The sequence below is a fragment of the Globicephala melas genome, chromosome 11, assembly GCF_963455315.2.
Source record: "Globicephala melas chromosome 11, mGloMel1.2, whole genome shotgun sequence".
NCBI classification, from domain to species: Eukaryota; Metazoa; Chordata; class Mammalia; order Artiodactyla; family Delphinidae; genus Globicephala; species Globicephala melas.
In genome coordinates, this window is record NC_083324.2 from 18,242,300 (window position 1) to 18,386,478 (window position 144,179).

The following is a 144,179-nucleotide window of genomic DNA, read 5'->3' on the forward strand; positions in this document are numbered from 1 at the left end:
TCTCTGTGCACAGAACGTGCCCACTTGGACGTCCCCTCAGGACTATAGACACCATTATTTCTAAACTGAACTATGTCCCCTACAAACTACTTGTCCTTTATGACACACCTCGCCACTCACACTAGCCCTCAGCTGGAAACCTCAGAGTCATCCTCAGCAATTCCTTCCCTCCCAACATCCAGTTAATCACCACCAAGTATAAGAATGTCTCTATTCTCAGGCGTCTGTGGCACGTTCCTCACGTTCACGGCCATGGCCTCTGTTCGTCATCTCTGTATCACAAAAGCCTCTCATACACCTCGGATCTCTTCCCTTCCCAATCATCTGCATTGCTGTTAGAGTGGATTTTCTAAAAGCAGGTTGAATCAGATTGTTGGATTTGAAATTTTCCAAGCGGATAAATGTGTGTGTGAGAGGTGGATGGGTGGGGAGACTGCATCAGCCCATCATGCCCTCCAAATAAAGTCCACACTTTAAAACATGGCACAGAAGACCCTCTAGTCACTCTGGGAACAGACTGCATTTTGTGTTTCGTCTCCTACCGTCTCCCCTCCACTTTCCCTGCATCCTCAGCTCGACCTCCCGGGGACTCCTCTTTCCCTCCGCTGTGTCCTCTGATTGGGTGCCAGACCCCCATTCCCCAGCATTCTGAACTCCTAGCATCCTCTGGTTCTCACCTCAAACTGCACTTCTTCCCCAAAGCATCCCCTGAGCCTCGGACTGAACCGGAGTCTCTCATCCTCGGCACGGTTAACGTTCAGGGTTGGATATTAGCTCTTTGCTGTGGGCCGTCCTGGGCACTGCAGGATGTTGTGCAGCGTCCCTGGCCTCTGCCTGCTCGACGCCAGGAGCTCCCACCCCCACAGCTGCGGCAAGGAAAACACGTCCAGAGACTACAAAATATTCCCTGGGGGACAAGATCGTCCCACCACCCTCCTTGAGAACCATTGAACTAGACTGAGTTCCCTTCGTATCACCCCATAGCTCCCTGTTTTTCCCCGATCATAACACACATGGCGCATTTTTAAAATGACTCGTCTGACTGTCTCATCTGTTTCAACCGACTGTCATCTCCAAGAGGGCATCTCCCAGGGCCTGGCACCCAATAGGCATGCAGTGTAGCTTCACGAAAGAGACGGCTCCATGGTGGGAGCAACCTTGCTTGTCCTCTGCCTAGCGCCCAGCATGGTGCTAGCTCACGGTAGCGCTCATAAATATCTGCTGAGTGAAGGAATGACCGAAGGATCCCATCCGAACACTCGTTTCCTTGCGAAACTTTTAAGTATCCCAGTGAACGTTACAATCTTTTCTTCTCTTTACCCTGTAATATTTTGGGCATGCCCCTGTCCTCCAGCACTCATTCCACTGAATGATAATTACAACCAACTTGTTAAGAAATGTTGGTAGAAATTAAACCATGCTCTCTCTCTTCAGGCCTTTCTCTAGAAACAGGAAAACTAGGTCCATTCTTGTTCCCAGGGATCGCATGGTCTCCCTTTTCCTTAAACTGCTACACCTGTTCTGCCCCCGGCTGCTCTCAGCCACACCCACCATACACCCTCATCCATCTTCCTCGGCTGACTTCAAAGAGGAGGACGGTCTCAGAGCTGCTGAGAACGAAGCACCGACTTCCGCTTGAAGGCCCCCTTTTGCCCTGCTTGCTCGCAGCCTCTCCCGCTGGGAGATGGGATGGGAAAGACCACCTCTGCAGCATGCCCATCCCTGATGACTTGAAACGCAAGAGGCTACAGTGGGCTCCACGCTGGAAAGGAGCCTTGTAGTATTCAGGTGAACAAAGCGGTGGTCAAAAAGGAGAGCAGCCTGCTTGGGAAAAGAGATCAGGAGTCAGAGAAGAGTTGGGTGGCTTTTTCTGCACAGTAGACGGTTAATATGCATTTTTTAGTCGCAAAGGCCTGTAGGGAGAAGATGCCGAAGTTAATATTTATATTTGGCACCCAATCCTCCGCATAAATAGCAGCACGGAGGCCCGGTGTTTGGTTTGAGGTCAGCTCCGTTTAAACAGCCAGGCCAGGTGCAGACCCACACGCTGGACCTTTGAACTCACTGTGTAGCAATCCAGATGTTCAGCGGAGGTGATGAACTTGGGTCACTGATGATGAGAGAGTGTGCAGTGTTCTTCTAGCATCTTCCACGGGGAGCCCTGGACAGTAGACTTGGCCCTGAGCCCATTTTCCTCGCTAGAGTCAAGAAACAGTAGCAGCTGCAGTTGTTGCTAGGGATGAGGGATCATCCACTGGGGAGTTGAAATAGCCAGGCGGGGGAGGTGGGTAGCAGGAAGGAGGTCATGAAATTGACCGTGCTCAGCCGCTGCCCTCGTTCGGATTACTTGGAGCCATTCTGCAATGGGAAAAATATTAGGCTTTAAATGACAGCCCTGACAAACATGATCCGTATGAGCAAATCAGTCTCAAAAGCAACTGCTATCATTTATTAATGGAGGACTTGCCAAACTGCATGGTTCTTCTAGGGTTTTCCAAGTCCCACACTTTGCCTCAAAAATGTGCAGAGTGAGAGGGGTTTGAACTTTTTGAATTTAATGCAAAGCACACATGTTGTTTGGGGTTGGTTCGTTTGTTGTTACAGTTGCAAAATATGTTATATAAAAAAGAACCATATAGCAATAAAATGACAATGTAAACACAAACCCTCCGAAAGGATGCAACATATTTCTAATGAAAGGAAACAACCACCTTCGCTTGATCCACAAAAAAATGAAAAAGGATGAAGAGGGGCCGTTTCATTCACAGATTGTGGAATCCTACTGTCTACTGCTCTCTGAATGAGTATTTTTGAGGCAAGACTTAAAAAAAACGGGAATTTTCCGAACGAAGCAGCTCCTGGCATAGCGGAAAGGGCGCTGACGTTGGCAGTCACGCAGCTTGAATTCTGGTCTTCACTGCTGACCCCCTGCTTCCTGGCTTCCACCCCCAGCACTCCATTCGAAGTGCTCTTGTCAAGGGTACCAGTGACCTTCTAATTGCTAAATCCGAAGGGCATTTTTCAGTCCACTTCTGACCCGACCTCTCTTCAGCAGATGACATAATTGCCCACTCTTTCCTCCTTGAACTCCTCTCACCCTGAGCCTTCAATGACACCATCCCATCCCGGTTATACTCTAGCTTTCCCTGTCACTCCCTCTTAGACCCTCTCTAGGCTGTTTTCTTTTCCACCAACGGCTACCAGCAGCTGCCGTGTGCCGAGGTCATGCAGGCTCAGGCTCTGTGTGCATTTTCTTGTCAACTCCTCACAGCAACCCTGGGAGGTAGGGCTTAGTGGTTCCACTTTACAGACAAGGAAAGTAAGGCTCTGAGCGATGAAGCAATCCTCACCCCAGGTCACACAGCTGATAAGTAGCTGGACTGGAATTTCCATCTAGGTTTGTTTGAATCCGCAGTCAAATTCTCAGCGACCACAGTGCCGTTTATCTTCCCCAGGTAGCCCCCTAAATAGGCGTGTTCCCCGGAGCTCTGTGTTTGGCCCCTGTTTCTTCTGTCTGCCCCATCCCTGTAGAGGTTCATCTACAGCCTTCCTCTCATAGCCCCTCTATGACAGCTTCAGAATATAGCCAAAATCTGTCCTGTGCTCCAGGTTTCCAGCTGTTCCCAAGATTTCTCCATTTGCACGTGCCACAGTCACCTTGTAGAGGTGGTGATGGTGGGCTCACTAACGACCATTCCCTTCCCGATGTTTTACCAAAGTCCGTGATTGCTTGAGGAGTGGGCGCATGACCTGATTCAGCCAGGAGAGATTGCTGGGAATGTCTAGCGATAAGGGGTTATTCGCTCTCTTAAATAGACACATGAAAAGTGGTTCCTTTTCTCCTTCTAGATGATGTTGTGCCCTGTAATACTGGAGTGGTGACAGCCATCAGCAACCATGAGGGGTAGGTTGAATCCAACAAGAGAAGGAGGGAATCTGGGTCCTTAATGACCAGCTGATTGTATCTTACTGGGACAGGGGCTTCCAGCTATGTTAAATAACACATTTTCTCATTGTTTGTGTGGGTTTTTGTTTTTGTTTTGTTGTTGTTTGCAGCCAAAAGCATCCTAAGTGACACATCAAATTCATCATATCTACGACTCAACTCATTATCTCCACCTCCAAACAGCCTCCCCTCCTATGCCTCTATCTCTGTTAATAGCACCATGGTTGACTCATTCACCCAAGTCCGAAACCTGGACATCATCCTTGACTCCTCACTCTGCCTCACCCCCAAAAGTGCGATCATGAATTACGTCCAGGAGATTCTACTATTGAAAATCTCTCGTGTTTTCTTTCCATTTACCCTCTCCTTGTTCTTTTCAGTTCTTTGCCATTTTACTGGTTTTCTACCCCGTTTTTCAGTTTGACTCAAGCCACCACCATCTGTATTGCTCCCAACGAGATTTTTAAAACTCAGTACCAATCCAGCAACTTCCTTGTCGACAGTCCCCTTGTCTTCAAGATGAAATCCATCCAATCCACACGGTTTCTAAGATGCTTCAAGATGGTGCTTACCTCTCTGAACTCTCACCTCCACCACACCACACATGCTCTAAGTTCTAGCCCACTGATTTTTATGGTCCACGAGCCAAGTGTCGCTGCATGTGTGGTTCCGTGGACCTGGGATGTCCTCCCTGACTTGTCTCCCTGGACAATCCTGGTTGGCCAGTAGATTCTTATGCACCTTGGCTTGCCACTCATACAACATAGCAGGTGTGAATTTCAGGCATGCCAGAAATAGCTTGCCTTATTTTCATCTCTCTCCCCTTGGTTTTTATTTTGAACCCCCATCCCAACTCAGTCTTGGTCCATTTGGTGCTTCCCCTTTCTCTGGCATTGTATCTAAGTTCTAGACTCTCCGGCATTGTATCCAAGTGTCAGGGTGCTGAGGAACCTGTCTGCCCGGTCTCAGGGCATCTGTTCATCACAGGTTGCCATAGAGACATCCCTGGTTTTCTGTTCATGGCCCCTTCCAGTCCAGGAGTCATCTTGGCAATGCCCACTCCATGCTGGGTCCCTGAAATCTCTATAAGGTGGCTTTTTCTGTGCCCGCGTAGGCACCCCTCTGCCTGCTCTGAGGTCTTGCCACCTTCCTGGGGGTTTGTGGACGGACACCCCTGCTCTCTGGCCCTTGCCCTCTCCGTCTCGTTACCTCCTTGCCATCTCTCCCTCCCTCAGCACCTGGGAAGTTTTCTTGTCTCAAAAAAGCACTTCCATCTGCTTTCTTCTTCCGAACATTTGCTTATTCCTTACTTCCCCTAAGCTCCCCTGTGGGAACGTGGAGGGCTTAGAATTAGGGAACGTGAGAGGCAGAGACTGACAGGGCTTATTTGCTTGTACTGTATCACGTCGCTTCCTTCAGACAGAGAATTAACTGCTTGGGAAAGAGGAAAATGCCAGGAGACAGAAGAACACAGAGGGACCATTACAATCACCTGGCGACTGCTGCCCTCCCCACCCTGCTGTCATTATTGGCTTTTGGCCCATTTCTCCCAGCCCGTGCGTTCCAGCGGCCCAGGCCCGCCGTGGCCTCCCCTTCCCAGGGGTTGTCAGCACCTGGAAGCTGGCACATGGTAGGTGCCTCGTAAACAGCTGTCAAATCTAAAGCTAAAAAAGTAAGACGAGAGTAGACGTTGGAGCCAGGGAGAGCTGAATGAATCCTGCCAGCTGCCTTCCTGGGGGTGTGACCTGGGGCCAATTTCCACAGCTCTGTCTGTGGGCAGTAGCCACGGGGAGGCGAGGACTTGAAGAGGAGGTGAGAGACAGTGCTCCTTAAAGCCCTGGCGTTTGTACGTCCCCTCCTCCTCACCTGCCCACATTCTGGCTCAATTTTATCATCTCCCCTCACCCTAGTCGTGTGGCCCAAACTTCTGTATCAGACGCCTCTCCTTTGCAGATGCATTTGGTGAGCCCAAACGATTGTGCCCTGACCCTTCCAGGTGGGTCCCTACTCTCCCTCCAGTGAATGACTTTCAGGATTCTTGAGTTCCAGGGATTCAGTGTGTGATAAAGTACAGAGAATTTGGAATTCTGGTTCTGCCATGCCCTGGCTGTGGGAAGTTGGACAGGTTTCTGAGTCTCAGTTTCCTCATCCGGAAGATGGGAGTGATGATAACTAGACTCAAGCTGCCTGGGTTCACATCCCAGCCCTGCCACTTTCCAAATACGCAGCTCAGGGCAAGTGACTTTTGTCTTCATTTCCTGTTTATAAAAGAAGCATCTGGCTTCCCTGGTGGCACAGTGGTCGAGAGTCTGCCTGCCGATGCAGGGGACACGGGTTCATGCCCCGGTCTGGGAGGATCCCACGTGCCGTGGAGTGGCTGGGCCCATGAGCCATGGCCGCTGAGCCTGTGCGTCCGGAGCCTGTGCTCCACAACGGGAGAGGCCACAACTGTGTGAGAGGCCCGCGTACCGCAAAAAGAAAAAAGAAAGAGGCATCGTCATAGAAGCCATCTCACAGGGTTATTGTTAGCGTTCACTGAGTTAACAAACCTAAATTGTTCAGCACCTCGCCTGTAAGCGCTCCACGTACGTTGGTTATCATGATCCCGCGGTGGCCTCTCTTTAGCTACCTACAAACTCATGACACTTTATTAGTCTGCTTGGGCTGCTGTAACAAAATACCACAGACAGGGTGGCTTAAAACAGCAGAAATTCATTGTCTCACAGTGCTGGAGGCTAGAAGTCCATGATCAAGGTGTCTGCCGGTTTGGTTTCTCCTGAGGCCTCTCTCCTTGGCTTGCGGACAGTCACCTTCTGCTGTGTCCTCACATGATCTTTCCTCAGTGCACATGCATCCCCGGTGTCTCGTCCTCTTCTTATAAGGACACCGGTCAGATTGGATGAGTTCCCACACTAACGGGCTCATTTTAGCTTAATCACTGCTTTAAAAGCTCTCTCTCCAAATAGTCACATTCTGAGGAATTGGGGGTTAGGGCTTAACATATGAATTTGAGCGGGGGACACAATTCAGTCCATGACAACGTGTAAAGAAACCCCACCATTAGACGTCTGTTCTTCGGAGGAGCCTCTTTCTTAACCTAATTCTTGATTAATGAATCCCAGGGTGTTTGGGTTGAGGGGATTTCTTTTGTGGTTTAGTAGAGAGACCCCGCTCTCAGAGAAGCAGGTTTTTTTTTTTTTTTTGCGGTACGCGGGCTTCTCACTGTTGTGGTCTCTCCCGTTGCGGAGCACAGGCTCCGGACGCGCAGGCTCAGCGGCCATGGCTCACGGGCCCACCCGCTCAGCGGCATGTGGGATCTTCCCGGACCGGGGCACGAACCCGTGGCCCCTGCATCAGCAGGTGGGCTCTCAACCACTGCGCCACCAGGGAAGCCCCAGAGAAGCAGGTTTTGAAGCTCCAATTTAAAACCTGCTCATGGGTCTGAGGGTGGCTGTGAGGACCAAGAGTGCCGTGTGGGTGAAACCCTCCACAATCTCCACATCCCCAGGTTTTTGCCTCTGACCTAAAAAGACAGAACTAGATGGATTGTCTTGATTCTCCTTTGCATCCTCAAAACTCTATGACTGTGATTCTAAGAGTGGAAATTCAAGCATCAAGAACAAGCTGCTGGGGAAGCGGTTTCTGGGCCCAAGGCATCAGCAGAGATTGTTGAATCAATGAAGGAAACCACGCCCATCTTAGGGAAGCTCCCACTCTGCATATTCCCAAGGCCCAAACTGCAGCAGTGCCAGTGTGCATCATTCAGTCCCTGGGTTCTGGCACATGTGGCTTGTCTGCTTTGGCAGGAACTCCCAGTAACGTGGGCCCATTAACTAGGTGTGCAAGGGGCAGAAAACCTACTTGTCTTTAAGAGGACCCCGGGATGCTCAGTCAAAAAAGACCACTTAAAAAAAAAAAAAAAAGACCACTTGAACTTCCACGTCCGTCCACCTTCCTCAGGCTCCCTCCAAAACCGACTGGTTCTTTTTCAATGCAAGGTGTGCTCTAGAAGCAGAGATGAAGGGATGGAGTCGGAGAGTCAGACGCCGAGTTTGAATTCAAACCCGTCCCTGGCTCTGGGCACATCACTGACTCCTGGCTCTGGGCACATCACTGACTCGGTTTCTTCATCTGTCAAATAGGGTCATAATAGTTCTTGTCTCACTGGATCATTTGCAATTTCAATGGGGTAACAGGTGTAAAAGTGCTTCATTCATTCCACCAATAATTTTTGAGCTCCTGCTACGTGTAGGAACATCTCCTACACTGTTCTAGGCACTAAGGATACAGAATGAAACGAAGCAAAGCCATCGTCCTGAGAGAAATTAAATGCTAGTGGAAGAGTCAGGCAAAAACAATGCACCATGCGATGCCAGGTCATGATAAGGATGTAAAGAAAAAGAAAGCAGGATGAGGGGATGGCACTGACGGGGAGTGATACCATGTAAGACGGCTCAGTCGGAGAGGTCCTCCCTGAGCAGGGAGCATTTAGCAGCCACCTGAACCATGAGGGACACGGAGCCATGGGAATATCTGGGGGAAGAACAGGTAGAAAGGCCCTAAGAGGTGGCTGCACTTGGCAGGAAACTGCAAGAGGCCCGTGTGCCTGGAGCTGCATTGGGAGTGGATGAAGTCAGTGGGCCTTGAAGACTAGGGTCAAGATTCTGGATTTTAGGGAGTTCCCTGGCGGTCCAGTGGTTAGGACGCTGCACTTTCACTACCGAGGGCGGAGGTTTGATCCCTGGTCAGGGAACTAAGACCCCACAAGCCACAAGGCGCAGCTGAAAATAAAAAAGGATTCTGGATTTTATAACCTCTAAGCATTATAGGTAATGTTTAGCTATTAATTCCATTTAGCTCGCGAATCTCTCAGGAAAATGTATGATTTATTAATTTTTTATGCACTGTGAGGTTGGAATAAAAACAGAACATTTACTCTGTCATCTCAAAATTGATTAAGAAGAAAAGATCAACATCCTTGATACATTTTATATTGACATAATAAAGAATATTAAATGTAAAGACAGAAGGAAAATGTTACAGGAAAAAAAGAAAAGATTCTGGATTTTAACCAAAGTGTCATGAGAAGTCATTGGAGGATTTTCAGCAAGGGGAGTGACTTTGTCATCTACATCTTAGAAGGATCCTCTGGTGGCTGTTTGGAGAAGAAACTTTAAGGAATCATGGTAGTCACCAAGCTGATCGCCAAATATTTCCTGCACCTCTCGGGCACATGGTGGGCTGCACTTCCTGTTGCCAACTGACCAGTGAGCTGGGGGCAGAAGTCCACGAGTGTCATTTCCAGGGCAGGCACTCAGTTGCCAGTCCGAGACCCTCCAGAGTTCCTTTTTCCTCTGTGTCGGCAACCAGTAATGTTGGAGGTGAAGCCTGGGTTGCAGGGGGAGGAGACGGAAAAGAGCTGCAGCTGGCCTGCAGCGGGCACATCACTTCAGCAAGAAGTCAACCTTTGTCAGGATAAGTCATGAAGATTTGGGAGCTGTAACCATAACCTAACCTAACCTATCCTAACAGGTACCAGGAGCAAGAGGGGAAGTAGGGAGCCAGTTAGGAGGCTGGAAGGTGATCGCAGCTTGGACTGGAGTGAAAGCAACAGAGAGGATGAGGAGTGGTCAGGTTCAGGATATACTGAAGGTTAAGTACAAAGGATTTGCTGACGGACGGGAGGTAGGGTATAAGGGAAAGTAAAGAGTCACGGATGACTCCAGGGATTATGGTCTGAGTAACTTACTGAAAAGAGCACCCAGGACAGCACAGGGTTACCCACAGCGCCAGGTGCACAGCAGAGCTACAAAATGCTAGCTCTTTGCTTAGTACTATGAAGGGAGCAGGCAATGTAGAATGTAGAGGCTTTGGGGCCTTTTCAACCCAAAACGATCAAGAGTCAGATTTATTGAGGCATAATTTACGTACAGTGAAATGTGCTCTTTGGGGTGACTAGGTATGAATTTTGACAAATTCGTTTTGTCTTGTCACCACCCGCACAGTCAAGATGTAAACTGCTTCCATCATGCCCCCAATTCCCTTTTTGCTGCTCCTCCCTTTGCACCCCTGACGCCTGGCAACCACTGATCTGTTCTCCATCCCTGTCGTTTTGCCTTTTCCAGAATGTCACATGGACTGAATCACACCCTGTGGGACCTTTGGAGGCGGCTTCTTTCACTTAGTTGAATGCATTTGAGATTCACCCGGGCTGCACAGATGTGTCCATAGTTTATTCCTTTTCCTGGCTGAGTGGTATTCCATGGTGTGGAGGTACCTACCACTCTTTGTTTCCCATTCACCAGCTGAAAGACATTTGGGTTGTTTCCAAATTTTGGTGATGATGAATAAATATCTGAGTACAGGTTTTTGTGTGAACATATGTCTTTATTTCCCTTTGTAAATTTCTAGAAGTGGGATTGCTGGCTCATATGGTAAGTGTATGTTTAACTTTGTAAGAAACTGTCAAACCGTTGTTGCAGAGGACTCATACCGTATTGCACTCCCACTGGTGTTGTTTGAAGGCGGCTCCGTGTCTTCCCCGGCACTTGGGAATGTCAGGATTTTTTGATTTAAGCCATTTGAATGTGCAGTAGTATCTCACTGTGGTTTAATTTGCATTTCCCTAATGAATAATGATGTGGAGTGTCTCTTCATGTGCTTATTAACCATTCATACCTCTTTTTTGACAAAATGTCCATTCAGATCTTTTCCTCATGTTTCACTAGGTTGCTTGTTTTTTAATTGTATCCTAAGAGTTCTTCATGTATCCTGGATACAACTCCTTTATCAACTATGTGTTTTGCAAATGTTTTCTCCCGGTCTTTGACTTGTTTTTCATTTTCTAAAGTGTCTTTGAAAGAGCAGAAGTTTTTAATTTTGATGAAGTCCAAGCTACCAACTTTTTCTCTTATGGCTCATGTGGTTTTTTTGGTATCATATCTAAGAAATCTTGCTCTATCCAAAGCCACAAAGGTTTCTTCTATATTTTCTTCTGGAAGTTTTATAGTTTTAGGTTTTACACTTAGGTCTCTGATCTGTTTTGTTTATTTATTTATTTATTTATTAACGGCTGCATTGGTTCTTCGTGGCTTCGCACGGGCTTTCTCTAGTTGCAGCGAGTGGGGGCTACTCTTGGATGCAGTGTGCGGGCTTCTCATTGCGGTGGCTTCTCCTGTTTCGGAGCACAGCCTCTAGGTGTGCGGGCTTCAGTAGTTGTGTCATGCGGGTTCAATAGTTGTGGCTCACAGGCTCTAGAGCGCAGCCTCAGTAGTTGTGGTGCACTGGCTTAGTTGCACCGAGGCATGTGGGATCTTCCCGGACCAGGGCTCGAACCTGTGTCCCCTGCATTGGCAGGTGGATTCTTAATCACTGCGCCACCAGGGAAGCCCTCTGATCTATTTTGAATTAATTTTTGTAAATGGTGTGAGGCATAACCCAGGGCAAATGTGACTTGTGATATTTCCTACTTGCGCAAGAAGCAGATCAATAAAACTTCCTATCTCTGATGAGCACGTGCACAGGTGACAGTGTGGCTCATTGCAAAATCTGGTTAAGGTTCAAACACAGACGGTCAGGGAAGCTCCACCTCTTTCTGACTCCGGGGCTGCTTCTTTAGAAGTTAATCCTGTCTTCAGTAACAGCTCCACAGATGTCGCCAGTGATCTCAGCACAGGCCTGGGTTTTTCAGTGAAATGAGCTAGGTTTTCCTCAGTTCCTAAGATACTCCAGGTAGTTAGATGCTTCAAGACACAATGTTCTCTCTTAAACCACTGAAGGAACATTCAGTGCAAAGTAGGGCATTAAAGCTTTGCAATTACGATCAAAATCTTAACCTTCCTAGCTTCCGTCCTTCGTGGGTGACTTTTTCAGTCACTAAGTGATACTGTTTTTTCCTTACTGTTCCCCTCAATAACACCATCTTGAGAAGTTTCATTACAATTATTTAGATCTTGGTACACTTAAAACATCAAGAATAAAACTGGATGAGGAGAGGGGGTTAGGAAGCCAACAGAGAATTGTCCACTTGTGATTTGGTCAACTGAGGACATTCTAAGCAAGGCAAGTACCGTCTACTATTGCCGCCGCTCCATTGAAAAAGGAGGATTTAAGTTACCCAACCCTACAAGAAAAGAAAAAACTTGGAAGGACATAATCTCAGAATAAAAAATAGTCTTTGCTGAGAACCAACTAATTGGTAATTTACTTGAGTGTAGGAAAGTATTCATACATTTCCCCTTTAGTTTTCTCATTTCACTGCAGGTTGGTGAAAACCTCACCCCAAACCACAGTTTGGACTCAGACCATAGGAAGGTGTAACATGGGGGGGCGGGGCGGAGTAAGCCCTAAGGTATCTGGAGAAAGGCTTTTTTTCCTCTCACTTGTGCGTAATACCCTTATTGGGTGTTGCTGAAGTTCAGAGCCCCAGTCTTAGTGTTTAGGTTTTCTGCCTGGAGTAGCACTTGCAAATGTAAAGGCAGGAGGAAGCTGAGTTGATAACGTTCCAGACCCTTCCTCTGACAGGCACCAGTAGGTTTTGCTTCTTTCTGGAGTATAAGAAAGGGGGGAAGCTCTTTTCGAACTGCCCTTCCCTGTCCAACTCCCAAGCTAATCTAAAGATCCTCCCCCTGCCTCCCTGCTCTAAGGGGTCTGTCTCTCCCAGTCCCTCATTCATGAAGGCAGACCAAAGACAGTCCCAGGCAGACAGAGAGTCTTGGTAAACTCATCAGTGGTTTCCATGGCACTCAGGATAAAGACCCTGCTCCCATCTCAGCCCACCCTGTCGTACAGGACGTAGCCAGGGGCTACCTCTCTGGCCCCATCTCTCCTCTCTCACAGGGCTCCTGGCACAGCTGCTCACCTCTGTCTCCTCCAAAGCCCCACATCCCTGAATGCTCTTCCTTTCTCTTCTCCTAGACAATCTTGCCTTGCTTCCCGTACTTTGTAGCATTTGTCACAATCATAATTAATTACTCTGATGAAGTCTGCCTGCTGAAGTAGAATGTAAACTCCAAAAGATCAGGAATTAAGTCTATCTTGCTTATCTGATCTTCCCATCCTGGCATGGGGCAAGGCATGGAGTTGCTGTACAATAAATTACTGTTAAATGAAAGAAATCCTCTTCGATGCATGTTTACCAGGCACTGTTCTAGGCATTTATATATCACAGTGTGTGTGTTTTGGAGGGGGGGTGGGGTGTGGTGAGGAGAAAAAGAGGAAAAAAAATCCTTGCCGTTACAGAGCTTCTATCCTACTGGGTAAAGATCTGCTAAACAAGATAAGCAAACAGCATGGTATGTCAGATGGTGATAAGTGCAAAGGAGACAAAAGAAAGGCAGTTAAGGGACACACAGGGAGCTGGTGGACGGTACTTTTAGATTTGGTGACCAGGAAAAACCTCACGGAGAATGTGACTTTTGAGCAAAGACCTGAAGGAGGCAAGGCAGCTGAAAATGTGGTTATCTGGGAAAAGAGCATTGCCAAGCACAGGGAACAGCAAGTGCAAAGGCCTTGTGGTGGGAGCACGACTTGTTCCTGGAAGAGCCCATGTGACTGAAGTGGAGTGAATGAGAGGGAAGGAGGCAAAATGTCCAAATGTGGTCTTTTAATCTGCCCTGTGTATCCATGGACTCATTTACACCAGACATTTCTTGGGGAGTGCTTCTAACCAGCGTCTGTTCTAAAACCACGGGCTTCTCATAGATTTTAAAGCAGTAGCACCCTTCCTTCCAATGAAATACGAAGTGGAAGTTCAAGATAGGAAACAGAGGAGCAGCAAGGCAGCTCTCTGTCAACTCCCACTCATCCCTTCACCCCACACTGGTTCAAGGTTACGCTGTGGAGGAAGATTTATTCCCCACGCAGCTCAGGTTGAAACCGCCGCTCTAGGATCATCGTCTGAGGCTCTGCCTAGAGTCATGCTGTTCTCCAGCATGAAGGAGTCTTGTCTGGCTCCTGTAACTACAAGGAGACTTCCAGTAGATATTTACGTCCAACATGTGAACGAACTTAGAGCTTCTACAGTTACAACCACATGGTGATGTGTGGGTCTGATATGTTCCTAGAAACTAGTTCTCTATTCTGGAACTTCTTTTTTCTTCAAACCAGTTTTTAAACTTTGTCTTTTTTTGAAGAGATAAAACAGGTCAAACACACACACACACAAATACACTAAAAGAGTCAGTCTCCTATGGATAACTAAGTGACCGTGTATTGGCAATGGAATTTCACACCCTTAAGCAAACAAAAAATGAATTACTGAGATAGCCAACAGTATGGATGAATATCACAAATATTTTGTTGAGCAAAAGGTGCCAGCCAGACACTTCAGTCCATACCGTGTGACCCATGTGTACGATGTTCAGGCAAAGCTAATCTGCAGGGAGAGGACTAAGTCGCCGGAAAGATGAAAAGATTCTGTATCTTGATCCAGATGGTGCATGCAAAGGTGCAGTGGATACACATAAAAATTCACGGAGCTGCAAAACAATTCGTGCGTTTTACTCTTGGTAAATAGTAATGAAGTCCGTCTCCTTCCCACTGCCTGTGGCTTCCAGCTACCCAAGTTTCCGTCCCACAAGGCCACTTCTTCAGCCGGGATTTCTTAATGCCCCTTTTCTCGCAGTACCTTCACGCTAGGGGCAGAATCCTGGGAGCATGCCAGGCAGACATCAGAGGCCAAGGCTGCAGGCACTGTACCATGGCTTGTGTGCATGCCCCTTGCCTTCCTCTGGCCTCTTTGGCCCTCCTCTTCCTCCTTTCCTCCCTGGAGGGTTGCGGGAGGTGGCTGACCCTGGCTGAACAGTGTTGTTCGTGCTGGCCCTCCAGGGTGTGCCTGCCTGGGAAGGACAGCGTGTGCTTATCAAGCTTATCCGTTGACACATTCCCTCCCTCTTTAATTCTCTCCCTTCTGATCCCTGGACTGATCCTAGGACTTCTTGCTCCCTGGGCACTCTGTCTCAGGGAAGTGAGCTTCCCTGGTCTACTGCCCTGGAATGCTTCCCTTTTATGGGGCAGTCTTGACAGCAACCCACTTTGTGTTTGCATATAAACTGGGGGGAGGGGGGCTGTCTCAGTAGAAGCTGAGGGCCCGTCTTATCTTCCCTCCACACCCCTATCCCCACCCCCCAACTTCTAGCATTATCCCTTGAGCCTGTCCCTTACCCCACCCAGGGCTTTAGCCCAGCCAAGCCTTTTATCTTATCATCTGTGGTTTTCCCCCTACCACGATTCCCCATTGCCTAAGGCCAGAGGGGCCTGAGTCACGTTCAAGTCAATTTGGCAAGCGTCCTTGGAGCAGGGCAGAAAGTAAAGGGTACTACTTGTTCCTCGCCTCTAAGAAGCTTCTGAAGCAGGGGAAATGGTGCACAACCCAGGCCCAGTTATAATCGTTCTCAACCCACTACTTTGTGTTGGTCCTTCCTAAGTGCCAGGCGCTGACCTGCCTGCTTTTCGTGCATTACGTCTCTGAATTTTCCAAAGAACCTATGGAGGATGATTATTAGCCTCATTTTGGAGATGAAGGCGCTGAAACATAAGGCTTAAACTGTTGGCATGTGGCTGCCGGGATCTGTACAGCAGCTTCCCTAGGGGAAACGCCCTATTTAGGCTCTCGGGGGGTTCAAGCAGGAGCTGAGTGTCGGGCCTTGGGGGACATTGAGCTGCGCCACACCCTTTCCGCACGTTCCCTCCGGCGTCAGGGGCCTGGGAAGGGGCTTCGGGCGGTGTATCGGCTGGAAACAGGGACTTCACGAGAGGCAGATACAAAGGTCCGCGTGGCAGAGGAGCAGAAGGGCGCGGGGGAACCCGGGCCAAAAGAGGCCCTGCCGGCTCCCGGGGCACCGCAAGCCTCGAGGCGTTGCGAGCGTCGCGGCTGTTGCAAGCCCCAGCGGCGCGCGCAAACTGCGCCCAACTACTTCCCCGGGGCGGCTTCGGGGCCCGGGGCCCGGCGACAGTCCCACGAGGCGGCCGCGCGAGGCCAGAAGCCCAGACCCGGCACCCGGGCGCGGCCACGTGCGCCCCGCCGGCCTCGCACGCTCCACCGCGCCGGGCCGCGGGGCCACCGGCAGGCACGCGCGCCCCCAGCGCGCACACACTCCCGGGCACGCACACCAACGGCCCGGCCCACGTCCGCCACGCCCCGCCCTCCCCCGCGCCCCGCCCCCGCCCTCGCGGCGCCGGCCGCCGCCTTCCCATTGGCCGCCCGGCGCGTGACGCGCGGCGCCCGGCCCCGCCCCTCGTCAGTCACTCGGCGGAGGCGGCGCTGGTGGGGACTAGTCTCGTCCGGAGACTGGCAGCGGCGGCGTCGGCGGTGGCCGGAGCTCGAGCCCCAGCGGCTGAGGGCGGGCGCGGGGGAGGGAGGGGGGCCGGTCCGCGACGACTCCCCGGACGGCGTTTCTCCTCCGAGCAGCGCCGGTTTCGGCTTTGGGGGGGGCGGGGGTACAGCCCATCCATGACCATGGGCGACAAGAAGAGCCCGACCAGGTACCTGCTCCGAGCCGAGGGGGCGGAAGGGGAGGGAGGGCTGGGGGCGGGCGGGGGCCGGCGACGACTAGGCCCCGGAGCCACCCGGGGCGGGGGGAGGCGCTGCTAAGATGGAGATCCGGGGGCGGGGGGAGGCGGCGGCGGCGGGCGGTGGCGGCGGCGGCGGGAGGCGGTGTCGCTCCCGCTCGGGGCCGGCGGCCGTGCGCGCCGCAGCCATGGCGGCTCCTCCTCAGCCGCCCTCCGCCGCCGCCGCCGCCGCCACTCCTCCCAGACAAAGGGAGATTTAACCAGGTGGGGAGGGAGGGAGGACGCGAGCATGGGAGGGGAGAGGGAAGGAGCCGGCCCACTCCCTGCCGCCGGCTTCGGGCTGTCCCTGCGCGCCCCCTCCAGATCCGGCCCGCGGCTCCCCTCCCGGCCCCCCCAGCCCCACTCAAGTCCACAAGTCCGCCCGCTTCCTGCGCCCGCCGCGGCCCTTCCCGGGGCGCCGCCGCCGCCTACTGTGCGAGACAGCACGGCCCGGGCCCGGAGGCTGCGTGGTGCCCGGTGGGGGCGCCCCGTTCCCTCCCCCGGTTCCTCTTCTCGGCCCCGAAAAGGGTGGGTGGGTGGTCGCCAGGGCGAAGTTTCCAGCGCCGGATTCCTGCGAAATTACGACGGCTCACCAGCGCCTGTGTTTTGCTGTCTCTCCCCCTTTTTCCTGCTCCTTGACTCTTCCCTCCCCTTTCCCCCACTCCTCACTCCTCTGAAGGCCAAAAAGACAAGCAAAACCTGCCGCAGACGAAGGCTTTTGGGATTGTAGCGTCTGCACCTTCAGAAACAGCGCGGAAGCCTTTAAATGCAGCATCTGCGATGTGAGGAAAGGCACCTCCACCAGGTACTTGAAGATCTGTGTTACCTTTTGTTATAGGACTTTTTTTTTTTTTTTAAAGGCGGGGTTATAGGGTTGTGAGCTCTACTTTCTGCTTTCTTTCCAACTTGTTGATTACGGCTTTTTCTGTACGTGCCGGGTGGGGTGGGGGGGATGATGTCGGTTTGGGTTGTGTATATTTCATGTTGGGTGCAAAGCCTCATGTTCACTGATTTATGGGAGGGAATTTTTCCAGGTTTCGTCTTGTTTCAAACAGACGCTGGCTTTATTTGACACTTGTATCCATTGGCTTATTGGTATTGGCTCCAAAAGAGAGGAAGCTTTGCTATGGATTGTAGGACATTGGACCTTTTATTTTTGCCATGTGCAGAATGTTTTTAATTTGCCTGTCGTGAATTATTCTTCTCTTCCCTGAGAAATTTGGTGGTGGTTGTACAGTAACGCGGTGGTTGTGCTTTTCCTGTCTTGAACTGCAAATGTCTTTTTTTTGTTTTCCTTGCACTTGAAGATAAATGCTGGAGTTTGATAAAGAAAGTGCATTTTTTGGAAGACTGAACTGTCAGTGTGTGTGTGTGTGTGTGTGTGTGTGTGTGTGTGTGTGTATGTTTCTGATTAGCTTATGAGAAATGGTGATGGAGGACGATTTTTGCAAAATGTAGAATGAATAGCGTGATTATACTGAAGTTTGTGTTTAGAGCTTTATTAAAATGCAAAGAATGTTGAAGGAATTCCTCATTTTAGTGAAGGTGGTAAACTGTGTGGTATCAAAACGAGTTGAACTACTCCAGATTTAACATTTAGATATTCTTGAATGAAATGTGGAAGCTGATTTTGTAGTCTTCCGGTCATCTTTTAACTTGTAACTGGAATTTGTTTCAGTGATTAGAGTTTGAAGTTAAAAACTATTCTTTATGTCATTTAATGGGCAGACGTGGGAGGGGGCTGTGTGTGTGTGTGTGTGTGTGTGTGTGTGAGAGAGAGAGAGAGAGAGAGAGAGAGAGAGAGAGGGAAAGCAAGACAGAATGAGTGAGTTCCTTGGGGATCTTTAAAGTTGATTGCCAAAAGTCTTATTTCATCAGGTACTTGTTTTTGAATTGGTGGCATTCCAACATGACCGTGTAGTAGCACTGCACAGTTCTAACTGGTTATTGTTCTTTGGCTAAATGAATGTGTCCTCTTAGGGTTTCATTGCTTTATTTATACCTGGGAATAAATAGGATATTGGGCAACTTTGTCCAATTATTGGTGGAACAGTTCTGTGAATTCCACTAACTCTAAATACTGAGACTTTTGAATAAAAGTATTCCAGAACTAAAAAGTACCTATTTCCCCATAGGTACTTTTTAAAGTAAATTCATATCAATATTCTGTATTATCATAGAGCAGATTTAGTTAAAATAAGAAACACTCATTGGGAGCTTAGTAGATTAGTAGATTTAGATTGGGAGCTTAGTAGATTTTGTTTTGCTATCTAAAACAGGGAATTCCATCAAATGCCATGAAAGTTTAGAAATGTATTTGTTATTTAAAGCAATAGTGATTGTATTTTATTTGAGTAATGTTTTTTTACATGTAGAATCCCTCAGAGGCCCAACCTCTTTATTGTGGTTTTGCTTTGAGTGTTACCGTAGATGATGTTAAAGTAAATGACTAGGAAACTCCTAAGAACTTGAGAACTTTACTGGTGAAGAGAAACTTAAAGCAGATTCAGTTTACATCCAGTGTATTGCTGGGAACAATTATCTCATAATAAAGTGCATTTCAGTTTCTACACATATAAAAAAATCTGACTCATCAGCTCTTTGGAAGCACGTGTAAGGTTTTGATTTTAAAAACAATATAGATGTTTAAAATTTTTTCAGAGTCACAGATGACAACATTGGAATTGTTTTTTTAACAAATATATTAAATTACTAATAATGAAAATGTTTCAGGAACAGGATACTCACCTACTATCTTGAAGAGTGTGACTTTTTTAGGTCTGTGGTTGTGTAGAATTTGAACACAGATTTTAGAGATCTGAGGATTTAAATTCTTACCAACTTATGATACTTTTACATAACTTAATTTCATCTTGGTTATTGTCAGTATTTTCATGTGTTAGATCTGGAAGTCTTTATAAAAGATTATGTTCTAGAAGTCATTGATCAAAAGGCAGATAACATTTGGCTTTCTTATGCTGTGGATGGGTTTCATGTGAAAGGGTGAATTTCACAGATTTTCCTCCTGTGTTATCCAGCGTATTAACTGTTGTTAATTTTTCTGTGACACTAGTTACTACTGCTTTGTTTTTTTCCTGGGCCTTTTTTGTGTGTGTGTAATTTTCTTGATACAACAAAGATTTGACATCTGTTGCCTTGTATAGTTTTAATCAGACTTGGTATTGATGACAGTAGAAAACTTGGTGGGTTTTGGATACTGGGTAATAGGCAAAAATCAGTGATTTTTAGAATAAGTTTTAAGTAATAAAAGGACTTCTAGCCTGTTGACTGGCATAGAAATTGGGTTTTATTGCTCTGAGCTGATGTTTTGTATTACAACAGCCTCGCTGGTTGGGTAGCCAGTGGTAATTCTGGAGTTTGTTCATCACTGTTGTCACTGTCGTTGCCATCATCTATCTACCAATCAAGCAAGGAAGTCAGCTTTGAATTAGTGATAGTTCAATAGGACATAGAACTGTATTCTTTGAGAATAGAACTGATACTCCTCAGTTTCATTAGGAAAATATTGCCACTCATCCAAAGAACATTTATTAAATTACTAGGGTGTGAAAGAGTCTGCTGAAGACATTGGGGATAGGAGGAGGGTGTTGAAAGGTTGGTAAGACATGTATAGGAATGGCTGTAATCCAAGTTATAAAGGCTCTGAGAGAGGTATAAATAAAGTGCTGTGGGAGGTCTGAGCAGTCTGGCTTGGGCATCAATTAGAAGAATTCCCCCTCCCCTCAATTCTTCTGGATAAGAAGAATTGATTTCTACAGAATTACCTGCCATCTTTCACTATTATTGCCATGTGTACTAGATAAATTTAATTCTGTGGGTGGAGTCATGAAAGTGTTTCAGAAGGTCTTTTCTTCTTTCTGTAGCAGCTTAGAGCAGAGGGTCAGAAGCTCGAAAGGAACGTATTAAGGGAAGAAGGAGACAACACTTAATAGGCTACTTGGAGGTTCACGGGGCAGTGGAGAGCTTTATTTTGGATGTATTACCAATTTTGTTTTGGGTCTGTTTATTTCTTAAATACAGTCCTTTTTCCGCCTATACTGTTCCACTTTATACCCTGCTGGTTGTTTTTTTTTAATAGCTTTATCGAGACATAATTTATATACCATATGATGCATCAACTGTATAAGTGTACAATTCAGTGATTTTTGGAAATTTTAAAAAGTTGTACAGCCATCACCACAAACCAGTTTTAGTACATTTCTGTCACATTGAATGGCTTCCTCATGCCTGTTCTGTGATACACTTTTACGAAGTCTTTAACACTAGAGCATGGAGGAGGCACCTGCGGCTGAGAAGTTCGCCTCCCCACCATGCTGATGTACTCTGAGCCTTTCAAGGTAGTAAATAAAGGAGTGTCTATGGAAGGTGGTGGTGAGTGGGAAAGAAACACTACCCCTTCCCTAGGTGATAGCCAAAGTACTATTTCCCAGCCCACTTTGCCTGTCTCATGAAAGAGGATATCAGCTTTTAAAAGGAAGAAAACCAACAAAACCACAAACTCAGAAATATACCTAACCGTTGTTCTGCTAAGTTGAAGTTTTTTAGTATTGGGCAGAGTAACTTCCTAGACATGGTGATAAATGAAGTATATTTTACTTCTGGTTTTGTTATTTCTCTGAATGTAATGATCTCTATTGTAAAATTAAAATTACTGAAATATTGCTTCATTTCTTCTTGATTAGTGGTTCTTCGATAATAGTGCTGCACTGAATACTATTCCCCTGAAAAATGTACCATATTTAGAGTTTATACAGACAAGTAAAAGTGAAGAATTTGCTTTAGATGTGTAATAAGATTGTGTGCCTTTAAAAAAAAAAATTCTGGTACTCAGGATATTGAATGAGAAGTTGGTAGTACTCAGTTGTTTGTGTGTAAAATATTTTCCTTGTCCAGGAACTCCCTGATTCTTCGCAGTTGTAACTTTGGACTTTTTCTCCTCTTAAATTCAGATACCCTGATAGTTGAAAGTCTCTTGACTAGTCATGAAGTACTTTAGAAGTTTTAGGGGAAAACACACATATTTAGTGAAACGTGAAAGTTTTGATCTTTGCTGGAAGCTTCAGAAGAGCATCATCCTGTGGTACTTTTCGGATAGGAAGCCTCCCAGGAAGCAGAGGGGTGCCTGACCTAGAGAGGAGCCAGGCCCTTCCCCGCAGTTCTGGGTCACTCGCCACAGTGGTTCTGTTCCTTAGGCCACACTGGCTTTATTGTAGTGTTTGTCTTTTGTGAAATTTCTCCATAAAATACATAGAAAAATTACCGGTCCTCCAAATCATCAAACCTTGTCAAACCTTTCGGCCTCGTAGCTGATACAAAAGCGGGTACAGGTTTAGAGATCACTCTTACCCAGAAACGGAGTGATAATTTATTTTGTGTTTGCTGTTACACTGGACTTAACTGATTTATTAGTACTGACTTGATCTTACGTATACTTGGTGACCTTAAAGTAAATTACGTGGGTAGTTGACAAGTTTTTATTGAGCACACAGACATCTGGGCTCTGGGTGTACAGTGGTGTACAGACAGATGAGATCTTTGTTCCCGTGGAGCTTAAAGTACTATGGCGAGGACAAGAAAATAAACAAGCGAACAGAAGAATAAGATCATTTCAGCTAGAGACCAGTGCTCTGAAGAAATTAGAGCAGAATAGGGAACTACAGAGTGGTGAGTACTGGGCAGAGCGACTGCTTTGTAGGCAGTGTCGAGATACACATTTGCCTTTTTAGGAAACACTAAAGCTGCTTTCTTTTGGAGCAAGGGAATAGTTATTTCTGGAGGTTTACCTGTGCCAGTTAGCTCATTTGGTGGGGGACAGTTTAGAGTTCGAGCCTTTCTGCATAGGCTGCTCAACTTTTAGCTACACATCGTAGACTAAAGTCTGGCCAGCTAACGTGCCAGTATATCCTGTTGCAGTTGACCCTTGAACAACTGGAAGGTGAGGGGCGCTGATACCTACCCCCCTGTGCATAGCTGAAAATCCATGTAACACTTGTCCTTTGGTATCTGAGGGGCATTCGTTCCAGGACCTGTCACGGATTTCCCTGGCTGCTCAAGTCCCATAGTTGGTCTCTATATCTCCAGTTCTGCATCTGTGGATTCAACCAACCACGGACTGTATGGTACTATAGTATGTGTTTATTGAAAAAAATTCGTGTATACGTGGACCTGTGCAGTTCAAACCCATGTTGTTCAAGGGTCAGCTGTTACTAGGATGGGAGGTTTTGAATGGATTCAGTGTGTATTTTTTCATGCGTCATGTATTTATTGTGTGCTTCCGTAGATGCTGAAGAAATTCCAAGTGGCTGTAGCTTATGAAAATACTTATTAGCACTAATTCGGTTCCTTAGTACTTTAGGAAATGGTGGGTCTCCAAAAGTCTCCTTTACAACTTAAAGTAAAACATTTTACAGTCATTGTGGTTCTCATTTGCCCTCTTGTCCCATCGCCAGGGCCTTTTCTCTTTGCAACATCTTCCTTTACACTTCCTAACACTATCCTCTCCTGTTTTTTCTTTTTTTCTTTTTGCCTGTTTATTTTATTTTTATTTTTGTGCGGTATGCGGGCCTCTCTCTGCTGTGGCCTCTCCCGCTGCGGAGCACAGGCTCCGAATGTGCAGGCTCAGCGGCCATGGCTCACGGGCCCAGCCGCTCGGCGGCATGTGGGATCCTCCCGGACCAGGGCACGAACCCGCGTCCCCTGCATCGGCAGGCGGGCTCCCAACCACTGCGCCACCAGGGAAACCTTGCCTGTTTATTTTTAAGTAAACTTTTTGAACTGTAGCATACATACAGAGAAGTGCACAAATCATAATTGTAAGGCTTGATGAACTTGCACAAAGTGAGCATACCTGTGTAACCAGTACCCAGATTAAGAAACAGAACATTACCAGGACCCCAGATGCCCCTTGTTCACGCTGCAGTCACTTCCCCTTGAACTTTATTTAAGTGGAGTCATACAGTATGTACACTTCTGGGTCTGGCTTTTTTCACTCATTGTTATGCTTGTGAATATCCATGTTCTGTGTGGTTCTTGTGTAGTCAACCACTGCTGTTTTATCCTAAGAATATCTTAGAGCTTAACTCTACATACAGACCCCTAACACATTCGAGAGATGGGATCTCTCTGCACCTTCTGTTCATTACCTACACAGTTGAACACAGTCATCTCCTCCCAGCAGCAGCATAAAATCCACACATCATTAGGTGAAAGGAATAAAACCTGGTGTGTGGAATTTTCTGGAGTATGCAAATGGAGTAAACTTTTGGCTCTCATGAGTAATATTGTTCATTGGTCATTTATATTTCAAGGCACTGGTTGAATAAACAAGGAACCTAACAAACTTGTTGAAAAGATAAGACCATAAAAAGATAGCCAGTGGTGTGAATACCATGGTAGGCATGGAGTGAACGGGTACCTGGTAGAGACCCTAAGTGCTTTTTAGAGGAGGTAGAGACAGTATATGGGGTGTGTTGGGGAAGGCCTCACTGAATCTGAGGTTTGAACTAGGCCTTTTTCGTTCTTGGATGTAGGGTTTGTTGTACAGGTTGATAGAAGTTAGTTAGTTCTTTGCCTCCTCCTACCTCCTTTTTAACTGTTCACTCTCCTTAGATGTCACCCGTACCTTTCCACTTCTGTTCACAGGCTGGTAATTCCCAGATACTATTTATTAACCACCTGTCACCATCCCCATGTACACATACACGTGACAAACAGATCCGACTGGTTCTTGGGCCTCTCCATTTGGACAGCTTAAATTATCTCCTGGTTCTCATTGCTTCTAGGTTAAAGTCCAAATCTTGAGCATCACAAGGGGCTTCATGGTCCTCTACCGTTTCTTTAGAATTTCTGGAAGCAGCCTGCCACCACCCTGTCTGCCCTCCACACACAGCATGTGTGTGTTTCATACCGAACTGCTTGGTGTTTTCCTAGCATGGACCATGATGTCTCATTTCCATACCTTCACACGTTCTTTTCCTCTGGATTTCTTCTAAAATGCTCCTCCTTCCTTGTAGCCTGGCTGACTCTTATTTGTCTCTGGAAGCCTTTTCCAACGCCCTAAGATCATGTATACCTCTTCATAACATTTGAACCGCATTTTTGTTTGATTACCTTTGTTATGTTTCCACCTTTTTTTTGAGGGCACGATCTTTCTTTTCATATCTTTTCCTATGTCTGTTACAGTGCCAGGCACTTGGTAGGGGTTCACTCAATGTATGTAGAATAGATGAAGACTGGAAGTTTGGAGTCGCCTTTAAAACTGTTGCAGCTAAGAGTTCTGATACGTATTGCACTTTAGGGCTTGCGTCTTGTCTGTAAAGTTATTGGATTACGGGAAATTTGTCTTTATAAAGCATGTCCTTAAGAAGTAGTATTCTCATTTTTCTGATTTTGTTTTCTAAACATGTTCTAGAAATTAAACACAGAGTTTACAACCTTGGAGACCTTGGGCCATGCATTTAAAGTACTTCCTGGAGTGTTTTTGGGCTTCAGAGCTTTAGCACACTTAACTAAATAACAGTGATGACTCTTTTTCCTTTTTTGTTGCCCATTTGGTGATTTAGGCTGCCAAAAGTCATGTCGAAAAGTGTGCTAATAAAGCAGAGGATCAGTCACGTTGTGGAAACCAGTTTTGAGATGTGATAAGGAGCTAGGTGGGTGCACTTGTAAGCTGGCACCTAAAGGGAGTTTAAAAATGGCTACGGAACATCTTGGGTGTTCTTGGAAATGTTTTGCTATGCTGTTCATTGTGTTAAGGTCTGTTGTGTTTTAACATACCCATAACTTGATAGTTGTACCTTATACGTGGTATACATTACTGTTATTTGGATTAATTACTGCTGTTAAGTCTTGACTCATTCTTTATGTGGCTATTTTTTCACTTCTGTGCAGTGATTGACACAGACTGTGGTGCCAAAGATGAATTCTCAGTAAAGGCATTGCAGATAAACTCCCGTGTTACTCAGAAATCATAAGTACGGATTTTTCTTGACTTTAAATGGGGTTGCATCCAGATAACCCGTCATAAGTTGACAATACCGTAAGTCAAAAATGCATTTAATACGTACACCTAACTTGCCAAACATCACAGCTTAGCCTAGCCTACCTCAAACGTGCTGAGAACACTTACAGTACCCTATAGTTGGGCAAAATCACCTAACACAAAGCTGGGTTTTTTTTTTAATTTTTTAAATTTATTTTTGGCTGCATTGGGTCTTCATTGCTGCGCTTAGGCTTTCTCTAGTTGTGGCGTGAAGCCTTCTCATTGTGATGGCCTCCACCGCTGCAGAGCGCAGGCCCCAGGCACACGGGCTTCAGTAGTTGTGGCTCGCGGAGTCTAGAGCACAGGCTCAGTAGTTGTGGTGCACGGGCTCAGCCGCTCCGCGGCATGTGGGATCTTCCCGGAGCAGGGCTCGAACCCGTGTCCCCTGCATTGGCAGGCGGACTCTTAACCACTGCGCCACCAGGGAAGCCCACAAAGCCTATTTTTAACAAAGTGCTGAATATTTCATATAATGTGTCGATACTGTACTGAAAGTGAAAAACAGATTGGTTGTCTGTGTACAGAATGGTTGTAAGTACATTGGTTGTTTGCCCTGCTGATCACGTGGCTGACTGGGAGCTGCGGCCCCTGCCTCTGCCCAGCATCACCAGAGTATTGTACCACATATCTCTAGCCCAGGGAAAGATCAAAATTCAAAATTTGAGGTGTGGTTTCTACTGAATGTATATCACTTTTGCCCCATTGTAAAGTTGAAAAAGCCATCGTAAGTCAGGGACCATCTGTAGTTGAAATCACAAGGTAAAACAGGTGAAATTTTTATTTTTAAATACAATTAGATCTTTATTCCTCCTCTCCTTTCCTCTCTCTGTCAATTTAGAAAATCTATTTAAATTATCCTTTGGCTGGGAAAAGAAACTCGGAAAGGGGGATGTAAAAGAAGCATCTTAAAACTTGCTCAAAACATTTTCTCTGTAATTTCAGATCATAAGCAATACAATTGAAGAGGAAACTTTGATAGCCTTTGGGAGGGACAAGAAATTAAGGGTGATATAGGATGCCAGTTTCATCAGCTTATTGGGTCTTAAACACAAAAGTGCATGGTGGTTACTCAGAGGGCGAAAACAAACCTGGTGACTGTTTTCTAACAACAGATCAGATTTCATATGTAGGCTATGAGTTTTTGATTAAGTAGGTCTGGGGTATCCTGAGAATTTGCATTTCTTACAAGTTCAAGTCCAAGGTGATGTTGATGGCTGCTGGTGTGGGGAGCACACTTTGAAGACTGGTTTAGATGACCTTAAATTCTCCTTTAAAGAGAAGCCAGCCACGCTTCCTCATGAAGGTGAAGATCGTTTTTGATGTCTGTTATGGAAAAATTATGTCTTAGTATTTTGAAGTGAGCTTAAGAGAAGTAAGTGATCAACGTTCTAGGAACCATGTTTTTAATCCAGAGCTGGCATTAGAGGTGATTCCTTAATTAATAAATATGTTGTGTGAAGTATAGGAATTGATAAATTGGGGGACCATATCAACTAAACTATTTTTTACATCCTAAAATCAGCAGTTATCTTGCATTACTAACACTTGGCTTGAATTTCAGACGTTTATTTTAAAAACCTATTTCTTTGCAACGTAAGTTAGAGAGACAGAACCAGGTCTTAAAATCAGTGAACCAACATTCCAGTAAAATGTTGGCAAAGAACATGAACAGGTAATTTATGAAAGAACTGCAAATTAAGTTAGGAGGTGTGGGAAATGTATACAACCTTCCCATTATTCAAATAAATACAAAACAAGGTAACATTTTTTTGCAAGTAAAAAATTAAAGATTAAAAAAAAAATTTTAGTGAGGCTAGGAAATGGGCATTTTTACAGACCCTTGGGTGGGTGGTGTGTAAGTTGATTTAAATTTTCCAAAGGCCATCACAGCAGTTGGTAGCAAATGCCTTTAAAATATTTGTATCCTCTTCCCCAACAATTTAATTTACAGGAATTTGTGTGATCTGCATGTGAAAATTCTGTGTTATGTATATTAATTGCATCGTTATTTTAACAAAAAATGAAATTACTTATATAGGAATCAACAAGGAATTGTTAGAAACTATCGAATAGCCATAAATACTTTGCACCTCTTAAAAATGGTTTGAGATCTCTATCAAGTGGTGGTGGAAATGTAGAATGGTACAACTACTCTGGAAAACAGTTTGGGCAGTTTTTTATAAAACTTACCATGTGACCTAGGAATTTCACTCCTGGGCGTTTATTCCAGGTAAATGAAAACTGACATTCACACAAAATCTGTTCACAAGTATCCATGGCAACTTTACTTGCAATAGCCTGAAACTGGAAACAAAAATGTCCTTCAGTATGTGAATGGTACATCCATACCATGGACTGCTACTCAGCAGTTAAAAAGGAAGAAACTATCAATGCATACAACTGGCATGGATCTCAAAGGGCCCTTATGCTGAGGGAAAAAAGTCAATCTCTAAAGGTCACCTACTGTAGGATGCCATTAACATTCTTGAAATGACAAAATTACAGAGAGAACAGATTAGTGGTTGTCAGGGGTCAGGGATGGCGGGAAAAGGAGGGAGATGCATGTGATTGGAAAAGGGTAGCAAGAGGGAGGTCTTTGTGGTGATGGAACAGATCTGAATCTTGATTGTAGTGATGGTTTCATCTATCTACACGTGTGATAAGGTGACACAGAACTGTTTACATATAGTATACCGATGTAAATTTCCTGGTTTTGATACTGTACTATAATCAAGAAGATGCAATTTTGGGGAAATTGGGTAAGGGTTATTTGGGACCTTGTACTATTTTTGCCACTTCCTGTGAATCTATAATTATTTCCAAATAAAAATTTAAGAACACATTTAGAAATAATATTTAATATAAGAAAATGCTCTTAATATATTGAAAGAAAGCAAGTTACAAAATGATGAACAATATAATCCCACTTGAAATAATATTTCGTACCATTTCACCTAATATACATACCTAGAAGTAATGACTGATCAAAATACTAATTCTGCTTGGTGGGATGATGGGGTTTTTTTGTATGTGTGCTTTTCTGTGATTTCTGTAGTGTGGATGAGTTGGTATCAGTTTTGCGGTTGGAAAAACCAATTTTCACAATAGGAAATTAAAAAAAATCTAATTCTAGAATATTGAAATTTAAGTAAGCAAAATCAAATTTTAGATTAAGGGATTTGAAAGTTTTGGTTATATTGGTTACACTAACTTAGTATTAAAACAGCTGTTATTATTGGAACATATCTGTATACTCTAAAATATGTTGTGTTTGTAAATTTAAAATTGTTTTGTGCTCTTGTATAATATCGCTTATATGTGGAATCCAGAAAAATAATACAGATGAACTTATTTGCAAAGCAGAAATAGAGACAGTGATGTAGAGAACAAATGTATGGATACCAAGGGGGAAATGGGGGTGGGATGAATTGGGAGATTGGGATTGACATATATACGCTACTATGTATAAAATAGGTAACTAATTAGAACCTACTGTATAGCACAGGGATCTCTACTCAGTGCTCTGTGGTGACCAAAATGGGAAAGAAATCCAAATAAGGGGTGGATATATGTGTATATATATAGCTGATTAACTGTGCTGCACAGCAGGAACTAACAAAACATTGTAAAGCAACTATACTCCAATAAATATGGATGAAAAAAATACTAAAACATTTAAGAAAAAAATGTTTTGTGCTCTTTTTTTTTTTTTTTTTGCGGTACGCGGGCCTCTCACTCTTGTGGCCTCTTCCGTTGCGGAGCACAGGCTCTGGACGCGCAGGCTCAGCGGCCATGGCTCACGGGCCCAGACACTCTGCGGCATGGGGGGATCCTGCTGGACCGGGGCACAAACCCGTGTCCCCTGCATCGGCAGGCGGACTCTCAACCACTGCGCCACCAGGGAAGCCCTAACTGTATTCTTTAGATTCAGAGTTATTCCGTCATTATTATTAGCCTAATCAGGTTACGTGTGATGTAAAAAGTTAATACAAGTCTGTGTAGATTAGGTGATGTATTTTGCTTGTTGTGAAGTTGAGTGTTTATCTTTCTGTTTCTCGGTTAAATATACCCATAAAAATGGGCTAAGAATATGCTATATACGCCGACTGCCTTAAAATCAGATTATTTGAAGTGCTATTCGTCTGAAGTGCTGTTCGTTGCTTGACTTACTCAGAAAATTAAACAGTTCTTTGAAGGAACATTGCATGCCACCATTGAAAGTCAGTGGTGAGAGGCAGTTTGTGAATGATTGACTCTCCCAGTGCGGTGGTGCAGTGCAAGGCAGTCGTCTCCTGGGCAGAGTCAGGTGCAGCATATATCATCAGGTGTTCATTCTTTGTGTTCTAATATGTAGATTCTCCTTTCAGTGTGTGCATTGCTGACCTTTTTCTGGTTTCTTCTTCAATTAAGAAAATTGAGGAAGTCACAGGACATCCAATTTGTTGCTGGGTACCCTGGGACAGAATGTGTGACAGTAAACTATCAAGTCATCTTGACACAAGTACTTTTGGTGTGCATCGTTGAAGCATATTTATAGAAGGGAAGTTATGTTTTGGTGCTCAGGACCGAGTGATGACAGGGGGAGGTAGGTGGAATGTTCTTTGCCCCTTGGTTTTCTCTCTGCCTTTTCGGATAGTTTTACTTTGGCTCAGCATGATTTGCCTCACAGTGCCTCTCTTCCTGTCTATATAGCCTTTACCCTTATATAGTTAAGGGCTGTAAATCTTACACAAAGAACCCATCAGAACTCCTACGAAAGACTCATCATTTCTGATCTTGGTGATGTCTTACAACATGAAATTCTGCTTTGGTATTTGTTTTTCTTTATTGAAGAGTTGTGAGGTTTGTGGAATGTAGCTATCCTGATTGACTTTGGGGATGAAGTTTGATGTAATCATGTTACAAAGATGTCTACTGTTTTGGCAGGGGCAATCTTAATGCCTAGGATTTCTTAAAAGTTTCACTATACACGATGTCCGCTACTACAATTATATATATTTTAAAAATAATATATTGTAAAATATATATGTACAGATTTGTGAGCTAGGTTGGAATGTAAAACTGTGGGTTGCAGTTAACACTTGAAATTCCCTGAAATTCACAGAACTAGATGATGTCTATGTTTCCTCCAGTTTTGAAACACTGTGATTTATGTCAGTTTTGTTAGCTTTTAATATAATGACTCTTGAATATCATGATGCCAAATAACTTGTCTTAAAATATATAGAAAATAATGTATTTGTAATGTCTTACCCTCCACCCCCAAGATATATCAGTAGATACACATTTCAGAATCTCGAAAAGGAAAACTTTGTTAAAACTTTTTGGCATTGTCAACTTTATGTGTAACTAAATAGTTTCCTATTTAAGTTATAGTTAATCTTTTTATTTTTAAATTCTTCATTTATGGGTTAATAAATCCTTGTCCCTGATTTTCCCAAATAAATTAAGCTCACTGCAGACTGACCAAAACACTAGATTCATTTAATCTCCTATTAAGGATCTTTAAGATAAGGGCTTCGAGACAGAACACCTGGTGTGGAGGATGAATTTTTTTTTTTTTTTTTTAAGTACAGACAGGTGTCCTGCAGCCTTAGGGGTATGCTTATTTGGTCTTTATTATATCGTTTAATTAAAAGAAAGACTGTAGAATGGATGAACAGCAAGGTCCTACTGTATAGCACAGGGAACTATATTCTTACCTCTTACTGTTGCCTAGGAAATGCCACCTTCTGCTTCTAGACATAGCTCATGTCAGATCTTTTGGGAATCCTTTCTTGATTCTTTTTTTTCTGTGATCATTGAAGCAGTTTGTATGCATCTCTAGCATAGCATAGCATAATTTTTGTACCGAAACTTCTTGTTTGCGTTTGTTGCCCCAAGTTTACATTTGAAGCCCTCATGGGCAGGTACAGTGACATACTGTTATGTCTTCAGAGGCAGGGTCTTCTGTGCTGCTGCTGTTGTATTCTTCATGAAACCCTTTAGAGTGTAATCCATTCTCCTAATCTCCCTTTTAAGAATCCTGGTTCCTTTTTAAAATGATTGTGCTGTATATTGGTTAACCCTCTCTGCAAATGGGTATGTCCATTTAAAAAAGAAAACACCTTGGTAAATGACTTGGAAATACTGCTAACCCTAATTTACTTCCTCTCTTTAGTTTCTAATTTTACATTACTCTTTGCATAGTCTGTTGTTACTGTTCTGTTGTTGCTGTTCTGTTGTTACTGTTTAGATAGGTCCCTTGATTATCTCCCTTTCAAGTTGATACCTGCTTTTCTGCTCACAGCTGAGACAACAATTGATTGCAAAATAGAATTCTTCTGAAGCAGTATCTTTTAAAAAGGTGATCCTTCTCAGGAGAACTCCTAAAGAATGACCTCCTCTTAAATTCCATTCTGCTTGAAGGTTTTAGAAACAGAGCTATCTTTAAAGGTTTGTAAAACAGTGACTAGAGGGTCTACTAGGCTCAAGAGTATGGCTTAAGGAGGATTAAAATTGACAAGATCGTGAAGTCTGTATTTTTCTTAGAAATTTTGCAGCTACATAGGACTCAGAATGATTGTAATTCTCTTAGCAAAAGGATGTTCAAGAGGTAGGCTAGAGAATTTTTTGAATTGTTTAATAATTTAGACATGTTGGAATTTTACCTATTATTTTTCAGGAGTGAAGTCCCGGATCTTTCCCTTTCAGCTGGTACTGTTTTATAAACAGAGCCTCTGAATTATTAGTATTTTCAGAAATCTTTGATCTAATAATGAATTTCTGTGAGTAATGAATTTCATGTGAGAAGATATTTTTCCTGATGAATTGGGATGTTTTGGTAAAAAAGTGAATTTGTTGCTTTTTTTTTTTTTTTTTTTTTTTTTTTTGCGGTACGCGGGCCTCTCACTGTTGTGGCCTCTCCCGTTGCGGAGCACAGGCTCCGGACACACAGGCTCAGCGGCCATGGCTCATGGGTGCAGCCACTCTGCGGCATGTGGGATCTTCCCGGACCGGGGCACGAACCCGTGTCCCCTGCATCGGCAGGCGGACTCTCAACCACTGTGCCACCAGGGAAGCCCTGTTGCATTTCAAATAAAACTATTAGCTATTAATAAGCACTTAATAACTATAGTGTGAATTTTGAGAATAAACAAATTATCATTGAAAATAGAGACTAAGGTTTCTAAATAGATGTTAATGTAGAAACTTCTGTAAAATCAATACCTAGTTTTAAAGAATATTTACAAGCAAGAAATGTCTTTACAAAATTGAATAAATTTAGTACACAGCAACCAAGCTGTTCAGTAGATTGGGAAACTTTTGCTAAACTTAGTATTAGAGTTAATCCTAATACTTAATCAATTTATGCTAACTTGACGAGTCATTGTGATCCTCCTGTGGTTTTGAGAGGTGTATTTTCAGAATTAATTTTGTTCGTAACATGCTCACAGAAAATTGGTATAAGGATATTGCTTTGTTTTTCTCAGTGACCAATAGAATCTTTAAAGTGTCCTTTTTAGCTTTGTTTTCCTGTCCCTGGAAGTTTGTTTTATTTCCAGTTCAGTGATTTTGTCAAGTAAACAGGTCCTGATTATCTTTTCCTATTCCCCTTTCCTTTATCCAGGCTCTATAGTTTTCTATGAAATACTGCTTTAGAAATTGTTTGTAACTCTTGTTCAAATGTCTATAAAGTAAAATTCAAATTTACAATAGTTTTTATTCTCCAGCTTCTTAGTAATAGGCAATGTGGTGAAGTGGAAAACCTTTCAAAGTCTGACATAATGACATATATATTTTTGTGTCATTTTAACTTTTCTAACCCTCGTGCTAATGAATGAGAGTTTCGATAGGTCAGAGCTAACTCTAACTTTGACTTCATGGTGGTGTCTGCTACTGTGAATTTCATTTTAAAACACTTTTACCTTTACGTAATTGAGTAAACCTATCCGGATTGCAGAAAGTAAGGTATAGTATGTGGTTTTCTTGTGTTCTTTATATTTTCCTTTAAAGAATAGGCTTTTGGACTTAACTGATTGTTCTTTAGGGTCAGAATATTTGTAGTGTGCAGATAAATCAGACTTTTTCTATAGTTCTGTTCTTGAGGATACAGTTTGACTTTCAGTTTAGCAAATATTTGTGGAATACATTTTATTACCTGTGAATGAACACTTTTTCAATTCTTTCCATTTGGCTGCATTTAGAATCAGAGGAACCAGTTTAGTTGGCCTCCCCTGCTTCTGCTTTATGAGATGAAGCACAGTAAGAGTGATGAATGCAGAACATTAGAGCCAGTTTTCAGTTGTCTTATATGATTTAGAATTTCCTCATCTAACCCCCAAATTCATTTTAGCTTCAACCTTTTTATCATTCCCTGCCCCCCCCCCCCCAAGAAAAATCCCCAAACAAAACACCAAACAGCAGACCCTGGAATTAGAACACACGAGGCTTCTGGCAAGTGGAAATTGATACATACTTTTCTTTGCTAACCTCTGGCTTTTCAAGACTCATGGATTCAAAAGTAGGGAAAGAAGTCCCAACTCTCCGTGTCCAGCCCCATGAGAAGTTTTAGGTGACGTGAAGCAGGGAAGAGCTAACTAGATAACTGACCGTTCAGTAAATTCAGCCTGGCTGTGTTTCGTTCCTTTCATATCTTTTCTTGTGCTGGACATGAAATTGTTTGGATCAGATACTGGTGTGGAGATAAGAAGAGTAGGATTACTCTACTGTAGGGAGTGTGAGAAATAGCATAGCGACCCCAAATACACGACACGAAGCTGTAAACAAGCTAGATTTATGACCTCTTCCAGTCATCAGGAAAACCACTTTATGCCTTGGTGAAACTCTGGCAGTGCAGATTGTTCCTGAAGAGATGCATGTTATAATTTATAGGATGTGTTTTGTGTGTGTGTGTGTGTGTGTGTAATGGTAATGATGGTATTGATACTAAATTTACAGCTAAAATGTCAGGCTCTATTGCCAGTTAAAATTACTAGGAATGAAGATGGAGTATTTTGAAAATACTTCGAAACTAGCGAGAAGATAACTGCTCTACAAGAGGATCTATTTGTAGCATTTCTAGAATGTGTTGTCAGATAGTACTAAACAGCTAGATTTTTTATCTCCTGATTTTAAAAGATGATAAACAGTAAAACCTGTGTAAATTTTGTACACTAATGTATAATTTCTGTATTAACTCTGTGTTACTTAATCCTTTGTATTATCTAAGAGAAACCAAGAAGTATTACACTGCAGTCAGGGAAAAAAAGCACAGCATCTTGTCATCTGTGTTTCCTTCTCAGTTTTATTAAGGTATAATCGGCATATAAAAAACTTCACATTTGAAGAGTAAACTGGGAAACCACCACAAAGAAGATAATGATCATATCTATCACTCCTAAAAATTTCCTCTTGCCCCTTGGTAATTGCTTTCGCTCCTTTCTGTCTCCAGGCAACCACTAATCTGCTTTCTGTCACTATAGATTAGCTTGCATTTTCTTGAATTTTACACAAATGTAATCATACAGTATGCACTTCTTTGGGTCTGTTTTCTTTCAATCAGCATGCTTATTTTGAGATTCATCCATGTTTATTACTTCTGATTGCTGAGTAATATTCCATTGCATGCATATTCTGCTATTTGTTTATTCTTTCATCTGTTGATGGACCTTTGAGTTTCCATTTTCTGGCTCTTACAAACAAAAAGCTGCTTTGTACTTTGCTGAACAAGTCTTGGTGTAGATGTATACTTTCACTTCTCTGGAGTACATACCTCAGAGTAGAATCAGTGGGTGTGTTTAATAAACTGCCAGACTTTTTTTTCAAAGTGGTTATATTATTTTAAATTTCCAAAGCAGTGTATGAGAGTTCTAGTTGCTCCACATCTTGCCAGCCTTGATGTGGTCAGTCTTTTTAATGTTAAGAGGGCTTCTGATGGTATCTCATTGCGGTTTTAATTTGTGTTTCCCTAATAACTAATGATGTTGAGCGTGTTTTCATGTGCTTAGTTGCCATCTGTGTATTTTCTTTTTATTATCTTTTTTATATCTTTCCTCCATTTTAAAATATGGTTGCTTGACTTATGAATTGTGAGAGTTCTTCTAGATTCAGATACATGTTTTGGAAGTATATTGAAGAGCAGATATACTAATTTTGATGAATTTTAATTTCCTTTTTCTTCTATAATTTTTTGTGTCATTTAAGAAATCTTTGCCAGAGATCACTAAGATTTTCTCAGATCATCTTCTAGAAGTTTTATAGTTATAATGCCTACCTTTAGGTCTTTAGTTTATTTTGGGTTAACACTTGTATACAAATTTTGTAAGGGTGAAGTAAGTTGGGTTTTTTTGTTTGTTTGTTTTACATATATGGCTATCCAGTTGTTCTAGCACCATTTATTGAAAAGATTATTCTTTCCTCGTTGAATTGCATTGGCATCTTTGATGAAAATCAATGGACTGTGTATTTGTCACTCTATTTTGTTCCATTGATATGTTTGTCTTTCTTTACTACTATCTTAATTAGTATAGTTTTGTAATGTCTTGGAATCGGGGCATACAGTAGATGCTCACTATCCATGGGGATTGGTTGTAGGACCCCCTTTTGATACCAAAATCCGTAGAAGCACCAGTCCCCTATATAATATGGCGTATTTGCATGTAACCTGTGTACATCCTCTTGTGTACTTTAAATCATTTCTACAGTAGTTTTACTATTTAACACAATGTAAATGCTATGTAAATAGTTGACGACGTATGGTAAATTCACGTTTTGCTTTGTTGGATTTTTTTTCCCCAAATATTTTTGCTTGGTTGCATCTGTGGATGTGGAGCCCTTGGATACAGAGGCAGGCTGATAAGACTTTTAATTTTGCTTTCAAAGTAATTTTCATTATTTTAGGTCCTTTGCATTATCATATAAAGTTTAGAATCAGCTTGTCGATTTCTACAAAAAAGCCTGCTGGGATTGTTGTTTGGATTTGTTGAATCTGTAGATAAACTTGGGAAGAAATGGACATCTTAACATTAGATTCCATATTCCAATCCTTGAACATGGTGTAGCTATCCATTTACTTAAATGTTCTCTCAACAGTGTTTTGTGGTTTTCAGTGTGCAAGTCTTGCATATTTTTGTCAAGTTTATCACATTTTTGATGCTGTGTGAATGTTGGTACTTCAAAATTTTCAATTTCTGGTTGTTTGTAGCTAGTTTATAAAAATACAGGGTTTTTGTTTTGTTCTTTTCAGGTTCTGTAGTTTTTTTCATCGATGATCTTGTCTATGAATTAATAGTTTTACTTTTCCAATTTGGATGCCTTGATTTTTTTTGTTTGTTTTTTCTGACTTGCCTATTGCACTGGTCATTTGTCCAGTACAATGTTGAATAGAAGTTGTAAGAGTGAAAATCCTTGTATTGTTCCTGATTTTTAAGGAAGTAAAGCATTCAGTCTTTTACCATTAGGTATGGTATTTAGTTGGGTTTTCTTTTGGTTGGTTGAGGAAGTTTCTGTTCTGGTGTGCTGAGAGTTTTTATTGGGGAATAGATGTTGGACTTTGTCAAATATAGTTACCCCCTGGATTTATTAAAACAGTTATACAGGTTTTCATGTGTAATGCTGAATTACATTGGTTGATTTTTTGAATTTTAAACCAACCTTGTATTTTTGGGATAATCTCATTTTGTCATGATGTATTCTCAGGGCAATAATCCATGTTGGATTATTTTGTTAAGGATATTTGCATCTGTGTTCACGAAGGACATTGGTTTGTAGTTTTCTTACCTTATATTTGTTTGGTTTTACATTCAGGCTAATGTGAGTCTCATAGAATGAGTTGGGAAATGTTCCTTCTCTTTAATTGTTTGAAAGAGTTTGTATGGAATTCGTGTTATTTATTCCTTAAATGTTTGGTAGAATTCACCAGTGAAGCCATCTGGGCCTAGAGTCTTCTTTATAGGTAGTTTTTAACTACAAATTATATTTCTTTAAAAGGTGTAAGAATATTGAGATTACTTCTTTCTTCCTGCACAAACTCTGACAGTTTGTGCCTTTCAAGGAATGTAGAACTTTGTCCATTTCACTGAAATAAAGTGGCTTATAATATTCCCGTATCATCCTTTTAATATCTATAACATCTGTAGAGATGTCACCTTTTTTTTTTTTTTTTTTTTTTTGCGGTACGCGGGCCTCTGCTGTGGCCTCTCCCGTTGCGGAGCACATGCTCCGGACGCACAGGCCCAGTGGCCATGGCCCACGGGCCCAACCGCTGCGCGGCATGTGGGATCTTCCCGGACCGGGGCACGAACCCGTGTCCCCTGCATCGACAGGCGGACTCTCAACCACTGCGCCACCAGGGAAGCCCGAGTTGTCACCTCTTTTATTCCTTATTGGTGATATGTGTTTTCTCCCTTTTTCCTGGTGTGTCTAGTTGGGCTTACCAGGATTTTATTGATCGCAGTGAGGTTTTGATTTCACTGATTTTTCTTTGTTTCTCTTTTGTATTTTGTTGATTTCTGTTTTAGTCTTTACTATTATTATACCTTTCTAGTTTTTTAAGGTATAAATTGAGGTCAGTGATTTGAGAGCCTTCTTTTCTAAATACAGGCGTTTGATGCTATATATTTCCCTCTCAAGTACTATTATAGTTACAACCCATAAAATTTGATAACGTGTTTGCCTTTTCAATCAATCCAAAATACTTTTTTATCCCTTTAATTTCTTTTTGACTGATGCATTATTTAGAATTATGTTACTTAGTTTCCAAGTGTGTGAGGATTTTCTAGGTATCCTTCTCATTGACTTCTGGTTTAATTATCTCAATTTTGTTGTTAGGTGTCTAAACATTTAGAATAATGTCTTTTTGACGAATTGAGCTCTTTGTCATTGTGAAATGACCCTATTTATCCCTGGTAATTTATTGCTCTGTTACCTACTTTGTCATATATTAATATAGTAATTCCAGCTTTCTTTTGACTAGGGTTAGCGTGGCATACCCTTTCCCATATTTGTATCTTTATTTGACGTGGGTTTCTTGCAGACAGTAGGTAGTTGGGTTTAGTTTTTCTGATCAGATATCACAACGTTGCCTTTTTAATTGTGGTGTTAAGACCATTTACATTAAATGTGATTATTGATATTATTGGTTTTAAATTTTAACTACTGTCTTACTATTTGTTTTTTATTTTTCCCACCTATTCTTTTTTTTTTTTTTGAGTTTATTATTTATTTTTGGCTGTGTTGTGTCTTTGTTGCTGCACGCGGGCTTTCTGTAGTTGCACCGAGTGGGGGCTACTTTTCCTTGGTGCGTAGGCTTTTCATTGCAGTGGCTTCTCTTATTGTGGAGCATGGGCTCTAGGCACAGGCTTGAGTAGTTGTGGTTCACAGGCTCTAGAGTGCAGGCTCAGTAGTTGTGGCACATGGGCTTAGTTGCATGTGGGATCCTCCCGGACCAGGGATCGACACTCCCTGCATTTATTGGCAGGCGGATTCTTAACCACTGTGTCACCAGGGAAGTCCCTTCCCACCTATTCTTGATTCTTCGTTCCCCCTCTTCTTTTGGTTTGAGGTTTTTTTGTTTGCTTGTTTGTTTTTGTTTTTTTATTTCACGTATGTCCTTTCTTACCTTCTCAGCTATTACTCTTCAGTTGTTGTTGCTTTAGTATATATACATCTTTTAACTTAGTTTACCTTTAAGTCATATTACACTTCTTATATATAGTATAAGAACCTTATTGTAGTAGCCCTTTTCCTGCACCTAGCCTTTACACTATTATTGTCATAGGTTTACTTCTGCATGTGTTGTAGTCTCTCACAATTAACTTTTGCTTTAATTTGTCAAGTTACCTTTTAAAGAGATTTTAAAATATAACGAGAAGTTTTATATATTTTCCCAATATATATTTTTGGTGCTGTTCATTCCTTTCTGTAGATCCAGATTTACATGTGGTAATATTTTCCTTCTGCCTGAAGGACTTCCTTTAACATTTCTTGTTAGTGCAGGTCTGCTGGTGATTGATTCATGTTATAGTCCATAAACAGTTATTACGATCTTCGACTTCCAATATTTATGTTGTCTTTGGAAGTCTGTGGTTTGGTGTGCTTGACAGGTAGACTTCTTATTTGAAATGAGGGGGTTCGGGGCGTGAACTTTCTCTTGACATATGTTTCCGTTCTTCAACCCATCTAATTTCCCCCAGTGGGAAGTATGTAAGAGTGATTGGTGTTTTTTTTAAGTTGCCATCTGTATCACATCCATAGCACTTCCTTTCCCTTTGTAAGATGTCCTTTGTTTTTAGAATCAATCCTTTCATATTGATAACTCGTCTTGATGACTTTCTCTATAGATAATTGTGGAGCAGCTGGAATACTTTGACAGAGGTAGAATGCTTTACATGTCTTTTTGAAGCTTATCTGATTGGTTGTACATTTCTGTGCATTAGAAACATACTGTCTAGTGATGTGGAACAGCCAGTCATCTTGTCTTGCAGAGTTGAGGTTTGATGAAGCTGGTTATATGAGGCTCTCAGAAAGCCATCTAGAAGGACATGATGAAAAGAGTTTTTGAATGGAAAACTGAAATGATAAAATATTTTAGAGAAAATACTTAAGAAAATAGATGAGAATTTTTTAAAAATCTGGTTTATTGAGGTATTTGTATGTAGTAGTATCAAACCTTTTCATGTATTAGGTCTGAACTTGGTCTTTTAATTACAAACAAGGAAAAGAATATTTCCTCATCCTGAAAGTACCACTTGGCATTCACGTCAGCAGTGTAGGAATTCCATTTCTGTGCATCTTTATCCTTCTCAGTACTTGGTATTGCCAGTTGCCGTTTTGTGTAGTAGGTTGTAGTGGTACCACATTGTAGTTTTTATTTTCATTTCCCTAATGGATAATGATAAGCCTCTTTTCATTTGCTTATGTAACTCACCCATGTATCTTTGGTGAAATGAGTTTAGAGGTTTTTTGCCCATTTTAAAATGTTTTGTTTCTTTGTTATTTAGCTTTTAGAGTTTTTCATGTATCCTGCATAACAGTTCTTTATCAGATATGTGTCTTGCAAATGTTTTTTTCTAGTATGTGGCTTTATATTTTCCTAATAGTGTCCTTCAGCGGGGAGGGAGAATTGGAATGAGTTGGTTAAAAATGTACGAACTTCCAGTTATAAGAGAAATAAGCACTAGGGGTGTAGTGTACAACATTTTGACTTTAGTTATCACTGCTGCATGATACACGGTAGTCCTCCCTTATCCATGGGACGTACTTTCCAAGACCCCCAAGGGATTCCTAAAATTGTGGATAATACTGAACCCTATATATACACCATGTTTTTTTCTATACATACATACCCATGATAAAGTTTAATTTATAGATTAGGCACAGTAAGAGATTAACAACAACAGTAATAAAATAGAACAATTATAACAATATACTATAATAAAAGTACCTGAATGTGGTGTCTCTCACACACTCAGAATACCTTATTGTATATATTTAATGCCTTTTTCATCTTGTCTTAGCATGCATGGTGGCCATAACTTGTGTAGTTTGAGGTGTGACAGCAAAACTAGCATAAATTCTCTTCCCCCGACCCCTTTTCACACATTGATGGATAGAAGATGCATTCTTGCGCTAGATCTTAGCAACCTCAGCAGACAATTTTTTTTTTCTTATTGAGTCAAGAACTTTCACTTGTTTACTTAAAGGAAGCACTTTATGGCTTCTCTCTGACACATTCAAATTGCCAGCATCACTACCAGCATCACTATTCTTGTGCTGTGTGGTAGTTACTAAGTAAAATAAGACTTAACTTGAATGTAAGTGCTGGAATACTTTGATATTCTCTCAGACAACCAGGACAGCTACTAAGTGACTCACGGGTGAGATATTCTGGACAAAGGGGAGATTAACATGCTGGGTGGGATGGAGTGGACAGCACGAGATTTCATCACGTTACTCAGAAGGGGCCACAATTTAAAACTTACAAATTGTTTATTTCTGGAATTTTCCACGTAATATTTTCAGGCCACGGGTGACTGAGACTGTGGAAAGTGAAACCGTGGATAAACGGGGACTCTATTCTATAGGAAAGATAAGAGGGTAGATCTTAAGAGTTCTCATTTTTTTTATTGTATCTATATGGTGGATGTGAACTAAACCTGTTGTGGGTACTCATTTCACAATATATGTAAATTAAACCATCATGCTGTACACCTTAAACTTACACAGTGATGTATGTGAATTATTTCTCAATAAAAGGGGGAAAAATAATGTCTTTCAAAGAGCAGACATTTTTAATTTTTATGAAACCCAGTATATCAGTGTTTTTCTTTTATGGCTTATGCTTTTTATGTTTTATCCAAAGAATCTTTGCTTAAACTGGGATCATAAAGATTTTCTTTTATGTTTTATTGGCAGCTTTATAATACGTTTGAGGTTTTACAATTAGGTGTATGATCCATTTTGAGTTAATTCTTACATATGGAGCATGGTATAGATTGAGTCTCTTATTTTTGCATATGCACATCCCAATTTTTTCTGCACCATTTGTTGAAAGACTCTTCTCTGTCGAATTGTATCGGTGTCTTTGTTAAAAATCAGACGTGTGGATATATTTCTGCACTCTGTTTTTCCATGGATTCTGTGTGTCTGTTCTTTGGCCAGTACCATACTGTCTATTGCAAGTAGTCAGCATAAATCGTGAAATTTCAACTTGGTACAGTTGGCGTGAAATCAGGTAACCTTCAGCTTGGTACAGTTGACCTTCTGTGTCCTTAGGGTCCGCATCCATAGAGAACCAAGCATGGATTGAAAAAACATTTTTTTAAAAAAACACGATTCCAGACAGTTTCAGAAAAGCAAAACTTGGAGTTTGCTCCTTGTCAGCAGCTATTTGAGTAGCATTTACTTTGTATTAGATACTATAAGTAATCTAGAAATGATTTTAAGTGGGGGTTTCTGGGACCACTCCCCCGCCGACGCCAAGGGACAGCTCTACTTTTTCAAAATTGTTTTGACTTTACTAGGTCCATTGTTTTGTCGTCTAAATTTTAGAATCAGCTTGTCGATTTCTGTGAAACTTTCTGGGATTTTAACGGGATTGCATTGAATCTAGAGATCAGCACTGCCCAACAGCAATAGAACTTTCTGTAATGATAGTCATGCTTTGTATCTACACTGTCGAATACGTGGTAGTCACTAACAACATGTGCCTATTGACTTCTTGAAATGTGGATATTGAGACTGAGGAAATGAATTTTATTTTTTTAAATTTAATTTTATTTTTGGCTGCGTTGGGTCTTCATTGCTGCGCGCGGGATTTTCCCTAGTTGCGGTGAGCAGGGGCTACTCTTCGTTGTGGTGCTCTGGCTTCTCATCGCGGTGGCTTCTCTTGTTGTGGAGCACAGGCTCTAGGTGCGCAGGCTCCGGTAGTTGTGGCGCATGGGCTTAGTTGCATCGCGGCATGTGGGATATTCCTGGACCAGGGATCTGCATTGGCAGGTGGATTCTTAACCACTGCGCCACCAGGGAAGTCCGGAAATGAATTTTAAATTTCATTTGATTTTAATTACATTGAAGTGTAAATAGTCATGTCACTAGTGGCTACTTTATTGGGATAGCTCAACTGTAGATCATTTTGAGGAGAATTGAGTTCTTAAAAATACTGAGTCTTCCAGTCCATGAATGTGGTGTATATCCCCTATTTAGTTGTCTTTGATTCTCTTGTCAGTGTTTTGCAGATTGCAGCATACAGATCTTGCACATATTTTATTAGATACATCTATTGCAGGTGTTTTAATGCTGTTGTAAATGGTACTTTTTCATCTCCAGATTTCCAGTGGTTCATTGCTAATATGTAGAAATAAAATTGGTTTTTGTATTCACTTTTTTTTAAGAATTTTTTTTGGTATGTTCCTTGGGATTTTCTGCATACACAGTCATGCAGACTGTGAGTAAAGACAGTTTTATTTTGTCCTTTTAAAAGTCTGTTTGCTTTTTATGTATTTATTTTTCCCCCTTATTCCATGGGCAAGGACCATGGGCAATGTTGAAGAGAACCCGTAGTTTGCTGCCTTTTTGAAAATTATTATGATGAATGGATGTTGAATTTTATTAATGCTTTTTTACTGCATTTATTGAGATACAGTTGTGTTGTTGTTGTTGTTTTGGCCACGCCTCTCAGCTTGTGGGATCTTAGTTCCTGGACCAGTGGATCGAACACAGGCCCTCTGCAGTGAAAGAGAGGAGTCCTAACACTGGACAGCCAGGAAATTCCCGAGATATAGGTTTTTTGTTTGTTTGTTTTTGTTTTTTTTAATCTGTTGACATGGTGAATTATTTTGATGTTTCAAATAGTGAAACAGTTTTGCATTCATGGTATAAGTCCCACGTGGTCATCATATTTTATTATTTTTATGTATTGCTGGATTCAGTTTACCAGGAATTTGTTAACGAGTTTTGGACCCATATTCATGAGAGAGATTGGTGTGTAGTTTCCTTGTGTTGTCCTTGCCTAGTTTTGGTATTCTAGTAATGCTGGCCTTTGGTATTCTAGTAACACTGAATTGAAAAGTGCTCCTCTTTTTTTTCTGGAGGAGGTTGTGTAGAATTCTTTCTTAAATTTTCGGTAGAAATTCACTAATGAAGTCTTCTTGGCCGGGGAGAGGGAGGTTCTTCTGGTTTTGTTATTTTAATTGCTGAAGGTTTCTAAGTACAAATCAGTTTATTTAGTAGATATAGGTCTATTTATGTTCTCTTTCTTCTTGAGTGAGCTTTGGTTGGAAAAGTTCCTTGACACATAGTTCATCTAAGCAGTCAGCATTAAGCGTAAAGTTGCTTGTAATTTTCCCGTATGCATTTAATGTTCATAAGAGTTGCAGTGATGTCTCTTCTTTCATTCCTGATACAGAGACTTTTTCTCTTCTTTTTTCCTTGGCTAATATGCTAACCCCTTTCAAAACTTAAGAAAAAACATAACCCTACAAGCTAACAGAAAAGTACAAAAGAATAGTAAAAAGTACCTTCGTACTCTCCACCCGTTGTTAATAAATGTTAGCATTTTTTCCTACATTTGCTTTGGGAAATTTTAATTAAAATGTTTAGTGTACATTAGTTGGGATTTAAATGGTGAGTACACCACTGTTACTGAAGCAGATGTATATATCATTCACGTGCATATTTTCCTGTTTTTAGTACGTGTTTGTATGAATTCATTATCAATATAAACCTTTTTTCTTTGTTTGGAAAATCAACCTAAATGGTGTACAGTACCTGTCTTATATCTTATTTTTTTCACTCAGCATTGTTTGAGATACATCCATGTTGATACTAGATCTGACTTGCACATGTTAACTGTTATGTAGTATTTTATTGGGTAAAATAGCTTGTCTATTCTTAGATTTCTTTTCCTTTTGTTTATTACAGGTAGCACTGTTGGAAGCATCTTTGAAATTTTTCCTTGTGATAAGTTTGTGAGTTTCTTTAGATTAGAGATTTTTAAGTGGAGTTGATGGATCATAAGATACGAGCTTCTTCAGTATTAAGAATCACTGTCATCCCTGGGTATTACCACGAGATTGTTTCTAGGACCCCCTGCGGATACTCAACTCTGAGGATACTCAGGTCTCTTAAATAAAATGGCATGGTATTTGCATATAACCTACGCACATCCTCACATCCTCCCGTGTACTTTCTAACATCCTCCTGTGTACTTCAGGTCATCTCTTAATACCTAATACAATGTAAATGCTATGTACGTAGTTGCTGTCATGCTACAAATTAAAGTTTTGGGTCTTGGAAGTTTCTAGAAATTTTTTCATTTTTTTCTAATAGTTTTGGTCAGCAGTTGGTTGAATCCATGGATGTAGAACCTACAGATAGAGGGCTGACTGTCTATTAAATTGTCCTCCAGACTCTTCTTGCCAGCAGCAGAATTCCAGTTTTCCTTTGCGCTTCACAGGTGATGCATTTTACACATGGAATGTTATAGCAATCCTGTGTCAAGCAAGTCTGTTGGCATTATTTTTCCAAAAGCATTTGCTGACTTTGTGTTTCTGTGTCATATTTTGGTAATTCTTGTAATTTCAGACTTTTTCATTATTATATGATGATGATGGTGATCTGTGATCTTTGATGTCACCATTGCAAAAAGCTTACAACGCGCTGAAGACTCTGATAGTTAGCATTTTTTAGCAATATTTTCTAATTAAGATGTGTATATATTTTTTAAAGACGTTAACACTTAATAGACTACAGTATAGTGTAAACATAATTTTTATATGCACTGGGAAACCAAAAAGTTCCCATGACTCACTTTATTGCTGTGGACTGAACCCAGAATATCTCCAGGTTATGCCTGTAATATCAACACTTGGGTTATCAGATTTAAATTTGAGAAGGGAGAATGGAATCTATAGGATGGGAAAGGATTTTTCATTGTTTTAATTTACATTTCCCTTATCAAGAAGGTTAAACATCTTTTCATATGTTTGTTAGCTATTTGAAATCCTTCTGTATTTGTTCACTGTGTTGGAACATTGAGAGGGTTTAATCTTCTGAACATACTTCTCTGAGTTTGAACTTTGGCATTCCTTTCTTTTAGTTCCTTTAGCATCTCTTCCCATGTTTTGTATCCTTTTGTCTTTAGTTATCTGTTGAGTTCAGGGTGCAAAAGGACTACAGTATGTGCCCATTTTGCTTTTCTTTTTACTGTTATAACTGTCAGGTAATGTTACGGTTTTTCAAATGGCTACTTTACAGCTGCACCTTTCTTTGAAATGGGCAGGAAGGCTTCCCCACCTCTACCTCCTTTTCCTGGCAGCTGTCCATTCCATTTGAAGACTTGATGGTGCCATCAGTACGTCACCAGATTCCAGGGGCTGAGCTTCACAGGCTTTCAGTGAGGGATAGTAGGTGAAGGAAGGTGAAATTAGGCACACAGAAGACAGGTAGAAGCAGAATGGCAGTTTATGGTGATAGTTCTTTCTGCTAACCAGAATGCTCAGATATCCTTATCAGATGCACTTTGTTACATGTCAGGGTGCTAAGGGGAATCCAGGTTAGTGATTTGAACTTGCTTGGTAAACCTGGAATTCATAACAAAAGCTGTGCCTGTTTGTGTGTCTTACAGTTTTTTAAAGACATGGCTTATACCACACTGTAGAAAATACCTTTCTGATTGATAAGATTGTTTTTGTTTTTGGTGAAAATTTTAAGTCTACTTCCAGAGGTGGTTTTATGTTGCTTGGTGTAGAAGTTTTAAGTGCTGAATTTCTTTCATACCTTTTTTTCTCTGGTGTTTAGGAGTCGAAAGTTAATGATTGATTTTGATCACAACTTTTCTTCTGATGAGGCGGTTTATGCCCCATAAAAAAGAATCATACATCGCAAGACTTAAGCATAATGCAGCTTCAGAATATGTGATTTATTGGTGTTCCACAGAAGAAGTAATGCAAATATAGTGCCTTGATTTTTTTTTTAACTTAAAAAAAAAACCTTTATCTTGAAATTCTTATAGGTTCACAGGAAGTTTTAAGAAATACTACAGAGAAATCTGATATATCCTTTTTACCCTGTTTTTCCCAGTGGTAACATCTTGCATGACTAATACCACTTCCAGAAAATTGACACTGATACAACCCACAGACTTTATTTAGATTTCTGTAGTTTTACTCAGACCCATATGGTGGTAGGTGTGAAAGCATGCATATTCGCTTCTTTGTAATGTTGTCACACGTGGTTTGTGTGACCACCATCAAAGTCAAGGTACAGAATTGCCATCACAAGAGCCCCTCAGCTACTCTTCTACAGCCACAATTACCTCCGGCACCCCCAGCCTCTCTGGCAACGACTGATCTGTTCTCCAGCTCTGTAATTTTGTCTTTTCAAAATGTTATATAAATGGAGTCATACATATGTAATTTTTTGAAATTGGATTTTTTTCACTCATCATAATTCCTTTGAGATCCATTCAGGTTGTGTGCATCAATAGTTCATTCCTTTTTATTGCTAAGTGGTATTCCATGGTATGAATATACCACAGTTTTAATGTTCACCCTTTGAAGGACATTTGGGTTATTTACAGTTTTGAATAATGAACAAATAAAACTGGTCTAAATGTTTGTGTACTGGTTTTTATGTGAACATAAGTTTTGTTTCTCTAGGATAAACGCCCAAGAGTACAATTACTGGGCAATGCTTTTTTCTTTCTTTTTTTTTTTTTGACACTACACATAAGACTAGAATATGTATGCTATGTTAGAATTTTCTAAACATAGTGTCTTAAATGGGAAACTGCTACTATCTTGAGTTTTCTTTAATTCCAATACAATTTATACTTGAAAACAGTCTGTTGTCTAATTGGTAAATAAAGAATAAGGAGTGAGAATATTTTGGAAATTAGCTTCTATATTTAAAAAATTTGGAGGATTGGGTTAAAGTTAACAGCTTTATTGCATTATTTACTATACAGTTCACCCATCAAACAATTCAGTGAGTTTTAGTGAACTTATGCAGCTCTACAGCCATCACTAAAGTCCAGTTTTAGAACACAGCACTTCAGAAACTTCCCTTGGGCCTGTTTTCAGTGAGTCCTTACTCCAGGCAATCATTGATACGTTTTTAGTCTCTGTATAAATGTTATGGCAGTGGAATCATTCACTGTATAGTCTTTCGTGTCTGGTTTCACTTAGCATAATGTTTTTGAGGTTTGTCCACCTTGTTTCATTATTGCTCTGTAGTATTTCGTTTTCTGTATTCACCAGTTAATGGATTTAGGATCGTTTCCAATTGTGGTGGTTATAAATGTTTGTGTGGTTATTATTATTATTTTTTTTTATGTTGTGTCTCTTGAGTAGATAACCTAGGAGTGGATTGCTGACTTGTAGTTGTATATTTAACTCCAAAGAAACTGTCAAAGGGCTTTCCGAAGGGGTTATACCATTTTATATATTCCCACCAACAACATACAGGGGTTCCATTTTCTCCATATCCTCACCAGCACTTGGTTGTATTGTATTTTTTATTATAGCCTTTTTAGTGAATGTGTTGTGGAACGTCATTGTGGTTTTAATTTGTGCTTCTGAAATCACTAACGAAGAGCATCTTTTCTTGTGCTTACTAGCCATTTGTGTATCTTCTTTGGTCAGATGTCTATTCACATATTTTAGCCCCTTTTCAAAAATTGGGTTGTCTGTGTTTTTAGAATTGTAAGAGTTCTTTCTATGTTCTGAATGTATGTCCTTTATCAAATATATGTGCCTTTTCATTTTCTTATTGATGTCTTTTGAAGAGCAGAAGTTTTAAATTTATCTTTTTCATCCTCTTATAGAAAAATATTTTTTAAGAAGGCAGTCTTACTAGTGAAAAATGATATATTGTGACCTTTGTTGGTCTGTTTCTAAAATGATACTGGGTTCCTGACTTGATTATTTTCTTGGTTTTTAGCTTTTTTTACCCAACAATGAAACAACAGCTTATAACATCTGTCTATATTTTTGCCCCAGAACCTTCTGAATGTATTATAAATCTTGTGTGAAAAGTTAGGTTTTCATCATTTTACTTTATAGTGAAAAAGCAGTAAATAATTCTACCCTTGGCATGTTCAAGACAGTTTCTTGAACAACAAGTAATTAAGCTTGATTGAGATACACAATATATATTAAAACTAACACCAAATGGCGTCAGATTATTAGAAATTCAGGGTAGTGGGGAACAGGTGTCTATGTTTGAGCTCTTTAAAATGGCTTTTTAGTTTCTCCTTTTGTAACTTTTTAATGTATATTTTATTGATGCAGCAAGCTTTTTTGAAATTGCCATCTGGAGATCAATTATACAACAATGTAATTCTGGCTTGAGAGTGTCAAGTTTTTATCATCCTTTTTCCTCTCTGCATATCTCACTTTTGTCTTAGTTTGACGTTGGCTCACTAGTAATAACTTACTAAAGTGCAAGGTAGATCTTGAGTAAATTTTGTTTAAAAAAAAGAGAAAACTTGACGAAGGAATGCAAGCAGTACACCTAATTATGGCATTCGAGTTGAATTTCCTTAGCCACTCATCATCTTCATATGCAGAGGGCAGCAGAATGATAACACTTAACTGAAAGTGAACTTCTCAGGTGGATTTCAAGATGGGTACAAGTTGAAGGTTATTTGAGTACTTTTTCCACTGCTTTGCATCAACCATCTTTTATGAATTTTCCCTGTGCAGAACAGTCCTAGCTTTGGGGCAGTGTGTCATCATGTATGGACAGCAAGCTATATAAGAGACTCTGATAATGAAGATCAGAAACCAGAGGGGACTGAGATCACCTTTCAGATAGGACACATTAGTATGAACTGTGTGTGCACTTCCTACCTCATATGCATATTTTTGCCAGTAAAAGTTAGAATTTTTCTGGGTAAGAAGAAAAATGACACACCGAAAGTTGGTGTAAGATGGGGGGAAAGTTAGTAGGAGTTTAGTTGTTGCTTCACTGAGTGCCTCTTAGAGAATTCGATGAGGGAGAATGTGCCTGGCATCCGGAGTGCTGGCAGAGTAACTTGTTAAGCTCTTGTGCAGGATCATTCCCATCAGAGGATTAGCTGTGCCCTTTTGGAAGTCGTCTACTTTGTTTTGCATTGTACACTGTGCTGTGGAGGTTCATCTTGTAGACATGGAGCACCTGTTCGTTCAAACAATTAACTTGGTGCAGTTTTTCCCAGCATAGTTGATAGCACAAAAGTGAAAATACAGGAAAGTGTTTTAATAAGCATGCTATAATCTTTTAAACATCTACTCTCTTGGAGGTTGCCAGAAATGTATTTCAAGTACGAAATAGTTTTCAAGCCTTCTATGGTGATGGGTCCTGCTGAGTTAACCACAAACTTTCAGTTAGGCTGCAGTTAGCCAAGCAGCAGTTAGCTAGCTATACAGGCAATCTGATCCTGTCCCCTTGTTACCTACCAGGGTTTTTGGCCTCCTTAATCAATAGAAGTTGATCAGAGGCCAGACAAGAAATTCAGGCAAGGCTTTATTGGGGCCCCGGCAGCAGCAGGGGGGAGTGGGAACAAACAGCAGGTTCCCTTGCTTGTTCGCTCCCGGGGGGAGGGGGGGCAGGGGGTGGTGAGCTTGTTCCTTCTATGGAGTGAGGGTAAGGGTGTGTCCAGGGGTTGGGCCAGAGGGATGGCTTAGGTGTTTTGCCCACCCCTTAGGTGGTGGTGTGTGCAGGGGACATGCGAGCAGCGCCCTGCTTTTGCTCCTGATGCCCTGCTTTTGTTCCAGGCTCTTCAAAAGTGGCAGTTGGGTTTTTTGGTCTCTTTGTATCTTTTGTCCAGAATTTGCCCCAACTGCCAGGCACGCAGTTATTTTTAGTCCCATACAGTTTCTTTGTATTTTTTTGCTGGAGGAGAGGTGTGTCCAGGTGCAAGCATTGCAGCTCTGCAGCAAAGGGTCCCAGGTCCCAGCCTGTCTCACCCTTACCAACTTAGTCTAGTAAGCTGAGGGCCCTCCAACCTGGCTTGGATGCCTTCCCTCAATTACAAACCAGGCTGCATGTTTTGCAGACTATTGAGGAAATGTGGAGAGTTAACAAGATGACTGGACTTAACTTCCTGTCTTTAATTCTCTTCCCCAAAGTGATGGTGTTGCTCTGACTGGCTGTGTTTTCACTGTATGACATAATAAGGTTTTCTTCGCAGCATTTAGGGCTGATGATGAGTTTCAGTTTTCTGTTTTTGAAGAATATTCTCTGATACACTTGTTTGTCAGTGTCAGACAAACGCCAGGGAGGGTTTTTGGGGAAGGAATTTTGATTTGACCAGGAAACTTATACTGGTAGATGTCTAGGCTGCTCTATTCCACTTAAGCACGAACATGCATAAAGAAAGTGAATGTGCTCACAAATAATGGAATCCCATTTGCTGCAGTATAGAAAAAATGTTAGATATTTGTCGTCCTTTATTTGCACCATTAGTATAGCTGCAAAAAGGTCGATGGGGACCCTTCTGAATCTCTCGAGTGGCAAGAGTGGCCCATCCTCACTGTCGCCTGCCTGCAGATCTTGGCCTTTAAAGCTGCCAAGGTGCATATGTCATCCTGGTCACCTGTGAAATGATTTCATGGGCTGTGGAGGACCCTCTTTTTACAGTAGGTTCTAGAGGTAAATACTGAGGTGGCTTCTCATCCCAGATTTACAAATTCGCTGAATCATCTTAAGTTTTGCTATTCTTCGTTGGTGTAGAATTTGTCATGTGGGCTAAAGTTGATTGATTGCTCATTTCTCTCATATATAAATTATACTTAAGTTTGTGTTCTGAGGTGTCTATATAGTTTAGAATATACTTTAAAGTTTCTAAGTGGATCTTGTCAAAAGTTAAGTAATAACCACTTTTAAAACCCATGGCACCTTGTAAAGCAATTACACTCCAATAAAGATGTTAAAAAAATAAATAAATAAAATAAAATACAGGTTACTGACCAAAAAAAAAAAAACCATGGCACTGTGAAAATAAATGACTTTGGCTTAAGCCAAGTAAATTCAAACTTTCCTCATTCTGAAGGTATAAATAAGACGTGAGATGTTATGAAAATTGAATTTGTAAAATATTTTCTTATAGAAGCCTTAAAGATGGAATTTGTATTTTATTTTTACCTTTAATTTTCAAGAATTACTACAAAATTAGATATCTACAGGTTAGAGGGTCTTAGTGTATTTCTCCTGATAGTCAGTTTTTCACTGATGAGAACAAGTGTCACCAATAAGTAAACAAATCTAAAAGGATTTTCAGACTTTAAAAAGTTGACATTGAAATGCAACCAGACAAGCTTAGTTATTACAATGTGTGTTTCAAGTGAATATAAACGCTGAATTTGGGAAGCATTATAAAGTAATCCTTCTTCTTCCCCGTCGTTGCAATTGCTAATTATCACTCCATTATAAATCCTTTATTTTGAAGTGGTGTATGTCAGCTGTAAAGAGGACGGGTAGTGAACGCAAATGCAGAGTGCCTGCAAAGGCCTGAGCTCCATGCAGCCTCTGCCTGAGCACAGGGTGTGACTCTAAACTTTTCCTGGCTTTTGTTTTCTAACCTATCAGATAAAAGGCTTATATTTAATAGATCTCTGTAGTGCTTTCCAGCTCCAAATCCTCAAATTTCATGGGTTGTAATTTTTTTACCCAGTTTTGTTCTAAATAAAAACATCATCTGATATGCTTAGCAATTAAATTATTTGCAAATACTTTACAGACTGTGGAAACTAGCATATCTTGCTGCCTTTCCCCCTTTCGCCTCTGAGAAAAAACTATAACACCAATGGAAATTCCTTACCGTCTACTAACTTTCAGATAAGAGCAGAAGCCTCAGGTTGAGTTTCTATACATTCTGTATTCAGTGTTAGAATGCCTGCACAGAGTTCTTAAACCCAACAGACTTCCTTAAATGGTTCTGAAGAGGATTAATCTCTACTGCTCTAAGGCTTCCATTGGAGATAGTGAATCACCTTCTCTCCCATGCGTTCAGAGCCATACGTGTGTGTGTGTGTGTGTGTGTGTGTGTGTGTGTGTGTGTGTATTCCTATCTATATCCTCGGGAGACTTGAGAAAATAATCAATGAAATGACTTTTTGGTGTTCTGTGGTTCAGGTTGAAAAAGGCTGTGGACACTGTGATGTGGTATAATCAATTCTTATGTGAATTTACAAATGCAAAACAAAACCCACAGCAGAGATGTTCTTTGTACTTGAGACTTCACCACCTGGCATATGCTTTTAGTTTTCCAGCAACCCAAACACTTGGTGAACACCTACAGTCCTTTCTGTTACCGGTGATCATGTGCTTTGGCTGCCCAAATTATTTGGCGTTCCCTGCACTTACTTGTTTGTCTCTCCCCTTGCATATATTTCCCCCTCCTCGGAATATTCCCATTGAATATCCCTCGGAATATTCCAATGGTCAGTACCATTCTTGGGCCTCTCATAGTTTTCTCATTTGTGAAATTGTTGTTTTGAGAGAATTGCTTGAGGAGGATGTATGAGCAAGTGTGTTGAAAGTGAGAAAGCAGCAAAATAGAAGTGTGAAGTGTTAGTGAAACCGAACAGATTCTAAGTTTGAATTGTTGAGAGGTTTCTAGGTCTCACCTCTTTTGTCAGTCAAAGAGGTTAATACATAAGGTCTTGCATACAGTGGATGTTCAGTAAATACTTGTTGAGTCAAGGAAACAAGTGAGGCTTGGGGATATAATGAACAAGAATGACACTGTGGCTTGGATTGGGGTGCAGAAGAGTGTTCCAGACAAAAGGATCCTCTGGAGTATGTCTAGAAGTGTCAGTGCTTCCTGGCAATTGATTGTGAAGGTAAGAACTTTAGATCCGGCTCCCAGTGCACGTGGGAACTCGTGCTGATACTTTGAGGAAGGGAGTGGTGTAAATCAGTGACAGAGAAAGAATGAACTTTGACACTCTTGTGGTAAACTAAAGAAAGGACAATACTAGAGGCCTGGAGGTTTGTAGTAGAAGTAGCTCAGGTGAGCTGTACTTTGATCCACAGTGGGAGGTGGAATAATAACCATTTATTGAGGGACCCATGATATGCCAGGTCTGGTACGAGGCATGTACTTTTATCTTTACAGCAGCCCTGGAGACACCTAGTGTTACTTCCATTTTAAAGATGAGGATAGACATAAGCCATCCAGAACGTACGTGGTGTTAGTATGATGTACTAACTCGAGTTGCAGAGAAAGGCGTTACACGGCAGAGAAAAGCGCGGGTCAGGTGGAAGCTGGGGCGGGGTGAAATACTGCCTTTAACGTGTGGGCGTCTTGAGGCGTTGCCTTTACAGATTTGGTGGAGAACTACCACCCAAGCTGGTGCTGGCAGCTTGGTGAAGCTCGTTTTGATTTCTTTGGAAACATTACGTGTTTTTGTTCAAGTTGTTTACTAATTATTATTTAAAAGTCAGACCTTTATATGTTTGTTCTGTTATCCTGAACATTAGCCTTACTGTGAGGAAGGATCTTTAACCACTTTGGAAATGCATACTCCCTGTTTTAAAGAGATCATTTGATGAATGAATGATGGTACCGTATTGTAAAAATTTTGAATTGGGGGAGAAAAATAACAATTACTACATATGTTTGAAAGTAAACCGAAGAGCTCTGTCCGGTAACTAACTTGACACTTGAGTAACTTAACTACATTAACCACCCGAAGAAGAAATGAAAGTAAAATTTTTATCATTCACATATTTGGCTGTGTCCACTGTTTCTGTTGTTTTATATGCCAAAGCCCCTTCCTTGGACAGATGACGTTTCCCCCTCTGATGTCGTCACACTTCTTTGCCTTATATAGATCTTACAGGTTTATACACAGCAGTCCACTTCATTTAAGCTTTCTGTTCCTGTCTGCAAGCCTCCTTTCTAATTGCATTTCTTTTCTGAAATGCCTTATATCAGCTTATCAGCTTCCTCCCCTCAGTAACGTTACCCCAGAGATTTGAATCAAGTAGATTCCTATAATATCAGGAGGTGCAGCTATGCTATAGGGAGTCATAATGATTTATTGCAGCTTGCTGCTAGTACTCCTTTGCCTATTTTATTCACCAGTCTACCGAATGCACTGTTTAGCTTGATAAGATATTTTCGTTTTTTTACTGTGTATGTTCTGAATGTTTTTATTTATAGGTCTAGACCATAATGTCCAAAAGGGAACTGTGAAGTCTTTCATTTGTACGGCATTGAGCTTAGTCTAGTGTGAACAGGCTCATTTCTTCAAAAAAACAAACAAACAAACAAACAAAAGGTTTTAGTAAGAAAAAAATTTAGTGTTTTTTGTGTGTTTTAAACTACACCAATTGGGTGAAATATAAAGGTACAGAATATGATTTTAGGAATATGAAATTGCTGAGTTTATAGAAACAGTTTTTAAGTACCACATGAAAAGTATTGTATTTGTAAAAGATGCCTGATGTATTATAAAATAATTTTGACTTATTTCTGCCAGTCCAAAGATTTATATTAAGTTAACGTTCTAAACACAAAGACATACTGTTGCCTTAGTGGTGGTGATGATGAAATAGGACACATTTCCAAGAATGCAGCCATCGTTAAAAGAAGGACTTGCATTGGATGGCATTTTTAAGTCATCTCTTTTCTTTGACGTGTAATTTTCGGGAAGGAAATAAAAATCTGAATGAAAAGTGTTTTTTATTATGTCATCAAAAAGGTGGAATGAAATATTCTTGTTCCTGGATTTAAAGAATAAACATTTCATGTATGTTTGAAACTTAGAAGTTTGGAGGTGAGAGGCATTTTGCTGAGCAGACCTTTTTTTTTATTTCATTAATTCCTTCAGGACTCACCTCAAGACACTTGATGTTAGGCTGACAGTTCAATGTTAGTTCAGGCACAGTGCCCAGGGTTCAGCCTGTAGCTAACAAAAGTAAAGGCATTAAGAATCCCAGTAATCCACTGTCACTCACGTCAGCTCTGTATGTTCTGGCCAGTGGAACTGGGGAGAAATTGGGGGCATTAAGTGGGCTAGACAACGAAAGGCACTTCTGCCATTGATGTGAGACTCTTTAAATGGAAAATGACTTCAAATAATGGTGCCAGGATGGTGTCGTTTACAGTTGGCCCAGGTTCATCTTAGAATGGAAAGTTCTTGGAGAGAGCTAATTTTTCTCATTGTGTCACCTGTAATTGTTCTTAAAATGGCTTCACTTTTAAAATAGAGAAGGTGAAAATTGCATCGCATCTTTTGAGATAATTTTCAGCAAATTCTGATTTTTTTTTCCTTTGTAAAACTGCTTACTTAAAATCTTTATGCTTTGTGCATCATCCTCATACTCAGGAGATACGCACGGAAAATCCAGAGTTGCCAGTGAAATCTAAAATTACTCATAAGTTGCATTTAATTTTGAATTATTATAAACATTATCTTTGTATATAACCAGAATTCGGGGATAGAATCCTATTATTACAGATAACATCGACAAGCAATTTTCTTATATAACAAACATAAGCTATAGGCAAAGTCTCTCTGCTTAAACTCTGGCAATTTTAATAGCTCAAGGGTTGACCTACATTGACTTGTGTTTGAGTTCCTAAGACTGTTTTGATGCTTGCAGCTTCAGGAGCAGGTTTGAATGCCCTCCTCCTCCTGTTCTTGGCATCCCGCTGTCTAATATTCTCTGTTGGTTTCTCAGACCTTTTTGCCTGAGACAGCAAGCAGACACGAATCCAGTGGTTTCCCTTTCCCCGTTCTTTTTCCTTTTTTTTTTCTGCTGGTGTTGTGGGTTGGGGGGAAGCTTCTCTTGGACAGAAGTCACCCTTCTTGTTTTGTCTGCCACCTTAGGGATTTTACTCCTTTCCCACAGACAAGAGTTTTGAGTAGAGTATTCAAGACTGAACTTACTTTCAGGGTGGTTTTTTTTATTCCAGCTTAGCACGTCACTCCATCCCCACCTCATTTTTTATACCAACTTGCTTGTTTGAAAGGGTGTGGAAAGAATGAGTGTGGTTCCTGCGACTTAGCTCCTCAGATATGTCTGGGGACCCCAGCAGTTGGGTTAAGTCTAGGAGGAATCGGGGGCAGTGTCTAGCAGTTAAGGAAGGGCTATGAGAAACACAAGGCTATTTCTGAGAGGCTTGTTAGGAGAGTATCCCTAAGAAAGATGGTTCTCCATGCAGACGTCACGTTAGTCTCCTGGGGAGCACAAAACCTTTGCATAGGTGGGCCCCATCTCGGACCCATTAAATCATTGTCTCTGTTGGTGGGACCAGAGCCTCATTCTTCTTTAAAGCCTCCCCTGTTGATTCTAATGTGCAGTCAGTTCTGAGAGTCACTGATCTAGTGGTAAACATAGTTGGCTATCAGTGATATGAATCTGGTAGGATTGCCTACCAAGCTGTTCATTTCTTTAGCAACTTTTGTGTCTCTTGGTATTTCAGCATATTCCTGTTGTTGAATTTAACTTTTCATTCAGCTAGTGAATTTTACCTTTCTGCAAATAGCACTATAGTAGACAGTACAGAGGGTTTACAGTAGCTGAGCACATGCTCCCTAAATAATAGTGTTGATCTGGCTCCCTGCCTGTCCTTCTGGCCTCATCTTCTGGTGCCCAGTCTCTGCAAATCTGCCACCTTGCTCTTCGCATTACCATACTATCTTCCTTCCAACTACAGGGCCATTTTCCATACTTTGCCTATCTGAGACTGTCTGTCTGCCTATCTGAGACTGCCTGTCCTTGACTCTTCCCTCCCCCCATTCTGGTTAACTCCCTCACCGCCCCCCCAAAGCCACTTTTCTTTGAATGTGCCCTTCATGTTCCTGTCTTTTGGAATGCTTTCCTCAGTTGTAATTTCCTATGTATGTGTGTGATTATTTGCTAGTTTGACTCACTATTTAGACCTAGCTCTTTAAGAGCAGGGATCAGCCTGTTTTTACTCACCATGGAGTATTTCTAGCACCTAGCACAGTGCTTGAGATAACAGCGTGTGTTGAATGAATGAATAAAATGCAAGGTAACTGGACACAAATTCCATTAGCTTGTATATGTCTATAGAACCAAATAAATAGGAGAGTTGATAGGAACTCAGAGACTTCTGAGGCTGGAGATACTGAGCAGCATACGGGCTTTATCTTAAAGCCTTCAGGAGTGTTGTTTTGAGGATTCTAGAGCCCCATTTGGGCTCTCCTATGTTTGCTCTGGGTTTGGAAGGGAGAGAAATTGTGCTGGGTATGTGTCCTCCATGGGCTTTGCAGGATGGACGCTAAAGGGTCACTGTGGAGAAATAGTGGTTTATAAAGAGTGGTTATTTTTAGAGAAATTGTTACTCAGTGGTAGCAAAATTTATGGACGTAAGTTAAGTAGTTACGACTTTTCTGGGCACCTTTTTTTTTCAAGGAAATGGGGATAATTCATACCTTTTTAAGTTTAAAATTGGCAAGCAAACCAGTTGTTCATTAAATCACCTGCTTATTAATTGCAGATGAGTCTTGGGATACATGTCTAATATTTAGGAGTGTATTTTCACATATCTATGAATATTACTTTCAGAATATTTACATGAATTTTATAAGGAAGGCAATGTTATGGGATAAAAGGATCAAGACCACTGTACCCAGGAGTCAGAAGACACTACATAACAGTAAAGCCTTTGGCAGACCGCTAGGTATCTGCATTTCATTTGTGTCATCTGTAAAACAGAAGAAATTGAGCTAAGTATTTTCTCACAGGGAAGAACCAAGAGAACATGGTTAACTACTACTCTTTTTTGTCTGGACTTAACTTCACAGCTTAAAAGAAAACGCCTTGTAATACATAAACCAAGGAAAAAAAGGTAATCATAGATGGCTCCCCACCCCCCATTAATTCCTGCTTTTAATTGTCCAGGGAATAAAATACATGGGGATTCACCACTGTTTTTTTCGCTAATGACCAGCCTTGCAGGAAGCCTAAGGCTTAAGCTCACTGGAAAGCATTAGCAAAGCCACAGTATTCATGGCAGTAAAATGAAGGCCTTTCTGTGATCTTGGTGGGCAGCTCTTCTGAAAAGTTTCCAGGCAAAAATCACCCTCCATCGCCTATCATGTAGAACTTTAGGGGGGTCAGTTTGGTACCTGTACATGTGGTGAGGTGGGCTCTCTATAAATAACAAAAAACGAGACTGCCTGCAGCTGCCTCTGCTTGTTCACTTGACAAGGGGGTCGTTGGCCTGGTTTAAGTGCCGCAATTGTCATGCCTTAGGACTTAACCTCTGTATCTGGTTGCTGGCACCCAGGTCCTCATCAGAAAATTCCTCCTCCAGCTCATTTTGTTCAGCTTCTCCCAAAAATTGCTCCCCCCCAAAAAAAAAATTACTGATAACAAAAGATTAGAGAGACTGAACAGTCCATTTGTCCCTAAATTCTCTCCCTTAAGGATCTAGTGGCCCTAAGTGGAGACTGTTGCCCATTGGTTTTTAGAAGTACCAGGGAGCCATGGGAAACTCAGCCAAAATTTGAATTTCGAGTAACTAGAGTGACAGTGTCAATGCTGTATATTCTTTTTCCTGGTCCTAATTTTCTGCTCTGGTTTTCATTAGTATTGATTTTTTTAGATATATAAATATTTAATCTGTGGTTAAGAAAATTTATAATCCACTGCCTCCTTTGTGGTATACAGTGGAGGTAGAATAATGGTTAGAGTTTTGAGAAAATGTAAGTTTTCTTAAAGCATTGGATTTCTCTAGTGTACTTAATATTTTTCAGTTTTTAAAGAATTTTACTTCAGTATGGACTCTAAATACATTCACAGCTTTATGCTAAGTATGTCTAAAATATTGAAGGCTTTAAACAATATCTCAATACGTAGTATACTTGGATTCAAACTGGATCCTTACCTGTCACTAGATGTCAAAGATAGGATAATGAGGTCTTCCTTAAATGCTCTCAGCCACCAAGCAGGAAAACTGCGTTAACCAAGTGAGTGCAAGACTTTATGTATAATTTCCCAGTGAGTACCTGGCTACCCATTTGTGGCAGATGGATCTTGATCCTGTTATTTTTCCTATGGGGGTTTTCAGGGTCATTGATGGCCCACGAGACCGATTGCAAGCACTGTCAGTGATATTTCCACTTAAGAGAGGACATTTAACAGGAGACCTTTACTGGGGGAAAAAGATTTCTACTGAGAAGATTAATGGGTCTATAATTTTAGAGACAGAGACAAAACACTGTCTTAAGGCAAATTAAACAATGAAATTGGCATTCCCTTTAGAAAACATTTCACTGGCTTCTTAGAAAATTTTCATAATACAAGAACATAAGCAAATGGTGTACCTTCCAGCCCTTAATTTTTTTCATTGTTGTTCTCCCTTTTTTTTTAAACTATAAGAACACCTGCTTACCGCCTAATAGCAGTTAAGTAGACAGAATTAAGTTATTTTAGGCTTTCTCATAATTGTTTTAAATATAAGAATCATGGTCTTTTGTCATTCAGAGGATTCAGATGTAATAAACTTGAGCTCCATCATGTAGAATCTGAATCTCAGAGAATGCAAATGACTGGGAAAGGTTTGAACAGCTAGTCACAGAGTATAAGGACTAGACTTGGGAGTCTCCTATTATATTGTTACAAGGGCTAATTTAATAGGATTAACCTCATTTTAGGCATCCAGTGGCCCAAATATGTTGAGTTTGCAGAGCTGCACGCTCTTTTTTAAAAAAATAAATTAGGAAACCTGTCACTTGAGGAATTTTAAAACGAGAGGATGTGATAATGGCAATAGTTGAAGGTGAATTGTATGATTCCTTGTTGTATTGGTTAACTAGTATGTCATTTTTACTACTCAAACCCCTTACTTGTTTAATGATAAATTTATTTTCTGGGAACATTACCACCATCGTTCTCTTGCCCTTAATATCCTGACTGAAACAAATTTACATTTTTTCCAGTTTGACAGGAATGTGTGTGTCTTTGTTCTTAGAGCTCTGGTGTTGATGTTGTTTTAACTTTGGAATGGCAAGTCTTGTTCTCTTATGAAAAAGCAGCTATTCTAGTTTCTGTTGCTTTTTTACTAAGACTTGCATAACATGCAACCTATGGGGAAGTCCTTTGACATACAGACACTGAAAGCTTTGGATTTGCTTTAGTGTGAGAAACCATATGCTCTCTGTAGTCTAGACTTATAATCGGCAAACTGGCCCACCAGCTGTATTCTGAGCCTGGGAGCTCAGAATGGTTTTACGTTTTTAAATGGTGGTGGTTTAAGTGTCTACATAATCGTCTTGATTTTGCCTCTTGGCCTGTAAAACCTAAAATAGTTACTGTTTGGCCTCTTACAGAACGTTTGACCCCTGGCCTAAAAGAATGCAATAAATATTATTGATAATATTTAACTGAGTATCTGAAGAGTTGACTAGGAGGTCAGAGCTGAGTTACTTATATTAATTAAGATTCACTTCTGGCTTCCTTGAATTAACCATTATTCCCTCTAGAGTAGATCTGATCAGAATGTATAACGGTAAAGGTTTTGTAGAAAATCAATGTGTTTAACATGGAACTTGCATCCTCTTTCATAGGCATTTTTCTTTACTTTTAAACTGTTGTCTGTTTGAGAAATGTGGGAAGCAGGTGTCTGTTTGAACTATCTATTGCTGTGTAACAAATTATCCCCAAAGTAGCAACTTAAAACAAATGTTATCTCACACCTTTTTCTCTTCAGTTTTATTGATATATAATTGACACCTGAGTATACACACACACGTATATATAGCACTGTATATGTTTAAGGTGTATAGCATCCCTTGACTTACATATATTGTGAAATGATAACCACAGTAAGTTTTGTTAGCATCCATTGCCTCAGATACCAAACAAAAGGAGACAAAAAATTTTTTCCTTATGATGGGAACTTTAAGATTTACTCTCTTAGCACCTTTCAAATTACCATAGAGCAGCAGGGTTAACTGTAGGCATCATGTTGTATATTACATACTCAGTACTTATTTAATTTTATAACTGGAATTTTGTACCTTGTCAGCACCTTTATCCAAATTCACACACCTTTTAAAAGGGTTAGGAATCTGAGGGTGGCTTAGCTGGGTGTTCTGGCTAATGAGGTTGTATCAAGGTGTTGGATGGGGCTGCAGTCATCTGAAGGCTTGACTGGGGCCAGAGGATCTGCTTTTCAAGATAACTAGTCCTTACATGACTTGGCTGAAAGCCTCAGTTCCTTGCTGGCTGTTGGCAGGCAAGGCAGGAGGTCTTAGCTGCTCACCACATGAACCTCTCCTTAAGGCTTTGTAAGCGTCCTCAACACATGACTTCTGGCTTCTCTCAGTGGTCCAAGAGAGAATGAGGAGGAAGCTGCACTCCCTCTTTATTCTCAGCTCAGATCACTTAAGTCATATTCTGTTTGTTACATGCATGTCATCAAGTGAAGTGACAGAAGGAAGGTACAGGAGTATGTATCTTTTGGGTGGAATTAGGAGCACTGGTTTATTTGGGTGGTGTATTTGTGTTTATTTCGTTGGTGTCATGGTGTGTGTGTTTGAAGACCATGTGCTTTTGGGGAGTGTGGAACTTGTGTGGGGTGGATTTCGGGGATTGCTCAAGGGGCGTGGGTGGGCATGTGTATGTGTCTGTCTGAAGAGGGGTATGGTGTGTCTGAGATGAAATTGAGACAAGGTAACACTGGGATGCTGTTTTTATCAGGAAAGAAGGCTGACTGGTGGGAAAAGGTAGGCTCTTCACTCTCCCAGGCAGGTTGAGATTTCATTTGGAGGCCTCCAAGAGAGGCTACGTTTCTGCTTTTGGAAGCTGCCTTTGCCGTCCATGAACTGGGATTATTTCATTACACACACACATATATATATGTATGTATATACATGGATTTTTATATGGATGGCTTTTCTACACAAGCCTGTGGAATTTGCCTCACCCAAGCTACCCCATTTTAGTCTGCCCCGATCAATTCAGTCAGGGATCTGTTTGAGGTATCACCAGTACATTTTCAAACTGGGCCATTGGATTCAGTTATGAAGGAGATCGAATAAATCTTTTTATAAAGTCTTATTCCCTCATGTTGAAACATATTCCAAAACATTTCTATTTTGAGAGGACTTTAAAGTGCAGATTTTGAATTCAGGACTATTGTCCAAGGTGTCACAGGAGAAAAGAAACACAACATCCTGTAATACTAGACATTGGTGATTTTTCTTAATCTTCAAGATAATATTTTACAGAGGCTTATATTTCAAGAAAGAATAAAAACTATTCTTGGGTCACAAAATGCTTACCATTTATTAGTTATGGAAATTAATACACAAGCAAAAACTCAATTGAAGAATAGATAAGCAAGTTTAAACCTATACTCTGTGTTAATTCTTCTCTAATAAATGGTAATGATGGGACCAGGGTGGAGAGGGAAAGATGGGATGATTCTTGGATGTGGGTGTTCTGTCCGCACCGTACTGCGAATAATGTCGGTGACTGTATCTATAGAAAAAAGGTAGGATGGCATTTATGTGTGGCCATGTTCAGTCATTTCCATTTAGCTAAGTTTATGGATACTATTCAAGGACTGATTCAACTTAAATTCAGCATTTGCAATTTTCATAGTTGATAAAGGAAAAGTCAGACAGCTTCAGCAGTAACATCCTGAGATTCTGAAAGTCCCAGATGGAATCTTAGCCAGTCATCCCTGTTGTTCTTGTTTGTTTTTATACAAACTGGTATTTGCTGGACCAGTTGTAACTGTGGGATCTACAAATCTGAAATTGCACGCAGACGTTTACTTGTTTGTGCTTTTTTCTGAGTAGGTTAATAGTTAGCATATTTGCAGAAGTTTCCAAGAGGTACCCATGTACTCACCCAAGTTAAGAACTACTGAAGAATATATTTGCGATACACGTAGTATTCTTTATCTCTGTTTCCTCAGCACTTAGCACAGTGACTAAATATGTCCCAGGGATACAAGCTGGTATTTTTCTGGGAAAATTTTATTACTATAGATGTCTCATGATTCCCTTTATTAACCCATGTTTTGCTTCCTTTCTCTTCTTGGGCCCCAGGACCTTTTAAGGAGAGCACTTCTCTTGGATCATTTGGAGAATTTTTATTTTAAAGGCACTAGATAGACATGTGGTCTGAAGCTTTTAGGGGATAAGTATTAATGAAATACTTAAATATTTTGGATTAAGTGGGAGTAGAGGGGAAGAAATCAAAGCAGACCTCAAAACGAGAATATTAAGAGTATTTAAAAATTGATTCAGTTTTTTTAATCCAGTTTTATTGTTAAGCACGATGTCTTTTTACTGCAGTGGTAGCAGTGACTGTGGACAGGCATAGAGTGGTCCAGAGGAGTAAATCACGTCACACCCTGTTTTGCCTGCTCTGTCACATTCCCATATTTTAACCTTTCTGACATGGTGGCACATATTAATATTGTTGACATCTCAGTTGGCGTTGGAAAGTAGAGGTGTAAAAATTTCCCTTTGACCTCTGGTAAGATTAAGAAAACGTGACATCAGTTGGGGCTTGGAGTAGATGCATAAGAGTTTTAGTTATGCACTGACCCTTCTGCTAAAAACTGGGAAAATTTTTTAGGAGTCTTGGTTAGGCACTTACCACTGTGTGGAGAGGCAAATTAAACCCAAATTCTTGAGAAGAGATTACTAGCTTTCCCTAAGCCTATTGCTCATCTATAAAATAAAGGAAATTTTTCATTATTATTAAAAAACAATTACTTTGAAACTAAGCAAAGGAGAGAGAGTAGCCAGTGTACTCCAGCAGCCTCTGCAGGTGTTCTCCAGTCTCTGCATTCTTGGATGGCAGTTATGATCATGCAACCACAATAAGATTACCCTGGGAATTGTAATGTGTGAAATGCATAAACTCATTACCCTATTGGTTGCTAACTCAAACTTTTATCACAGACACATAGCACTTTGGGGAATTAACTTTTATTACTAGAAAAAAGGAGAAAACAGTGAACCACATCTTCCTTTAGGATAACAGAAAATACTACCCCCATCCCGCTCTCCTCAAAAAAAAAAGAGCACCAATCCTCATACTTTAATTTAGTTCGATGGTAAGACAGATGGAACATGAAAAGGACACCGTATGAAAGTTAGAAATTCAATGAATGTAATAGGGAAAATAGCAAAACCAAAGAAGGTTCTGTGATCAAAGCAATGTGGGATCATTGGGTAAAAACAATGCTATGCAGATTCAGTGTAGAGCTTTTTGGTCTTCAGTGTTTACCGTCTGTTGTGAACTCTAAAGGGGATACTAGGACGTATAGTTCTCAAATTTATTTCGTCAAGAAACACCTATTTCTACCTCACCAAATACTACTTAGCAACTGCTCTAGGTCACATTATGACTACAAGTCCAAGGTCTTCAAAAGCTTGAAAATCCTGTTTATTCCCTACATTTCACTTGAAACCTCCTCCCCCTTAAGCATATTTTTCATCACACCAACTGGATGTATTTTCCCCTTTGAACAAAATTCTGATACACTTCGTACCTTTTGGGGTATTTATCCTGCTGAATCTCATTATGGCCTCCCTGTCTTTTTCACCTTTATTTTCTTGTAACATCTAGTTTGGGGCCAGTTTTGCATTTACTAGACCCTTAAGGTACGCGCTTGAACCCCATCCTCCCTGATAAGGAACAAAAGTGAGAGACAGGCTTCTGGTTTTTTCGAAGCACCATTGATTTCCTCTCTTGGCGTCTCGCTGTGCACCGGCAGTGCTGGGGCTTCAGGCAAGATCCTGTTGACCAAGAGATGGGGTTTTCAGGAACTTAGAAAGAGTGTGGCTCTCAGCCCCCTTGTCCAGTCTAGTCTCTGCAGCCTGTGGATCTTGAACTGTGGGTAACTAACTTTTCACAACTCAAAAATTGAGTGGAGGTGTCGCTGTATGCTGTGCCTCCCCCCACGATTGACCCTCTTGCTCTCTTTATCACTTCTTCTATTTTAAACATGTTCATATTTTTGTTAACTCTGTGGCAGAGTATGTATAGTTTTGCCAAAACATGATCAGCAAGCTGTTCATCATATTCTTCAGTAGTTGAGAAGGTTGAATGAAGCTAGTTCTGTTAAAAGTACAATAGAGAAGATAAATTGGTAGTATTATTTAGAGTTTTGTGCTTTTCTAAAAGTTCTGAATTGAATTTGCTAGCTCTTTAGGAGTCATTTGTTGGGTAGGAAACACCTCTACCCTGATGAAGATTTTAATGGTTAGTCCTGATGTCCTCACCCGTATCCCTGCCAATCAAGAGTATTATTTTCTAGCTCCTGTTTGAAGGGAAGGGTTTTGGTCTTGATTTACTATTTTCTTGTTCCCAGGAGTTAACATTTTCTCCTTATAACATGAGTATGACTACTGATGAGTTTTTGTCTTCCTGAAGTTTTCCTTACTAGATTTTAAGTTTGGCATGTGCATGCATATTGAGATTACATGGCTGTGGTTTATTTGTTAAGAACTGTTAGGTATGGGAGGAAGTTTTAAATGTATTTTTTATGATTGATGGATTTGATGCAGTAGTAACTTATGTAAGAGAACAAGTTCCTTCAAAAGACACTTGGAGGGCTTCCCTGGTGGCACAGTAGTTGAGAGTCCGCCTGCCGATGCAGGGGACACGGGTTCGTGCCCTGGTCCGGGAAGATCCCACATGCCGCGGAGCAGCTGGGCCCGTGAGCCATGGCCGCTGAGCCTGCACGTCTGGAGCCTGTGCTCCGCAATGGGAGAGGCCACAACGGTGAGAGGCCTACATAGCGCAAAAAAAAAAAAAAAGACACTTGGACAAGGCCCTGAATTAGTGGTCAGAAATTGAATACATTGTAATCTCCTTCTGAAAGAATTGTGTTCTCAATTCTAGCATGTTATTTTACGTGCATTCCAGTTTCCCAGAATGAGGTCTGGGTATGGGTGTGGATGGCTCTTAACAGGAGGAACAGTGGACAGCTGCTAGGTAACAGAGATGGCATGAGTATAGGACACTATCACTGATCGACACCGTGAAAACAGCTGTATGGGCTTTACAGGGCTAGAGCAGGTCTGCCCTTCTCCAGGGAATTTCAGTTTAATAGCCTAAAGTAACCAGAAGAAGGTTAAATTAAATTGTTTTCCATGTAGTCTTTAATAATACAAGGAATTGGGAATACAGTTTTTAAAAACCTTTAAAAAAAGAACTATTTGGCAAATTCACTCATGACTGGTGGTGCTCAGTAAATGTAGTGTGGCAATTAAGGCTTGTCTTTTTTTCTTATTGAATGATTTTTTTATGTAGTATCACCTCTCTGAGGCATATATTGGTATGAAACTTGGGGAAGCATTCTTCTGTTTTTACTAAAACCAAAGTTTTGAAAACTTGCATTTGCTTTGTGACTGCATACAAAAGTGTGTGTGTGTGAATGTGAAAACCAAAATAGCTCTGCTATACTTGCCCCCTCCAAGTGTATGTTTTGCTGGTTCCAACATTTTATCTCGCCTGTACTGGGAAGAAAGTAGGAGAGGTATTGGTTGGCCAAAATGTTCATTTGTTTTTTTCTGTAAGGTGGTTCTAGTAGTGCTTAGTTGTCTTTAACTTGGTTTGAAACAATTTTGTTAGATTGAATTGTGACAGCTATCATATCAGCGTGCATTAAAAAAAAAACTTATCAAAATTGGTGAATTTTTGTGTAGTCATTTTAATATTGAAGATGGAAGAAAAGCAACCTTTTCGGCATATTATGCTTTATTATTTCGAGAGCGGTAAAAACGCAACTGAAACACCCAGAAAGATTTGTGCAGTGTATGGAGAAGGTGCTGTGACTGATCGAACGTGTCAAAAGAGGTTTGGGAAGTTTCGTGCTAGAGATTTCTTGCTGGACGATGCTCCACAGTCAGGTAGACCAGCTGAAGTTGATAGCGATCAAATCGAGACATTCATTGAGAACAATCAACATTATATACCACGTGGGAGATAGCTGACATACTCAAAATATCCAAATCAAATATTGAAAATCATTTGCACCAGCTTGTCTGTGTTAATCGCTTTGATGTTTGGGTTCCATATAAATTAAGCAAAAAAAACCTTCTTGACCGTATTTCCACGTGTGATTCTCTGAAATCAACTGAAACGTAACAGAAATGTTCCACTTTTAAAACAAATTGTGATGGCGATGAAAAGTGGTTGCTGTACAATAATGTGAAACGGGAGAGGTCGTGGGGCAAGCGGAATGAACCACCACCAACCACGCCAAGGGCCGGTCGTCAGCCAAAGAAGGTGATGTTGTGTATATGGTGGGATTGGAAGGGAGTCCTCTATTACGAGCTCCTTCCAGAAAGCCAAAGATTAATTCCAACAAGTACTGCTCCCAGTTAGACCAACTGAAAGTGGCACTGGGTGAAAAGCATCCAGAATTAGTCACCAGAAAACGCATAATCTTCCATCAGGATAACGCAAGACCGCACGTTTCTTTGATGACCAGGCAAAAACTGTTACAGCTTGGCTGGGAAGTTCTGATTCCTCTGCCGTATTCACCAGACATTGCACCTTCAGATTTCCATTGATTTCGGTCTTTACCTCTCAATGGAAAAAAGTTTCAGTTCCCTGGAAGACTGTAAAAGGCACCTTGGAACACTTCTTTGCTCAAAAAGATAAAAAGTTTTGGGAAGGTGGAATTATGAAGTTGTCTGAAAATGGCAGAAGGTAGTGGAACAAAAGGGTGAATACATTCAATAAAGTTATTGGTGAAAATGAAAAATGTGTCTTATGTTTTTACTTAAAAACCAAAGGCACTTTTTGGCCAACCCAATATTTTCTCTCTTAACGGGAAAACTGAGGCTGAAGGCTGTGGTTCTTATAAATCATTCTGCAAATTGGTAAGAGAACCAGCAGTAAAATTCCATTTTCTTAACATCTATGACTCTTTTCACTAGACCAGTTACATTCAGATTAAGAAATGCAGCAAGCAGATTACCTCCGTAAATATTGCTTTCCTGTGACATCCTATTGTCTGATATCAAATCCATTATTCCAGTTCACTGAACCCTTTCAGATTTCCATTGTGTCATCCAAGGTGGCAGGTATCCATGCAGCTCACCTTTCTAGTCTTGCCACGTGTCTCCATCTAATGCATTGATTTGTACAGACCTTTATATCGTATATACACTCTTACTCGTCTGGATCAGCTGGGTAATTTTTAAGAATTAGTTGATAGTAGGTTCTTGAAAAGCTGTTTATAGCTCAGAGTCAAAATGCTTTTATTCCATTACTCTGTACCTAAATTAGACAAGTAGTTGTCTTTACTTTCATTCTCTTCTTTCTGAATCCTTGTACCTCAGTTAAGACCTCAATTGAGGTCTTACCTGAGGTATCTCAGTAAGATATTCTCAATAAGATTATTGAGAATTATTGTACCTCAGTAATTATTGTACCTCAATAAGATGTTCTCTGGGCAGGCAACCTGGTTTATTTTTAACTTTTTTTCAGTGGACACAATTTAAACACAAAAGTAGAGACATCAGCCTCTCTGCCCATCACTCAGCTTCCACACTTATCGTATTGGCAAGCTTCTCGATCTTCACAAATACTATAAAAGCTTATTGTTTCCGGGAAACCATCAACTGCATTTGTGTAAAAGTGCATCCTGGACAAAAAGTTGGCTCAGCATCTTTAGTCATTGGGGAATTGCAAGTTAAAGTCACATTGAGACGCTACTGTACATGCACTAGAGGGACTCAAAGAGACTGACAGTAGCAAGTGCTGTTGAGGATACGGAGCAGTTGGAATGTCCATACTTTGCTGGAGGAAGTGTAAGACGGTACGGTCACTTTTGAAAAAGAGTTTGGAAGTTTCTTGTAAAGTTAAATATATACTTGCCATAGGTTTTTTTAGCCAAGAGAAATGAAAACAGGTCCACACTAAGACTTGTATGTGAATGTGCATGGCAGTTTTATTCATGAGAGCTGAAAACTGCAAACAGCCCAAATGTCCATCAGTAGGAGCCTAGGTAAACAAAACACACAGCAACAGGGATGAATGTCAGAAAATACTTTGATTACTGAAAGTAGCCATACGAAACAACGAATATATACTGTATAATTCCATTTGTGTGAAACTCGAGGAAAGACTCATTCAGTCCACAGTGAGGGAAAACAAATCCGTGGTCTCTTAGAGCTGGGAGTGAGGCTTGTTTGGAAAAGGACACTAAAGAACTTCGGTTGGGGGTGGTGATTACACTGCTCTATATATTTGTCAAAACAAACTGTACCCTTAAAACCACGTGCGTTTTGTTGTGTAAATTGTATCTCCTTAAGATTTGTCCCAGGCAAAGATTGTCCAAGTCAACAGAGCTCAGCAGCGGTTGCTATTTCTAGCAACCACACCCCCAGCCCTACCCTTTTGGGGATGTTTGGATGGCAGGTGATTAGGCATCTGTAAGCAAGCAGGGAGTAATTTTTGAGATCCCACTCTTCTTTAGTGCTTTGGGAGCCGTGGAGAGGGCGCGATAAAGTCAAAAGGAACAGTGTTGTCGTTGCTCCCCTCCACCACAGGCTGTTTACTCTTTGGAACATGCACTCAGCCTTGGCTCTTGTACCCTTATTCCTTATTCCAGAGTCTGAAATCTTTTCCCTTTCCCTCCACAGAATGCCAGAAAAATACATTGTGTGTTTTTAGAGGACACTTGTCTAACTAACTGGAATCTTATTCCACCTGGAATTTTCACCTCTCGCCACAAAATGTTTGATGATGAAGTATGTCTTTAGAACACAAAAGTTTTCTGTTAGTAGAGGCAATAGATAAGGGATTACATTCTGAGAAAGTGTACTCCTTATGATATCCAGAGCTCTCACTTGCTTAGCTATCACCCAACTTTTGTTAGTGGTTATGCTGTGTGGAATATAACGCTGATTGTGATAATATGTAAATGATTCATCACTTCGAATGATTGTTTTGTTCCTTCTCTAGCTGGACTGTAAGGGTTTTCTTTGAGTATAGTGCTTAGGAATGTAAAATAGTCCAAGGAACATTGGATCCTAAAAACTTCTAGACTTTTTGGGATCAAGGAAGGGTGGGGGCTTGTCAAAAGAACTCAGCCTGAAGGAAGAGCTCCTAATGGCCAAAGCTGGAACAATTTAAGCAACAAGATAAATTATGATAGAATTGGATTTTAACCCATAAGATAAGATAAATAGCCATGAATTCATACTGATAAAAATAATTGAATAAATGAATGAATTTGAAGAGACAGCTCTTACTTAAAGAAGAATTCCAGTTAATAAATGTGGAAGACCAAATCACCATGGGGCCAAAACAAAACAATGGCAGTTTTGCGCAGTCCACATTTGAATGCTGAAGTTAGTGGGTGAAAGTTTGAGAAGAAACAGCATATTGGTATATAGAGTCTCAAGGTAACTCTTTTAAAGTCTTTTATTTAATAGATAATAACTTTAAAGTGGAGAAACCTGACAGACACTACCTTAGTCACCTGGTCATGGTTAACATCGGGGATAAGACCTGGAAACATCCGGGACCCCTTACTGTGATGCAGTCAGGAGAACGCACATCTTTGCTTTGGAATCGTCAGAATGTATAACCTCATTCTGGTCATGAAATAAACCCAAGTTGAGGGACATTTCTCCAGAACAACTGACTAGTGCTCATCAGAAGTGTCCAGGCCGTCAAAGACAAAGAAGCTGAGGAGCTGTCAGAGATAGGAGGAGACTAAACGTGAGGAAAAACAAACTGCAGTGTGGATGCCTAGATGGGAGGCTGAGGGAGACAAGGACTTTCGTGGGGGAAACGAGTGCGAATCCAAAAAAGTGTCCGGTTTAGTTAAGAGTATTGTATCAGTGTTAACTTTTCTGGTTTTGATAATTATCCTTTGTTTATATAAGATGTTAACATTAGGAGAAGCTGAGTGAGGGGTATGTGGGAAGAACTCTGTGCCATTTTGCAACTCTAGCTTAAGATGAAACATTTAAAATTTTGTTTTAGACTTTAAAAAAGAAACCTTGCAAAATCTCCATTGTACTTCTGCAAATTAGTGAATCAGATGTTCAGCAGATCTTTGATGACAGTGCACTTGCAGCAATGTAGTTTAAGAAGAAAAAAGTCCCTTTCAGACAAAGACATTTCAGAGTCATTTTTGGCACACACAGGCCTTACCTTGTTGGAAACTTACTACAAGGCATGCAAATTCGCTTACTTTGATGCCAAAGGGAGATGCTTCAGAGTGGAATACCAACTTGAAAAAAAGTGCCTGTAACAGAATGATGATGCAGATACGTGTGTGTATGCAGTATACCATCGTCCCAGTTTAAGTATCCCTTTTTATAAGCTAAGGATTTAGATACATCTGTGTAACTGGAGAGCTTGCTGGTAGTGTGAGAATCCCACTTGATTCCACAGTACTTACTCTGGTGATAATGTGGTTTCTCTAAGGTTAAGTAAGCAGACTTATTAATTATGTCATGCTCTGTGAAGTCAGTTGTTACTACCCATAGATCTTTTTTACTTTGATAGAGAAACAGAAGACCAAGAGCATTCCTGAAGGACTTAGGCTTGACTTCCTAAGAATTTTGTCCTAATTCCCTAGCCCTAGATAATTTAAAAATACAGGCACTGCAGTACAGAATGTCATAGTCTGCATTTTTCATACCTGTATGGTTGTGAGTATAGGTGGGGTATGTTGAAGTAGTTGAGATATTTGAGGTAAGAGGAAAGGTGGAAGGGTGAAGGGGCACATATGTGATCTAGTGAAGGAATGGAAGAGAAACACTTCGTTTGGAAGGGCACCTCCTTGACTGGCAGATTCAGAGACCTGTTTTCAAGTTCTCATTTGCTGCAGTTTTCAGTATTACTGACTACTTCATGAAAACTTTCTCCGGCTCTCTTTTTAGTGTTTTCCTTTGTTTTCCTCACTTTCACTGGCTCCAGTTGGATTCCCTTTCTTCTCAAGGTTCTTTGGGTTGGACCATGTGGCTTAGTGGAAGGAGCATAAACTTAGTGTAAACTGCTCTAGCCTATTGGCTCTAGGACCTTTGAGTTTTGATTCCACCAAAAACATCAAAAACTTGTGAGAATTATGAGGTGATACATGTAAACACTCAACACAGTGCCGCCTCATAGGACGCATTTCATCATCTGTTAATTTTCTTCTTCACCTCTTACAAACTGGGAGCTGTTCTATCTCTGGGATAGATAGTTATTATATTCATTGAGAACCTCTCATGTGTGAGGCTTTTTGCTTGGTCTTGGCAGTATAAAAGAAGAGTTATACAAAGTCTCCCAGTTCTGAGGCCCAGAGAAACTGTTTAGTATTAGAATACAACGTAATGTTACATGCTGATACAGCATCTGCTGTCTGCACCACATTGTTAGACCGTACTGTCAGGGAAACAAGTAACTATTTTGAAGCAAGTTTGGAGAGTATAGCATAAAATGTAAAAGGTGGGGACTGCCTCAGAGATGTATATAATCTTGTGGAAAGAGACAGATAAATAGGGTAATATTATAATGTAGAACATTAAGTGGTAGAGGTATGTCACGGTCGTTTGGGAACCCTGAAAATCTGACCACCAACTATTATTTGCCAGGAGAAGTTGGGAAAGCAGTGGCATATGAGCTGGGTCTTAAAGTAGGTATGAGTTTAGCAGATGAAGTATGAGAACTGACATTTCAGAAGCTAAGGGGTGAGCAGATAGGCAAATACAGCCATTGGTTTTGATATCCCTAGAGGTCCTGGAACCAGTCCCCCTCGGATACCGAGGGACAACTGTATTGATGGCATACCTCAAAATATTCTCATATTTATTTAAGTTTCTATTCCTATGCAAAAAATTCTAATTATTTTCTGGAATCCTGAGAAATGTTTCATCCATAAGTAGCAAATATGACCAACATTTAATTCAAAGATTTACTGTATTGTTTAAATTGGTATATGGATTCCCATCTTCAAGCTGTGCCACACTGTTCCCCTGTCCCAGCACAACAAAGTCATGTATACTGAGTTGAAGGAATTCTCCAAGCCAGTGCTCATGCCTCTAGCCAGTAGCTACTGGTGGTTTCAGAGTCATCACCTTCATTTACATCTAATTTTTCAACCATTTGAAGTAAATACAATACCCTAAAATTTTCCTTCCCTTGCTTCAAATAAAGACTATGATTAACCTGAAATGCCTGAAGTATAAGATGATATTGTCAGAGTCGTAAATTGTGTAGAGACCATTAGATAGTCTTCCCTCAAGCATCTGTTTGGTGATTGAACTGACTGGTCTTATGGTATTATACACAGAAGTTGTTTTACATTTTACCATGGGTTTTTCCCCTAGAAAAGGCTCTGCGTATTAAAATAATGTTACATAAGATCTTGAGAGAATGATATGTTCCTGACCAAATGTGTGATGCTTAGCTATGTAGAATTACCAAAGACATCCTGTTTAATCATTGTAACTGATCTATCTTATGATGGGTATATCTCCGTGCTGCTATGCAGTGTACAACTTTAATAAAACTTGCAAAATGTTTGAGAGGAGTGATCATACAACTTTATTTAAAAAAACAACAACAGGGCTTCCCTGGTGGCGTGGTGATTGCGAGTCCGCCTGCCGATGCAGGGGACACGGGTTCGTGCCCCGGTCTGGGAAGATCCCACATGCCGCGGAGTGGCTGGGCCCGTAAGCCATGGCCACTGAGCCTGTGCGTCCGGAGCCTGTGCTCCGCAACGGGAGAGGCCACGGCGGTAAGAGGCCCGCGTACCGCAAAAAATAAAATAAAATAAAATAAATAAACAACAACAACAACACAGTATCAGCATATTAAAAGCTCTCAGGATTCTTCTTTCCAAATCCTCCCCTCTTATGACCCCAACCAGTTAGAATGATGAATATATTATATATGTTTTTGGTAGATATCTTTGGATAAAATTCTGATGGGTCAAGTGCTATTTTTTGCTGCGCTGCCTTCCCATGTTTGTAAATGTTTCTACTCCTTTATATTATATTCTTCTGTAGACCAGTGTTTCTCACCTGGGACTGATTTTGCCACCCAGGGGATATTTGGCAGTGTCTGTCAGAACTTGGGGATGGGGGCGCCACTGGCATGTGGTGGGTAGAGGCCAGGGATGCTGCTAAACATCCCACACTGCATTAAGCACAGCCCCACAGCAAAGAATTACGAGTTCTAACATGCCACCAGCGCTGTGGTTGAGAGACCATGCAGTAGACATCCTTCCAAAGTGATGATAGGCTTTTAGAAAGTTTTGACTACCAGCGATTTAGGAAACCCATTATAATTTGACCCTGAACTAGCCTGTTTGTTATAACTCTTATTTTCTAGTACATGTTTTTGTTTCGTTTTAAGGATTAGGTTTGAGGGAATCCTTAAGATTACCTTAATTTAGTCCAACCCTCTAATTTTACAGGTGAGAAAACCAAGACCTGAAGAGGACAACTGGTTTGTTAGATCTTGGATTTATTTAAATTATCTAAATAGTGTTTTTTTTGGGGGGGGGTTCCCTCTGAAGAATTACAAATTCTTCTGTGTGCTTTGTAGGTGCCCAGTTTTGTGACATGAACTGTAATTTCAAAATGGTTACGTGCATTTTAAATGGGATCTCTGACAGCTATAAAGGAATTTTCAGAGCAGATTGGGTTGCTTTAGTATAGTTTCTTGGAGAAAGACTTGATACATCATCAAGTTTATTTGCATCTGAAGATATATGGTTTGCGAAGAGATTTGTAGTGTCTTGTGATCCTTCTTAAAATCATTTGCATGATTTATAAGGTAATTTTGTGTATCTTCTGGGGAGATTGGGAGAGGTCATATCAAAGTCACTAAACCAGCAGTGTAGTTTGTAGAATGTACTTAACGCAAACTTGCCTGTATGTTAAGAACAAATAACTCTATTGTTTTTATTAAATATTGAATACAAGTATCTGAGCTGAAGGAGCCATAGAGATTGCTTACTTACTCTATTCTGATCTCTTTTATCAATGAGGAAACTGCAGTCTGGAGAGAGTATGTAATTCATCCAAGGTCATGGAGTTAGATTCTAAAATAAATACAGAAAGCAGAGGAGAGAGCTGAGGCACCTCAGCCTGCTAAGTCCTATGATCCAACTTGTGTGACAGGGAGCAGCCCAGAAAACACAAGGGACCCTCAACAGAGATCTTGGCCGTTGAAATCTAAAGCGTCATATTTTATCAGCTTCTTGGAAAAGAAGCATACACCCGTACTCAGAGTGCAGAGCGCCTGCCTTGGCATAGAGTAGACACCAGGAAAAGTCTGTTTGATGAATTTGGAAACATAAGCCCAAATGCCGGAGGTGAAACCAGGACAAGAGACAGCACGAGGAATGTTACATCTCTCTCTGCTCCTTTACTCAGATGGGCTTCCGGAAGTAGGGATGCTGGCCCAGAGAGTTGGGATTTGGTAACCTACATGGACTTCTCCTCCTCAAGGAGGCAGGCGAGGGGAGGTGTGTCTCCACCACTTCTGTAGTCACAATACAGCAGCTACTGTAATTCTCACACTGCCTCAAGCGTGGCAGCGATCCTAACACTGCTCAGAAGAAATCCTCAGCCAGCAAAACACCTTTCCAGTCTTAACACCAAAGTCTTTTACTGTAGAATAAAATTTGTATTGAAAATTTGGAATGGCAGGTATCGGAAAGAAATGGCAGTTAGCCATCTTCAAAGAAGGTCCATTTTGAAAACAATTTAGGAAACATTTTTCTTCACATGATGTCAACTAGTCCATTCTTTGTCAGTGGATTTACTTTGGGAGAAATGCTGTGAGAGATCTAAAGGGCATATTTATTATGGGACATTTACTTTAAATATTTGAATGACCACAATGAAATTCTGTTATTTTAGGCACCACAGGGGAGAGGAAATGGAAGGAAGCCAGATTTATAGTCTGTGGTTGAAATACTTTTAAGCCTTGTTCTTGAAAGTTGTGCTTGTGTTTAGGAAGTTGAAAATTTTTTCTTTGAAATGTTTTCTTAAGCTGCGTTTGGAGGTGATGCTGCTTTTCATGGTGGTGGGGTTTTTTTGTTGTTTTTTGTTTGGTTTTTTTGCAGTTTTGCTGAGCAAGAATTTAAGCTTGAGTTGTTTTAGAAGTTGTCTTCTGAAGAAAACCTCTTCTTTCTTTACCTGTGATGAAGCAGCAGACTTGCACAGTAAAATATTTGTCATGGTCCTAGGGTAGCAGCTCTCCAGCTTTTTGGTCAGAGGATCTCTTGCACTGTTTAAAATTATTATGGACCCCAAGTAGCTTTTGCTCATGTTGGCTATACCTGTAGATACTTTCCACATCAGAACTTAAAACTGAGCAATGTTTAGAACACAGGAATATACAAACATACATTCCATTAGCTCTCAGAGCAGTGATGTCACGTGTCATTTAGTCTTTGGAAAATGAAAAGGCAAGTATTACTGTGGAGGTAATTATTATAGAAATAGTTTTCGCCTTGTGGACCCTCCTCAAAGGTTCTTGAATACCCCCAGGAGTCTCTGGGCCACACTTTGAGAACCAACCTGGACTAGGCTCTCTCTCCATTGCTGCCAGCTTCGTTTATAAAATAAGGGTTTTGTTTTCAAGAGCCTCAACCACTTGTAGCTCCTTTTACTTTCTGAACATATGTTCCAGAGTTGCAGAAAAGTTACAGTGCCGACAGTTACTGGTGCTCAAGTACTTTTTAAGTAAGTGTGTTTTCAGAGCATAAGAGACATTTGAATACATTGATAATTTTGAATCTGTAGTAGAACATTTCAGATTGTGTTGTTAAGGATGCTTGTGTTAGTTCTCTTGGAGCCAGTTGTTTCTAACCAAGTTGTATCTGGTGAGTTTGTGCAATACCACGTATAGTATTGTAAAATTGAAGTCCGGTAGCCTCCCCTAAAGGCATTCTCTTTTAAAAGGAATATCTGCAAAACCAAAATTCTGTCTGAAGTAATGCAGAAAAACTGACAGCTAAGTCAATGAGGATCCTTAGTGCTGCCTCTGCTCCCAGCCAGCATGATTAACTTAGGACACTAAGCTACGTGAGGGATTTCTGTCTCTAGAGCCATTTCCATAGGGCAGAGCTTAGCAGCTTCTTTTATTTGTAAATATTTCCTTTGCCCTCCCTGTGTCTGTGGAAGGGTAGTAGATGCATCTACAGCTGGAAAAGTTAGTGCTTTGAAACGTAGATATTACTTTTAAGGGGAATTATTTTGTGGAATATCTGCATGTTCTGTGTACATGTACTATGACGAGCTAAGAGAACTTTACCTCCTTTAATCTTGATTTCAGCCCTGATATATTAGGTGTGGTCCCATTTCCATTTTGAGTAATTTACCCAAGCTCAATAGCAGAGTCTGGATAAAGTCCAAAGGCTGTCCTAACTCCAAAGTCTGTACTCGCCCTATTTACCTGTGAAGGTGAGGATGGAGAGATAAGTGGAATAAAGGGGATGGCTTGACGGTTTTTTCTTTTCTTTTTTTTAATTTGATAGTTGGAGTCCGAATTAAGGGGGAAATTTTAGTTTTCTGGTACAAGGCAGAGTGGTTCTCCTGAGTCCAGGATGTATATTGGCAGCAAAGAGTAACCTAGAAGATGAACTCAGACCCCTTCAGGCCACCCAGTGGCTCGTTGTAGAAGATTTGAGAAATTTCATGAAAACAGGTGTTTACATGAGAGGCCAAAGAACTATTTAGGAGAGAAAAGAACAGCAAGAAAAGATACTATTTGGGGAGCAGAGAGAATTTAATAATGCCACGCAGTGTATGATTGTAGCAGTGAAGGTCACAGGGTCATAGAAGTTTCGTATTACCCTGGTGTAGCGTGGCCTGACTCTGTGGCAACAGCAGCTCTGGGGAAGGAAGGCCATGAGTATTCATCTTTCCAAAGCAAAGCCAGCTAGGTCTGAGTAATGTTGAAGTGAGCCTAAATCAGCAAGCTGAAAGAGCATCCTAGTCACTGGGACTGACAACTAGTACAAGGTCTTATGTTTCCTGCGTCAGGGAAGCTCCAGTCAGATTCTTTTTGTGGTTTCATCCCATAACTGAACAGATGAATATTTGTCCATTGGTCTCTTAAGATGATCAGCCCTTTAAAATAGTGGCAAAGTAAGTGCTTACCTAGAAACTCCCTGGGAACTTATTTACGAAACTAGATTATCTGCCATATTTCCTCATCTGTTATTCTTCATTGGGCTGGATTGACTCACCTGGGTGATTCTTAGTAATAACTGTACTATAACAGTGAATCAAATATGAAAAGGTACAGAAATTTTCATGAGATTAAAACCCTTTGTTACAAAACTCTCAGCCTAGCATGGTACACCTGAAAGACTACCAGACTAATAGTCTCTGGTGTAGTTGTAAATCCTCTCTCTCTTTTTAAACTGAGAATACTAGTGGTTGTGTAACATACCTTTTAGAATTGTTGAGGATAAAGTGAGGCAGTAGTTGCTAAAATATAAGTATAGGTGGAGGGGAAAGAGCCCTAAAGTAGCCTAATTACTTCAAATCTGTTCTACCTGTGCATGTCTAGAGTTTAAAAGAAGTCTTGTGTCACCCTTTGAGATCTCATGGTCATTGATGTTGGAGCCAGAATCCTGACTTCTGTGTTCACAGCATTTCTTCTCTGCTTTATCTTTGGTATGTAACTTACAATGGGTCAGCAGCGGGTGGGTAAAATGAACAGAAAGCGAGTTGCTCTTGTAGGGCCTCTTTTCTGTTGTGCTCACTGAAGCCAGGAGCCAGTAGTGTGTGGTTGGCAGTGTTGCTGGGACAGACCCTGAATCTTAACGCTTACATGGCCTTGGAGCTAAATACAGGCAATAGCTGGCGTGAAAATGGATGCGCAGCTTCTTTTAACTTGGAATACATACTGTATGCAGACAGAGATCAGATCTGTTTACCCTAATTATGGCTTTAACAGGTACTTCTGCAAAGAAAAAAAGTTGTGCAGTTTATAACGCATTTTACACATTTGGCCCACCCGCTTCCCTGAGGTTGTATTTTCTATTCCCATTTCATTTTCAAAATATTTTAGTCGGTAACGGCTGTGCAGAGTACTCTGCTGTGTTCCCAGCTGGTGTGTGTTTGTGTGTGTGCGTGCGCACGTGTATCGGGGGCTCAGTAATACAGAAGTTCAGTCATTGGTGGGGAGGTAAGATGCATCCTAGTTAGTCCAATGCGCACGTGTAGAATAACCTTTTGACTGGAGGGACGGGGAAATGGGTCATGTGGAGAAGCCTCCTTTTAATTACAGAGCCATGATGTGATCTCAAAGACTCGTGGGCTCCTGGTAGAGTGAGCTAAATGGACAGGCATTTTCAGAGTAGTGCAGTCCTGGAAATTGCTAATTTTTCAACCAACAGATTGCCAAGGCGAGGAAGGGCTTGGTGGGGGAGGTAAGGACGATGGCAGAACTCAAGGGCAGTGTCAGTTAACTTGGCAAAGATGTTTTGTAAGTTGCAGGGTACTTTTTTCTTTTTTAATGGATAAGTTGATTGTGTGATTTCAGAGCCTTTAGGGTATTTTAACTGAAAATGGAATTCCATAAGTGAACAAAACACACAAATGTTAGTTTAGGAAGAGCTGGACATAATCAAGGAAAAAAAAGATTTGTTATTGCTCTTTGTTGCCTGAACTACGAGAAGATGGCTTTGTCCTGTTTCTCTTTGTGGGAGCTGAGATACAGAAAAGCACATGAGAAATGATCACAGATTTCACGTTCCCCTGAGCACACAGTGGAGAAGGAAAGTGTTGTATGGGGGAAACATATGGTTTGCCCATGTTCCCCCAGAGCAATCCAGGAAGATAGCTTGTTTTTTGCTCTCATTTGTGTTTGTGTGAAATTTTTCGTTTTCAAAAATTAAGGATGTCCCTTGATAAAGATTTGCTTCACTTTGTGGAATCAGTTCTTCTCTGAAATATTAGCTGTTCAAATGCAAATAAATAGACAAGATTTCCTGATGATGTCTATTACTGAAATGTCACAGCAGATTTTCCTTTGTAAACTCTATTGGAAAAGCAACAATAAAGGTATGAAACAATTTTCAGAAGCCTAAAAATTTTTTATTAAAAAAATACAGTTTTGAAGAAGATAGCAAAAAACTTTTGTTGGCAAACGTACTTATAAAGGAAACCAGGCCCCATGTTACATACTGTATAGTATTTCTGGTCAAATAGGGCTTTTTGTTTGTCTGTTTTAGTTGGTGGTGATTAATGGGCTTTGAGGTGTAGTCACCAGAAGCAATAAGCCATGTTCTTTGATCTAATGTTTTCCCCTGTATTGGGAAAGCTGTTAATTGCTAGTTTAAGATTTGTTAGTTGGGAAACTTAGGTAATTTTGGAGAACCCCAGACTCTCAGCTCCGTATTGAAGAATTGACGTCCTGCAATATGCTGGAAATTCTGCCCATTAAGTGAGCTATATACAGTGTGTTGTACGACACTTAAAAGACTGCACTGAGCAGTGTAAATCTGTGGGAAGTAACTATTTCTCACCGATCAGCAGTGTTAAATATCATGATAAGGGTTCTTTCCTTACAGGAAATGTTAAAAGACATTGGAAAACATACTTTGCCATCTCCTCTCCCCGTGCCCTTTTCTCTCCCCTTAAGGACAACCAAGTAGTCCTCTTCTTACCCCAGTGAAGATGGTGGGGCTAACGAGAGTGCTGGAATTCTTGGGCAGGTATCTGTTGAAACCGTAGCCTGAGTTGACCTGGGTCTTCCATCCCTAGTACCCTGTGCCCCCTCCCCGCCCCCCGACACACACAAACGGTGGGGAGACTCATTTGAAGTTACTTTCATAAGAGGAGTCTTTGGGAACTTCCCTGGTGGCGTGGTGGTTAAGAATCCACCTGCCAGTGCAGGGGTCACGGGTTCGATCCCTGGTCCGGGAAGGTCCCACACGCCACCAAGCAGCTAAGCCCGTGCACCACAACTACTGAGCCTGCGCTCTAGAGCCCGTGAGCCACAACTACTGAGCCCGTGTGCCACAACTACTGAAGCCCGTGCGCCTAGAGCCCGTGCTCTGCAATGAGAAGCCCGCACACTGCAACAGAGTAGCCCTTGCTCGCCGCAACTAGAAAAAGCCTGTGTGCAGCAATGAAGACCCAACACAGCCATAAATAAATAAATAAATAAGAGGAGGCTTTGAAAAGTTCAGGTGGATCTGGGTTAAAAAATCCCAGTTTAGCCACTTACTGTGAACCTTAGACAAGGTTCTTGATCTTTCTGCTTTCAGTCTCCTTAATTGGTAAAACAGAGACAATCAGTTGTGCTCTGGAGGATGCTGTGCTGACTCTGGCTCCGTAGTGTGCCTGTCCTGTTTTGGCTGTGAGGTGGTCCTGGCCTGCTGCTCGACGGCAGTTCACAGCATCTAACCTGGAGAACGCGGCCAGCTGGGGTGCGGCGTGCGTGGCTCTCCGTGGAGGTGGCACGTTCCCATCCTCATGCCGTCAGAATGCTCCGGCCTGGGAATAAGTAGGGGACGGATGGCAGGAGCTGCCACAGCAGTTCATGCAGGGTGGCACCTTTGGAGGGTCTCCCACCGACGACCCTTCTCACTTCTTCACCTTCTTCAAAGTTACGCATTGTGTTCAGCAGCAGTGCACCATTTCAAAATGAATTCGGTGGTTTCCCCACCTCACCCCGTTCCCTGATCCGAGAAGGACTGTGGGGTTTGTTGGGGGAACTAGTTTGAAAAAACCACTCTAATAATTAAAATAATAGATTCCCACCTGTTGGTGAGGGTTTTTGTGGGGAAGGAGCAAGTGATGATGGAAGAATTACTAGGTTGTTATTTGAGGACGCTGAGAACACAGACGTACTTGTGAAACAAAACAGGTGCTTTTAGCAGACATCCCATATTTCTTGGTAATAATCTGATCCCAGTGAGCCTTGGGTCCTTTTCATTTGTGAAGTTTCAGTTTGGTTGCCCATTAGAGAGGAGGCACACTTCTTTCACTATTCTAGTCAGACATCATTTTCTTAGGAACAAGTGAGGACATCCGTGCGGTTGTGCACACGTGCTGCATTTGAGGTGCAGTTTATGTCACCGTGTGTGTGTATACATACTGTCCTACAGATGCTGGATTGTGGTGCGTGCACTGAAAAATTCTGAGGGTTTGCTTGCCCTGCTGAAATGTTAGAGAGTGGTCGTCCACGGGAGGAGTACGAGACAGGCACCTGGCCTGTTGCCCATGCTTTGCCCATGGCCTCGGCAAGCCGCCTGTGAAGGGATAATCCATCTTGGATCAGCACGGCGTCTGGGTGGTTGAGAGCCGCTTGCAGGTGCATCAGGTGCCTGCCATTAGGGGCTGTTTGTGAGACGAGGGTGACTTCCTTTCCTCTTTGCTCTCCCCTAGCTCTCTGTTCTGCTGGTAGTGCCAGCTGCTCACCAACCCAGGTACCACTTCTGATGTCCATTGCTTCAGGATCTCTCCTCTGATCTCTCATTCCCATATTCTGCCAATATTCTGCCAATAATCCCCCAGTACCTAGCATCCCTCCCATCTCAGAAGAAAGTCTCTGTTCCTTTCCCAGTGCTTTGCTTTTTTTTTAATTTTTATTTTAATTTTTATTTTATTTATTTTTTTATACAGCAGGTTCTTATTAGTCATCAGTTTTTTACACATCAGTGTATACATGTCAATCCCAATCGCAGCACTTGTTCTTTTTTTTTTTTTTGCGGTACGCGGGCCTCTCACCGTTGTGGCCTCTCCCGTTGCGGAGCACAGGCTCTGGACGCGCAGGCTCAGCGGCCATGGCTCACGGGCCCAGCCGCTCCGCGGCATGTGGGATCTTCCCGGACCGGGGCACGAACCCGCGTCCCCTGCATCGGCAGGCGGACTCTCAACCACTGCGCCACCAGGGAAGCCCCCAGTGCTTTTCTTGATTGTATGCTTTCTCTCCTTTGCCCCATGGCTAACCCCTCTCTTCTGCCTGCCTTCAGTCTTTCTCCCTCTTCAGTGTACAACATGATTTAAGCCTCCTGTTCCCAAGGAAATAACCTCAAACCCTGCTGACCCCTTTCTGCAGTGGCAGGGCTGTCCTTTACCTCAGCACCACAGTTCTCAAAAGGGTTCCTGTTGGCCGCCTCTAGATTATTCCTCTGACATCCTGTAGTTCCTTCCTCTTTGCAGCCCTGATAGTGTGTGGCTTGCTCTCCTGAAAGTCGGCAGTTGACTTCTTGATCACCAAAGCTTGGGCCCTTTCCTCAGTCCTTATCCTACTTTGTCTTTCTCTGAAATTTTCGTTTATCCTTTATTCATCCAGTAGGTAATTTTATTGGGTACCTGGTACTGTGCTGAATGCCATAGAGAAGGCTGATTAAGACACGGTCATGCCATTCAGGAGTGTGCATTTGATTGACAGTTACAGTGCGGCGTGCTAACTGACATCATAGAACTCTGTAGGACATGCTGGAGTGAGGCAGGCCCCCCTAACTCAGACTGGGTGGGCCTGGTGATGGGGCCGGGGGTGGTTTCTCTGGGGCAAGCGTCTGGTGTGCCACGTGCCGTTGGTTCTTCTCGCTGTTGCAGGTGGTCTTGGACTGGTGTCCAGTTGTCTTCTCTTGTCAGACTTCCATGCAGTGAAGTACACATACCGGCTTAATTGAAAGTCTCCCTCAAGGTGTAGTTTTTCATAAAGTTTTATTTATTTAGTTAGTTAGTTTTCACTTGGCTGAGTTATTTCATTTTGACACCTGAGTATTGGTTAGTATATGACAGTTTGTTTAAACTCTGATTTAAACTGCTTGGTAATCCCTGTAGACAGCTGGTCTGTTTGTGTTCCCTGTGAATACTTGTGAAATAGTTTGTAGTGGTGATTATCTTCTCTGTAAGTATTAACAGATACACTTCCTCTTTGAAAGAGAAGAATGTGTTAGAATGGCTGCTGCTGCCTTTGTTAGAACCTGTGAAAAAAGAATGTTACCTTTCACCTTTCACTTGAGGGGCGGGAGTTTAGAGTATTAAGTACCTTCCTCCCTTTATCTCGGGGCACTTCACATGTTTGAATCCCTTGCTCAGTGGCATGTGAGGCTGCTTGTGGTCCAGCCTGAGGTGACCGTACCCGTTGTGGGCTTCGTCGTATGCCGCCGTAACCAAGGCCTGTGTTTGCTGGAGACCAATAGGAAACTTGCTCTGGGATTGCTCCTTTGTTGGTGTGTTTCCTGCAAAGCCACACTATTGTGGAGCCAGCACTGAGACACTCAGAACAAACCCAGTGTCTTCCCCTAGCAGGCTGGCCTTGATGAAGTCAAGGAGTAGGTGTCTGTCCCCTCCTCGTCCTGTATTTCTTCTTCGCCACATCACACCTCCTCCCAAGAGGTGCTTCAGTAACTGTGCTTAATTTAGGAGCCAGCGTGTCCTGTACCTAGCAACTCTTTTTGTTTTCTTGAAAAAAAAATGGCGGAATTATTTAAGAAAGAAACTTCTGTTTTGTTTTTCGTAGGCTTTTTTTTTAAATTTTTTTCTATTTCCATTCTTCCACCGCTGGCTCTCTCATTGATGAGGCAGACCTTGTCTGTCCAGTTATTTTTCTCTGGCCAGTGCCTTCATCGTTGGGAACAGAGGGGGACGTGGGGTCTGAAGGGGGTCATTACATCATGGCAGGTGGTTGCTTCACCTCATTAATAACCCACTTAGATATGTGTTTTCTACCTTGTACTTGGAGAATTTATTATATTGTAAGTGTCGATCTAGATGCTAACGTCTTTGAAAATTAATAATGTATAGAAATAGCGCCTAGGTTTTCCTTTCTCCCTTTGCCATTTGGGTCCGAATGGTCATGCACTGTGAGAAGCGTTTGGCACCGTTTAGAATTTGTAAACAATAGTGCTAAGAGCCAGTGTCAGTTGGAGACTGGTGCAGACATAATGGTTTATGGCACAATGAATGTACCACTTGTCTAAGATGTTTTTATAGTGACTTTGTCTTCACCCCCTTGGAAGCTCGTATGAACCACAGTTACCTTTTATTGCTCGATACGTGTTGTCTGTGCCAGTCACAGAGCAGCAGGGGAGCAGACCAAGTCGGAATAATTAGATTGAGGAGTGAATGTCACACTTCTAATTTCATTCTCTTTTCAAGGGATTACCAGTGTCCATTTAATAAAATGGGATTAACCCTCTGCGGCAGAAGTATTTGAAAGCTGTCAGTCAGTATAATCTTGACAGCTCAAAAGAAGTAGTGTTCTCAGAAGCTGCTTCTCTTAGAAGCAGCGTCATGTTTTAATTGGCTGAAAGTCTTGACTGCACAGGGATATGTATGTTTGTGTGAGCGCGTGTGTTTATGTCATTAAAGGTGGATGTACGGAGAGTGGATTTGAAAGAGGAAAAGTTTTATGGACTTAACCATACTATCTGGAAATAATAAAACATCATATAATTTAGTTTGAGTTGCTGGATACCAGTAATAGAATACCTAAAAATTATGAGACCAAAATTTTAAAATTAAAGAAACAGTTAAAAAGCAAATAATGAGACATCTTTTCTTGAATGTTTTAGAAAACCTCGGATCAATTCTCAGCTGGTGGCCCAGCAAGTGGCCCAACAGTATGCCACTCCACCACCCCCTAAAAAGGAGAAGAAGGAGAAGGTTGAAAAGCAAGACAAAGAGAAACCCGAGAAAGATAAAGAAATTAGTCCTAGTGTTACCAAGAAAAATACCAACAAAAAAACAAAGTAAGTTCTTCGGTAACTCAGTACAGTACTATGTTATTTTGCAGGTGAATCAAAGATGTCTTTTAAATGCCTCTTTTTCTGTCTCCCCATTTAGACCAAAGTCCGATATTCTGAAAGATCCTCCTAGCGAAGCGAACAGTATACAGTCTGCAAATGCTACAACAAAGACCAGTGAAACGAATCACACCTCAAGGTATTTGAAACTAGAGTGAAATACCACGTCGCTGCCCTGATTCACCTGCTCATAATCAAGAGTCAGGGGTGGTTTTGTGCCTGTGGGTTTGTAGGCTAAGAAGGGGTGGGGTGAAGAGCTGGGGCAGTGGGACTGTTAACTTTCAAAGTACATGCACATAGATATGAGCTGCTTTTATATCACTGAGTCCAAAACAGGAGAAAGATAAATTGATAATAATTTTGCAGTGATCCGAAGCTTTGCTAACTGATTGGCGGTTTCGTTTCTTGCTGCGCTTCTTAGTCGGCAGATATGGTAGTAAGCGCTGGTATCCGTGCTGGCGTTTTAGATTCATTGCCACAGCGTCATGCAGTCTGTGTGTGTGGCGGGGTGATGTTGGGCCAGAAGTCCTTTGCATCCGTAGCCGATTTCATGGGCTCTTCCCCTGTGGTGTTGCTTTCAGGCCCCGGCTGAAAAACGTGGACAGGAGCACCGCACAGCAGTTGGCAGTAACTGTGGGCAACGTCACCGTCATTATCACAGACTTTAAGGAAAAGACTCGCTCCTCCTCGACCTCCTCATCCACAGTGACCTCCAGTGCAGGGTCAGAACAGCAGAACCAGAGCAGCTCGGGGTCGGAGAGCACAGACAAGGGTTCCTCCCGTTCCTCCACGCCAAAGGGCGACATGTCAGCAGTAAATGATGAATCTTTCTGAAATTGCACATGGAGTTGTGAAAACTATGAATCAGGGTATGAAATTCACATCCTCCACCTGCCCATGCCGCTTGCACCCCTGGAGAATCTTCTGTGGACATCGACCTCTTAGTGATGCTGCCAGGATAATTTCTGCTTGCCATGGGCATCTGGCCCCCAAGGAATTTCGCACCCTGACGATTACTCTTGACACTTTTATGTATTCCATTGTTTTATATGATTTTCCTAACAATCATTTATAATTGGATGTGCTCCTGAATCTACTTTTTATATAAAAAAAAAATCTGCTGTGCACAATTTTCCATGTACATTACAACTGGTTTTTGTTTTTGTTTTGTTGGGGGGGAGTGGGGTGGGAGGGGGAGGGAGCTTTTATTTATTGTGTTCACAGACTCCATCCTTTCAGCATATCCTTTTAAGTTTAGTTCTTTCTTCCAGTTATACTATGTACTATCAGTTTTGATATAACTATATATATATAAATATAAAATTATATATAAAGGGTTATTTGAAACCAATCCATGGCAACGCTGGTGCTTGATACACTGTGAAGTGAATACAACATTGAACAGTTACAGATCTGGGACGGTCCCTTCTATGAAAGTGCTGAAATTAAGTTAAAATCAGTCTTACGTGAAGTATGTTCCAACCCACGTGGGAACTTGACTTTCTCATCTGTCTAAAGAGTACTGGACGATAGAAAAATATATATTTTTTAAACAATGTGATCTCAAATTAAAGACTGCTCCAGATAGCCTGCATTTGCGATGGAATAACTGACAAATCACAAGTGGTTTAGTTGGGAGGGCTTTGATCAGTCAAAAGTAACGAAACTAGCTCCAGAATGCCAAGTATTCGTGTAAATTACGGTTACATGTTAACATTGCTGTTCTTACATAAGCATTCATGAAATTATGGTATTCTGTAACTCGAATTCCATCCATTTTCCAGACCTCTACTCATGTCTGAGGTAAATTGATAAATTGTCTCTTAGTTTTAGGATTCAAACTGTGTAACCTGTATTTTTCGTCCATACAAGAAGCAAATCCTTGTCTCCACTTTGCATGTGGTGTTCTGTTTAATGGAACTTTGTTTGCCTCACTTCCCCTCGTTTCCCTTACCCTACCCCTTCAGTGGTGAGAATTCTTTTTCTTTCTTAAAATCTAGTCTTGTTGTTTTACTGAACAAAGGTTATCAACCAGTACATCCAGTCCCCACATGGAGCTTTTCAGTGTTGGGAGACACGTCTCAATTCCCTGCTGTGGGAAGGAACTCAGTGGTGAATAAATGGTTGAAGTGCTGGCAGCCAGAGTTGCAGGGAAAGCTCCTACTTCCTGCGAGCCTGTGATCTTTTTCTTCCTCAACATAAAGATGGCTTGAGTAAAACTCTCTTTTAAAAAAGATTCTTTTCACTCTCTCTTTTTAAAAACTGTCTTGCAAAAACAAACACGGGGAAAAAAAAAAGACCGCTAATATGAATCCACCCCTCCTCATTTTAAAAATGTTCTGTTTTGCTTTGTTTAGATTTAGGGTCTGTCTTCTCTTTGACTCTTACATTCATATCTGCAGAGTTCATAGACTTGAGAGTCATTTCAAGCATGGGAACTTGATGTCACCTTCCTTTATTTGACGGTACTTCTGGGAGGGCAGCAGATTAGTAATGAAAGGCCACATTTTGGTGTGAAAAACCTGGTTTGCTTAAGAATAGAAGTAACTTCTGTCTGTGGAGGCAACAAGTAAACAGAAAAATTAACAGCTTGATTTGAGTAGCCAACAGGAAGGCTCCTTTCACATTTACATTAAAACTATTCCTTAGTCACTAATGTACCATCGTTTAAATTCTGCTCTCAAAGGTATAGATGATAAAGCAGTGCCACTTGTTGCTGTGGTCCTGTACTCAGATGCACGGACAGTGCGCCCCCTCTTTTCAAAATACTGCTTTCATCTGGGATGCAAGCTATACTTACCTTTTTAAATACATTTTTAAAGTATTTATTAATGAACCAAAGGAAATCAGATGCTTTCTGTAAGCATCAGGATATAGAATACATAGTGATTTGACTATGAATTTTAAATCCACATTTTAATATTAGTGGGGTATTGCAAAGACATTCCTTCTAAAGTTTTAATATTCCTTTTATTAAGGGTCTCAGGGAGGGTGAATTAGTCAGCCATATTTATTTTCCAGAGGTGTAAGGAATTGCTAAGTTTTTTAATTAACTTTTTAAAAAAATTTAAAAGTCACCAAACTCATGTGGGTTGCACTGCTTTTGAAACCAGTAAGTGTTGGTTTGCACTTTGTTCAGAAACACTGTGTACTTTTTCAAAATTAGTTTCATGTAAAGTGATTGGACCCCGAGATTAGTGGGAAAAGCTGGTTCACCAGCTACTCAGAGGCTGCTAATTGAGTCATTGCCAATGTCTTGGTTTTTCAGTTTTGCCTCCGTGATAAAGAATAAATTAAAGAATGGGGAGGGGTGAAGGAAGGGGGAGGATTGCTTTAGAACAGGTGAGAGGATGAAATGGCCATTTTGGTAGAAACTGCAGCGCACGGTGGGACTGCTCTCAGCAATCAGATGTTCTTGGGCCCATCCTTTAGCTGCTGTTGTGTGATTCTGTTACGGTAGTGAGGTGGTAGGTACCTTAGGCTTTTAATTTCTGAAATTGATGACGTCCCTCAGGCATGTATTCTGGAAATGGAATTCCTGTAACTTTCTGCATTTGCAGTTTGCCCTACAATTAGTAGGCAGTGTGTAAAAACACTAGTGTAGGTGATAAAGATACATATTAAAAGAGGACCAGAAATACTTGGTATTCAGCGGCACAGTAAGCAGGTTATAAAAACAAACAAAAGCACAGTGTTACGCTTGCAAGTTTCCATTCGTTTTAATACCACACAATCCTTCACACTCGTGCGTGCGCGCACAGAGCTTATCTGACCTGCTCTGCTTGAGTCATGCAGTTCAAAAAATAATAATAGTAATATTAAGGTAAAGACATCTTGACACCCACAAAAAATTTTAATCAAAATCTTTCAGTTTCAATCTGGATATTCAAAACATTGGCAGAAGCTTCTGTGAGTTTAGTTCCACTAAGATGTTTCACCTGCCTTATCAAGACCATTCTCAGTCTACTTTTTTAAGCTACCGTATCTTAAATTATTGAAAATTTATTAATTGCTGACTATATAATAACCTTTGCTTGTATGTAACCGAAAATGGTTTAAGAGCCAACATTTAGAGTATGACAATGGAGCTGAACAGTTTTTAATGCGCAAGCAGTTCTGTTCTTGTGTATGACTTGTAACCTTAATTTACTGTGTAAAGATGGTTACATTATTTCCTTAGCTTTGTTTGTTGGAGACAAATAGAGAATGCTTGTTAAGTATGTCAAAACATAATCTTACCTTGTGAATTTTTGTTAATGTATTATACGAGCTATATTTTTCATTTGCTCAGAAAGACAGCTTGTATAACGCTTTTGGAAGTTCCTGCTCTGTAACGTCTTTAGAGCTGACAGTCTGTTAGGTTTGTTTTTTTTCTTCATGCTAAAGTGTTGGTGGTTTTGTGAACTGGTCAGAAATTCACAGGTCTTAAATGTTTGGGGGAAATTTATATTGGACACTGCTCTTTGTCTAGCAAATAAAAGATGTTAATATATTCCTGTTACTGGCATGTGCACGACTATGTTATTAGAAGCCACTTTATCGTTTTCCTGCTTTAAATAGAAATGTCTATTTATGAATTCTGCTTGTAGTTTTTTCACAAATAAAATAGTAAAATTTACATTGAAATCTTTATTTTTGTCTGTGTAGACTTTAGCCCGTAGGAAAACAGTTAACTTTTGTACTCAAATTCTTCATTTGTGTAATATTCCCCGTAGAACAGGAGGCCAAGAACTTGAGTTTATCATATGCTGAAGTTAATTTGGGTGTCTCAGTGCACGGCTCAGAGCTGCAGCAGAAAATATAATGGAACCAAAGAATGGCCGAACTTTGGAAGAAAGCGAGCTAGTGTCTGTAAATGCATCCTTTGAGGTAGGTTGCAGTGATTTAAGGAAGGAAGTGGAGATGATGGGTAACGATGATTAATTCAGTGCATGACTGAAAACCCTCAGAAGACAACCCATTTCTGGCCAACTGCAGTTAGGTAAGTTGTGACTCTGATGTAAAGGAAATGCAGTGTCAAACCTAAAAGCCCCACAAACAAACCGGCTTATTGCCCGGGGCTAGGGAGACTGCTGCTGAGACAGTCACTTCCAAAGAATGTGGAAGTCACTTACAGCACTCGTAAGAGTCATCTGTGATTACTGTTCTTTGGCCTGAGTCTGCACTTGAACTAGCACGGAGAGGAGGAGAGTATAAATGGTGCAGGACTGTAATTGGAAAATGGGTTTGTCCTGGTAAAAGAAAACTTAGCAAACTTCATTCTTTTTTGTCTGTGCTCCTGGCTCCTCGGGAATCTTGGAAAGGATCTGGAAGGATCGAAGAGCAGGGAGCAAGTGGTGTGTCTTTGATGTTTCCCAGTGCTCTCAGATAAGTGATGGGCTGTACCCTGACCGGTCAGCTTTCCTTGAAACCTGAGGAGTCCTTTTTGAGGGTCCCTGCTGCCGCAGCACCTTTTGAGGAGAACGGAGGCTGCTTCCCACACCAGATGGAGGTGTACCGCAAGATGTTGGTCCCTACAGTGAAAGTGCAAGGATGTCTTTTAGGAAGAGTGGATTCCTTCCGGTTGTGAAGATGAGAAGAGAGGGGAAGGCTTCTTCCCTCCTGTCTTTAGCTAAACCCCAGCCTTGATACCGCATGTCCAGACCCCTACTGAGGAATACCGTGGCCGGGGTGTGACACCATCGAGGTAAGAAGCTCTTGCTGAATTAATCTTGGTCAAGGGTAGGATGATGTCTTCAGTCAGGAAGTGACCAGGCCGTGCTCTGCTTTCCTTGTCCTGTAACATGGAAACAAGGGCAGCGAGGAGAAGAGGGCTGTCAGGGAGGCCCTGCATCTGTTTCATCCTTGACCTCCCAGCAGTTCTGAAGAGCTCCTCTGAAATTTTAACATCATAGCAAGGAAAGCTTCAGAGCCATTGTCGTGTTAGGCTTAAACGCTCTTGATCAAGGTCTTGTTTGTTAATTGTCAAGAGAAGCCAGGTTCTAATCTGGCTGCCCTTAATGACGTTTGTCAGGAAAGGACAGTCTTCATCCCGGCAGCCTGGGCTCTGTAAGCACAGTGGAAACGAACTACTGAATACTGCAGGGAAGGCTCTGATTTCTCTAGAAGAGATCGTAGGCCATGTCTAGAGAGATTGAAGGGAGGGGGCTCAGGTCTGGGTAGACCCTAGAGTGAAAGTAGGCATCCAGCTGTTGTGTTCTGCCTGGTCAACCTGCCTTCTCTCCAGGCATAAACCGCAAGGCTGGGGCGGAAGCCAAGCTGTAAGGCATCCAGTGCCCGGTTACACATCCACCATGGTTCTGAAAAACAGCGAATAGGGCAGAGTGTGGAGACAAGGGCACGGGCTGAAATTGGTGCACGGGTGCTTTTGACCTGGACCACCCACCCTGTTCTCCCCACCTCGAGCTTGTGCCAGGCATCACAGATTGATCACGGTACTGTTTTTCAGCTGAGTTCAGCCTCTGAAACCTCAACACAGCTCTCAGGCATCCTTAGCCACAGCAATCGGGGAAACCTACAAGGCAGTTTGGAATCAACCGTTCAGTTGTGGAGCACTTGCCGGAGCCATAGGGATTCCAAGCAGAAGGCAGCTGAGAGGCTTGAAGGAGTCCAGAAAGAAGAGAACAAAATACCCAGCACCGACTCGTTTTTTTTTTTTGCGGTACGCGGGCCTCTCACTGTTGCGGCCTCTCCCGTTGCGGAGCACAGGCTCCGAACGCGCAGGCTAAGCGGCCATGGCTCACGGGCCCAGCCGCTCTGCGGCATGTGGGATCTTCCCGGACCGGGGCACGAACTCGCGTCCCCTGCATCGGCAGGCGGACTCTCAACCACTGCACCACCAGGGAAGCCCCAACACCAACTCTTAACACAGTTCACAACGGGACTAGAGGAGGAGGCCGACGTTGAGCACTGTCGCTTTGAGTGCCAGACCAGCGGCCCGCCATGGAGGCTGGACCAGGACCTGCCCAGGCTGTCACACCGGTTCTGCCAACTCGGGGGCTCTCAGATGACAGGGCAGAACACCAAACGGGTGTGATTCCTGGAAGCAACAGGATACACCTTTGGAGCCAGAACTGGGTGAGACTCCCACCTCCACCTGACTGGGTGACCTTGGGCAAGTCAGCTTCCTCAGGCTCATTTTCCTCACCTCTGAAGCAAATTTCTCCTGCCCTGTTCTCGGCTCCGAGGGGCCACGGCCCAGCGACCCAGTCGTTGCTTGTATTTTGTTATGTTTCTAATAATGGAGAGCAAAACTTTTCCCGAACGTTCATTATAATGCTTCATGATGTTAACACCAGGAATGAATGAGAAGGGTTTGTTTTGTTTTGTGATTGTCTTATCTTGTTTCTAAATATCTCCTTTATCTATCTGTCTGTCTCTCTATCTGCCACTTCCCACCATGGAGGCCACATTTGGAGCCACGGTAGCTTTGCAAGGGGATCGCTCGTCTCACCTTCAGGTACCAATTAGTTGCAGAGATAGGAGCATTCAGAGCTGTAAACCGGAACTCCCACCACAGAAGAGGGAAGGTTCTGGCGCTGTAATTGCAGATGGGGAAATCCTCCTGGAACATCTGCGTGCCAGCATTGTGGCCTTGGCGGGGTGCCGGCTCTCTCCCTGTGGGTTTGTCCACCGTCACTTAACCAGGGAGGATTTAACAGTCTGCTCCGGCTGTCAGCCGTGCTCTTGAATCCTCTCTCATCTTAGTCACACTCCTGCTTAAGTGAGTCGTTCTTGACTCCCTGGACACCAGAAGCCTTTCTTCCTGACAGCAGGTGAGATGCTGGCAGCCTCTCGACGGGGACCATCCACTTCAGTGCCTGCGAAAATCCCCACCGCCCGGCGACCCAGACATCTGAAGATTTTGCTTAAGAGAGTCGGCCGCCACTGGAGGGAGGTGTGCCGGGCTGGCGGGCCCAGCATGAGCCCCGCTCCACCTGAGCCGGGCCCCCCCTCGCCCCCCCTCTCCCGGGCACCGCTGCCTGGGAAAGGCTGGTGCTGCTGGAGGGGAGTGAGGGGCGGGGGTAGGCCGCTTGGCGCACAGGAGGAGCGAAATTCACAAGACCAATTCCGGAAGTCTGGGGTTTGATGACGTACTGCTTCAGCGTGAATTTTCACAGTAAAAGCAGGACCTCAAAGAAATTTCACATTCTCCGTATACTCTGCTGCCTTGACGGGTGCTTCTGTTGAAAAGTTTGAGGAAGCCAGCTATTCTGCTCCCAACCACACAGAGCCTAGCCTGAAGAGGGGAGGGAGAAGGCGGTAAATATATATTTGACAAGGCGTGGGCTCCAAGGCCCGGCTATGGGCGTTTTCTGGTCTCCGGCAGTCGGCAGATAGAGCCAGGGCCTTCTCTCACACATCTGCCTGAGTGCCTCTAAAAAGCCTGGCACTCAACCACGTGAAAGCCGGCCTGTACCTTCCCTCTGTTCTTAGCTGGTCTCTCCCGCTATGAAGCCATCCCCCCTCTCAAAGCCCAGCGTTGACTCCGCTGCTGTTTGGTGGTAAAGGACACAGTTCCAGGACAGCGGCTAGCCGATACCCTCCCCCCCCCCTTCCCCACTCCTCCCCACAAGGAAGGTTCTGGCTTCGCCTTACAGTTCTCCTGGAGAACAGGCTCTCCCACTCCAGGGCCACCAGTCCTGCCGGGAGCTCGCATCCCAAGAAGCCACAGGCCCTGTGGGAAGAGCGGGATGGTGGCCAGCCTCCCGCCGTCATGTTGAAAGACTTAACATTTTATTTCCTGAGTTTTGTTTGGATGGCTTGGCTTCTTTTCTCTTTGTCAGATGTCAGCCCACCCTGGAAATGACAGTCTGATCTGGCCTCCCGCTAAACCACTGCTGTGGACCGTACACAAACAGAACTGTCCTTACGTCTTGACAACACTCACTCAGTGTCACAAAGGGCACAGCCAGCCTGAGCCCAGGCCTGTCTGATCAGAAGGGCCAGAAGTGCGTATAAGAACAATAACATCTGCCAGTTATGCAGGAGAGACCCTTAATGTCCTTGAATGATGAGAGGGAGGCAAACGTCCTTGAGCTTTGCCTGATTCCTCAAGCTTTCAGCTTGGAACTTGAATGTGATGGCTGGTCCTCGGTCATCTCGGCCTATGAGGTCAGCTTAAGGATGGAAGCTACACAGTAAGGATAACAAGAGCTGAAAGACAGCAGCCTGGATGCCCTGCCCAGCTCCTGACCTCTCACAGGTGAGACCTCAACTTTTATTTAAGCCATTCTGTATTGGTTAGGCTTCTCCAGAGTAACAGAACCAACAGGAGATGTACAAGTTGACCCTTGAACAACACGGGAGGGTTAGGGATGCAGGCCTCCTCCCCATGCAGTAAAAAATCCAAGTATAACTCACAGTCGGTCCTCTGTATCTATGGTTCTGCAAATGCAGATTCAACCGACTGGAGATTCAACCAATCGCAGATCGTGTAGTGTTGCTGTATCTATTTATTGAAAAAAATCGGCATATAAGTGCGCCCGACTAGTTCAAACCGTGTTGTTCAAGGGTCAACTGTAGATAGATAGATCGATGACAGATATGTATATCTATATATATCTACCTATCTAGAGAGATTTTTTATAGAAATTGGGTCACGTGGTTATGGAGACCAAGAAGTCCCACAGTCTGCCACCTGCCAGCTGGAGAAACAGGAAAGCTGGTGACTTGATTCAGTCTGAGTCTAAAGGCCTGAGAATTCGGGGTCTGATTGTGTAAATCACCTCAGTCTTCCTTTTCTTGCTTTACTCCCTCATTTTGGCGGAGCTCATCCTCCAGCAGCTTCCTGAGAAAGAGTGTATGTGTAGGAGGCATATTCTTTGAGTCCTTTCCAGACCAATGACATGTTTATTCTTCCTTCACACCTGCCTGGCACGATCTCTGGGTTGGAAGTCATTTTCCTCCCTCACAGCTGGTGACGCTCATGAGAAGCCCAAAACCGGCTGGTTCCTGACCTGTGCGCAGGACCGATTTTTTCTCTCTAGACACTTACAGAACTTTCCTGTGTCCCCAGTGTGCTGATATTTCATGGCTGTGCTCTTTGTGTGGGTCTCTTTTCACCCCTCTCCCGAATGCCCAGTGGACCCTTTGAAACCCCAAATTCGAGTCATTCAGTGTTCAGAGATTTCCTTGAAATATTTTGCTTATGACTTCCCTTCATTTACTCTCCATTTTCTTGCTAGAACCCCTGTTATTCAGATATTCAGAGAATCACGTCCTCTGATTTTCTTGTGATTTCTCTTTTGTGTTCTATCTTTTTATGTTCTTGTTTTTCTTAGAAAGAAACATCCTCATGCTATGGGTTGAATTATGTCCCCACAAAAGATGTGGATGTCCTAACCCCGGTGTCTGTGAATGTGGCCTTGTCTGGAAATAGGGTCTTTGCAGAGGATTGGGTTAAAATGAGGTCAGTAGTATGGGCCATAATCCAATATGACTGATGTCTTTATAAAGGGGGAAATTTGGACGTAGAGACAGACATGCACGTAGGGAGAATGCCACGTGGAAATGAAGGCAGAGATTGGAGTGATGCTTCTACAAGCCAGGAAATGCCAAAGGTTGCCAGCAAACCAGCAGAGGCGAGGAGAGAGGCAAGAAACAGACTCTCCCTTGACAGTCCCCAGAAAGACCCAACCCTCGCCAGCGTCTTCATTTTGGACTTCCAGCCTCCAGAACTGTGAGACAATACGTTTACGTTGCTTTAAGCCACCCAGTTTGTGGCACTTTATTACAGCAGCTCCCAGAGACTAACACACCTCCTCTTTGCCTTCCAGTTCTTCTATGAAGCTCATTTCTTCTGTCATGTTTCCGATTTCCAAGAGCCTTTTGTTGTTGTGTTTTTTCTCTGTATATTTACTTTGTCACATCCTCTTCTTATATCATGCCTGTAGTATATTCTCTCGTCTCTCTGAGAAAATTAATGATGATTTAAAGCTTTTTTTCCCCAGAAGTAGTCTCTGTTGTTCAGGTCCTTGTTCTATGCCCTGTTAAAGGCTTTCCTCAGGTGTCTCCTATTGAAGAGGGGCGGGCTGAAAAGCTGAAACACCAAGCCCAGAGCAGAGCTTGTTATCTGTCGAGGGATGTGCTGGCGCTGTTTTTGGGGAAACGCTGAATGTAAATGTCTTTAGGTCTGCCCACCTCAGGAGTCTCAGACCCTTCCAAACTCCCGTCTGGAAGTAAAGACCGACCGGGAACAGTCTGGGGCCTCAGTCCTCATCAGGTAAGGCCATGCATCATCTGCTTCACCTTCTTGGGGGAATAAACCTTCATGCTAGGGTGGAGTCGGGGAGGAGAGAGCACCCTGCCTCCAGGAGTGAGAGGTGGGCCCAGCGAGCCCATCTGGGAAACCATCCACTTCTTTAACAACTTGAACCGGTTCTCCTTATTATAAAGTCAGCCCTACCCTTCACCTCGACTTCTAGAATTACATGAGGAACAAATTCCTGACCTTTGGAAGGATTTGGTTGATTGCTGGTTTGCAACTTGGCCTAAGATTTGGCTTTCTTAAGGCGGTGGCCACCTACCCATCTATTTCCCAGCTTAAAACCTTTTCTTATCGTTGTCTCCTCTTCATTCTCCCAGACTTGTGTGTGTTTGTTTTGTTTTTCGGGTTTTGGTTTTTGTTTTTTTGCTGAAACAAAACAAAAAGCCAGCCAAACAAACAAAAAATACCCCCCGCCCCCAAACCCTAACCAAAAAACCTCGACTCTAGTTTAGATGGTATGCCAAGAGGGAACAAAATGATATGCGTGTACAGTTCTTTGGGAAACGCTGAATGTAAATGGAGATGGAGATCTTTATGCGAAAGCCTCAAGGTCTCTTTTTTTTTGTTTTATAAATTTATTTATTCATTTATTTATTTTTGGCTGTGTTGGGTCTTCATTTCTGTGCGAGGGCTTTCTCTAGTTGTGGCAAGTGGGGGCTACTCTTCATCGCGGTGCGCGGGCCTCTCACTGTCGCGGCCTCTCTTGCTGCGGAGCACAGGCTCCAGACGCACAGAGCTCAGTATTTGTGGCTCACGGGCCCAGTTGCTCCGTGGCATGTGGGATCTTCCCAGACCAGGGCTCGAACCCGTGTCCCCTGCATTGGCAGGCAGACTCTCAACCACTGCGCCACCAGGGAAGCCCCTCAAGGTCTCTTTTTAAAACTAACTTTTACCTTCATGATGAAAACACTCAACAAACTAGGAGAAGAAGACAACTTCCTCAACCTGATGAGTCTCAGTACTGGCCAGGGAGAGAGTCTAGGCGGTGGCTGGGACTACCCCACCTGCTACAAGGAGATTTCCAGGCGCGGCTGGAGAGAAGTGAATCTGGGATGGCTGCCAAGGGATCATGGTGCGCAGGGGAGCTCACTGGCACAGCTAATGGTGGGGAAGGGCTGAGCCTTGGTGCTGGGGGCCTACTCCCTACTGCACCGTTCCAGTTCTCGCTAGGAAAATGAGGCCTCTCCGGCTTCCTCGAGGCTGAGGAATGCCATGTGGTACGCATTACCCTCCAAGTAACAGGCCATTTACCTTCCCCAAGGCCGGGAGCAAACAGACCTAATTGATGTAGCCACTGGGATATTGTATGTCTCTCACTGTGGTCCCAGGACTGGAGACCCTCTTCCTTTTGCAACCAGGATAACATGTTGAAAACATGGTGGTCTTCGGTCTCAATGGAAAAAGCAACAAAACCACATTTTAGACGGTTTGGGGGGGGGGTTTGAAGTGGTTTCTGGTTAATCCCAGCTGCATCAGGCCATCTGAGAGGTTGGCTACAGCTGGGGGCTGCTAGAATGAGGAAACGATTTCACTAAGCTGGCCTGCGTCTACATTCCCAAACGTGGAGTTCAAGGATTCATCTTGGAGAAAATGAAACAGAAGCTTCCAACAAAGGGTTCTTGGAAGTCGGTGTGTAATTAACCTTTCTGTGTAACGTGAGATTTCTCAACTAAATGGAGGGGAGAAAAAATAGATTCGATTTTAATAATTAACAGATACTTGTAAACAAGTTCCAGTGTGCTTTATAGAGTATTGATTACCGTATGCCGGGGGTACTGGTCGAGAGGCACGTCTCTGATCCAGTCTGTCTCTTCCCTTTAATTCGGGTTTTCTCCTGTAATTTACAAGCAGGTTGGGCCGGGCCTGGCTGTGTGGGAGCGTCCGCTCGGCTTCTGGAGCCTGGGGCCTGGTTCCGGTGTCTGGCCTCATTTCATCTGGGACCTCGGGGACTTGTCTCCAAGCCATAATTGAACTCCCATTTGACCTCAGTTTCCCCCGGAGCCGATTCCCTGGGGACAGTGTGCTCTGGGGACCCGACAGGCTGTAGGAGTTGCCACCTGCGCCCTCCTGGGCAGAACGCGGCCTCCGGACAAGTCTTATTGGGCCCCCAGGAGTTGCAAAGTGTTGCTGCGTGTGGATGTCATTTGTGCTGTAATAGCTTTGCTGGGGCTGCCGTAATAAAGTACCCCAGACCGGGTGGATTAACGACAGAAATCTCCCAGTTCCTCGGGGTTGCAAAACCAAGGTCAAGGTATTGACAGCGTTTCCTCCAAGGTCTGTGAGGGAAGGGCCTGTTCCCGGCCTGTCTCCTTGCCTTGCAGGTGGCCGTCTTCTCCCAGTGTCTCTTTGTATCATCTTCCCTCAATGTGTGTCAGTCCCTCTGTGTCCAAATTCCCCCTTTTTTTTTTTTTTTTTTTTTTGCTGTACGCGGGCCTCTCACTGTTGTGGCCTCTCCTGTTGCGGAGCACAGGCTCCGGACGCGCAGGCTCAGCGGCCATGGCTCACGGGCCCAGCCGCTCCGCGGCACGTGGGATCTTCCCGGACCGGGGCACGAACCCGCGTCCCCTGCATCAGCAGGCGGACTCTCAACCACTGCGCCACCTGGGAAGCCCCAAATTCCCCCTTTTTATAAAGACACCAGTCACACTGGGTGAGGACCACCCTAACAACTTCATTTTAACTCCATCATCTGCAAGGACTCTGTTTCCTAATAAGGTCACATTCTGAGGTCCTGGGGGTACAATTCAACACATGAATTTTGAGCGGACACAGTTCAACTCCTGAGGACGCCATGGTGCTTCATTTGCCGTGGCCCTGTCTATCCACTGGTGCCTCTTACTGGGTGCCTCTCACTAAGTACATTCCCTCCTGGCTTCTGTACGCTTTTGGGTTTTGTGCCCCTGCCCTCATTTAGAAGTTCGTTCGTTCATTCATGTGTTTAATCGAACATAACAGTGCTTACTTTGAAAGATTGCTCAGGGAATTCCTTGGCAGTCCATCGGTTAGGACTTGGCGCTTTCACAGCCAGGGCCTGGGCTCGATCCCTGGTCGGGGAGCTAAGATCCCACAAGCCATGTGGCGTGACCAAAAACAAAAAGATTCCTGAGAAAATGAAATACCATATTTACATTTTTCGCTTCATGTCTGACACATAGTAGGTACTCAGCCACACTGATTCATCCATGCACTTACCGATATTTATTAAGCAGCCCTAAGGCCAGAAATGGGGCTGGGCTGAGCCCGGAAAGCCAGGCAAGGTACCTGCCCCGATGAGCTTAGAGGAGGGCAGACTGGATCCAGTAGCCCCAGGAGAAGTGTGTGAACCAACACTGGTGAGTGTTCTGCTGGGGGTCCCAGGGAACCTGGGGCTGGAGCAGAAAGTGTTCTGTTCAGCTGGGGGTCCCAGGGAACCTGGGGCTGGAGCAGAAAGAGAGGGGCAGGAAGGCACAGGTGGGTGCACAGGGCAGGCCTGCAGAGCCTGTGGCCCACGGGAAGGCAGCTGAGCTTCCCCCTCGTGTCCTGGGTGATGCTCTTGGTAGTTTTTCAGCAGAGGTTGACAGAATCAACGTTGTGCTGAGGGGATCAGGTTGGACTGGGGCAAGAAGAGATTCCAGGAGAGGTCCTGGCAAGCTGCAGCAGGCGCCCCGAGGAGAGAGATGGGAGCTGGGCCTGGAGGGTGGTGGTAGAGACAGGGAGAGGCGGTCGGCTTTGAGAGGTCAGGGGTAGAGTTGGCAGGACGTGGGGATGGGTGGGTGGGCGTGGGAGGGAAGAACCAAGGAGGGACTGGCTTGCAGAGCCGGTGGGGGCGGGGGGTGGCTTCCCTCTGAGAGAAGCAAGAGGGTCTGGTTGGTGGTGAGCTGTTGCATTTCAGGCAGAGGAGTCTAGACTCAGTAAAGCATGAAGTTATTGTCAACCGTGTGCTCGCTCATTCCACAGCTATTTATGGAGTACTTGTCCAGGGCAAGAGCGGTGCTGGTTGTCAGGGATACCACAGTAAACAGCGCAGAGCCTTATCCAGTGGACGTTCTAATGCGGAGATAGACAACAAGCATGGGAGCACATAGATAATAAGGTCCTTCCAGACTGTGGTAAGGAAATGCAGCCAGGAGAGGTGAGGGGAGAGGTGAGGGGCTACCTAAGTTGGAGTGGACAGGAAAGGCCTCTCTGAAGAGGTGATATTTGAGCTGAAGCCTGCATGGTGAGAATGAGTCAGCTATGGAAGAATCTGGGGAAGTTCTTGGTGGGCACAGCATGTGCAAAGGCCCGGAGGAGGGAGACGAAGCCTCAAAATGAGGTTGGAGTGAAAACCAGGGGCCAGGTTGCTCAGGGAATTACAGGCTAAAGGAAGGCACTCATAATTTCCCTGGGACTGTGGAAAGCCAAGAAGCCTTTAAGGAAGAGAGGGCCAAGTTTAAGAAAGCCAAAGAGGAATTCTAGGGACCCTGCCTCTACGTTTCTCTTTTTGCTCAACTTGGTTTGAATCGTTTGTGTCACTTGCAAAACCGTCTTGATGAACACATCTGGTAAGAAAAATCTTTCTTGGGGGGCATGTGTCAGGATCTGAGAAACACAGAATGGCAGAGCTGAATGGAGCCACAGAGCTGAGCTGGGATAGTCGAGTGCAGACAGCTCCCCTGGAGACTGAGGGGCGCCAAGACCCAGGCCTCTATTATCTGCAACAGCTGCTCTTTCATTGGCTTTTCATGTGGGGGTCTGCGTGCTCGTTCAGTTGTGCCGTCCTTGCCTGAAAGAGTTTGGAAACCACTGAGCCAAGTGTGTGATGGGGGAACTTTTACAGATGGGGAAACTGAGGCTCGGGGAGATTAGTGAGTGCCTGAGCAACACAGCTGGGAAGAGGTCGTTCCAAGAATGGGAAGCAGGTATGCAGCCCCTTATTCCAGGGCTCTTTGCAGTGGAGAAGGCCGACTGCCACAGAAGCCCGGGGTGGGGCCTTTTGCTCTGAGGGCACAAGGCTGTAGCTTGGAGGATGCCCTTCCTGGATGTGGCCAGCCAGGGGCTTGGAGGAGCTGCAGCTTTGGCTACATCCCTCCCCAAAGAGGGCCAGAACCATACACCCAGGACCAGGCAGTGCAGCCTAAAATAGGGATTTGGGGCATAAGCTTCGGAATCAGGGCTGAGTTCAAGTCCTGGAACTGCCCCTGGCTTTCTGTGGGATGCGGGCACATGACCTAAAATCTCTGAGTCTCAGTCTCCTCATCTGGGATAAAAGGTGCAGCAGCCCGGCAGGATGTGGTGAGAACAAAGTGAGCCTGCACACCGAGCATGTAATGTGGCACCTGGCACCCGGCAAGCCCTGAATTAGCTCGCGCTCAGCTACCACCCCTTCACCACCTGCATTCCAAGGCTCACACTGCAGGGCTGGGGACAGGAGGCCCCCAGAGGCAGAGCCTCAAGAGGGCTGGACCAAGGCTGGTCTGTCAATTGCATGAAAATCCCACCTCACGGGAAATTTCCGTTGGAAAGGAAGCGTGGGAGCTCAATGTTTTCCCACTGAAAGGAATTGTGACTTCTCCTCCTGGTGTGGCTCTTTCTCATGGATCAGAGTTGCAGCAAATGCTGTCGCTGTTCTCAAGGATTTGTTTTATTTTTATTTGTGTGATGAACGATCAAAATAAATAGACTGTGTGATTTCAAGGAACTAAAACAAAAAGAGAAAAACCTGCCTCGTCGTGTTCTAGATTCTTCTTCTGCCAGGTTTCAGGCACCGGGGGCTTCTTGTTAGGGGCGCAGACATGCTTATTGCATGATGTTCCCAAGGCTCAGAGGAGCAGACTCAACATTCAAACGAATCTTTACTCCTGTTGTAATTTAAAAATAAATAGAATGCTAACATTTACTGAGCTATTTCTATGCACCAGGAACTGTGTTTTATATATATTCTCTTGATCAGCTCCCCTCCAAAGCTAAGGATTAGTCTTATTCCCATTTACAGATTTGACAGTTAAGGCTAAGAGAGGGCAAATGACTTGTCCAAGGTCATGCAGAGACCCTGGAGGGAGGGTAGGGCAGCTGCAGGGCTCCAAAAAAAGATGCTGAAACTCTTTCTGGCCTTTGTGCCAGTTGAAATATGATGTTGTGTTAAAATCTGGTGGCTGTGCCTTTCTGGGTTCCCAGGGCATCTTGGCAGAATACCGACTGGCTACAGCCCAGAGTACTAAGGCCCTGAAAAACTGTTTACTTCAAAGAATAGTGGTCTCCCTCAACATAAAACCTCCTAAACTTTCAAAGTGTGATAGTCAGATTTTACTATGATGATGCTGCATGACAAACAACTCCCTTCAAATCTCAGGAGCTTACAGCCATAGCCACACATGGATCTTGCTCTTGGGTCTGTGGCCTTCTGGGGTAGCTCTGCTTTAGGCTCTGGGTCTATTGTCAGGTATGTTCCAGGTGTTTCTTTGTTCTGGAATAAGTGGTTACCCAGAGGATGTCTCATGGTAAATGGCAGAAGCACAGAAGACCAAGTGAAATGAAGCAAAGACATTTAAAACCTCTACTCGCACACACTCACTTACACTGTGCTGACCAAAGGCAGTCAAATGGCCACACACACCATCAATGTGGGGAGATGTACAATGTACTTCTTCTACCAATCCCATCTGCCATTCTAAGGCGACTGACACCAAGGCCACCTCGCCTTGCTGCAGTGGGCAAAGGCTTTGCCTCTTCTTTCTATGAGGATAAGGCTGGAGATTTCCCAAAGGAAATTTACCAAAGACTGAAGGAGGAAACAGAGAGGCTATAGTGGACGTCTGTTGGTTCTACTTGCCAAGAATCCATTCTGCTAGTAAGTGGTTCTCGATTTCGCTTTGGTGAGTCCCTTGCCTCATTCTCAGTCTCTGTGATTTGGGGGTAGGGATACTGTCCTCATCTGCCAACTTCAGGGGTGGACACCTGATCCATTTCTGGCCAGTGGGAACACTGCATCCCCTTAACCAAATGATTGGTTCTGGGCTGGTCATGTGACCCAAGCTGGGTCAATGAAACTGATACTCAGGACTCGTGCTAGAACTATGAGAACAGAGTGTCATGTTTCCAGAGATTCCGTGAAGTAGAGTAGAAGACTGAAGCCTTGGGTAGTCATCTTTGTACCTCTGGTACTGTAAGGTGAAGCTGACACCGAGGAAAAGAAGACCAAAGGATGAGACAGAATTGCGAGGACATCATTTGAGCATCTGGATCCAGCTGTGCCTGAAAGCCCTAAACTCTACAATAAATTCTTTTGGGGAATGGGAGTGGGCTTAAGCCATTTTGAATTGGACCATTGTCCCTTGCAACTGAAAACACCTTACTAGTTCAGAACTAGAGCTAAATGTGGTAGAGTGAGATGGCTAAGACCAGCCTTGGGTTCAGATGCTAGCCTTGCCCCTGAGAGCTGCGTGGCCTTGTTGAGCCTCAGCCTCCTTATCTGTAAAATGGGAATAGTAACAATCGGTTTGATGATCGTTGTGCTGCTAAACTATATAAAACAGGTTGTCTGGGTTTGGCAAGTTGTAGGTACTCAGTGAATGGTCGATGTTGTTAAAACCAGAGGATTCAGAAGTAGGCTTCCTGTCCTCCCTGGGCCAGCGTCCAGCCTCACGGTTTGTTTGTCCGCAGATCCCGCAAGTCACACGACAGCCCTTCCTGTCGCCTGTGGGAGGATGGGGTTGGCACGGGCTCTGAGCTGTGGCAGCTGCACCCTCTCTCCGAGAACCTCCCTCTCGCCCGTCCTCCCGACCCATCCTCCCAACCCATCCTTCCGGCCCGTCCTCCTGGCCCACAGGGCTCAGCATCTTGGAAATTCTGCTGTCCCAGCCCCACAGACCCGCCCTGGCTCTGTGCCTGGTGGGGAGGCCTCTCCCTCTCCAGAACCACAGGCTCTTAGAGACGGGGAACTAGGGAGCCTGGGAAGTCCTGCTCTGGTGGAGGGAAGATGGAGGCCCTCAAGGCTCTTCTAGAGCCAGGAAGCGCACACCCAGAATCCGGACCCTGTTCTCCGTCACCGCCCTGCCCCCCCTCCCTCAGCTCCTTCCCTGAGAGGGAAGGTGTGGGACTTCATCAGCACGTGCCCACGCAGGGGTCACTGACAATTTTAGGGCACATGCCAGTGAAGGTTTTTAATATCAGCAGCTTTGTATTTCTTGGGGTAATGATCCCCACCTGCCCCTTCCACAGGAGAAAGCCAGTTCGACAGGAGAGCGGTTCCTGTCTGCTTCATCCCTGCTGTGTTTCCAGAGCCTTGAATACTGCCCAAGACACAGTCAGCGCTTCATGAATGTTTTGTTGACTGAATCAGGGAGTAACAGGGTAGAGCGAATACATGGCCAGCGGTTCTGGTTCTCCCCCCTCAGAGCTCAAGTTCTCTGTGGAAATCCATCTGAGTAGGACGATCTTAGGTCGGTTTGAAGATAAATATTAAGGGATGCGCGGCAGCGTGTGTGTGGAGGCGGAAACAGCGGTCAGGTGGAGACTGGCTGCCTGGAGCCAAGCGATGCCGGATGACTCAGACCCCATGTCCCTTCTAGCAGAATACTCTGTGATTCTTTGTGGGCTGAAGCCAGAAGTGGGCCCGCCTCTCCCAGGTGTATTAGTTTGCTGTGGCTGTCTTAACCAATTAACCACAACCTGGCTGGCTTACAGCTACCGAAATGTATTTTCTCACAGTTCTGGGGGCTGGATATCTGAAATCAAGGTGTAGGCAGGGCCACACTCCCTTTGAAGGTTCAGGGGACGATGCTTCCTCACCTCTTTCAGCTTCTGGGGCGTGTGGCCACGGCACTCCAATCCCGGCCTCTGTCTTCACATGGCCTTCTCCTCTGTGTGTGTGTTTTCCTCTCTGCTGTCTCTGAAAAGGATACTTGCCATGGGATTTAGGACCTACCCTGGTAATCTGGGGTGATCCCATCTTGAGATCCTTCCTTACGTCTGCAAACACCCTTTCCGCCAAGGTTCCGGGGCTTAAGACTTGGACTTATCTCTTTGGCGGCCACTGTCCAGCCTATGACACCTGGGGTCTGGACCCTGTCGAGCACTGACCGCAGTCCTGCAGTGTCACCTTCTCCAGGGAAGCCCAGCTATGTCCCAGAGCCTCTCAGGGGTGACAGTCTTGGGGACATTTGGTAGGGTCTGAGTGAGGAGTAGCAGACTCCTTCCTGGGGCGGGGCTACCTGGGGGCAGCCAGCATGGGCCCCTCTTCCCTGGCCAGCAGTTCTGAAGAAGGGGGAAGGGAGCTGGGCCGGGGGAGGATTTAGTCCCCGGGGCTTCACTGAGGCACGGATCTGTTCATCCACCTCTCTGGAGTCGCCTCGCCCCTCTGCAGACGTTTGTGAATATGGCTTTCTGAGTGCTCGTGGGAAGGCAGAAGGGATGGGAGCATCTGCGTGAGGAACGTGGCTCGGGAACCCCACAGGCCTGGACGCTAACACGTCTGTGCTGCTGTCACTCAGCAAACATTCGTAGATCACCTACTAGGTGCCAGGCAGTGGAGAGAGAACACTGAAGCACACAGAGGCCAGCCCTCGCGGGGCTGGCAGCCGGCCAAAACGAGAGTGAAAGGGAACCTATAGCTAAAATGATGACGAACTTTTATCACTGCTAGCCAGGAAACAGACTGAGTGTGGAGATGGAGCATGAGTAGAGGGGAGGCCTTTCAGAGGAAATGGAATTTGAACTAAGACTTAAAGCTGGGAAAAAGCATTCCAGACAAGGGAACAGCATGTGCAAACGTCCTGAGATTAGAAAGAGCCTGGCACATTAGATAAATGAAAAACTGTCCAGTAGGTTGGAGTGTGACCTGTGGGGGTGAGAGGGGAGGAGGTTAGCAGGAGATAAATCCTGCTGGGCCTGTGGGAGGAAATTTGGATTTCATTCAAAAGATTTTAAACAGGTTGTGTCGTGACGAGTGAGCTTTCTGAAGGATCCCTCTGGGGAACGGGCAGAGAATAGACCACAGGGCAGGGGTTGGTAACCTTTCTCTGTAACGGTCCAGAGAGTAAATATTCTGGACTTTGGGGGTCATCAGATCTCTGTCGTGACTTACCGGCTCTGCTGTCCTATAGCACAGAAGCAGCCGGAAGCAGCTTGTAAGCAACCAGGTGTGGCTGTGTTCCAATAAAGCTTGACAGAAACAGGCAGCAGGGCTTCACTGGTGGCGCAGTGGTTAAGAATCCGCCTGCCAATGCAGGGGACACGGGTTCGAGCCCTGGTCTGGGAAGATCCCACATGTCACGGGCCAGCTAAGCCCGTGTGCCACAACTACTGAGCCCTGCGCTCTAGAGCCCGCGAGCCACAACTACTGAAGCCCATGCGCCTAGAGCCCGTGCTCCGCAACAAGAAAAGCCACTGCAATGAGGAGCCTGTGCAACACAACGAAGAGTGGCCCCCGCTCACCGCGACTAGAGAAAGCCCACACGCAGCAATGAAGACCCAACGCAGCCAAAAATAAATAAATAAATAATCAATTTATTTTTTAAAAAAACAGGCAGCAGTTGGACTGGCCCGCAGGCAGTGGTTTGCTGATTCCTGTTGCAGGGGGACCGGCGTGGAAACGAGAAGAGCACTGTGGCTCTGAGTAAGTGACCTAACCTCCCCAAGCCTTAGTTGTCTCATCTGTAGAATGGGCACACCTTACCTCAAAGAAACATTTGTGAAATGTCTGAGTATTAATGGAGAGAAAGGGCTGAGCGCAGAGCCTGGGCTTGTGGTTGGAGCTGGACACATGGTGGCCCCACACCGGCGGCTGCTCTCTTACCGCATGGAACCAGGTGGCTGAATGTGTAAAGCGAAGGCTTGAAAGCATGGGGTCAGTAGCGTTAACCACCTGCTGGTCGTCGTGGTGCTTCAGTGGCTGATTGAAATGCTTGAGCATGGAATTGCATGAAGCTGGCGGTGCCGTGGGTCAGAGCCTCTTCTTCAGTGGGGACGACGTTCCTTCTGCATGTTTTCCTCCCTTTTCCTCAGTGTGGCATCACTCACCTGCCATGGCCAGCTCCTGCATTCTCTTCCCCCTTTGGGGAGATATCTTTGTAGCCACAGCTGCCACTATGCTGCCCCTCTGGGCTGCAGATGGGGTTTAACTCCATAATCCTTGTTCATACCTTCCTGTGCCTTTTTTTCCCCCTCTCTCATCATGGGAGATTTCTCGACTTCTCTTTCCGGCAGCTTCGTTGGAAAGAAACTACGGAGAAAGGTAAGGGTCTGTTTTTCTTGAAAATCCTGGCTGGGGAAGGGGGAGGTAAGACAGAAAAGTGTATGGGAGAGTCTGGGAGAGCCCCTTTACCTTATGCTCTGGCCGATCCGGGGGGACGGCTCAGGAGAGACAGGGAGGCTCATGTGGGGCCTTTACCAGCATGTTTCCCCTTGCTGTTGGGGGTCATTACCATGGGCACTGACATCGGAGAACACGTACTTCAGGGTAGGGCGGGGCTCCTCCTGAGGTACTGCTGGGGGGGACCCTGTCGTGAAACTCAGAGAGGCAGAGGCGAGGAGATTGCACGGAGAGACAAGGAGTGTGGCCAGGACATCAGGGCAGAAAAATGGGTGGTCCCCAAACCCAGAGAGAGAGAGAGATGACAGATGGAAGAATAGAGCGATAGATGATAGACAGATAGATAGATGATAGATAGGTAATCGACACGTAGATACTTAGATACAGAGCACGTCTTCTCTGTGCAATCAAGTGACAGCCATTCATTCGACAGCAAAGACGACTCGAGCACCAGCCATGTTCCGGGCACTGTCTGGCATGAGGACGCTGCGCCGGGTGAAACAGGCGTGCTCCCTGCTCTCACGGTACCCTCAGTCTGTTGTGAAATCTAATGCCCTGGGCCAACAGAAACTATTTTTATTCCTCTGGTTATTTCCTAGGGTGAATCACCCAGCAGCCCACAATTACCCCATCATCAACCAGAAGAAGGCAGAGGGCAGGGCCTGATGGCCTGGTATCTACGTAAGTGAATTTTAAGAGGCTGACAGGCATCCTTGAGCCAAACCAGGAAGGTATGGAAGCCAGACCCACCTAGGTTCAGATCCCTAGCTCTGCCCCTTAGTAGCTGTGTGATCTTGGGCAAGTCACTTGACCTCTCTGAACTTCAGGTGCCCCATTTGTTTATTGGTTATTGCAGGTGTTGAGGATATAGCAGTGAACAGGGCAGACAAAATCCCAGTCTTTGTGCAGTTTACATTCTTGTTGGAGGAGACAATAAACAAATATGTGAATTTCTAAGACACCAGTTGGTGATGAGTGGAATGGAGAAAAGTAAGGCAGGGTAGAGGAATGAGGAGTACCAGGATGTGGGTGAGGCGTTTCATCCGAGCGCTTGAAGGCGGTGCGGGAATGAGGCAAAAGGCTGTCTGGGGGAAAAGCATGCCAAGCAGTGAAAAAAGCAAGCGCAGAGGCCCTGAGGTCACCAGAGACTTTCAAATGTGATTAACTTAATGATTTTGAGATGGGAGATTCCCCAGGTGAGGCCAGTGTAATCACGAGGGTCATCATTAAGAGGGAGGCAGGAGATTGGCGGGATAGAAAGCAGCGTGAAAAGGGAAGCGAGAGGTTCGCGTGATCGAAGGAAGGGCCACAAGCTGGGGAAGGTAGCTGGCCTCTAGAAACGAGAAAAGACGAAGAACCAATTTCTCCACTGAGGACTTCAGAAGGAGCTCAGGCCTGCTGATACCTTGATTTCCTTTCGACCTCGGACCTCCAGAACTGTAAGAGAGTACGTTTGTGTTGTTTTAAACTATCACGTTTGTGGCAATTTCTAACAGCGTCCCGAGGAGATGAATCTAAGAAGTAGCTCCTTTTTTCTTTGGTCAAATGGAACAGTGGTAGCTCCTGCCTGAGGGGCCGTAGAATTGGGGGTGCGGGGAACCCAGCAGCCCCTTCCCAGGCAGGGGAGCTGCTCAGAGATTGCCTGTTGACCTGGCCACTGCGGAAGAGATCCCTCCCCTGGTGTTTCTGGGGGCCAGGAGTGAGGTCCTTCACTCTGCCCATATCCCTCCCCAGCCACAGACCTAGGGCTTCTTTTCCTGCCCCGTCCCCCTGGAACTCCAGGTCCGGCTCCCCTAGCTGGTCCGCGTGGCCCCAGATGTCCTGCTCTCTCCAGCCTCCAGGCCTTTCACAGGGCGTCCCCTCTGCCGAAGCCCCCCGAGCTGGCATAGCCTGGGCCTCGGGTTAGCCCTACATGTCTATGACCCGTCTAGTCCTTCCTCATTCCCTCCTCTGTTAAGTGGAGGCATGTTCACCCTCCTTAACTCAGCCCTTAGCACACCCTTGGTATTTAAAGGCTTATCTCCTTCTTTGCTTTCCCCTCTGAGGGGAAGACAAACAGCCTTTATTGCGTGCAGTCAGGGTCGCTGTGAAGAGCTGCGGAGGCCGTGGCTGATCGAGTAGGCTGTGAATAGTACCGTCTGGAGCCGTGCAAGGTGGTGGCCACTGTGCTAAGCGACCACTTACTCACCGCAGTGACCTGCAGGGTGAGGTTAAGCCCATTTTGCAGACGAGGAAGCTGGTGTGGGGGAGAAGGGACGGACTCTCAGCTCCCTCAGCCTTACGTTTGTAAAGCACTGACGGAGCATCTTGTCCAGTCCTCTCCAGGACTCGGTGAGATTGATGCTACCGTCACCCCCATTTAAGATGGGAAAAGTGAGACTCAGGGGAGAAGCCGCTGGCTGAGCTGCCAGATTCAGACATGCGGGTCTGCCCAGCTCCCGAGTCGGAGGTCTTAAGCCTCAGGAAGAAATGACTGAGGAAGGAAAGGGTCAGGAGGGGAACTTGAGTGCCTTGGCTGTGCCCTGGAGGCTGTTTGATCCTGCTTGGTTGGAATTCGCAGCTACAGGTGGCTCTGAAGATCCAGTGAGGCCGCGTCGGCAGCACTTTGAGAACAGGGCAGCAGCATGGGGGTGGGGAGTGGGTGTTTCTGGGTTCACACCCCGCTGCTCAGCCTCCTGGCGAAATCCCACCCCTCGGTCTGCCCTGGCTCTGAGGCAAGCCTGGCGTTTTCTCCTGGCGCTGGAGGGCCTGAGACCCTGGGCCTTTCTGGAAGAAGCCCCTGCCCTACCACGGCTACTCAAAACACCCGGGCCCTTGCCTCTTCCCAGGAGAACCCCTGAGAATTTCCTCCTGTTTTTACCTCCCTGTCCCTCGGGGGCCAGGCCCAGTAGCTGCAGTGGCAGCAGCAGCTGGTGTCCACAGAGAGTCTGTTGGATCCTTTGGGGGCCCAGGGGGCATCTCAGGGCCGCCAGCGAGGGCCTGGCTGGGCTCCGTCAAGGGTCTGTCGCCAGGCTGAGGGGCTGCTCCCAGGGTTTTGGGGCTGAGCTTCCCGGCTTCCCTTCATAGATCTTCACTGATCCCAGTATCTCTCCTGTGATAGGAATGCGCCTAATCCTGAAAGCTCACGTTCTCGGGTGTTTACTGGGTGCCAGGCCCTGAGCTGCAGTCTTCATCTGGATTGGTTTTTTTTTTTCTCTCATGAGAAGTTTATAGAGTAAGAGCCATGATTGATATTATTCCCTTGGTGGGTGAGGAAACCACGTATTCAGTAAGTAGCAGAGGCCTCTGTGAGCCGGATCACGGTTCTACCAAATGGCCTCCGACTAGAAATACCTGTTTAACAGATGAGGAAGCTGGGGCTCAGGAAGGTAGAGTGCCTTGGCCAAGGTCATGAACTTTGCCCCTGAAAACCTGCGGTCCGGTGCCATGCGGGAGAGTGAGACGGGCCTGGGGTTCACCGTTTCCCTGGGCTCCCATGGCCCCAGGAGGGCTGTGCTCTGGGAAATGCCCCGGGCCCTGTGGGCCTCAGTTTCCTCAGCTGTAGAATGGCCTCGGTAACAGAGGTGCGCCTGGCAGACGCGCGCTCTTTACTAAGCTTTCCCCAGCCCTGTGCTACGAGGCCTGCGTTTTCTAGGGCCGTGTGTGGCCCCTGTCCAAGCCCTGTATATAACCGGCAGCCCGGGGGCCCAGCTGGCTTTCCTCCTCCCCCTCCCCGCGACGAGCTCCTGTAATTGGCGTCCTCTGGGGGGGTTATCGGCTCAGCATTTTTACAGGTTCCCCCCAGTTCCCCTGCCCCTAATAAAGGAGCTGTAAGACTCCAGACACACAGCTCAGAGCACGTGTGCCTGTGGCCCAGCCCGGGTGAGGCGGCTAAGTAACATGCAGAACTTTCCACCTGGGCCCAGCCCTGGGCAGGGCCTGTTCTCTTCTCCTGCTGTTCCACAGGAGCCGCTGGGTCCCCTGGGCTGGGCCGGCTCCCTGTAGGGCCCCTGACGGTTCTGGGACAAGTAGGGACTGTGTCTGCAGGCGGTCTGTGTGTCACAGCCCCCGACGCACAACCAGGGCCGCACGGTGAGGCAGGGCCCCTCAGGACTCCAGTTACAGCTGCGCTCAGCCGGGCGCCTGGCTAGCCTCCACCGGGCGGGCCGTGACTCACAGACGGACTTGGCTACACGCAGTCACCACTGTTGGCCCAGCCAGTGTCAGTCGGCCAGTCCGTCGCTGCTTTCTGTACAGCCAGGGCTGCCCCAGGCAGACACGGCCACTCACACTGTGGGTCACAGCCGTGGTCAGCGGGCCTCCTGCCAACCAGTCGGTCAGTCAAGGCCGGGCCGGTCAGCCCACCTCCAACAGCCTGCCGATCACCTGCGTCACCTCATCCTCTGTCTTCCAACAGCCCATCGAAGTCAGTCAGCCAGCGAGCACGTTCCCGTCAGTCAGCTGGTAGGACGTTGTCTCACGGCCAGGCTCAGCTGTACAGGCAGGCGGGCGTCCGTCTGTCCGGTCTGTCTTGGGCCGCCCACGGCCGTCAAGGCGGCTGGACGGTCGCTTTTCAGTGACTGAGGCAGGTAGTCGGTCCACTTAGCCAGACCAGTCAGCTGGGCACAGTTTCTATCCATTGAACATTGAGTCACCGGCAGCCATCGTCCGTGGCCAGGTCGGTTCCAGCCCCAAGGAAACACCAGCCAGCCGGTCGGTCAGTCTCCAAGAGTCAGGGGTGCAGGCAGGAGCGCCAGCCAAGGCCCTGGGGTCGCAGGCAGACATCCAGTCGTCTAGTCAGTCCGGAAGAGACGACCCCTCCCCCAGCCAGAGTCCTTCAGGCAAGATCACTGATCAAGGCTGTTGGGTAGGGGGTCGCAGTCAGTCACCCAGTCACCTGGTCTGGACCAGCCACCAGCCACACGGAACTAGTCAGCCACGGGACTCGGGCAGTCAAACAAGTAAGTCCCAGGAAGTTCCTAGTTATCCATTCAGTCTGATTAGGCAACCAACCCGCCAACTACCCAGCACCAGGCCCGTCGTTAGGAGCCAGTCAGTCACGAAGTCCGTGAGTCAGTGCGCTGGTCACCCCGCCCCTTGGCCAGTCACGCTCCATCCGTCCGCCCAATTGCGGGCAGCCCAGTCAGTTGTAGCTCGTTGCAGGCTCCCACGGTCTGAGGCCAGGTCCATCCCAATCCCAGCCAGCTGGCCACCATCAGTCAGTCACTTAACCTCGTCCACACCAAGGTGTAGGCCGTCTTCTCACAGAGCCAAATGAATCACTAGCAAATCCGAGAGAAATCCTAGATCAAACCCAAAACATGGCTTAACCCCCTTCAACAGTGTCCGGAAATAATGGTCCCAAATCAGCCTTTGTTCCTGATTTGTCAGGAAGGGGGGCGGTGAGGGGCAAGGAAGCTGACTTTGGACTCCAGTGGAACCCACTTGTCAGGCAGAGATGCTGAAAGCCAGTGGGAAAGGGCAGGAGACCCTGGGACATGTTTCGACCCACACCACCTCTATGCTCTGGGGGGTTTTCTCAGAGCAGGGAGCACCCCAGTGCTCTTCCCAGAGGAAGGGGGGGGAACAATGGGAACAGGAGATGCCCCTGACATCCCTGGCGCCCTCCTTTCCCTCGTGCCTCTCCCCACCTCTTGTTCACCACTCCCTCCTCCATCCTCACCTCCCACCTGCTCTGCCCAGATCAACGCCCACCCCTCTCCCGTTTTCAGATCTGTCCTTGACATGGTGCCCCTCACCTCCCCTACGCGCACGCACGCACACACACACACACACACACACACACACACACACAGGCATGCACACCTCTCTCCTTTGCCTGCCTCCAAGTAGCCCGGGGTGGAGGACACTCAGACCCCCGCTGCGCCCTGTCCCTCCCTTTCTGCTCTCATGGATTCTGCTGCCTGGTGATGCCCTTATGAGACCCACTCCTGGCATGAGCATTGGCGCCAGGTTGCAGCTTTTCCTGCTGCAAAGCCTCATCCTCCCAGCTCTCCTGGAGGAGAGGGATGACAAGGAAAAGCCCGGGATGGTGGTGTCCTGCTCCCTGAGTTCCTGTGCTGGCCTCAGGCTTTCCCTGGAGCCAGGCAGCGGTGCTCATTACTGGGCAAACGCTGGCTCCAGTCCAGCTGGGGCGTCAACCAGGATTTCTCAGCCCGAGGGGAGGAGTGTTCATCTCGGAGGCACGGAGGCTGCTTCCTGCTGTAGTGGAGCGTGCTCCTGGCAGGGCGGCTCTGGACCCCTTCTAGCACCTGGGCTCGCCCACTTACTGGCTTGTGACAACACTGGGCACAGTAGTTGGTTTTCAGAGATCAGATACTACCTCCTAGGGTCTGGGTGGGGATGAAATTAAGAAAACATGGAAAGGGATTAGGTCCCTGCTGACTTGGGACTAATGTTTTCCAAGCAGGCAAACTGACGGCCCAGGCCAAAGGGGCTCCTGGAAGATTCTTCCCATGGTCCTTCTCAACCTGGTTCCACACACCACACAGCGGGCCCTGTCATCAGTTCTAGTCGCTGAGGGCTTCCCGTGTGCCCAGCGCCGCTGGATGGGCTGTCAACCTTTTACTCGCAAAGTAACCCCATGAAGGCCGTGCTTTTGCTGTGCCCATTTTACAGAAGAAGAAACTGAGTTTCCATGAGCTGGAGTCATTTGCCCAAAGCCACAGTGGTGAGCGGCAGAGCCAGGACTGTCCGACTCCTAAGGCCCAGGGGACGCCTCCCCCTGTACTGAGAGCCACATGCGCACCCCATGCGCTGGCCCCCAACGTTTCATTCTGGTCTTTCCTCCCCGGAGAAGCCTCGCTGTCAGCCTCCCTTTCTTCCTGACTCCCCTTTCTGGCTCCCACTCCCCGGGGCTCTGCTCTCTGCTTCACGTTCTTCAATATTTGTTCTGTTTAAGAAATGGAACCTCCAAATACTAGGTGGGCACATGACGCCCTGGGATCGAGATGACATTCCCCAGCTGCCCTTGCAGCGCAGTGTGTAGCCTGTGTTAGGGCTGATAGGATGCAAAGTCGGCCTGCTCCTTGACTTCAGGATGGCTTTTCTGTGAATCAGAAAAAGCCTTTGGTTGTCTCGGCCTGGGATCCGGTGGCCCAGGGCTGGGCCAGTGGCTGGCTCTGTGTAGATTGCAAAGTGCAGCCCCGGGACCTGAGTGTGGACTGGGGTTTCAGTCTCCACTCCCACCGTGTAAACCAGTCCTGGCGCCGGGGGCAGCAGGGGGATCAGTCCTCAGGCCCAGCCCCAGGCACAGTGTGAGGGGACTGTGGAGTGCTTGCCCGGGAGCTCTGGGGCCTGGGACTGTCCTTACTCAGCTTCTCTCCCCTGCCCCTCGGCCTTTCTTCCTCGGCCCTCCCCGGCTCCCTTCCCTGCCTCTCAGCTCTCCCCCCTTCCTTCCTTCCTTCCCTCCTCCTCTGGTGAATTCAGGTGTGCAGGAGCCGCCCTCACGTCTGCATGTTCTGTAAGATAACCAAGCCCCAGGCTGCATGCTCGTGGGAGGGGAGATCGTCTCGTGGTCTCAGTCCCCATGGAGCCTTCCCAGCATCCTTCCTGCAGGGTTTGTCTGCACGATAAGGCCGCCTCCAGCCTTTCCCCACCCTGGCCGCCTCATCGCCAAGTCCAGCCCATCCTTTGAAGTCTCCCATGGCTGTTCCTTCTAAGCCACAGTCAGGTCTGGCATTTGTTGGTATCAGATCTGGGGGATCAGTGTCCTTAGGGACCCCACGGAGAGGCCATCATCTGCTCACTCCAGCCCCGCCCACCACCCTGGGGGTGCCCGGAGCACTTTCCCATTCCCTCCCCTTCCTAGGCAGTGTTCCCCTCTCTTCCCTCGGGGGAGCCCAGCCTCATCTTCTAGATTTCACAGCAGCCAGAGGCTGTCTCCAAGCCCTGCAGTCACCCTGAAGGGCCTGGCTGCCTGCTGGAGCCACTGTGAACCAGCACAAACAGCTCTCCTCCCTTCTGGTCCTTCCCGGTAGCAGAGACAAAACAAACATACATAAACAGAGGTCTCAGTTAAACATCTCCCCACCCGCTTCCTTCTCTCTGCTCCCAAGTCCCTGTTTTGCACGCCCTTGATCTCCGTTGAGCCTTGCCCCCTGTCTGGGTGTAGGTGTGGGAGGCAGCCCCTGTGTCCCGCAGGGGATGTGCAGCGGGCCCACGTGGGAGCACCGTTCAACCAGGTTCCCGCCAGGACCACCACCCAGCCGTCTAGGCTCTCCTGACAGCCTCCACTTGGACAGCCTCCCGGTTTAAAGACAACTCAAGCTTTTCTTAGGAAAGAGCGCTGGGGGCCTTATGCAGAGGGGCTGGGTGCTTGTTTTCCTTATCCCAGCGACGCCTCCCTCCCCCACCCCCCACCAGGCTTCTGCTCCACCTCGTAGGTACCTGGTAGGATGTTTGCTGACAAGATTTGCTGACCTGGGGTGGGTGAACAGTTGAGCAGATATCAGTGGAGACAGAAGGCCCTCGGGAGACTGGGAAGGGGGACATGGCAGCCCCAGGGACACTTCAGAAACTCTGGTTTGGCTGAGGAATTTGGATATGAAAGGAATGTAGGCAAAGACTGGGAGACACAGAGGAGCTGTCCTCTGGGTGTGCAGGAGGTGGTAGGAGAAAGGCTTCCGGCGTCCACATCTCCACATCATGTGAGCCTTGGTCCAGACAACAGGAATCTTACAGGCCCCAGCTTTGCAGGGGGTGAGGGTTGTGTCTTAATCTGTAAGCTTGCCCATTAGCAATAAGGGCCTAGGATCCCACCCAGTGCCTCCTGAGATGGGGCTGCCCTGTAGGAGAGATTTCTCGAAGGGACCCTCTGGTGGCCTCCCAGCAACGATGCTCCCCTTCCCGTCCCCAGCAGCTCCGTGGAGGCCTTTATTTCGATTCACGCTTGGCAGTGATGAGACGATTTGCAGAGCCTGCAGGGTGGAAGGCAGCGTCAGAAGCCCTTAATTCCGAGAGGAGGGGGCTTTGCAAAGACGGTTCCTCCCCTGCTGAGTGCAAACCCACCATTGCCCTCGCTTCCAGGTTCCAAGTAGGAGGGCCAGGCCACAGTGTGAAATGCTCTTAGAGGAATCCTGCGGCGGTGACAAGGTAGAAGGAAAAGGCAGAGGGCTCCCCACTGCCCTCGGGATGACATCCAAATGGCCTGCCTGCTGGATCCACAAAGGCCATCCACATCCCGCCCCTGGGCACTGCTCCAGCCTGTGCCCTTGTCACATGCAGCCTATTCCAGCCACTAGAACTTCTTCAGTCCTTGGAACAGGTCTCCTGGCACCTCAAGCTACCCCGTCTTTAGAGAACACTCTTCCCTCCCATTAGCTTTTAGCCAACTCCTATGCAGCCCTCAGGACCGAGACGTCACTTCCTCCAAGAAACCTTCCCAGAATGCTTCAGGGGAGGGGCAGTAGTTTATAACTGCTAGGAGTTCAGGCACAGTTGGGTTAGACTCCCACTTACTGGCTGTATTAGTTGCCTAGGGCTGCTGTAACAAAGTACCGTAAGCTGGGTGATTCAAAGAACTGGAATTTATTGTCACATAATTCTGGGTTCTTGAAGTCCAAAATCAAGGCATCAGCCCAGTTGATTCTTCTGAGGGCTGTGAGCTGTTCCGTGCCTCTCCCCTAGCTTGTGGGAGCCCCAGGCATTCCTTGCCTTGTAAATGCCCTTCTCCCGGTGTCTTTGCACTGTCTCCCTTCTGTGTGGTCTCTCTGTGTCCAAATGTCCTGTTTTTATAAGGACAACAGCCATATTGAATTAGAGCTCAGCTTAATGACCTCATCTTAGCTTAATCACCTCTGTAAAAAGCCTATTTCTAATTAAGATTGTATGTATTCTGAAGTACTGGGGCTTAGGATTTCAAGGTATCTTTTGGGGCACACAGTTCAACCCCTAAAATTACTCTGTGACCTTGGGTGTGTTACCTAATTTCTCTGAACCCTGTTTTTCCCACGTGTTCAACGAGGGTTGTGAAAGGGAAAAGCATTGCTCCAGGATGCTGGGGAATTTGGTTCAAGGCTTATTCCACTGACCAGCTTTGTGACCTTGGGCAAGTCCCTTCACCTCCTCTGAGTCCGTGATCTACTGCAGCCAACAAAGCACTCCCAAGTCTAGGGGCTTAAAACAACCACCATCATACGTTTTGTTCACAAATCTGCAATTCGGGCAGGGCTCGGTGGGGAGAGCTTTTCTCGGTTCCATGTGACGAATGCTGAAGCGGCTTGACTGACGCTGGAGTTAAGGTGACTCATTCGTGTGCCCAGCAAGTAGATGCTGGCTGGGAGCTCAGCCAGGGCTGTGAGCCAGGGACCTTGGTTTCTCGCGTGACTCTCCATGGGGCCTCTTGGTCTTCCTCACAGCATGGTGACCGGCTTCCAAGAGTGTAGCTTGGTGACCACGTCAAGCTCCCACAGACTCAGGATTCCCACAGACCTCGCTCGTGCCACTTACTTGTCGTGTCCCCATGGGAAAACACTTACCCTCCCCGAGGAATCAATTCCCTGTGTGAAAACGGAGTCTGAGAGTGGATGCTTCACTGCGGGTAGGGAAGGAGATGGTGCGCGTGGAGGTCTTTGCTCAGGACCACCCCCGGCACACGTGACACCCTCTGTAAAGGTGTCTACTTTTATGCGTATCCATTGCCTCCCAGGCACCTGAAACGGAGTTGGGTCAGAGGCGGGGCCCACGGAGGGGCTCCTTGAAATCACTGTTTATGGCCATACAAAGGCAGAAATGCAAGGAGGACCTGTGACATACATGAATGAATGAACGGATGTTTTCTGTCTTACGCTGGGGTCCTTTCAGAAGCAGACTCTGATGCCAAGATTGGGGAGGACCCCAGAAAACAGAGGTAGGGGTGTGGAGAAACGAGACAGGGAAGGGAAGCAGCCTAGACAGGGTACGTTAACGAACAGGTCACTGCTGTGGGCAACTGGGACTCAGTGCCATTGGTTCCCCGGGAGAATTGTCCCTCGTGAGGTGTGAGAAAGCTGGGTATTCGGTCCGCACCTCCCGACTGTTTGGCTTGAGGCTGCTCCTGGGGACGTTAAGGGCATAAACTCTGCACGGCCAGGCTCACTCCAGAGGCCAGGGGCTCCCATGGACAGGGAGCCCAGGTGTTTGCCTGAGAAGCCTTTGGGTGTCAGAGCAGGGATGTAGGTGAAGCACCTATGGGTGCAGTATGGGCTCTCCGGGCTCCCTGGTTCTGGACGTCCTTCAAAGGCAACACATGATTCTGTACATGGTCACCCTGTGGTCTTCCGCCCTCCCTTACACTCTGAATGTCCCCACAGAACGATGGGTATCTGTCTGAGCACACCTTCCTCCTGCTGCCATCTTCTCCGGCGTTTTCTCCCCATAGCCTCTGAACCAGGTCATCCCACCGGAGCCTCTGCAGATTTGGGGCCGGCTGGGAAATTGGCGGACAGGTCTGGGAGGAGCCGGTTTGGACGAGAGCATTTAAAACATTTTTGGCTAAAGGAGAGGGAGGTTTCCTACACGGGTGTCTGGAGGTGGGGCACAAACCACTGGCCTGTTGTTGGCGTTCCCCAGCTCCTCCCTGCAGCCCCACATGTGGCTCTGGGTCCTTCGCAGCAAGGGGCTACAAGCAGAAACCAAGGTCACCCTTCTCTGTGGGATGAGGCGAGAAGCTGTCTGCTTAGCACAGGATGGGGCCTGACCTCGGCACTGCACTTGATGTCAGGCTTGGATTCTAAGCCTGGCTGAGCTACCTTCTGGCCGTGACCTTGGACAAGTTACTTTCTTCTCCAGGCTCATCCTTCTGCATCTGTAAAACGGGGCCAGTTCTTCACCTCTTAACCCCTTCTGCATCTGTAAAACGGGGCCAGTTCTTCACCTCTTAACCCCACAGGGCTAACGTGAGCATGGCACTAGATCTGCATGCGTTTGGTAAATGATGCAGTGGGCTGAAGAGTGTCCCCCACTGCAGCCTGGAACCGAGGCTTCTAGGGGTGTGTTCCTGGAGGATTTGAGCCTTTGAGGATCCAGAGAGGCACACACGCTATTGGCCATCTTGGCAATGGGGACATGATTGAGGACCCCCTCCCGAGACTCCAGGCAATGCAGATTGATGGAGGAGGAGCTGCAGAGGGGAGGGTGTCCGTGGCAAACTCTGGAGGCAGCAGGTTTATAAGACTGTGTGAAACTCACCACACGCAGGGAAAACAGGGCAGAGTAGGAGGGGTCCTGGTGGTGCCGTGGGGATGGAGCTACACGATGCTTGCTGTGTTTTTTTTTTAATTAATAGAGTAGTTTTGTTTTGTTTTTTTAATATCAGATTTTTTTTTTTTTAAAGAAGGCATTGGGCCTCTTTTAAAAAATTTATTTTATTTTTGGCCACGTTGGGTCTTTGTTGCTGCGTGTGGGCTTTCTCTAGTTGCGGCGAGCGGGGGCTACTCTTCCTTGCGGTGTGCAGTCTTCTCATTGCGGTGGCTTCTCTTGTTGCAGAGCACGGGCTCTAGGCGCCCAGGCTTCAGTAGTTGTGGCTCGCGGGCTCTAGAGTGCAGGCTCAGTAGTTGTGACACACGGGTGGCTTACTTGCTCCGCGGCATGTGGGATCTTCCCGGACCAGGGCTTAAACCCGTGTCCCGTGCATTGGCAGGCGTATTCTAAACCAGTGTGCCACCAGGGAAGCCCTAATAGAATAGTTTTTTTAAAAATTAATTTTATTTATTTTTTGGCTACGTTGGTTGTTTGTTGCGTGCTGCCTTTCTCTAGTTGCGGCGAGCGGGGGCTACTCTTCGTTGCGGTGTATGGGCTTCTCACTGCGGTGGTTTCTCTTGTTGCGGAGCACGGGCTCTAGGTGCTCAGGCTTCATTAGTTGTGGCACGTGGGCTTCAGTGATTGTGGCGCACGAGCTCAGTAGTTGTGGCTCGTGGGCTCTAGAGCGCAGGCTCAGTAGTTGTGGCGCACGGGCTTAGTTGCTCCGCGGCACGTGAGATCTTCCCGGACCAGGGCTGGAACCCGTGTCCCCTGCCTTGGCAGGCAGATTCTTAACCACTGCGCCACCAGGGAAGTCCCAATGCTTTGCTGTTTTACTCACAAAGACTAGCCTTGACTGAGTGTCTACTACGTGCTCGGCACCATGCTGAGTGCTTACCACAAAAAATCATATTTTATCCATGCAGCAATGAAATGAGGTAGAGACTATTATTGCCTTTGTTTTATAGATGAGGAAACTGAGGCTTAGAAAGGAGAAGCAGGTTCCCGGGGGGACACACAGCTAATAAGTGGCAGAGTTTGGGCTTGAACCCATGTCTGGAGGGGGTGGCTCTACAATATGGATCTTCTCCACAAATGCAATGAAAAGAAAGTCTTGCTATATTCTGAACAGGAGGAAAAACCAAGTGATGAACTAGTCTAGCACGCAGCTCAGAGGAATTTGCAAAGAGGGCAGGAGAATTCTCCAGCGGGACTGGTTACATAATTTGCTGGACTCCATAATTTGCAAACTGAAGATATGGGGCCCCTGGTTACAAAACGATGGAGAATTTCAAGATGGCGACAGCACAGCATTAAACTGAATGCGTGGCCCTTCTAAGTGCAGGACCTGTGTGACCACTTGGGTCACACACCTGTAAGGTCATTGGCTCTGTACTCCTGCTTTGAACAGATGAACTTCTCTGTGGCAGGATGAGTACAGGGCAAGCTCTAGGGTCAAGTGGACTGCGTTTGAATCCTGAATTCCCAGTTTCCTAGTTAATGACCCTGAGTAACTTCTTTAACCCCTCTGAACCTCAGTTTCCTCATCTGCAAAGTGGGATGTTGTTAGCTCTTATTTTCTAGGAGTATTGTGAGGTGGAAATAGTATGATGCAGGTAAAGTGTTGAGCCCGGTGCCTGGTCCACAGTTCATAGCAGCAGTAGCAGGTACTAGAGTTAATCGTCCCTCCCCCACCCACCTCCCCAGGGCACAGATGCCAAGGAAATGCCAGCTCCCAGCTGTCATTCCCTCTGTGCTGCTCAGCCTGGACCAGAAGCTTGCAGGTTGCAATTTCTCTGCTCCAGCAGCCCCTCCTCCCGTCCCCACCCCCCAGGCTTTTAATGAGTTTAGTATTTTCATCAAATCATTCTTCCTACAACACAGGGCTGGGGGAGGCTAAAAATAGCTCCCCGAGTCACATGACAGCTCCAAATGCGGAGGCTCCCAGCAAAGGTACAAGTGCGACTCCCTGTTTCCTAGGAAATGAGAGTCATTCCGCCAACGCAGCCAGGGTGCTAGCAAAAGCACATTGTTTCCTGTGACATCCCCGTGTGTGACAGGCAGAGGGTGAGGGCACGGGGGAGGCAGAGGCCCTACAGCTGTCAGATCCACAGCCTGGTGCCCTTGGGTCCGAGCCGGAAGCCGCCCCTCGCCTTCAGGAGTAGGGGGACCCCAAGGCAAGAGCTTCCCCACGTGTGGACCCTCTGACCCCAGCCTTCCACCTGGGAGCAGGCAGGGAATTGCTTTGCCAGCAGGAAAGATGTTTGGTTTTTGGGGGGTTTTTCTGTTACCTACACTTTCTACCCCTTGTTCTCCTGTCAACAGCTTGCAACTAAAGGTATTCTGTTGTTTGGTAATGAAAGTAAACCCGTGGACAAACATTCTCCCATGGAAAGCTTGCTGGGCTCCCCCCACCTCCGCCCCTCCTCCTCCCAGTATAACTCCCAGTCCGCTAGACCAGTCTCCAGACTCCCGAACTTGAGTACCTCACAGTTACCTCGAGGGTTTGTCAATCACTGGATGCTGGTCCCTGCCCCAGAGTTTGTCATCCAGGCTCTGGTGTGGGGTTGGAATCAAGGATTCGCATTTCTAGTTAATTCCCACAAGATGCGGACACTGTGCTCCAGGAAGCAAACTTTGAGAACCGCTGCCCTAGATGCTGTGGCCCATATTTTCCCCGAGTCGCTGCTTCCCTTCCTTCTCCATTCGCATCACCTCTTGTAGCCGCCCTACATCACTGTTAGTCCACAGTGCCCTGGCCTTGCCGTCGATAAGACTTTCTGGCCTGGATCTGGGTCTTGCTGCCTCGCCTCCCCCCACTTCCACCAGTTAGCAGTGGCTAACTGCTACTCACGTTTTAAGTGTAGGTAGTCAGAATGACTGCTTAGTGATGAATAACCATATAGGCCTCCCTCTCCCCAATGCTATGTGGTAGGCACTGTTATTATTTACATTCTATCCACTGTCACTAACTCAATTCTGTGATGAGGAAACTGACACTCAGATGGCAAGTCATAACCCCAAGTCACAGAGCTAGAGAACAGCTGGGATTTAAGGTGGTCTGAATTTCAAGCCCGTAGGTAAGTCACAGCTCACCTGACTCCCCTGGAAGCCTCCCCTGCAGGTTCCACACTGGATTCCACACTACACTCCATGTGTGTCTTTATCAGTGTACTGGCAGCCTCGTAGAATAGCTATCTTTTGATGGGTCTGTCTGCGGGCTTAGAATGTTTATTGCTTAAAGGCATGGACTTTGTCCTAACTCATAGCATCGCAAGTGCCCGGAACAGGGTCTGGCATTAGTAAGTGCTCAATTAATGCTTGCTAGCTGGCTGGCTGACTGAATAATGGTTACTTAAATGTTTGTTGAGTGAATGAATAAATGGTTGTTGCCTGATCACTCTTAAGTGAATGCATAAAGAGCAGGTGCTCATTGCTGGAATAAATGAATGAGATAGTAAGTTCTCTAGACGTGTTGGTTGAATGAATGAATAGATGGTAGCTACTAATAAAGGCTTGCTGGATATATTAATGAATACCTGAATGGCCAGTTGGTGCTCATTAAGTGTTTCTTGCCTGGCTGGGTGAATAAATGACTTGGCTGGTAGATGGCTGGATGGGTTGGGCTGTAGGTGGATGGATGGGTGATTGGATGGTAGAGTGGCTGGTTGGGTAGGTTGGTGGATGGGTGAGTAGATGAAGAGACGGGTGGGTGGGTGAGTACCTGGGTGGATGGGTGGGAGTATAGGTGGATGAGTGGATGGATGGATGGATGGGTAGGTTGGTGTATAATTGGATGGATGGGTGAATAGATAGAGAAATGGTTGGGTGGGTCGGTGGGTGTATGATTAGATAAGCAGCTGGGTGGGTGGGAGACAGGTCCGTGACTTTGGCCTTGTTAGCATGGGCACTCTGTGTGTGACGCCACTTCTGCCAGGTAGACGACAAAGGGTGAGGTATGTACGGAAGCCCAGGGCACATGGAGTCTGCAGCCAGCAGGGCAGCCTGAGGGTTCTCTGGGCCACCAGCCATGACTTGGGAAGCCAGGTGGGTGACGCATCGTGTGTCGAGAGGGGGCTGTGGAACTGTTTTAAATGTCAGGATGTCACCCAGCTGGGAGACTGGGTCTTGACGTTTGTCATGTTCCTGAAGCACTTGTTTTAATGACTAATTATTTTTCCCCTTCTCACATGGTTCCTTGAGGGAGAGCGGGAGAGGTTGGCTGGAAGCCTGGCACCTATGCTCGGCAACTGAATTCACTAACAAGCCGGAAGTGAATTAACCTCGATCTGCCAGGTGTACAGCAGAACCTGGAGGGCCCAACTCCCAGGCCCAGCCAGGTGCCACTCAGCTGCGGCGTTCTTCCAGGGCTGACAGGCACCTGCAAAGAATTCAGAGCATCTTAGCCAGAACCTAGGTGGGTGCCTGAAAAATCTAGGAAAAGGCAGGTTGTTGGCTTGAAAGTTAATTGGTTTTGATCTGAATGAAATGATTAACCATGTGTTTTTTTTAAAAAAGTACTTGCTATGTATGGGGCCTTGTATAAATCCTTCACCTGAAATATCTCATTTCATCCTTGCGATAGCTCTTTGAGGTTGACTGATATTATCATCATCTTCTCCACTTTACAGATGGGGAAATTGAGGGACAGAAGTTGTTAGAGTGGTTTTATTAACTTTCTTCTTTTTTTTCTTTTGGTTGCATTGGGTCTTTGTTGCTGTGCGCGGGCTTTCTCTAGTTGCGGCGAGTGGGGGCTACTCTTTGTTGTGGTGCCCAGGCTTCTCATGGCGGTGGCTTCTCTTGTTGTGGAGCATGGCCTCTAGGCATGCGGGCTTCAGTAGTTGTGGCACGCAGGCCCTAGAGCGCAGGCTCAGTAGTTGTGGCTCACGGGCCCTGTTGCTCCGCGGCATGTGGGATCTTCCCGGACCAGGGCTCGAACCTGTGTCCCCTGCATTGGCAGGCAGATTCTTAACCACAGCACCTCCAGGAAAGTCCTAGAATGGTTTTAAAACATGCCTGAAAATCCTCTGATGCTCCCTTCAAGAGATGAAGTCTGATTCTCTTTCCCTTAAATATGAGCTGGGATTAACAACTGGATTCTGAAGAGTAGAATGAGATAGAGATGGCCGATGTGACCTCTGAGACTAGATCAGGATGGCGGTACAGCTTCCTCCTGGCTCTGCCTTTCTTGAGCCATGTGCCTCTGAAGCCTTGAACCTTCATTAAGGAAGTCGGGCTGCCTTGAAGCCGCCATGCTCTCTTCCTCTCCCATCACCCATCTAACATGTCTGCACATCCGTCTGGTGCTACTTCCTTTGGATGCAGAAAGTCATTCCTTCTCCCTCCTTCCCATCCTGGTCCCTTCAGTCTCTTCTCAACAAAACAGCCAGAGAAATCCTGATAAAACCTGAGTCAGATCTTTCACCTCTGCCCCGGACTTTCTGGGAACGGCCCATTTCCATCAGCGTAAACAAGTCCTTTCAATGGCCTGCGCGGTGCTACGTGATCTGCGACTCCCTCGTCATTACATTCCTCCCTGACGCATGTCATGAGATGCCCGCCAGGCCCACTTGTACTTACCGCAATCACAGGAGCTCCTTGCTCTTCCTAGAACGAGCCGGCCCATTCTGGGCTGCTTCTCGGCCTGAATTGCTTTGCCTGCCGACGTCCACGTGGTTCACTTCTTCACCTCTTTCAGGCCATGGCTCAAATGTCACCTTCTTTTGGTGGCACCTGTTGAAAATGACAGCCCCTGGGACTTTCCTGGCAGTCCAGTGGTTAGGGCTCCACACTTCCACTGCAAGGGGCTCAGCTTTGATCCCTGGTCGGGGAACGAAGACCTCACCTGCCACACGGCCAAAAACAACCACAGAAAACCAAAAAGCAAATAAAATGACAGTCCCCTTCTCTACTGTCCTCCCCCTTTTCATTCTTCTCCATGGCACCCGTCACCACAAAACACACTGATGTCTTTTTTTTCTCATTCACCTTGTTTTCTGTGTCTCCGTCCCCCAGAATGTGAGCACGTGAGGACAGGCATCTTTGTCTGTTTTGCTCACCGCCCCTGGGAGAGTGCCTGGCACACAGTAGGTGCTCAATAAATACTTGCCAAGTGATGAATGAATGGCTGTTGGCTGTTATTATCAGGGGGCCCAGGTAGGAGACTATTGAGCTATTCCAGGTGAGGACAGAGGTGAGGGATGTGGAATCTGGTGGCGGGTGGGAAGCGTGATGATGACTCCTGGTGTTCTGGTCCATGTGGGGAGCCTCCCCTCCCTGGAGACGCAGCGGGAGGAGCTGGCTGGCTGTGGAGGGAGAGGAAGATGCTGTGTTGGTGTGGGATGAGGTGGAGGTGCTGTTGGGGTGTCCAAGTGAGGTCTAGGTCAGTGACGGAAGTGAGGACGGGGTGTAGTGGAAAGCCCCGGCATGGAAGAATCCTGGGAATCCCAGGAGGGTGGAGCCCCGAGGGATCGGACTGTGAGAACAAAGAGAGAACAGTGAGGACAGAGGCCCCCAGGAACCAGGCGGGTCACATGAGGGAGGACTGGGGCCTGTAGCAAACACAAGTGCCCGTGTCCCTGCTGGGAGAAGATGGAGCCTGTCTCGGCTTCCGCCGGCTCACTGCCAGGTGGGAAGACAGGTCTGGGCTTGTAAGAGCTTCTGGTGTGTTGATGGAAGCCGGAAATCTGGATTTTCATGTGAAATTCATTGTTGTTTTGAGATAGTTTATTCAAGCTTTGCAAAAGTGCGGTATGGGCCAAAGAATGCCTGTCTGTGAGCCAGATTCAGCCCATGGGCAATCAGCTGACATCATGAGGGAAAGGGCCTGAGGCAGAACCTGGGGGATGGAGTCACAGGGGGTGCTGCGTGGCCGAAGGCACAGGAGGTTGAGACGCTCAGCCAGCAGTGGGTTGAAGTGCTGAACGTCAGGTGAGGGCCAAGGGTCTTAGAACAGAAACGTGGCCTTCAGGGCCTCACAGGAGAGCCTCACAAGGCAGCTCTGCGGAATGGTAGGGGCAGAAGCCAGATTCCGCCTTCCTGTACCGAAAGGGTTCCACCTTCCTTGCAAGGGATAACCCAGGGGAGACAGATGGCAGTGTCTTTGCTTCAGACCAGGGCGGCCCCTAGAAGAGAATGGGGCCGGGACAGAGCAGCCAGCGTGAGGCCAGTGCCCCCTGCCCCCGTGAAGGGCGGCTGAAATGTGGACGTCCTTCGAAGGCCTCCTGGGATACTGCACATCACAGACATTTTGAAATTAAATGTTAACCACGTTCACAACGGAAGACTCAGGTCTGTGGCTCCTGCCCGCACTCCCGTACCAAGGGCAGCCGCGGCCGGACACCGCAGTCCCTCCACTGGGAGTTACTGTGAAAGCCTGGAGCAGCACCGCCCGCTAGAAGTCTCCACATCGATGGCAGTGCCCTCCATCCGGGCCACCCAGTACAGTACCCACGGGCCACACGTGGCTATCGAGTACGTGAGGCGGTTGAGTGTGGCTGGGCAGTGGGATCGTTTAGTTAATTTAATTTAAATGTAAGTGGCCTCATGGGGTTAGCAGCTGCCTGAGTGGACAGTGCAGGTCTAGAGATCTGCAAGAAACGGGCATGGTTATAAAGACAAGAGTCTATTCTCCTCTGCCCTGGTTCCCTCCTCACGGGGCTGGATAGCCAAACAGAGCCTGGGCTGCCCCCTTGGGGCCCACATGCCCACCCTGGCCTCTCTGTTTTCCATTTCCCAGGAGCATCTCTGACATCCGGGTCTTATCCACCCAGCAGACAGCAGGATGTGAGGCCGGGGCTCAGTGGAGAAGCCCATGGAGGTCGTGGGCCCGCGCCTATGCTCCAGCTCGGCGTCCCGGCCAAGGGCTCTGCCTGCCTGGGCACCAGCCCAGCTCATAATAAAAAAGCCACTTTTAGTTTTCTTTCCTGATCTCTCGTGTGAGTTTGTCTTCCACAGGGACTTTGTGGGACAGAAGTGTGTGTGGCGGGGCAGAGTGGGTGGCTCTGTGTCGGTAGGGTCCTCGCACACCCGAGGTTCTAAAACATTTGCACCTAAGGAGGTCGTAAGCCCCTAACACTGGTATTTTCTAATTTTTTCTTCTGGTATTCTAATTGAAAAAAAAACTTTGTATATAATATATGAACACATTCCCTGTGTAAAAGATTAAAATAATTCAGAAGGTTTTCCCTACAGGTAAAATTGCCCATGGCCTTCTTGGGCAATACATATATGCATGCACAGATACACACAGACACACACAGAAACACACACAGACACAGACCACACACAGACACATACACACGCACAGACGCACACAGACCACAGAAACACACGCACAGACACACAAGACACACGCACAGACATACACGGACACACACACAGACATGCACACAGACACACACAGTTACAGACACACACACAGAGACACGCACACAGACACAGAGGTTGGGTGTTTTGCCCCCAAAGGGGTCATAGTAAATCTGGTTTTCTGTGACTTGCTTTTCTCACTTACCCTGTCTGAAGGCATCTTGCCCTCTCTGTTCATGGAGTTCGGCCCCATTCCTTTTGAACTGCTGCATAGTATCCCACCATAGCCACGTGGTATAGTTTATTTAATCACTCCTTGCTGATGGATACTTTTGTTTCTCTAGGTGTCAGTAACACAATCTGTGTTGCAGCAAACGTTCTCGTCTGCACCTCTTTGTGCACGAGTGAGCATAAGCTGACACACACACGTGACAGACAGATTTGTATAGACCAGATCACAGTTCAGCACGTACTCACTCCTCCCTTACTCTGAACTTTGTGACAGGAGGATGCCTCCCTGTCCTATTGACGCCAGGCTTGGCCACAGGACTTGCTTTGCCCAGTGGAGTGAGGGCAGGGGTGACGATGCCCTAAGCCTTCAGACGCCTCGAATGTTTCCCATCGTCCGTCTTGTCCTTCTGCCAGCACCAGAAGAGGGACATTCCCCAGGGAGCTACCAATCGAAGGAGATGGGAGACGTGGCCTGGAGCAGCCCAGCCCCTGCGGAACTGCAGGTAAGTGAGCTGAAAGATAAATGCTTGTTTCTTGTGCAGCTGAAATTGCCAGGTTGTTACCCAGTAGAAGTTGCCTGACCCAGGAGTGAGAACCGTGAGGGCTTTGACCGTCTGTCAGCATGTTCCGTGATATGCCCTTTGATCCAGTGTGCTGCTTCCAGGTGTCCAGCCCCCCAAAACACTACACACCACAACACACGAACAATGGTCTTTAGGTGGACACCCAGTTGGCAAGAGCAGGCGTCCCCCCTCCCATCTGATGGATGGGGCTGTCCAGGCCTCGAGCTGTGAAGTCACTTAGCAGCTCACCCTGGGAACCCACCAGAGACTGGGGAGCCCTTGGCGCTGGCTCCCCCTCAACTCAGAGCGACAGCTCCAGGGGTCAACAGCCCTCGCGGCTGTGCATCTGTGGGCACCACCTGGCCTGTCCGAGGCCGCAGGTCGTGGACTGGGAGCCTTGCAGTTTCATCAGCTTGGGCGCCTTTTCCCACCAGGAGCCGCAGCCCCTGCACAAGCAGTTCCAGTCCCTTGAGGGCTGCCGGGGCCTCAAGATGGGCTGAGCAAACTCATCAGATAGAACGCCTGGGGAAAGAAGAATTTCCCATTGGATTGAAGTTGACTGTTTTCCATTCAGCCCCCCAGACAGCCAATCTTTTCACAAAAGAACTGCATTTTTCAGACTCTTTTTATCCCCCTGGTCCTCCAGCGCGCATGTTGGGCAGGATCAAAGGAAAGCTTCCTTGGGGAGGAAGATGCTCAGGGCTGCAGCCAGGGGTCTGCTGCCGGGGCTTCCTCCGCTCCCTCCGTCAAGTGCTTGGCAAAGGCCAAGGGTAAGAAAACTGACTCCACCACAAGGGCCCATGAACACTTCCGCAGCGAAGTCATCTTTTGCTGGGGGCAAGCCCAGATGGAATCTTGGAGCTGGGAGATAGATGTGTTTGCGGGCTGTCCCCACTCACCTCTCCGTCCACCTCTCACTGTTAGCTCAGAGCTGATAATTCTGTCGACTTGGAGCACTCACCTGGCTTGGTAGCGAATGGATTGGAGAACGAGTTTTTCCCCAGCAGAGACTCGGCGTGTCCAGGGTTATTTGTCGTGGATGCTGTAGCTGGAGTTGGGGCGGGGAGCGAGAAGGCTGGGGGGCAGGGGGCGGCGGTGGCTTCGTGTAGGGGGTTGCAGCCATCAGGGTCTCCATGCCCAGCCGAGGTTATGGGCATCTGGGCATCTACCTGCAGTACCTGCCCACAAACAGGGAAGGAATAGATGAGCCAGGAAAACCCTACCCCCCAACCATCCTGGTTGTCCGCCAGCCCATCCAGAGGGGGGTGCTCCATCTTTCCACATCAGGTCATGGAGGAAGGCCTTGTTCCTTTTCCAACTGCTGCCTTATATTCCCTTGTACATACGTGACGCAGCAGCTGTGATGGCGAGAAGGCAGCCACAGATTAAATCAATGTGGGCACAGGGCTGATGGCCCACGGGCTGGCCAGCGACTTAGGAGGTGCCAGGCATGAAGCCCTGCCCGGTCGGTATCACAGCACTCACCTCCGGGCCAGATATACTCATCCCTCTGCTGTGGGAATGGGGAGTGTCTCATTCATTCCTCCAAACAGCCCTATGGGGTAGGTACCATTCTCACCCTTTGACAGATGCGTAAACTGACGGCCAGAGAAGTTAACAACCTTGCCCAAGATCACACAGCTGAATAGCAGAACAGATGCAAACCCGGCTCTGAGTGACCCCAAGGCCGCCCACCCTTGTAACTGCTGTATCCCTATATGGCCTGGTCCTCGGGAAACGTGCTGAGGTCAGCTGATGATGGGAAGATAGGAGAACACAGCCGCACCTTAGTCCCCGAGCCTCTTAAAGTCCCGGGTATGACAGTTATCCTCCCTGCCCCCACTCAACAGCGTTAAGTAGCCAGGGCGGGGCTCCGGTTTCAGGCAGCAGTCCGATCCAAAGCCCGTGGTTTGGGGTTTGCTAGCTTTTGCCTAAAATAACCAGATCATGGCAGCTGAAGCAAAGCTGATCGCTCAGCTTCAGCTGCAGAAGCCAGTCGCCTCCCTCCTGGACTTGCCCCTCTCAAGGGAAGCCTTTGGTCTTCCACTGCCTACTTTGGGGTGATCGATGTCGAAGTCAGAGTCCTGGACCCCAGCATCATCTCTTGCTCCCCTGCAGTCAGAGACCCCAGGCCTGGTGGGGTTGACCCTGGGCGAGGGTACACATGTTGCCAACTGAGTTCTCCCCGGCCCTGATCTCCTGGAAGCAACCTGGAGCGCTGCAGGCTGGGGCTGGGGATAAGGGGCGGTCCCTGTGCCCGGCAGCTCCTGGCAGACGTGCTGTCTGGGCTCCTGCACGCTCGCTCTCCTGCATCCAGCACCTCCAGGCTGGGTCAACACTAATATTTACTTTTGAAGGCAAGGCTGAAGCTCAGGGCTGCCTCCCGTCCCCATGGCTCTCCTGGGCCCAGCGGATGGAATTGCAGAGCGGGGGTGTTGGGGACTACTTGTGTGGGCTGAGTGGGAGCCATGGGAGATGGTGGACAGGGAATTAGGTCCAAGGCCTCAAATAAAAATAACTACAGTGATCAGAATAGCAATTACTTACAAAGTTCTTACTATATGTCCGATGCTGGGATAAGTCTTTCCCATGCATTTCCATTTTAGTTCTCACCCTGGTTCTTCAAGGCAGGTGTGTCATAGTTTTACAAGCTAGAAGACAGAGGCAGAGAAAAGTGAGTAGCTTGTCTGAGGTCACGCAGCTAGGAAGTGGTGGACCTGGGTGGCCAGCTGAGCATATGAGCCTTGGCGATTCTAAGGCTCAGTGTCTACAGGGAACGGGAAGGTTAATGAGTGAAGCCTGGTAAGTGTAGGGCAATGGGGAGTGGGTGGGACTGGAGCACAGTGGAGAGGAAACCCCTGTGGAATCCTCAGCTCTAGAGAGTTGTTGCCACAAAGAAATGTGGACCCATTGGGGTCAGCGTGTCTGATTTTCAAGAGAAAATCTTGGCATGCTTGTTTCTAGAATCAGGGGGAAAATATATATTTATACGTCTACAGGTTTTTATTTGAAGTTTTCCAATTTTTAAACGTTGGCAGCACATTCCTTCTCTTAAAAAAGCACGGTGGGAGCCAAGTCAAACATGGCTTGGGGCAATCGCTCTGCTCCCACCGCAGAGCCCAGTCTGTCTGCCCGGCCCTCAGCTTCCTCCACGCAGGGCTCAGGACTGAGAATTCAGCTCAAGGCCCACGGTCTGGATGGCCACCCCTGGGCCACTTTCGGGCTGGATGCCTGGGGACAGTGGCACCCTTCGATCCAGATAGTCAGGGCCCCCGCTGGCTCCACACTTCAGAGGGTCACCTTCCGCTGTCCCCCCGCCCATGAAGAAGAGGAGGGTTTGCTGGACCGAGGGCTCTGCCCACCCAGAGCTCACACCCTCTCTTCGAGACCAGCCTCTAGGTCCTGGCGACCTCAGAATTCCCTACCCCAAGGCCTCGAGCCTGCTTTCGGCACCAGTGTATCAGTTTTCTGTTGCTGTAAAAAGCTACCTAAACTGCATAGTGTGAAACTACAGTCGTCTCTCTCTCTTATTTTTTTCTTGGATGTGCGGCACAGCATGTGGGATCTTAGTTCCCTGACCAGGGATCGAACCTGTGGCCCACGCGGTGGAAGCGCGGAGTCCTAACCACTGGGCCACCAGGGAAGTCCCGACAATCACCTCATTGTTATTACCTTTCATGGCTCTGGGACCGGTGAGGTCAGCGCAGCAGTCCTCCCGCGGGTCTCTCCTGCCGTCCAGTCAGTGGCGGCCGGGGCTGGCATTCTCCTGAGGTTCTTTCACCCCCGTGTCTACGGTCTGTCTGGCTGTCAGCTGAGGCCTGGGCCGGGACGGCCAGCCAGAACATCTGCACGTGGCCTCTCTAGGGCCCCCTATTTCCTCATCGAGGGGCGACTGGCACTCGGAACAACGGTCCCAAGACACGGAACCAGGGGGAAGCTGAATCACCTTTATGATTTGGCCTCTGAGTCACTGCCGATGTGCTTATTGGTGGAGACAGAAACAAAAGTCGGGGGGATGGATGCGAACGCCACCTTGACGGTGCAGGGGCGGGATTTCACGGGGAGAAGAGTCTGCGGAGTGAGAGGTGCTTCCAGGGCCATTTGGGAGAGCGTTTTCTGCAGCAGTCTGCACGTTTCTCTTCCCTGCAGGCCTCCCCCGAGGACGCGCTGGCAGCGGAGGAGGCCCTGGGGCGGCTGCAGGGGCTGGGAGTGGCCGGACAGGGGCGGGCTGGCCGTGCTCCCGCCAGCCCAGGGGCCCTCTGCCTCACCCGTGTCAGGGGCAGGCTGCCTGGAGGGCAGGGCAGGCCCTCTGGATGTGCTTTGAGGAGTCCCCACCGAGAGCACCATGTGGACAGGGCAGAGGCCAGCTCCTGGGGGATACGAGTGACGGCCGCCGCTGAGCAGGAAGGGCCGAGGGGAGGAGGAGAGAGACAGAGATAAATGACCCCCTGTGTGTCCACCGACCTCCCGGCCCAGCGTCTTGACTGTGTGGAAAGGAGAGTCAGCACTTGGCCTGCAGGGACCCGTGAGGGATTCTTCGTGGTGCTTCCTCACCGGAACTTGGTTTTGCTTCGACGAGACAAAAAGACACACAAGCCAGCTATCGAGTAACGCAAGTCCCTCGGTAGGTTTGGGTCAAAGTGCAGGGCTTCCGTAGAAGAGAGAGGCCAGCGTCCCGGTTCTCCAGCCTACCTGCAAATCAAAATCACCTGCGGGAGCTTGCTGACCTAGTGATGTCCTGGTCCCATCCACTCAGTTCTGAAGCAGTCTGTCCCTTGGGGGCCTAGGGGTGGGGATTTTTAAAAATTTATCTTTTATTGAGGTAACATAGGTTTATAACATTATAAAAATTTCATGTGTACAGCCCGCTCACCACCAAACATTTAGTTTCCATCTGTCACCATACTGTTGGGCCCCTTCATCCATCCACCCTCCCCCTGGCCCCTTCCCTTCTGGGAACCACTACTCAGTTCTCTGTATCTGTGCTTTTGGTTTGGTTTGTTCATTTGTTTTATTTTTTTTATATTCCGTGTATGAGTGAAATCACGCAGTATTTGTCTTTCTCCATCCAACTTATTTCACTTAGCATAATGCCCTTATTTCACTTAGCATAAGCCATAATGCAGGGGGATTGTTTTTTTCTAACTTTTTATTTTATATTGGAGTATAGCCGATGAACAACATTGTGATGGTTTCAAGTGCACAGCAAAGTGACTCAGCCATACATATACATGTACCCATTCTCCCTCAGACTCCCCTCCCGTCCAGGCTGCCACATAACATTGAGCAGGGTGCTACTGTGCTCTACAGTGGGTCCTTGTTGGTTAACCTTTTAAAATATAGCAGTGCGTACATGTTAATCCCAAACTCCCTAACTATCCCTTCCCTTCATTCTTCCCCCCACCCCCCTCACAGGGGGATTTTTAAAAGCTACCCAGAGATTCTACTCTGCAGCCAAGTTTGAGACCCACTGAGCCAGAGGAGAAATACCTGGAGGGGAAAGATTCCCAGGCCTCAGTGAGGGAATGGCTTGACTAGTCAGGGCAAGAGAAGGTATTCCAGGTGAGCGGAATTGCAGGAGCAAAAGAGACCAGGTGAGAACGTGCTTTGCAATATTAGGCGTATCCAACATATGGATGGATCTGCTAAGGTAGCGCTTTTGGTGATGGTAATAGTAACAAAATAAGACTGCCACGTGTAAACACTGTGCTATGAACTTACAGATACAATCTCATTTGGTCCTCACTACAGCTCTGTGAGGTAGGTTTTTTTGTTTGTTTTTTTTTTTTTTGCTGTACGTGGGCCTCTCACTGTTGTGGCCTCTCCCGTTGCAGAGCACAGGCTCCGGACGCGCAGGCTCAGCGGCCATGGCTCACGGGCCCAGCTGCTTCGCGGCATGTGGGATCTTCCCGGACCGGGGCACGAACCCGCGTCCCCTGCATCGGCAGGCGGACTCTCAACCACTGTGCCACCAGGGAAGCCCAAGGTAGGTATTTTAATTCCCGTTTTACAGGTGACAAAACTGAGGATCAGACTGCCTGTGTGATTGTCCCATAGCTATCCCAGAGCTGGGATTTGAACACCTGACTCTAATTCTCAAAGTGATGCTTGGAAGATTTGGTGCAAACATGGGGAGTTCTGGACCTGAGCTAGAGATGATAGGGTGACGTGGTGAGGCTGGCAGGTCAGTGTGGAGTCAGAAGGTAGGAGCGGTGTGTGTGTGCAGGAGACGGCAAGCCAGTGAGCGAGTGAGCCAGAAGGAATGGTTGGGCAGTGTCCTGGTGGGTGGGGCAGGGTGGGTGGGTGAGAATAGCTCCAGGTCGCAGCTCTGGAGGCCAGAGCAGCGCCTCTCCAGCTGTGGCTCCCTGTCTGCGTGGGTGGGTCAGTTGAGGCTTGGGCATCCTTCCTGAGCATCTCAAGCCTCCTGGCCTTTGCACATGCTGTTCTCTGCCTGGAACTGTCTTGCCCTCTTCTCCACCTGTCTGTCTGTGAATCCATCCATGCGTAGCTGAGCTATCACCTCCTCCAACAGTCAGGCAAACTGAGTTTTGAGTTGGAACTCTGACACGTACCAGTCTGGTGTTCTTGGGCAATTATTCAACCTCCTTGATTCTTAGTTTCTTCATCTGCAGAAAGAAAGGAGTAAAAATAGTCCTTGCCTCTGAGGCTCCTGGGAGGATTAAACGTTTTCACGTGTGTAAAGCTCTTAGGACAGAGCCTCGCTCAGAACTAGCGCTGCCAAAAGTCAGCACCCGTTTCTGCCCTGTTGCCCTCACCTCTGCGTTATGGTTGCTATTTGGCTGTCTGATTCCCCCTTGAGACTGTAAGTCCCCTTGAGGGCAGAGGCTGTCCTAGCCTCCACTGGAACCCTGTGCCCACCATGATGCTGGGTGTGACACGGTTCTGGGAGAGTCCTTGGCACAAACGTGGGAAATTCTGGATCCAATCTAGAGGTTACCTGATCTAGGCGTGGTAGAAATTGCTAGGGGCAATCTCATCCAAGATGTTACCTCTTCTCACCTGATTGTCGATGGGAGCACTAATGTATTCATCTAAAGGATAACACCTTCCAGGCTCTGGCAGCCAGAGTGGCCACGTGATGCTGTGACCACAGACCAACCAGGCTGTCTGAGGTTGCGTTCTCAGAAGCAGACTCTTTAAGGCAAAGATTCAAGAGCCAGCAGTTTATTTGGAAGAGAAATCCAGGAAGGATTTGTATGGCATTGGAGAAATGAGACAAAGAGGAGGAGCCAAATGCAGACTCTGTGAGTGAGCAAGGTACTGCTGGGGGCAGCTGGGGCTCTGTCCCACTGGGAGCCTCTGAGGGCGAGAAAGCTGGAGTATTTGCCCACCAGCTGCTGTCTGTCATTGGTTGCGGCTGTTCCTGGGCCCCATTAACTCTGGCACATTGGGTCTGCTCTATGTGGTGACCTGAGCAAGCTACTGGGGCCAAAGGAAAATATTTGTAGAAGTGGTTTCTGTGGCTTAACTGGCGAGTGTCCAGGGGACTTGGGAGGGGCAGGCACCAACAGTGTCTTTTATAGAAGTGTAAGTTGTTGCAAAGAACGTCCTGAAAAGCCCCACAAAAGGTAGCCTGACTCAGCTAAGGGCTCTTTTGCTTATGACCTTCCCACTTTCCTCTTGCTTAGAATATAGTTTTAATGGTTGGAGCTGTGGCAGCTATATTATGTCCACGAGGAAAAAACCAACAGAACCATCAAGATTTCTCACTGTTCCTACAGCTTTTAATTAGAAAACAATTTACCGGGCTTCCCTGGTGGCACAGTGGTTAAGAATCTGCCCGCCGATGCAGGGGACACAGGTTCGAGCCCTGGTCCAGGAAGATCCCACATGCTGCAGAGCAACTAAGCCCGTGTGCCACAACTAATGAGCCTGCGCTCTAGAGCCTGCAAGCCACAACTACCGAAGCCTGTGCACGTAGAGCCTGTGCTCTTCAACAAGAAGCCACTGCAATGAGAAGCCCACGCGTCACAATGAAGAGTAGCCCCCAGTTGCCACAACTAGAGAAAGCCCATGCGCAGCAACAAAGACCCAATGCAGCCAAAAATAAATAAATAAAATAAATAAATTCATAAAAAAAAATTTACTACTAGACATAACGTCACGTAAGAGAAAAAAAACCTCTTCACTCTATAGTTTCAGGCAGCCAATGATACTTGGGTTTCCTGTTACTTGCAGCCTAATCCAATCTTAGTTCAAAAAACTGTACATGTTAAAGAATGAATGAATAAACTCTGGGCAGGGGGTTGGAGGTAAGGTAGAGAGCACCTTTTGCTTACAAAGATGCCCAGCAGGTTTGACTATATTCCTAGACTGTAAGGGCTGGATAATAATTATTTTTGCTCATTATTTTATCCTCAGCCTGTGCAGAGGAGACTTGTAATATTGTTTCCTGAACAGGTAAATGGCCAATGATCCTGGGGGAGGAGAGGGAGCTGCAGATGCTCTGGACAAAATTTATTTGCATTTACATTTACAGAACATCCTTTCATATACCAGGCTGTATTTTTTTTTTTTTTTTTTTTTTTTTTTTTACTAAAGGGGAAGGATTGGGGAGGGGAAAGAAGGAAAAGCAGATGAGCGAGGATCAAGTACATGCAGACCTCGAAGATAGGCGGGTTCAGTTCCAAACCACCGCAGGAAAGTGAATATCACAAGAAAGTGAGTCACACAAAGTTTTTGGTTTTCCATTGCATATAAAAGTGATGTTTACACTACATTATAGTCTGTTAAGTGTGTAATAATAGCATTGTCAAAAAAATAGTTACCTTAATTTTAAAATAATTTATTGCTAAAAAATATTAACCATAATCTGAACCTTCACCAAGTTGTAATCTTTTCACTGATGGAGGGTTTGAAATATTGCTAGAATTACCAAAATATGACGCAGAGACACAAAGTGAGCAAATGCTGTTGGAAAAATCGCGCTGATAGACTTGCTTGATGCAGGGTTACTACAACCCTTCAGTTTGTAAAAAAAACCCAGTATCTGTGAAGCACCCTAAAGCAAAGTGCAGTGAAATGAGGTGTGCCTGTATTAAAAATCAAATAGGTTATACTTCTCTCTGAACCTCAGTCTCTTCATCTGTAAAATGGGAATGATAACCATACCATACTGAAGTTTGTTGTAAGGATTCAATGAGATAATATAAGCCCAGTGATTTGCCAAGTTCAGGAACATAGTAGGCCCTCAACAGAGGGTACTTTTATCATTGTTGTTCTTCTTGAACAACACGGACACCTCTACTGGGCCCTGTGGAAAATAAATAAGACATGGTCTTGTCCGCAGATAGCTGATGACCTGATAGGAGGGACTCACTGTATTAGGAGGGAGGATTAGTGTAATTATTCCCATTTTATGGCTGGGGAGATAGACTCTGGGGGCTTATAAAATGTGCCCAAGATCAGCTGACTGGTTTGTGGTGGGGCTTTCCCTCAGTACCATGCGGGAACTTGCGAGGAGCACAAGAAGTGCTACTAACTTTGGGACAAATTCAGCAGAGAAATTCTGTGGCTTGGTCTTGTACGGAGGACCAACACTACACAAGGGTCCCAGTGGGCTCTGCGATGGCAGCTCCACACTTCCTCTCGCTGCCCCTGGTTCCTTCCCATCCTCCAGGCCTCACAGACCTCCAGAGACCCATTCCAGCCCTGAACTTGAAAACGCACTGATTGAAAGGAGTTGATTGGGCATGGAACGCCTAAAGGAGGTGTCTTTTAGCAAAGCTATGCGTGGAAATGTCTTCCAAATTAGGATGAGGCGCTTTATTTTCCAGCTTAGGCCCTGAACAAGCTTCTTCATTCTTGAGACTGTTCTGGTGCTGGCGATGGCAGCGTTGCTGTCGCCAAGACTGTAGCCCACGGTGAACTGTCGGTGGCTGGTCCCGCTCACCAAGGGGAAAAGAGAAGAGTTCCCCTCATCCCCTGACTGGGAGTCTTCCCCAAGTGGGTGAGGATGTTTCCAAAAAGTTTGTGTGGTCATTGATGGAGTTATTAAGATTCACTGAGTAAATAATGTTCCCATTCAGAAGCTCGGGTTTGAAGCACATCTAACTTCCCCGTAAGTGGGCTTCCTTGTTGACTGAGCTTTAGAGCCCTATCCATTCCCACAGTCCCCATCACGGACTCCGTGACCACCACATTGTCTCAGATAAAGTGACTTTCCTAAGGATGAAGGCCTCCGAGGGGAGAAGGAAAGGGGCAGGGCCTGAGAAGCCCTGCTTAGTCTCCACCTCAAGACGCTGGTACTGATGCTGAAAGCTCAGCTTCTTCTCTGTACACCGGTGCCGAATCCAATCTTGGAGACAGAGTTTTGGGTGAAGTAGAAAAGGAAAGCTTTATTACTTTGCCAGGCCAAGTGGGACACAGCGGGCTCCTGCCTCGAAAAAGTATGTGTCCCCACTTGGAGAAGTGAGTGAGAGGTTTTCTAGTAATGGTTCAAAGAGGACGTGATCAGCTCTTGGCCGGTCTTCTGATGGGTTGGTGGTGAGGTGAGTAGGAGTCAGCATCATCAACCTTGAGGTCCAGGGATCTGGGATCTACACGCTTGTGTGCAGCGTACCTTCACTAATCGTTAACTTCTCCCACCTGGAGGGGGTTTCAGTATCTGCAAAATAGCTCAAACATATTGTTGTGTGTATCCATTGATAGGGAAACAGGACCTTGTGGCAAGGCTGCTCCTGACTGTTTCTCCCTGGTCTCGCAACCCCTCCCTTCCCTTCCCTAATCAACTACTGCTTGAACCTGCCCAGTGGAACTCAGGGAAGGTCATGGAGGCTGAATGAAGGCTGTTTCCTGTAATCAAAGAAAAGGGAGACACAGAAAGTCTTTGTGCCCAGGAGCCCCACAGGGCCCTGCTCGGTAACAGTACTAATGCAGGCAGTGCTGGGCTGTGGGGCTTTCTCTCAGCAGGACTACCACTCCCTCCTCCAGCATCTTGTCACCTGAGCGATGGATTTCCTATGTGACACGTACCCACAGGCATAGCTCTACTTTTCGGAAAACAGGTAGACATCATCATCCCAGCCTTGACCAAACCCCCCCGACAGCGCGGGGTGGGATGCACTGTGCTCTCTGCCCCTGGCGTTTCTACCTTGCCGCCTCTTTCCTGCTGCCAGCGGTGCCCTTTGTACTTATTGCCTCGGGGAGGGAATGACTCAGCAGAAACTCTGAGGTCAAAGAGTGTCAGCTCTTGGCTGTGGAGTTTCAAAAGCTTAGGCCTCAGGGGGACACGAGGGAGTGACAGGCATACATAATAGATGTGGGAGAAGGGTTGGGGAAGAGGGAAAATTCTCAACCTGGTGATGGAAAGGATTCCCCTGGGAGGGGGAAGGGAGAGAGATGGAGGGGATATGATAAAGGAAGGTGGACCTGGGGCCATGTGGGCAAGAGAGGACTCGCCTTCCAGATACTGCCTGGCCCCCTGGGAGAGAGCACTTGGGTCCTCAGGCAGGGATGCCCAGGGGAGCTCAGTCGGGACCTCCCGACTGTGCAGTCTCTTCTCGTGGTCATCATGCACCATCAACGCACAGGGGCTTTAAACCGTACAGGTGGCTGGGGTCCTGGGCACCTGCAGGGGTGATAGAGATGGAAGAGACAGAGCCGCTGATCTCTCCCAGCCCCCAACCCCAAGTGGACTTGCCAAGATGTACCTGCTGAGGTGGGGCAGGGCGCACCCCAGGGCTCTGAGAAGCTCCTTAGCTTACAGCATGGGAAGGAGGAATAAGATGGGCTGGGGGTTCATGAGGACCAGCTCTAACTCCACCTTTTCTGTTCCTCTTTGAAACCTTAACGGGGTGCAAAGGTAAGACAGAAGCCCCCCTTCCTTCCTCCCTTGCAGAAGCTCAGGGGACGTAGTCTATTTCCTCAGCTTGACAGTTCTCCCCCGGGGCCTCTCCTCCCCAGCCAGGCCGCCCAAGGGGTGGAGTCTCCCAATGGCCCTGCCTGGCCCTACTCCCCAACCCCTCACAAGAGCACAGGCCTTTTTATTTAAAGAGCTCATCGCTGCAGGAAACAGATGGGAGTCACAAAAATAATAAACAGTGAGAATTTCAAAGGTTCCGGAAGCTTCAAGTCATGGTCTCAGGCCTGTAGTTAAAGACTTCCTTCTGAGATAGGTCTTGAAAATGACTGCAGCCACTGTTCCTTGAGCTCCCGGGATGGCCAGGCGGGGACTGGCAGTGTCCTGAATTGTCAGCAGCCGGACCAGTCTGTGATCCTGACAGCGGGACCTACGGAGGGAGGGAGTCCTTACTGCCGGCTTACAGATGCAAACACTGAGTTCAGAGAGCAGGCTGGGGCCACATGGTCTACGGGGCCCAGTGCAGAATGAAAATGTGTTGTCCTTTTTCAGAGATGACTAAGAATTTTCAAGATGTTGACATCAGAGCATTGAACCAAGCGTGAGGCCCTTCTGAGCTTGGGGCCCTGTGTGACTGCGCAACACCCGGGCCCACGGAGCCAGACCTGTCGGAGAGATGAGGCAGTACCTCAAGAACACAGCTAGTGCGCGGAAGCCCAGGTTTCAGCGCAAGTCCTCGGACAGCGTTAAGCTGAATTTTGCTGTCTCCTGTCCTTCACCTGCAGGTGCCCCTATTCCCTCCCTCCCACCCACCACGGCTGATGGAAGCTTGGCTCTGTCCCTGATTTCCATGACTTAAAAAGAATAGTAAAAGGCAGAGCAGGACTGTAAGACTCGGACACTATACACAAATCCGGTGTTGTTCCCATCAGCCCTTTGGCGTGTGCTGAAATGGAAGCTAAAGAGAGGCTTGGGCGTTGCCCCGTGCCTGGCCTTCCCCATTCAATTAACTTGACAAGTCAACATTTTTGAGACGATGATTCTCATTTCCAGTGCAGTCTGGAAGTCCCTGGGGGCAGGAAGAATATCTAGGCTTGCTTACTTCCAGAAGTGGTATCTTCACTCCAATTTACGTGGACTTGATTTTCAGAGACGACAGCGGACTCAACCCATGTAGAGAAGTGTTTCCGATGGGACACGTATAATATAGGGTTTACAATATACATTTGATCCAACAGTTTAAAACCTGTTTATATGAGCATATATATTTGTATTTTATTTCCTTATCACAGCGATTCACAGGGACTTTACCCTCCCCCTTCCTCTGGGGACATTTGTCCGGGGACGTTTTTGTTGTCACAGCTGGGCGGGGCGGGAGGCGGGTGGATCTGCTACTGGCTCCTAGTGGGTAGAGGCCAGGGATGCCTCTAAACGTCCCACACTGCGGAGAATGGCCCCCACAGCAAAGAATTATCCAGCAGTCGTCATTCATTTTGCTATTTTCAAGGAATGAATAGATCTCTAAGACTGGAAGCCCAGTTTGTGAAAATCTATCCTTAAGAAATGAAGTTTGGGGCTTCCCTGGTGGCGCGGTGGTTGAGAGTCCACCTGCCGATGCAGGGGACACGGGTGCGTGCCCCGGTCCGGGAAGATCCCACATGCCGCGAAGCGGCTGGGACCGTGAGCCATGGCCGCTGAGCCTGCGTGTCCGGAGCCTGTGCTCCGCAACGGGAGAGGCCACAACAGTGAGAGGCCCGCGTACCGCAAAAGGAA

The 144,179-nt window shown here is 45.5% G+C and overlaps 1 protein-coding gene across 1 annotated transcript; it reads left to right on the forward strand.

Annotated features, from left to right (window-relative positions):
- The first annotated feature begins 16,286 nt into the window (after positions 1–16,286).
- Positions 16,287–91,345, forward strand: RYBP (RING1 and YY1 binding protein). The gene is made up of 5 exons (XM_030867729.2): positions 16,287–16,429; positions 17,175–17,300; positions 86,497–86,673; positions 86,768–86,866; positions 87,309–91,345. Exons 1-5 carry the CDS (start codon positions 16,398–16,400, stop codon positions 87,559–87,561), a joined length of 687 nt encoding a protein of 228 aa, XP_030723589.1. The 5' UTR covers positions 16,287–16,397; the 3' UTR covers positions 87,562–91,345.
- Positions 91,346–144,179: the final 52,834 nt, after the last annotated feature.

Bases quoted from the DNA above. Each gene is read 5' to 3' on its own strand.
- RYBP (XM_030867729.2), top strand. From the start codon at position 16,398: ATGACCATGGGCGACAAGAAGAGCCCGACCAG. The intron at 17,301-86,496 runs GTACTTGAAGAT...TGAATGTTTTAG, and splicing joins AGGAAAGGCACCTCCACCAG to AAAACCTCGGATCAATTCTC. The intron at 86,674-86,767 runs GTAAGTTCTTCG...CTCCCCATTTAG, and splicing joins AATACCAACAAAAAAACAAA to ACCAAAGTCCGATATTCTGA.